Below are 137872 nucleotides of genomic sequence, written 5' to 3' on the forward strand. Positions count from 1 at the left end.
AGTCTAGACAAGTGGTGTCCAACCTTGGCAACTTTAAGACTTGTGGACTTCAACTCCCAGAATTCCTCAATCAGCCAAGGAAATGGAAGTTCACAGGTCTTAAAGGTGCTAAGGTTGGACACCCCTGGTATAGAAGGAGAATGACATGAAATGTGACATGATAGCTCAGTGTTAGACCCCTAGATATGCTTAAGCCTGTTAATTTCAAAAGGATTTATATACCTCAGTCTGCAGTGGCTATAATTGTAAATCAGTGTCAGAATGACTACTTAGCTGTACTTGTAAGATCTCATGGTTTGTTTTCCAAGGGAAAAAGTGACTCATGTTTCTTTTTAGAAAAACCCATGATTACAATGCCAGTGTGTAATCTGTTTTTCAAGATACGTTCAAATGAACTGTAAGTTGATAAACACCTAAGTCATCCTATCATTTCCTATTGTGTGTTTAAAATAGGAGAGGAAATACTCTCAAGAATGAAGACAGGGAAGAATCCAGACTTCAGGGTTTTTTTATTTGGACATACGTTTTAGTCATAACTGTGATTCCTACTGGTAGAATATTTGTGCATTGGACCTTCTCAATTTGGAAGAGATTTGTTTGAGAATGTTTTACCAAAAAGTGTCAGAAAGAATTAGCCTTACCCAAGCTGCACAATTTCAACAGGTGTGTTCTGATCTCCCATCTTAATTCTTGAGACTACTATAGTAATTCTAGAAATCTATTTTTTAAATAAATTCTGATAGTGAAAATGGGCACTGGCCACTGCCCATTGAAATGGGCCACACAAATATCATTGTTAGGCTTGATTTTCAATTCAAGATTACTTTAATTCAAGGCTGTCTGTGGAGCAGAACAAAAAGTTCCAAGTCAAGCTAAGCAGAACAACAAAATCAACCAGTTTTTATAATACTGTATGATCTTGAGTGTGCACCTATCATTTTCAAGAACATTAAAAATTGCTTTGAAGTCCTGAACTTGGTTGATAGGTAAAGAAAACAATGGAATAAAAGAAGCTGGTAAGGATGAATATGAAAAGCAACTGCCAAAAACCAAGAAGCAAAAAGAACAAGCTAGATGAAAGAACAATTGTGGAAATTGCCAAGATTAAGAGAGAAACCAAAGCCAAAGAAAATCAAAGAGCTTGGGAAAGAACTTAACAAAAAAAATTAGAAAGCTGTTAGAAGAAAAAAGGAAACAGCATTATAATGAAGTCTTTAAGAATCCTGAAGATGGAAACAGACACATAGAATAAGGGAAATCTAAAGGATTTCTGAATTCAGGAAGGTCCAACTTTATGGTAAAGGAAGCTTTGTTGTTTGCATGTAAACTGAGAGCTTATGCACCAGAAACAAATTCCTTGTGTGTCCAATCACACTTGGCCAGTAAAGAACTATTCTATTTTATTCTGTTCTATTCCGTTCTGTCCTGTCCCATCCCATCATAGGGTTGGAAGGGAATCCTCATATTTTTATGGACAAATGGCTGGTTTGTGTGTGTGTGTGTGTGTGTGTGTGTGTGTGTGTGTGTGTGTGTGAGAGAGAGAGAGAGAGAGAGAGAGAGAGAGAGAGACAGAGACAGAGACAGAGACAGAGACAGAGACAGAGACAGAGACAGAGACAGAGACAGAGAGACAGAGAAACCTCCAGTGGTGAAAACCTCAACTACAGTAAGTAAGAGGCCGTTCCATGGCTTAATAGCTCTCACACTTAGGAAATCCTGCCTTAGTTCAAATTTGGCTCTCTCACTGTAAAGCTTTCACTGCTCTTGTCTTAACCTCAGGTGCTGGAGAGAAAAAATCCACATTCTCCGCCCTACGACATCCCTTTGTGAAGGCTGCTATCATGTTTCCCTTTTCTCTTTTCTTCTTTAAGCTAAACATACCATGTTTCTTTAACCTTTCTTCGCAGACTTTAGCCCTGAAGCCTCACACCTTCTTTATTATTCTTTTCTGCAGTCTTTCTAATTTCCTCAGGATTCTTTTTTATTGCAGTGAGCAGATCTTAAGATATATAAAAGGTAAAGGTAAAGGTTCCCCCGCACATGCGTGCTAGTCATTTCCGACTCTAGGGGCCGGTGCTCATCTCCATTTCAAAGCTGAAGAGCCAGCGCTTGTCCGAGGACGTCTCCGTGGTCATGTGGCCGGCATGACTAGACGCCAAAGGCGTACGGAACGCTGTTACCTTCCCACCGTAGTGGTCCCTATTTTTCTACTTGCATTTTTACGTGCTTTCGAACTGCTAGGTTGGCAGAAGCTGGGACGAGTAACAGGCGCTCACTCTGTTACGCGGCACTCGGGATTCAACCCGCCAAACTGCCGACCTTCTGATCGACAAGCTCAGCGTCCTAACCCACTGAGCCACCGCATCCCTTTTTTAAGATATATACTCTCACCTTATTTATTCAAACTACACGCGAAACATATATAGAGGAAAGCAGGATTGGTTTCAAAATTGGAGGAAGAAACTCAATAACGTGATCAGACTATTCTAGAAAGCTGAAAATGCCAATGAGCTGGAAAAATAAAACAATGAAACTAATTCTAGGCCCTATTTTTTAAAAAATGATATTCGGTGATGGGAAAAGTAAGATTTTACACTTAGGCAAGAAAAATCACATGCACAGGTATAGAATAGGTGGTACCTGGCTCAACAGCAATAACTTTGAGAGGGATCTAGGAGTCCTAATGGAAAACCACAAGTATTAGCCAGCAATGTGCTGCAACCACCAAAAATCTCAATATATTTCTAGACCACATCTACAGAGGGATAATATCAAAATAATGTGAAGTATTAGTAATGCTTTAACTGCACTGGTAGGATCACACTTGGAATGCTGCGTCAGTTTGGATCACCATGATACAAAAAAAGATGTTGAGACTCTAGAAAGAGTGCAACAAAGATGATTAGAAGACTGGAGGCTAAAACATATGATGAACGGTTGCAAGAACTGAGTATGTGTAGTCTAATGAAGAGAAGGACTGGGGGTGACTTGATATCAGTCTTCCAATATTTGAGGGGCTATCACAGAGAAGAGGGGATACACCTATTTTCCAAAGCACCTAAAGGCATGAAATATCAGATAGAAAACATATCGAAGAGAAGTCCAATTTAGAACTAAGGAGAAATTTCCTGACAGTGAGAACAATTGCCTCCAGACGTTGTGGGTGCTCCATCACTGGAGGTTTTTAAGAAGAGATTAGACAGCCATTTGTCCAGAATGTAGGAAGGTGAACTAGAAGCCCTCCAAGATCCCTTCCAATTCCGTTATACTGTTATTTATAAGAGAGAAAAAATAGTTTAGCTGGCAGTTAGTCAAGATTAAATATAAAGACCAAACTAAACATAGCAAGTGCAGCAACCAACCTTAGAACTGACAGTGAAGATACTGTAGTGGTGAATAGTTTCTGCCTTTTACAATTGACTATCAGAAGTAAAGGAACCAGGAATCAAGAAATATACCACAGACTAGCACTTGGCAGAGTAGCAATTAGGATCTTGGGAAAAAACATTCAGATGCTATGAAGTTTCTCTCTAAATTTTAAAACTGTGTAGACCAGGGGTGTCAAACTTGCAACGTTGCATGACGTGTTGCAACTTATCATGATTTTTTCCCATTGCTGGCAATGGGGTGGGCGCTGTTTCGCCATGACGCATCTGGCCCATGGGCCAGCAGTTTGACAACCCTGGTGTAGACAATTATTTCCTTCTGACATTCTGTAGAGGTGAAAATTAGATTCTGAAGCAGGATAAAAAGCATATTAATTCTTTTGCTGTTTGAAGTTAGTGAAGGTTCTTGAGAATACCAGAAAGAGCCAAGGAAACAAATTGATCACCAAATAAACCCAGAACTCTCACTTAAGGCTCACATGACCTGGCTCAAATTATCCTACTTTGAATGCATTATATGAAGACTTAGCTCTCTGGTATGATGCTCTGATGCTGGGAAAGGTGGAAGGGAAGAGAAAAGGATGACCAGCACCAGGATGGATAGATTCAGTTATAGTAGTGATTGGCACACCATTAGAAAACCTGAAGTCCTGGGTTAGTGACAGATCATCTTGGAGAAAATTGATGTGATTATAAAGGATTGATACTGACTTAATCGCACTTTGTCAATCAACTCTATTCTTAAATGTGGAATGAATACTTGTAAATCTGAGATGAAGTCCAGTGAATGAAGTAAATGAGATCATTGTCTCTAAAAATATGAAGTGAAGAATAAAAATTATGGTTTCCATGTGTAAGGTGGAGTCCAATATATAGGTGTTCATGTCTTGTTGAACTTTCATATACACTCTTATTAGTGAAGTTGTAGGGTGAGCATATAGTAAAGGCCTTGACTTTTTATAGAGACAAGGTCTCCTCCAAGGATCTGGCAAAGCCAAAGGAAGCCTGGAGACATATGTCTAGTTGTGAACTTTCCAAAATTCATGTTGGTTTCTGCTGCACAGATTACTCTTACAAACTGAGGGGGGGGGGAACCCAGAGAGAGCCAGTTTGGTGTAATGGTGAAGGCAACAGGCTAGAAACTAGGAGTTCTAGTCCCACCTTAGCCAGTTGGGTGACTTTGGATCAGTCATTTGTTCTCAGCCCAACCACCACACAAGCTGTTGTGCGGAAATTAGGAGGCAAAAGTAATAGGTATGTTAGCTTCTTTGAATTATTTATGAAAAATAATAAAAGATGGGATGTAAATAAAACAAACAAACCCAAACATTGTAAATGCCTATACTATCCTAGTATTCCATCTTTAGTTAATAGTACATATGTCTACTAAGAATTAAAACCAGTTAAACTTTTTTCTTCTTTTTATGACCCTGTAATCCTTTAATTTGGGTAAGAGTAAGGGCAACTGAATCCAGCTGAGTGTTTACTGGCCGGATGCCCTTCCTGACACCTACATGGAGTTTGCAGCAAATTATTTTCTCTTTGGGCCCTGAGAAACAGAGAAACATTCACCACTGCCTAGGATTTGAACTCTCAACCTTCTCAGTTGGAGGCAAGCACCTTCATTACTAGACCATCATGCTGCTCTTCCAATTAAACTTAAGTTATTCTAAGTTATTTCCAAATTAAGTGTACATAACATGGTATCCAGAGAGAATAATACTAGAGATACTGGAGAATGTATGTAGAACAGACACCACCACTTTCAAAGCCAATATAGTTGTGTGATCACAGGGGGCTTTGGGGGCTTTTTTATACAACTGTCTTTTAACTGTGTGTTTATGTATTCGCATACATAAATAAATACACGGATATATGCATATATACCTTCACACATTTTTCTATCTGACTGGTTTCATTGGGAAGGATAACTATTATTCCAGTTCTGGGACTGATGTTAGTAGTGTGTTGAGTAGCAACAAAAGATCTTTGAATGTACTTAATTCAAGGCTTCCCCAATCATCTTCTACAGCAGGAACAGCAACTATGGAGTGACATTGGCAGCCTTTCCATCACTATAATGAATAGGCTTTCAGCAAAGGACATATCTCTGCTTTAAATATCTGAGCACTTCCAGCACCTTCTCCAAACATGTAGAATTAATATTCTAAATCTGAATATATCTGAGACGGACTCTTATTATGTACTAACTTCCTTAACTGACCTGACTAAAAATATACTGGTTATCAATCTGTCCTAAATTCGGTAAGGCGTTTAATTTTAAATCCACTAAGGACCATCTTAAGGTAGCAATACACAACCTTCCTGAAACAATGATTCAAACTGCATGTGCATCTGCATGATTATGCCTTCAACCTTAATAAGTCAATATATTTACACTCCTTTCAAAATGTATAAATCCTCAGTTTAATCAACGCAAGCGTACAGCAGTGACTTGTGTTCAAATCAGTGTTGACATAACTTCATGCTGAGAATGAACTTTCCATCATCTTCATTTTGCAGTGAAGACCTTGCCAGCAATAAATCTTCCAGGCTATATCATAAAACCATGGCACTCTTTCTGCAAAAGAGATACTTATTAGCCATTACTAGAGGAAGAAAAATAGAAAACCAGTATATGAAACACTCCACTTTGAACAAAAATTGATTTTATTTTCCAACAGACTGTAATAGCATTGCTGTGAATTATTCTTAATTTAAAGGCTGCAGGCTATGAATGATAGGATAAAAAAATGCTTAAGACAAAAAAAGATAAAGACATTTCACAAGTGGTTGCAATTTAGATCTTAGGGAATTTACTTACTTATCTTAGGATCACAGCATGCTAATCCAGACATCTATCCCTCAACCCTAGTGTTTTCCAGGAATGCATGACTCATCAGGACCCAGCAAAGCTAACACCATTAAACAACTTTAATTAAGCATCCAAGGTCAAGTTTGGTTGGCATTTGGACTTTAGCCGACTGATTTGCAATGCTAACCATTCAGTTGGCATCTGGACTTTAGACTGTCTTGAAGTGCTAAATAATAGCCTTGCTATGCTTTTGTGGAAAACAGCGATATTAAGAATCCTGCATGAAATGTCATTTTTCTCCATAGAAGTGATTCCTTATTTTCCAACTGTTCTGGAGGGTGGGTACATTAGAAATATGCCTGGCTATAATATTGCTGTAATGGCTTATCTGACAGCTTTCGTCCATGATTTTATAACCTTCTTGAGGTTTTTTTTTAAAATTACCCGAAATATGCTATTGCTGCCACCCCAAAGACAAGACTGCTTAAGAAACCTACCTTGCCAACCATAGCTACAAGCTGTATCTCTGTTCTGTTGAGTCACAGTGTGGGGAACTCCTCAGAGAGATGGACCTTCTCTCAAGGACATCATCAATCTCAAAATCAGTGGCTCCCTGCAAAATACTTGTCCCATTAACTTGGATCATTCATCATGACCAGCAATGCTAAATGTTCCCAACTAAAAACAAATATATCAGCTGTTACAGGAAGAATTAAAACAGCTTATGATTACATGTTCAGGAAGAAATGATGGAAGACACTGTTCTCTGTACATTGTTGGTCGGAGTAGCTTTCTATTAATGTTCATCACAAGTATGTATCATTTTAGAGAGACAACAGCAAGTAATGTCACTGTAGGTTAACTCACATGGATCTGTACCTCCAACATAGAGCACTGGATACGAGTGCAAACAGCTTCTCTGATTTAAACAGAGCATAACAAGAGGATTATGGAGGCGAGATCAAATATCTACATGATTTCTGAATAGAAAATAGCACCAGTACTAAGAACAATCTCTTTTATATTATGAGAACCAGAAGATTCACAAAGACAAATTCTGTGCATTAATCTACAGCTAGTGGCTCTACCGTTGTAACAATTAAGGTAGGCTTAGTTGACAAACAACTCATAAGCCTTTCTGCAACAATGGGTACTGGTGTCATGTGACTATGGGGTTTTGTCTTTAGCAACAATTTATAGCAAAATTTAAATGTGAGTTATCTAAATAACTCTGTTCCAAACCATCCATCTAGGAACCAGGGATCAGATTAGCTTGCTAAAAAATATAGAGCAAGAAGCATCTGCTGAGTTTGCTGCCTGTTACTCAAAGTCATCTGTCCCAAACGAGTTTTATTACATTCAAATGAGAAAAAGTTGGAATACAAAGTTAGAATGCCATCAATCCAAGAAAATTCTTTTCTAGGATACTTCATTCCCCTTTTCTTTTGATTTTCTAGTTTCTCTGCTGCAACAGGGAACTAGCATTTGATGTACAGACAGCAAAGGCTTTTTTCTAAGTGATGGAAGGAGTATTGGTAGGAAAAGATTCCTCTTGCTAGGACACTTTTTATCTTTGGTTTTTTTTAAAATTCCTATAATCCTTTTGTTTCTCCCCAAAATCTCTTTGATGTGACCCCCTGCATAGATGATACAATTTTAGCTACCAAAATCCATGTTCAACAAATTCAATTTTGCAATCCATGGAGGAAAGTTAGCATATAAATGTAACGAAGAAAAATAATTCATCAGTCAAAGGGTTGCAGAGAGAGCCTCAACAAACAGCTGCTTAATAAATGACACGTGTAGGAAATAAGGATCCACCTCTCTCCTTATTTGAGCTGAACTTCCAAATCTGACTCTTGAAAGCTACCATCATCTGCTTGATCTAAATATATCACACTTTCCATTGTTTTTGCTCATATAAAGAGATGAAGATGATGATAATAAAACCACGATTAAGTGGTTTTCCCTCCTTTTCGTTCTTCATCACTACCATAGCATTCAACTATTGGAAGGCCACCTCTATCTTGCAATACCACGTGATCCAGCCCAGAGACAGATTTATTGTCTCAGCAAAGGCCAGTCTTGCCAAGGAGTAAGTGCTTGACTTTTGAGAGGAAAACTGAAATATAATGCAGGAAATTGACATTACAATTAATCAAAGCAGAAGATGAGCTTTCTCTATGACTTTTTCACCTTCATTTGAACAGTCAAAACCGGCAACTTGGCTGCCATTTTGCTACTCTGCAATGCCTAAGAGTTTTGATTTAATTAATTAATGCGTATCCTGCCCATCTCACTAAGAGGCAACTGCAGGCAGCTTGCAATGAGATAAAAAAATAAAATATGAAAACAGTAAGTAAGTATCCCAGTTAAGCACATTGTACTCACAATGGAAAGCCTTTCCCTGGCTTCAGGAGAGGTAAGCAGATTCCTCACTCTCTCATTAATCTCCTCCCAGCTGGAATTGGGGCTGGAGTATAATCTGAAAAACATCCGACACTCAATACCCATGCTGTTGTCTAGGCCAAGGGTATCCAACCTTGGCAAGTTAAAGACTTGTGGACTTCAACTCCCAGAATTCCTCAGCCAGCATGGCTCACTGGGGAATTCTGAGAGTTGAACTCCACAGGTCTTAAACTTGCCAAGGTTGGACACACTCCTGGTCTAGGCAGATGATCCCATCAGATAGCACAACAACTTCCATCTGCTCGCATTTCCACAGGTTCCCCATTAGTAATGGATCTTCTTCACTCTTTACTACTCAATATGATTGCAATATATGTTCAATTTTTGTGTTCTGCAAAATGGGCTCACAAGTTACCAACACTTGAACAGTAAATGTCACTGCAGAGATCAACTTTTGCTAAAGTGCTGATTAAGAACTCGAAGTATCTCTTTTACCAAGCAATTCAAATGTGTGAAATTCTCCCAGATTTTTTTTCTATTTATACCACAAGGTCAGAATTGTTTATGGGACTTGCCTAGATCTTAGCTCATATTTTTCTTAATCTAAGCTGATCAGCATCACTGCATTGTATCCTTTAGTCAGCAGGAGTGAAGAAAATGCAGAAGACTTTCACTTTAAACTGTCAATAGCCAAGTACTCCAGACATTGTCATCTTTCATCGAAGTACATCTTATTTAGTCATTGCCACTTTTTCCCCCTACTTTCCCCCTAACAAAATTCTCTTGAGGCAGCTTGCAACAAAATTTTGATCTAAATTTTACAGAGAGTATATAAAAAAAAATAACTATTCCAATTTGTGACACTGATGCACTAAATAAAAATATTAAAAATCCATCAGATATCGCCAAGGATTTGATAAATAAAATCTATTAGCTGATCTCTAAATTTTAAGAATTGGGACATGCTCAAATGAAAGGTAGACATCTGCTTTCTGGTCCTGGAATCACTGTAGAAAAAGTGGCACTCTGCCAGGCTACACCACCTTCTCTCTGAGATTCACAAATGATTCACAGTGAAAAAGGGCTATAAAGTCAATACTGTTCCCTTTCCGAAAGTTTTAAAGGTCTTGGAACTGTGTCTAGAAAAAGATGGGAAGCAGGAGTTTTGCTAAGCATTGTCAACAGCGTGGACAAATCTATTCAAATATACATAAAAGGGCCAGGCTATCTGAAGGACTGTCTATCTCCTATAGTTTGATAAGATCAGGTAGAGCTGGTGTGCTTCGGATCCTGTTAATCAACCACACCATTTACTGGGATCCAGGAAGTTTGTTTTCTCTTTAGTCAAGTGGCACCTGCCCAATGGAATGATACCGTCAGAGGTCCAGAACATCAGGGTGGGAGCCAAATCTTAAGTGTTCTTCCAGACCTTGGAGTAGGATCCTGGTGGAATCCTGCTGGTTATATTTAGTTACTGGCAGTGTGCATGTCCAGACCATGGAATTTTTGGTAGGGTTTTTTTAGTGCCAATTATACAAGCCAGGCAGCTTCTAAATCTCATAAAATAAATTGAGTGGCTGAATTTCATGCTAGCTGGCCTTTCCAAGCAGACTTCAAAAATAGCCCTAATTATAGCATTCTGGAGGACTCTAACATGAATGTTACTTTTAATTTTAACCTTCACTTCCTGTACGTGTAATGTAATCAACCTTATTTCTTCTGTTGAAGCAATCATTTGTTTTAATTTCCTGCTTACGTCTTTATCTGTACTTTCTTAGCTGCTGTGTAGCTGCAACAGTGGGAGACTACAGTACAAGATGCTTAGAGAAATGGAATAATATTTTAAAAACCTTAGAGATATTTTACTAGCAAATCAACTGATTGCTGAAAGGTGTTTTCAGGACTAGAGGATAGTGAGCATCAACATAAAAAGCCAGATCTGAATGCAATCATAAGTTGTAAAACTGATCTTTCAAGAAGACATGAGCAAGCAAGATATAATGCATCCAAAAGAGGCTACAGTATATACAAACTTCCTGACAAAAAAATTGGCTGCCTTGGCTGAACTGAGCTTCTAATTGCTGACTCTATTTGCAACTACAATGGTTCTTAGACAGCTGTTCCCATATCCTATGCAGTGATAGGGAGGGAAAAATAAGCCTCTTTCCTGGTAATAGAGGTTATCACCAAGAAGTGGGTATTTGAGTCTTCCTTGACAAGAGAGATGGAGCTTAATTATTCTATGACAGTTACTGATATCGATGAAGGCAATAAGCAGCAGCAACTGCAGCTTCAACAATTTCTGGTGACAAGGATATGCTCTAGATCAGGGGTAGGCAACCTTGGCTCTTTTATGACTCGTGGACTTCAACTCCCAGAATTCCTGAGCCAGCCATGGGAGTTGAAGTCCACGAGTCATAAAAGAGCCAAGGTTGCCTACCCCTGCTCTAGATATATGGTCCACTGGTGCTACACTTAACCCCTAATTATCTAAGATTGGTAACCTGTGCTGGGGAGATGCCCATCTTCCACTAGGACTCGATGATTCATAATGGGTTGGGGAAGAACTTCTGTGGCAAAGACCAGGGGTCTTCCATGCATAAGTGGCAGCAGATGTCCTTGTTTCATGAAATGATGACTCATAATCCAAATTTTGGCCTTCCGCCGGTTCTCTGATAACCTATGAGGAAAGAAAGAATTTCCCAATAAGAGACGCAATTACAGACTCCAAACACATCTAGAGGAAAACGAGATGGAGGAGATGGAGTCAGAACAAGGAAAATTAATTGTCAAAAAGAAAGACACAGATGGCTGTCACCGAATGACTATCAATGGAATCAACAGACCTCCAGGGGAGGAAGCTGGCAAATGTAACTTCCGGATTTTCATATATGTACCATCACCTGTACGGAAGAAGCATTTATCTCACGCAGGCCAAGTTTACAATATCAGATCCATTGATAATTCGGCCCTTTCCCATTCTGAATTCTAGCTGACCATTGCAGTATTGGGGGGAGGGGGAGGGGTGGTGGTGATGGAGTTCACACATCAGAAGGCATGTAGCAACTATACAATGGAATAATTTGTTCAATGATCCAGAATTCTGAATTCGTCAACCAACTTATTAGCCATGTTTTTACAAACCTCACCCCAAATGTTTACCTTAGCAGCTGGAGATGTGGTTTTCCAGTTATCGAACGATATTGCTACAAGAAACAGAAAGAAGCATTCTGATTAATGCAAATAATTCTTATATTGCACATGTCTTGTGTGTTAAAGATAGCTTATGAAAGATCACAGGACAGTTTAATACGGCTAGTTAGATCTATTTTCTGCAATACTTGTCATCCAGCCCTCATCAATTTTCAGGTACAGTCTGGAATTTCAGCATGGATCTAGGCTATATTTATTAAAAGTATATAATACAGGGCATGGTTACAGCTTCCAGCTGAATTAAAACTTCTGATTAATGCTTAAGAATAGAACAATCTATAAATAACGGTCTGGAGTGTAGATAAAGATTGAAGTGCAACAATTTGGGGAAGGTCAAAGCACGGAGCTGGGTAATCTGGACTTAATTAGATATAGGTATATTTTGGATGTTTCTGAATTCTTTTTATGGTTTTAAAATGTTTTTAATATTTTGATTGCAATATATTCCTTGAATTGTATGCCATCCAGAGTCGTTGACTGAGATGGGCAACTATAGAAATTGAATAGATAGATAGCACAAAAGTTGTCTATTTATCGGTGATATGCATTGGTTTAGAACGACACAATGCCCAGATTCCCTGAAATTTAGACTGGGGTATTTTTCCCCCTGATCAATAGGAAAAAGAAACATGTTGAGCTCAACAAAGGAAATACTAAGGCAGGTAAGGTTTTGTTCCTTTGTTTGCCAGAATTTGGACAACGTACAACTGGGCTTTCAAGAAAAGAGACAACCTCACTTGTTTCTTTCTATTGGCAGTTGAGAAAATGGTTTGGCAAGGAAGAGCTAACTCCCATGTCACACGTCATTTTGAAAACCAGAGAAAGAACTGTATGCAATATAGATGCTTATGATTATTTATTAGCTGGCTAAACGCCACAGTTTATTCACAACTGACTAACTCATAAGTGTTTTCATCATTGAAAGCACCTTCTACAGTACCATGCTGATTAAATATTTACAATAATACTTATTTATCCTGGCATATAAACGTTTATAAATTTATCTAACAAAATTTAATTTTTTAAAACAGTTACAAAAATGGTATGAAGTTGGAAGAAGAATGCAAATCTATGGATTCCTAACGAGCATCTGGGACAGCAGCTTATCTCAGTTACCATTATTTTGTAAAGACAGATTTGGGTCAGGATCAGAGAAATAGATGGCAGTTTCCCAGGTACACAAATCTGTGATTTGAAAAAATAAATAAAATCCCTCTACTTGGAAGACTTCGAATGAAAGCTACTTGGCTCTCTTCCAGACCTATGTAACAACTGCACCTTTATTTCACGGACAATCTATTCCAGATTTCCTGCATAATATTACCTTGCAAGGGCATGCAGTGTTGACTGCAAGAAGAATCTACTGAAAGAGGACTCAGCAGATATAGGTACAAACTGTGATGCCTGAGGAGCATTTTTCCTGAGCATGAAAGGCAATACGTAGGGTATGTATCATGTGCCATGTTCTATCTTAATTGTATGCCATTAAGAAAGGTATCAACTTCTGATATAGAAAAGAAACAAGATTACTAATGGGAAACAAACTTTGCTTAAATCACAGATCTGGATGATCTTCTGGGCCATGGAGACTGTGAAGCACGTCATCATTCACTAGAATTACTCAACTACTCCAACCATGTGGTCTGTGGTCTCCCATAGCAACCTTTGTTGTAGTTTACAGAAACTTTCATTTACTAAATAAAACTAGAGATTCTGCCTTTGCTCTAAAATAACTGTCCTGATGTATTTAAGATCTAAGTAGTTAGCGCATGGGAAAATGGTCACAAGGAGCATCTAGAACAGATCCGGTATGTCCGGTATGTCCAATTCATGGCCTGTAGTCCACATGCAGCCCTAGACAGTTATATATGCAGTCCAAGACAATTCCTCTTCACTCAGTGCAGCCCAGGCAAGCCAAAAGATGGGACAACCATGATCAATGGAGATCTCCAGAATTCATCAGAAGGAATAAAGATGACAAAATTCAGCCCCCATAGCATCAAAATGTGACAACCCCCTGAGATGTAAGCAGACATAACGTTATAAATCAATGTGTAATAAATGAGTAAGTACCTCGTTTCAACTGGTATTTGTGAGGATTTCTTGAAGTGCTGGTACTCTGTCTTGCATTTCGATATGATAAGGGAGACCGAACTTCCTCAGAAAAACCTTTAGAAGCATCCACCTAAAAATAATGAGGAAATAGTCTCAAAATGGAATCCTAAACAATACTGAAATAATTGAAATAAAGTTTCAGGGGAGCGTGGTACACTTACTACTTATCTTCATTTACCCCTAACATCCTTTAATATAATTCTTAGCTTTAATATCATTGCAAAGTAAATATTAAACTAGCTGGCTGATTTAAAAACTCGAATTAAGTCAAAAGGTTTTGCAGATACTTCAAAAAATAATTACCTAACAAGTGGGCTGCTTTTAGACCCGGCATTAAGATGGGTATAAATCTAGTGTAGGGATATTTGAGGTCTTTATATGGTCCACATCTATGGTGTAGATAGGAAGGAATGCTTTTTATTTATGTATTTATTTATTTATTTTTCAGACTACAATTTTTAATGCATTTCTTGGCTTAAAATATACCATACATTATGAGATGAAAACACTGTGATCCACTTATCTCCACTCCCAAGAACCCAACTATGGCTGTTTTCTTATTACTTACTGTTCTAGCTGATTAATTTGGGTCAGTCTGCCCTATTGATTGTGATTACATTGTTTACTTATTCAGAATTAGTTCAATGAAGCAACTGGAAGTTCTAATGCCTTTGAATGAATCAGTGTCCTGGCCACGTCTCTTTCAAATTAAGGATAGGGGAATCAGAATGGTATAGGTAAATTTACTAATTGGCAGTTTACTCTAGTGGTTAAGACACCTGGCTAGAATGACAGAGATCATGACCTTAGCCATGAAAACTTTGGGCCATTCCCAGTCTCTTAACCTGTTTACCTTACCAGGTTGTTGTTGTGGGGAAAATAGGAGGAGGAAGGATGTATTCACTACCTTGAATAATAAAGATGGCACATCAATCAATCAATCAATCAATGCACATAAGCTTGCACGATGTTGACTTTATCCTACCTCCAAATAGTGGGTGATATAGACTTTTGCATTATCAAGTGTAGAGAAGGATCATTCTCTTATAAACATATACTGTTTAAATAGACCCAAGTGGATTAAGTCTATTATGTGGCTTGCTGTTAATTAAATCCTGTCATTTCTTGAGAATAGGAGAAATGGTTGTACTCGCTGGGATGGATGACTTCCCAAGAGTAGTATTGATTTGTTTATAACTTTTGCAGAGGAAAGGGGCGATATTGTGAGCACTGAAACACTGGATTTATGAAAACTTCTAAAGAAAGTTTTTTCGTTAGTTATATAGAAAGAAATCTATATAACTGTCTCTGTATGGGCAGGGAAGAGACAAGAAAGGGAACATTAATTTTGGGATGGGAAGAAAAGTGAAAATTGCACCATACAGTTTTCTTGGAAAACATTATAATCGCTTGAAGATGATAGTAGTAGGTTTACACCAGAATCCTACACATGCTTACCTGGATTAAGCTCAGTGGGAATCTCTTTGAAATCAACATACATCCTTCATCAGAAATCCAGACCAAAGACTCTTATTAAGCAAGAATCCCCTGCGATAGATGTGCATCTTACATCTGAGTAGAGGCATACTGGCAGCATTTGTAGATGTTTGCAAGCAACTTTAAACTAGTAAGTAACTCTACTTCCCCAATTTTTATTATACCACAGGAAAAAAATGACAGTCAGAACTTCTTCATTTTATGGTTATATGCTAGTAAAACAAACTGACTGAAAGTATGTATATGTATCTATATCCGTACACATACACACGTACTTTCTGCACAATGCAAAACACACATGGGAAGTTGAGGCAAATCAGGACTATTTTCATGACACTGGAGAGAGCCTAGCATCAGGCAGAAGAATTTTAAATTTTAAAGTATTTAATTAAATTATATGAAATTAATTTTAAAATTTTAATTTTTATTGTTATTAGGAATTGTGGGCTTTACTAATTTAATTCTATTTTATTCTTTTTTGTATTGTTTTAATTGCCCTGTGAACCGCCCTGAGTCCTTCGGGAATAGGGCGGTATATAAATTCAACAAATCAATAAATTAATAAATAAGAAAGGTCTGCCCTTACAACTCTCATCAGACCACGCCATCATGGTTAATGGTCAGGATGATGGGAAGCAATCCAGCAACAGAACCAAATATTGTCAACAAATTCTTGGATCTGGCAACAGCACATTCAAGTGTGTGTTGAATGTATGCAGATAAAAACAAGATGAAAAACAGAATTTCTTTAAATCAGCCCAATTTTGAATTCTTTAATCAGCCCAATTTGGTGTGTTCTTTTTTAAAAAAAAATGACTATAATTTAGCTTAATCATCCTTTTGCTTTATTTAAAGCAAAGATGCATTTTTTTAAAAAAGTTATTACCTACGGATAAACAAATGATTACTGAACATATGCAATTGCCAGTCAATATAACATTAATAAAAGATAATAAGCAGTATGTCTTTAGTTTTTAGGATATATAAAAAGTATAATTTAAGGTTAAAGCCAACATCTTCACTATATTGTTTATAAATGTTGCAAAACAAGAAAAGAGAAAAAGGAAAGGTGCCCCCCCTCCCAAGTAGTATAGGTAAATATTTAACTTCTAACCTTCCTCTTCTTTGTGTTCCAACCAGTTTGCAATATTTAATTGGCATAAGCTTTGAAAACATTACTCCTGATGAGCGTTCTTAATTGTCCCAGCTGAAATCTACCATTCAGCCAAAATTAATTGTTATGGAATGAAGCTGTAATAAGTTCTATCATTTGTCCTAGAGACCCTTAACATAGATTACTCCTCTTAACATGGATTACTCCAAAAGGAAGATGCACATTGTTTTTGTACAACATTATGTTCCTGAAGCTTTAATTTGAGAAAATCGCCCCAAGGTTGAAATGAACATTTTCATCATATTTTGGGGACTTACATGCCTAACTACGAAAGGTGGCCGGTGGTCTGCTTCTGTTTTGAACCGAACACTTCTCAGGTTCAGGGAAGATGGTGGCTGGTGCTTATCTCTGCAGACTTCCTGGAGATGCCGTCTCGGGCTTGGGGGTGAGGAGCGGGACTCAAATGACCTTGAAAGTCTCTTGCAGTTCCGACTTTTTGCTGCCTTGTGTTGCACTGGTGAGAGGCTCCTTTTTTCAGGTGATGTTGAAGGCACCCCTTGTAACTTGATTTTACTGCGCTCCTGCAAAAGATACCTGCTTTGTAATCTCAAGAATCAGCTGGGAAGGCAGTGCACGATGGTACGGGTAATATCCCAGAGGCAGCTGTTTGAACCCATGCTGGGCTGCACCCTCAACCCATGAAAAAAATCCTTCTGGGCAAGACGGGGAGCCTCAACGTATCCAATCCTCCCTACTAATGATGGAAACAGGCTGGCAGCTACAGCAACTTTCAGCTGCAGCAACAAATTGACAGCAGGGTTGAACTGAATCTCCGCTTTTAGATTTGGTTCAGGAGCTCCATTGAGCACCCCCTCCCCCCCTAACAATGGTCCATTAGAGCCACTGACTACAGGTAGTTCTCGATTTCCGACTACAATTGGAACCTGAATTTCCATTGCAAAGCAAGGCAGTTAAGTGAACTTGCATCCAAATTTATGACTTTTTTTGCCATGGCCGTTAAGGGAATCACTGCTGTTAAGTGAAACACATAGTTGTTAGGTGAATCCAGCTTCCCCCGTTAACTTTGCTTGCCAGAATCTGGCTAGGTAGGTCACAGATGGTGGTCACATTACCCGGGATGCTGCAGCTGTCTTGAATACACGTTAGTTGCCAAGCGCCCAAATTTTGATCAGATGACTGTGAGGAGGCTGTGATGATTGTAAGTCCAAGGATCAATCGTATGTCACTTTCTTCAGTGCAGCTGTAACTTGGACTTACAATCATCACAGCCTCCTCACAGTCATCTGATCAAAATTTGGGCACTTGGCAACCAGCATGTATTTATGACAGCTGTAACATCCAGCCACAGAATCCACATCCCCAAGAGAAATGTGGTTCTTGATCACATTCAGAGTCAGATTGCCCCAGATCCTCTCTGCTCAAGATAGGAGCTGGGAAAAACATAGGGCTAACATCTCCCCACAGACATGGATAAAATTGTGAAACTTCCAGGAAAAAGATTCTTATTATAGCTAAGTACTTCATTACTGTACTTTTTCCTATTTCTCTGTACCGTTAAATCTTTTTTAAAAAAATGTCTCTGCCCAATCTAGTTAATTCCTGCTAACTTCAAGTTCAAAGCAGGCAGATTTGAATTTACAATAGGGAAGCCCACTTGGAGTTCAAAACACTTCCAAAATGATCAGATGAAAACTTTTGATAAGGTCAGAAATACCTGCTTTGAACTTGGAACAGTGCATTTTGAACTTGAAATGGGACTATTTATAGAAGACAACCTTCTAATTTTTATTATTTTCAGATAATCTGAGTAAGCTTCCTTGTTTATTGTTGCTCTCTTTTTTAAGACTGCATTATGGATTTAAGTGTCTTAATAAAGCATTTAAAACATACAAAGCATTATATTAAGAGTAGAGATAAGGAAAAAATAAATTTGAGCAAATGCAATTGGGTCTAAAAATGACCATTTATTAAAATTACTTACATTATACCACTTGCTGGGAAGAAGTGGAAGCTCTGTAATAGTTGTTCTTGTTGAAAATTCTAATTTTGGTGCAATGCCCTTTAAACAATTTTAACACGAGGAATTAATATAAATAAATGCATGCAGAACAAGATAATATATAAATGCACTACAAGAGATTGCAACTGTGTATTTTTCATTAATTTGAAGAACATCAGGTAAAATAGATATAAATTTAAATTAACAGTTAATATGTTCATGTGCTTACAAGTTACTTTAAATAAGCATGTAAAGGTTGCATCATAAACTTACCAATTGCTTCCAATATTTTTATTTGCAGCTCAGATTCTAGCTAGTAGTTATGCCAACTATCATATCATTTCAATTATCTCAAGGAACAGCAACGTAAGGGTTGATAAGCAAATTGCTTAGTGTGATTTACATATGTGTTCTACTTTTAAATCATGCTGAATCAATTTCTAACTTTATATAGACTATATTTTCTTCCAGCAGAAGGAACCAATGAGTCTGCTAGACCTACTTATTACAGGTAATCCTTGACTTATGTCATAATTGAGCCTGGAATTATGGTAAGATATGCTGATTGTTAAGCAGGTCACTTACTTGATTTTACTTTTTTTTTGCAATAGTCATTAAGCAAAGCAATTGTCCAAAACTGGTATTTTTTTGTCATAAACCAGAAGTAAATGCCAATTTCTGAAAAAAAAACCATCATAAATTGTGGTCATGTGACTACAGAATAGTATAAATGGTTGCCAGTGTGGGCCAGTTGCCAAGTGCCTAAAATGTGATTACATGATTGTGCTGGAAAGCAGCCATCAGAACTTCAAATCCAGGTCTTAAGTACCTTTGGGGGATCTGTTGTAACTTTGACCAGTCATAAGTCAAGAACTACCTTTATATATGGCTACTTTAGATAAATCATGACACAATTTGGGAAGGGGAGCTCTCAAAATGTAGGTAGCCACAACTGCCATTTTAGCTTTTTTAACCGCCCCACCATGCCCCTAGCCTGGGACTAGGCTACAGGTTGTTGACATCACTAGCCTGAATCTGTGATATTGGTTATTTTGTCTCCCTTCTGGCTCTTAAGGTCACTGTTGCTATTTCCCAACATTATTTCAATTTGGAAACATAAAAGGCACTTTCAATATTGCACAAGCGTTAAATACATATTCAAAAAGGAATTAACAGATGGAAAGGAGTTCTCTGCAACAGCTTTATCAGATTATAATAAAAATGAATGACTAGAGAGAATGGTTATAACGTTTTAATATATTTTTTCATTAAACAGTCATGTGATCTGGCAAAATTTGAAGGGGCAAACCCAACAATTTGCATCTAGGAAATCTCTGTTATTACAAAGCAACAAAGATGATTAGAGGTCTGGAGGCTAAAACATGTAAGGAACGGCTGCTGGAATTGGGTATGGCTAGTTTAATGAAGAGAAGGACTAGGGGTGACATGATAGCAGTGTTCCAATATCTCAGGGGCTGCCACAAAGAAGAGGGAGTCGAGCTATTCTCCAAAGTGCCCGAAGGCAGGACAAGAAGCAACGGATGGAAACTAATCAAGGAGAGAAGCAACCTAGAACTAAGGAGAAACTTCCTGACAGTTAGAACAATTAATCAGTGGAACAACCTGCCTCAAGAAGCTGTGAATGCTCCAATACTGGAAGTTTTTAAGAAGAGACTGGACAGCCATTTGTCTGAAATGGTATAGGGTTTCCTGCCTGAGCAGGGGGTTAGACTAGATGACCTCCAAGGTCCCTTCCAACTTTACTATTATGATTATCTTTCACAGTTCTGGGGCTGTCCAGACAACTGCTGAGAATTATGGGATTTTAATTCTGGCCCATTTCAAGGACAGCATATTAAATTAAGGCTGGATTAGCACATAAGATAAAAAAAATTCACACCAAAATTTTGGCATATGCTTTGTCACTTAAAAAATAATCCAAATTCCAAGTAAAAAATTAAGCTCTTCCCATACAGTGCAATGGTTTATCACTAACTTACTAACTACTGTTTTTATTATGTCAACCGAGGCTATCACTATAGTATATTTTACTCTTTGATTTTACTATAAAGGGACTGTTCATGCTTTTAAGAGTTTTTAACTAATGTTCACAAATAGAAAGCAAGAAGTTGACAGATCAAGTAATTCATTTCAAGATCAGGTTACTGAGCAGACATTTCTGTCACTGCTAGATGCAATCTCATTTCAGACCAACATACCGGGAAAGAAGGGTAGATGTTCATTAACAGCTCTCGATCCACTCCAGGATATGAAGGAGTCAGTTTTCGCTCAGGAAATAGAAAATACCGAGTGTTTGTTTCATAAAACGCCAGCTCTTTTCCATCTGAATAGTAAATAGAGAATTGTGGCCAATAGAATAATTTTGACCAATGAAACGTACAATCTCATCACACTGTACCGTATTTCAGAAAACAAGTAATTATACTGTCCCCCATGACACCTTCTGTCCCACAGTGAACAACAAATAGGCTACAGTTCGTACATAATGGTAAGCACTGGATCCTGGGTTCTTCAGCCAAATGGAACAAGCAGCGTGTTCACATGTACGGCTGTTTCTTCTTTACACAAGCAGATAAACCAGCCCAACAGAGAAATCACTGCATGATGAATAAATCCTGTATTATTACCAGGTGGGCTATAACTATAAAACAGTTTCAAACAGGGTTTATTATTCACTTACCAATTGTGGCTTGTTTAGGTTTAATAACCCCTGTTCAAACACCATGGTAAAATTTGAAAAAGGGCTTGTACTCAAGAGACAACTAATAACCTCAATAGTTTCATTTCATTTTCATTTCATTTATATACTGCAGGCAAAAGCTTTGCATTAAATCCAGAGACCTTTTTAACTGCAGTCAGAGTATATATCATATTATTCATCCAATTCAATGATAATAGCCGAATGACTTCAATGATAATAGCTGAAATGTACTGCTGAAACATATTAGGAGCACTGCTGGGCTCTCTCTCTCTCTCTCTCTCTCTCTCTCTCTCTCTCTCTCTCTCTGTGTGTGTGTGTGTGTGTGTGTGAGAGAGAGAGAGAGAGAGAGAGACAGAGAGAGAGAGAGAGAGAGAGAGAGAGAGAGAGAGAGAGAGAGAGAGAGAGAGAGAGAGAGAGAGAGAGAGAGAGAGAGAGAGAGAATGAAGATGTCATTCAATAAAATCCTTCCATTGATGAACTTTTCCTTTTTTGCAAGAAATTACTTCATGTTCTCAGGTCGACATGAACAATAGTTTCCATATTTCTCTCCTGAGTTATAATACAGTTTAGGACTATAAAGCTGTCCAAAGCAGTTCCAGGATTTGCTCTATGCAGGTAATCCTCATTTAGCGACTGCAGTTGGGATTGGCAACCTGATTGTTAAGCAAAGCAATCGCTGTGAAAAATCACATGACTCTGATATTTGCTTACGATTTTGTACTAACTTGACTATAATGGAAAACACATGACTGAGAGAAAAATGCAAGGATTGGTTACCAAGTTACTTTTTCATCACTGTCATATCTGCAAACAGTTGCTACCTGAGGCAGTCGCTAAACGAGGATTATCTGTACTTCCTGTTAAGGGCAGAGGGATCATCATAGAATCATAGAGTTGGAAGGGACCTTGGAGGACCTGTGAGGTGGAAGGAAAAAAAATCTCAAGGTGGTGTCTACACCCACATGATCAGTAATGGAAAAAGGGGGCGGGACTTCAAACTGTATATCTGTATTTGCCCTTCTGACTTTTTTAACCCCGCCCCTCACAGAGGAACCTTTGCAAAGACCAAGCACCTTCCTCCTCCATTTTGCAATAATCTCTAAATAAGAAACTTAAGCTGAAAGGAAGCCCAGGACAACTGGTCAAAAAAGGACCTGGATTTTGATCTGCCATTTACACGAAGTGAAGCATTTAGGAGCAAGGCAAATTCAGTTAGCTATCAATGAAATAGCATTCTTCACTAGAGATTAAAGATTCTTTCCCTTCAGAAGCACAAGCACATGCTTCAGCAAGTTGCTAATTGCATTGATAGAATTTAAACCTAGCCATAGGAAAAATGGATAAATATAGCACATGCTACTGTTTCTTATTGTAAAATATGTCATTTTTCTCAGTGACATGGAATTTAATTTTCCATTCTCCCTGTCCTCTGGGATGCATCGTTATTATATATAATTGTATTTGACCCTTCATTATCTTGAAGCATGTGGTATCACCAGAAAGTATTGTCTGTTCGCTATCATGCATTTTGTCAGCAAGGGTTTATTTTTAGCTTTCAATAGCAAAGCAAAGACATTTCATTTGGGAATGGCAAGTTTCACCGCAATGTCCAGTTACTGGAGAGGGCGGCTTTGCAATGAAAACATATATAAGTCTCCTTCAAAATAGGTCCCAGTGAGTTTACCTAACGGTATACAAGATTCCATATCCAAATGGTTGAAATACACCAATGTAAAAGCATATTCAAACCCCAAACGTTTCAAGGATACACAGGGTTTATTGTGATTATTCCTACACATTATAATAACACAAAATTACACGTTCTCTTGAGAAATAGCCACATGTGATACAACCACGGCATGAGAGAAAGCAGGAAAGCAGTCATTTTACACTGGATACGTAGGTGCATCTGTTTGTGAACTCCAAACACTCATCATTTGTTTATCTTATCACAAGACTCTCTTTGTGGTTTGTGTTGTTGCAATTGGTCTAAATAAAAAGATGAAGAGGTCTTAAATGTGGGTCATTCAGCAGTCATTGCAATGGAAGTACCATCAGGATAGTGAGGATCCTTTTTTTAATGGGTTGGTTGTTCTAGAATTCGTGGAGATAAATAGCTGAAGACTCTCTCTCAAAATCCAAGAACATGCCTTGGAATTAATTGATTTGTTAAGCCACTGATTTGGCTACAATGGTATAATAATTAATGTTTATAACCTGGGGGAGGAAGAACCCTGAAGTTATGCTTCCTTCTGTAATGAAAACTTGGCGTAATGTTGCAAAACTGGAGTGTGATGCTATATTAAGCTCTTGGCTGATTAGCCCTTAGTACCACATTCTATTTATGGATGATGACTATAAAAATTCAATGTCAAACTGCCCTGTTAATTTGTAGACAACTTTCAAAATCACATCTCAGCAAAGAACATATAATATTAAGATCCTGTACACCATTGTTACACTTTTTAAATTCTCTATTTCTTGGTCACTAATTTTAGGAAGCTTGTGAGAGGCTAAAGTTATCAATATCATGAACGTTAAGATACAATTATTGCATTGTAGAATATTGGTTGTCTTCTAGTAAGTTATCAATATCAGATACATTTATAATAGATGTATGTTTCTACGATCTTTATGAAAACCACCATTGTAGTATATAGCAACTACATGTGCCTATTTTCAGTGCTAACTACAGAGCTTTCTGGATCAGAGCATTCATACATGGTGATTCATGCTGTAATTATCTTGCCTGTTGACCTCTGTAATATACTCTATAACAGGGGTAGGCAACCTTGGCTCTTTTATGACTCGTGGACTTCAACTCCCAGAATTCCTGAGTCAGCATAGCTGACTCAGGAATTCTAGGAGTTGAAGTCCACGAGTCATAAAAGAGCCGAGGTTGCCTACCCCTGCTCTATAAGAACTGCCTTTGTTAGATGATGGAGGGCAGAATGTTGCTGACTTATTACTCAGCAGTATGCATGAAAAATCTAGACCTGCTGAGGAAATCCTACAATCTGAAAGTAAAGATGGTACAAGCAGACCGTGAGGAATCTAAATGTTGTGATGATGTCCAAACCTTAAATAATGAAACAGAAACAATAGAAGACATATTTTTTTTTTAAAAAAATCTTGTCTTCTTAGAGTGGCCCAATAAATGGAATTCTAATAAAATCCAGCTAAGACTGAAACAAGTACACTTGCAGAAAATGGAGTCCAGAAGCTGGACTTGGGAAAGGTAAAGCAATGCAAGGGATTTTGAGACCAAATGCCATGAAAGGAATCCAGAAATTCTTCAGTATAATTCGTACCCTGGCAAAGTTTTGCACAGAGATCATTGTGGAACACTCTCATAATTGAAAATAAGAATGTTGAGTGAGAATGATATGAAAGTGATTTGAGGCATTAGTTTTAAAATTAAAGACTATCCCAAATCTCTGTTTTTCTGTACTAAAGTTCAGCAGAACAGTTTAGGCTGCAAAACAACACAACAGAGATATGGCTGGCTAGGACCTCTAATCAAGCATTCTTTTAACGTGATCAAAGTTACACATAGTTTGGGAAAGAAGCATTACCTGAACATGGAGAAGTTCCATTTGTTTTCATTTGGTCAAACAGTGCAGACCCAATAAGAACACAAACCTTGGAAATGTATTGCACAGATACTATTGCAAGGTGCCCTGAAGAGTTTCAAGAAGTCTTAATAAAATTTCAATGGTTTGATATATGAAAATTCCACAAAAACATCATCTTGCACTGGGACAAACTTTATACAGAACATTCCTCTATAAGCCACCAAAGAGGATTTTATACAGAAGGACACAGAACCCATAAATTGTTGTAATATTTAAGTTTTCTAACACTGTTGACAGGCAATGGGAATACAGAAAACCATAGAAGAAGATGAAGGTTTACAGATGGGCAGATACGGGAGAAGTGACCAGACTATATATGAGCTACCAGTAGAGGCTTAGTGCCCAAGATGGGATCTTATTCAGGGGCAATGAGGCTATTCTTTTTCAGGCCTTGCAGTTGGACATAATTAAAAATACTGATAGCAGACAAGAATATCAATCTTAGCCTAGCATAAATGCCCAGATGAAAATGTAGAAAACTGAGATAATCTATTACATTTTTATTCTAATTTTGTGGAGAAAGACTCAATGTCAAATACTAGGTGAAAGTTAAGAGTTGCTTCACTCACTGTGTAATAGCTGATGTAACAGTCTTGAATAATAAGTCACAATTTATATATGGGGAATTTAATGCTTTCCAGACATAGTGGGAATCATAGTTTCAAATTACTTTGCCTGATTGTTCCAATAACAGTGAAAAAGCACATCCAGCTGTCATGATAACAATAATCAAAGAAAACCAAGAAAGCTGGACCTAATTTATACCAAGTCTTCTTTGATCTCTTTACATGCCTTTGAGTCTGACTCAAAAACTGATGAGTTGGTGAACTAAGATCTTCTGAATATCAGAGGGCCATAATAAAGAACTTGAATTTTAGTTGAGCAGAAAGTAAGATGTAATGAATATTTTAAAATATTGATTAAGTGTCTTTCTGCCTTAAGAACAATGGGCCAGTATAGGGAGTGTGTGTGTGTGTGTGTGTATCTATCTATGTATCTATATATCCATATTATCTACACACACACATACACACAATTGACACCCCAAAAGGATATTTTCATTGCTTGACCCACAACATGTAGTGGGTCCAATTACCAAAACTGGAATTTCAGGACCACCCAAATACTTCTGGCTATCATCAATTTCAGCACTGCCAGGAAAGATCAAGCTTTGTTGTTGTACCATGCAGTAGAACTTTGGCTGGGTTACTTCTGCAGAGATTCGTTTCATGAGGGCATATAAACACATTTTAAAAATATATAATTATGTTCAAAAGTTACCGTTAGAAATAATATTTTTGTTAAAGTGATTGAAGGAAGGATGTATCAATACAGGCAGACCCAAACTGAAAAGAAGTAGAGAAGCAGAAAATAAGACAAAAGGGATTTAGTCCTTGCTCTGAAGACCTATTCTGCCACCCTGTGTTCGCTTCTAAGAAAGTTTTAACGCAGAGCAAGCATAGCTGCTTCCCCTGAACTTTAAATTATATCTGGACATTTATTTTGCCCAGAATGATTTCCAATTTTGAGGGCAAATGAAAATTTCAGAACATGTAAGGGCTGGTGGGTAATGCCTATTCCCTAAATGTTTTTTGTAGGAGAATAAACATGGCCAGTCACAAAACATAGTGTTTCAATATAAAACAAATGTGGACATCTAAGTTCTCAAACTCAGCGCTATTCTTAGTATCTTTATGAAAAGAAAGATCGCTCCTAAATCAATTTTCCAAACAGACCCTATGAAATAAAGACACGGCTATACATCCAACACACAGCAAATCCACAGAAGTGTATTCAAAATACTTATTCCCTCAGAGAAATAACTCATCATACTTCTGCCATGCTTTCTTCTCCAATTTTCTCAGGATTCTAATCCTCTCTTCAGAACCATGTCAATATTTCCTCTAAAACAGGTCTGTCCAATCTTGTCAAATTTAAGACCTGTGGACTTCAACTCCCAGGATTCCCCAATTGGCCATGCTAGCTGGAGAATTCTAAGAGTTGCCATCCACAAGTTAAAGTTGCCAAGGCTGGAACAACCCTTGTTTTAAAAGGTTTGCATCCCCCATAATTATATCGCTTGCTCTAAAAGTGTCACGATTGCTCCAGCAACCATCATTCATGCTGGCCTCAGGTTTCTAGGCAAATTGGCTGCTCCTTTTTTTCTGTCCTTTAGTTTTAACAGAGATCCAGAATGGATTTCAATGCCAAACACTGGTCTCCAAGCACTATCAATTTCCTACGATGCTAGGGGTGGCTTAAGGAAATAAGAACTGTGGCTGAAGAATTGGCATTTCTCTTGTTTATGCACCAACAATTACATAAAAAAGAAGAAAGAATGAACTTTATAGATTTCTGAGGAAATAATATTTTTCATATACAGGTAGTCCTCAACTTACCTTTACTTATGTTCATTTAGTGACTGTTCAAAGTTATAACAGCACTGAAAAAAAGTGACTTATGGCCATTTTTCACACTTTTGACCATGGCAGCATCCGCAGGGTCATGTGACAAAAATTCAGATGCTTGGTAACTGACTCATATTTATGATGGTTGCAGTGTTGTAGAGTCATGTGATCTCCTTTTGTGATTTTCTGACAAAGGCAATGGCAAAGCCAAATTCACTTAACAATCATGTTACTAACTTAACAAATGCAGTGATTCATTTAACAAATGTGGCTTGAAAGGTCATAAAATGGGTCAAAAGTCACTGAACTGTTTTGCTTAGCAACATAAATTTTGTACTTAATTGTGATCATAAATCAAGGACCACCTGTATAAGTTTCATAGAGGGGGGGACTTCAGCTATATAACTTCTGTTCAAGATCATCTCCTTTATAACTAATACTAGTGATAAATATGGCAACATCAGAGATCAAAAAGCGCTCTTCCTAAATAGTAATTCACTTCACTTCACTTACTTCACTTAATTAGTAATTTTTCCATTACAGATGAGGTTGAAAAAATATTTCTCAAATTTACCTGAAGGTATCAGTTCAGATAATCGAAACTTTGCCACGTTTTCTAAAAATGACAGATGAAACATGTTATTCATGAGAGCTGAGCAAATATCACATTTATGTGCAAAAGTGCTGAAGCCTCGAAACCCTATGAGGCACATCTTCTTAGATCTTCCAAATGGTATTACTCATCTTTTGGTCTTCAAGGGACTCCCTTTCATTTTACTTCACTTTAATGAATGATAGACATTGAAAAGACATTCAAGATTTATTTATTTATTTGTATCCTGCCTTTATTATTTTTACAAATGCCTCAAGGTGGCCAACATAACCAACGCACCTTCCTCCTCCTATTTTCCTCACAACAACCCTGTGTGGTGAGTTGGGCTAAAAGAAAATGACCAAGATCATCTGGCTGGTTTTCATGTCTAAGATATCCAAATGCTACATCTTTCATCTAGTAATATTCTACTCTATTGCAGGAGGGAAATAAAAGGCCTTTCTTGAAATATTCCCAAACCACACATGATCTTTAAACATATTCCTGAACATTACAAAGAAGGAAATGCTAAAAAAAACAGCATACCGCAATTCTTTTTTTCTTTACATTCTATTAAAAAAAACACTATACTTTTGATTCTGATTTCGCAATTCAAATGGGGTCCTGCAACCTTGGTTTGATCTTTGTTTGATCTCAGTATTAATACAGTAGTTTAATCAAATGCATCCCCCAAGCTGAAATAGCATCTGTTCACCGCCCTGAGTCCTTCGGGAGAAGGGCGGTATAAAAATTTAATTAAATAAATAAAATAAATAAATAAAAAGTGCTCAATTTAAAAGTAAAGAAAGTGTGCTTTTGATCCTCTGCACTGCCACACAAGAACAGAAAGAAGGAAAAGATTTTGTATGACCCAAGTTTTGCACCCAATAGGAAAATGATTGTTATATATGTCTAGTTTGGTGAAGTGGCTTATGTATTGTCCCAACCCATGAGCTGAGAGCAGAATTAGAACTGTCTCCCAAGGGGTCAGGGGAGGTGAAAAATGATGACACAATGCACCTTATGCCCTTTTTGTACATGTGTTGTGGCACTGCAATAGCTATCAGGCCAATTATGGCACAATTACTGAAAAACGTGACTGGCAGGCCCCTGTAGGATGGAATTTCAAAGCTATCATTTTATGTTTTTATAATGCTAAATAACAGTGACAGCAAATGTGATTTACTCATTTATTCAGGCTTGTATACTTACAGTAAGTGCCTAAGTACATTTAAGAACCAATGAATTAGAATGTTGGGATCTCAGTTCTTATTAAATGTTTAGTAATTAGTCTGATGGTTGTAATTCAATAATTACCTCCTCTTTTGATGTCTCATTATTTTATTTTTATTTAACTTCTTTAAAAGAAACTTACATAATACTGGTCACTGGCCATTCTGAAAGCAAATTTTACTTGTAAGAGCAAGTAATATATTTTGGGAGACTTACTTTCTAGCAGTTCCACAACAGTAATAGGATCTGTAGCATTTTCAAATATCTACAAGAATAAAAACAAAAAAAGGGATGATAATAAAACGGTTAGAAATAGCAATTTGTTCAAGGAAGTTCTTTTTTGATTAATATTCATCCTTTCAAATTTTTATTCAACTGAATGAAGTTAAATAAACATAAATATTATCAAAATGTCAATTCAGACATTTTTGGCATAGTGAAGGAAATTTAAAAGATCCTTCACTACTATTCATCAGATAAAATAACCCTTGCTAAATAAAATAGTCTGAATTACTAAGTTGGATTTTGGCATGCAGAATGTGGTAGACGTTTGCTGTCATTAACCATTAAAATAAACCAAGGTTAATTCACATTGATAAAACGTACCAGCAACCCTTAAAAGAAGCACCCCCATAATACCCATATTATATGACAACCTTTACATGGTGAGTGGAAAGATATTGGCCAAAGTTAAGCCATGTTAAAAAAGAGAGGGAGAGTGTTTACTCACCTTAAAAAAGGGCTGGGTTAGAGGGCACAGTTTTGCCTTCTCCTCCCATCCTGCCTCTCAAAAATTGATGGTGATGGAAGGGGTGCTGTGGGGAGCAGCTGTTGCATCACTGCAGGAACCACCGATGCGAAAAGCTGCATCAGAGAGACCCCAAAGCAGCCTCTGAGGCCTAGAAACACTATGGAAAATTAGGATGGCAGCTGCTATACGGTAAATGTCCTGCCTGATACTTATACTCATTGAGCAGAATCGTGAAGCTCACTTGAAAGATTGCAAAAAAAAAATTGAAACTCTGGATTCCAACAAAGGGCTCAAAAACATCTGCAGGCAGGGTAGGGGTCAAGAAATGCAAGATAGCAGCCACAACCCATGATCAAAGTCTCAGCTCTTCAGGGCATTGATCCTACCATGGCTATTCCCTTTCTCGGCAGCTAACTTTTACAAAGTGCGGAAAAAGAGTAAGATACAAAAGGTATCAAAGACAGAGGATAAAAGACAAGCCAACAAAATCCTATCTAGAATAGAATAGAATAGAATAGAATAGAATAGAATAGAATAGAATAGAATAGAATAGAATAGAATAGAATAGAATAGTTGAAAGGGACCTTGGAGGTCTTCTAGTCCAACCCCCTGCTCAAAAAGGAAACTCGTTTTTTTGTTTTTTTTTATTAAAAAGTTTTACAATACATTTTATCTTTAACAAACCAAAAAAAGAAAAAAAACCTCCCAACCCCCTCCCCCCCACCCTCTTCCCCCTCCCCAACCCTCCCCAACCCCTCCCTCCCTTTCCCCTCCCCCCCCGCTTCCCAGAGCAAAATACAGGGTATAAAAATACAAACAATCATAATCTAACTTACGCAAACAATCCTAAACTATTTAAACTACCGAACTTTAACTCATATAAGAAAACTCCAAACATATATATATATATATCATATCAATAATTATACAAATACAAAATAATACTTTCCAATCTAATACCAAAACACAGGGTATAAAAATACAAACAATCATGATCTAACTTACACAAACAATCCTAAGCTATTCAAACTATCAAACTTTAACTCATATAGGAAATTCCAAACATACATATATATATCATATCAATGATTATTCAAATACAAAATAATACCTTCCAATCTGATACCCAATAAAAACAATCTCAAATAAACCAATTTATATCAATTGTCTAAAACTATTCCTCATTCCAACTAAGCTTTAAATTCACATTATCCTAATGTGTTATACAACTTAAAATACCATAGATTACTTTCCAAACTTAAGAAATTTTTATATAATCACATCATTCTTATATTCTTATATTCTATTACCTATTCCAATATTACCCATAAAAATATTACAAATTAACTTCAATCACAAAGAAAACAATTTATATCAATTTTATAAAACTATTCTTCTATCCAACTAAAAGCTTAAATTTTTTCATCCAAATAACAAATCATAACCTACAGAATATCAATAAACACTACTACAAATCTTCCCAATTAACTTTTCATAATCATCTTAGAACTAAAGCAACACGAAATATTACATAATTATTTTATAAGGGTAGAAAATATATCCCCAAATATTTAGTCCTTCTAGCAATTCCAATTCCCATAATCCTTATAACATTATTGTCTCTTACAATTATGTGACTAAATCTTCAGGCTTGATTCATTCGTCCAGAAGTAGCACGCCTCTTCCAATTTCTGGCCTTCTCCAGTGATAATGAAATTTGACCCACTCCTGTATCTTTCACATCTGTCTGCGTTAACCCTTCAGCAACTTGCGGGTTCTCTCTGGAACATTGAGACTCTCTCTCACCTTCTTTGTAGATTCCAAAGATGGTATGGGGGCTGCTTTTAAAACATTACTGTAGAAATCACGTGCCTAAATCTCCATAGTAAAACAGTACCTCGTACCTTCATAGGTCACCACCATACCCACTGGTATTTGCCATCTAAACTTAATATCACGTTGTCTCAATTCTTGTGTCAAAAAAGCAAATTCCTTCCTTTTTCTTAAAATCTTTGCAGGGATCTCTTTTAAAATCAGAACTTTTTGCTCAGCAATTACAAAATCAATATTGTAGGAGGCCTGGATAACTTCATTTCTAATCATTCTCTTTGTAAAATAAACCACCACATCTCTGGGTAGTTTCCTTTGTCTTGCAATCCACGAATTAACACGGAAGATTTTATCTATATCTCGCATTATTTCATCTGCTGGTCGCTTCAACACCCCTTCCAAAGCCTCAGAAACCATTTTCTCCAAATTTTCCTTAGGATTTTCTATTAGGCCTCTGATTCTTAAAGCAAACTCCATCTGAGAATACTGTGTCGAAATCAAATCATATTCCATTTTCTCTATTACATTTTCAGTTTCTGTCATTTTGGCTTCCAATCTAATATCATTTTGAGCAAGATCTTCCACTCTTTCATCCAAAATCTCAATACTTTTAACCATGCTTTGTATTGCAGATGTGATGTCTGCTCTCATTTCTTTTAATTTCTCTGTAAACTTCTCCTCCAACTTTTTCTCCATTATCTCAACAAATTGCTGCATTTGCTTTTCCATAGTCTCTTGCAACAGATTCTGCAAATCTTTTGCTGTAAAAGCTGATACAGATTCAGATGCAGAGGACAATGAAGTTTTCACCGAAGACTGCTGCCTCAGGGCAGGAACTTTAGAAGATATAGCCGCCATTTTCACCCTCTATTGTTAACTACGCACTTTCACATGCAGATTCAGCAAAGTCCATTGAGTTAAAGATCAAAACATCCTCTTCACCAAAATCTCCTGCATCGCTCTGCCTGCGTCCTCGTTCTCAAAAGCTCTTCCTTGCTAGCAGGGATGGTTGCGAACGCCCTGTTCTGCTCCAAAAAACCCGGAGCAGAGGCGCCTCGCAGTCCGGAGCATGCCCAGGCTTCGGGGGGGCTCAATCCTTCCGCCGCCAAAACTCAAAGTTCTGGCGGCCCCGGAGAGCTCTACCCCTACCTGGACGCTCACCCCCTCCTCTTCTCCTGAGGTGGGGGTTTCCGAGCCGCCGAACAGCTGATCGACGCTGTTTTCGGCAGCTCTACGGAGCCACGAGACTGACAGCCAAGAACTGGCTGTCTCCGGCGTCGCCTTGCCATCCGGAAGCCAGGAAACTCGTTTTTAAGCCTATACTTTTCACTGTGTCTTTCTGTTCTTTTTAATCTTTGCAAATCAACCTTGTATCGTGAGAAGAAGAAAAAAAAACTACCTACGTAGTAGATGTGTGCAAAATGACTTTCAAAATATTTACACCTCCCACATGATTATAACAGGTGAATGTAATTTTTTTTTTTTTTTTGCCGGCTCCAAAGATGGCGGACGTGCTGGGGAGAGCTCCGTAACCCCCGGTGGTAAGGCGTCCCCCCAGGAGCCCTCCAGGGATGTCAACAGACCCCTGGGGTGGGGTCAGAAGTTGGGCAGCTGAGATGGGCAATGTGCTGTCCGCTGCCGCCCCGAATCAGCTGTAGGGGTGCCGGGACATCCCCACCCCACCACCTGGGCCGTTGGCGGCCGTTTTAAATGGGGCCAGCATCCTCGCTCTGCCTCAGCCGCCTAATCTACTCTGGGCGGCGGCGGCGGCGGCGTCTCCGAAGGATCAAAGGAGATGCCGCAGATCAGCTGTGAGGCGGAGGCGGCGTAGCGAAAGCGAAAGCGGTGAGAGCGCCCAAGCCCAAAGCCGGCCATCTTCCCAGGGGGCTGGAAACAGCGGAGGCGGTTGGCGGTGACATCTTCGGCACACCCCCTGAGCCGCTGCGGCTGCACAGCCAGCTGACTTGCGGCCGACGCCTCCGCTCTACCTCGGCTCCCCTGGCCCGCTCCCGGGCAACGGCGGCGTCTCCGAGGATCAGAGGAGGCGCCGCGGATCAGCTGGGCGGTGGAAGAGGCGGCAGTGGAGACGACGGTGACCGGGACTGCTTCTCCAGGCCCAGTCATTCGCCACCCAGGGGCCTTGCCAGCGGCGGTAGCGCTGACGGCGTGGCATCTCCGCCCCACCCCCTGTACCGCTGCTGCCGCTACAACCATCCTGAGCGGGGCCGGAGTTGCTGTTCTACCTCGGCTGCCTAATCTACTCCCGGATAGCGGCGGCGTCTCCGAGTGATCAAGGAGACGCCGCAGGCCAGCTTTACGACGGTAGCGGCAGCGAATGGGTGCCAACGACTCCTCTATGCCCTATACGGCGGAAGCGGCGGCAACGGAGGCGAGGACGGCGGTGACATCCTCTCCGGGCCCCGGTCGACCGTTTTTGCCCAGGGCCCTCTGACAGCGGCGGTAGCGGCGGAGGCGAGGCATCTACGGCTCACACCCTGAGCCACCTCTTCGAGGCACCTTGATCGGAGACGGCAACAGCAGCGGCATGACACCAGGGACTCCCATACCTCTGGGAGGCCACGCTCTGGACGGTCCCCAACCAATAGGGGCCTATGGAGCTGCGGCCAGGAACAACGCCCAGAGGATCAGGGAGAGAACTGTTTGGGCGGCTGAACCACCAGAGCTGACGCCAATTAATGAATCCCTCCATCTTGCCTTCTACCCACTCTCAACCACCCTTGCCCACTCTCTCCCCACAGGACATAACGGGCCTGGGTGCAAGCCACGGTGGCAGAGTGGCTTGGCCTTACACCTGCAACCCCATAGAGGTGAGAGCTCTATGGGGTATGCTTCACCCAGAGTACGTTCTGGACCACCCCCGGAAGCAGAGACACAACCCATTGTGAGAGGATGAGGAATGGCCTGCTTCTGGGGGTTCGCCCGGCCAAATGGCAGTGGCAGGGCGACGATCCAGAAACGCACCTACCCGACTCGACCCTCCTACAAATTCACCATCCAGGGGACTGCCTTCCCGGAACCCCTTGTGACTATGCTCGTTCAATACTCCAGCACAGTACTACACGCCCTCAGGGGTTCCCCACTCTCCTGGGTGCGACCCGCCTGCATCACATCCAATCTCGATGACGGGCCCAACCACTGGGCCTCTGAGAGATGGCCGGGCAGGGTCAGGGGCCTCCAGCATAAGCCCAACAAGAGGCCCCTGATTAAGTTCTTAGTTAAGTTTTTTGTGGGGTTAGGGAGGGGGGAGGGAGAAGACTATGGTTGCGCGGGAAAGGCACGCCTTCCAGCCACCATAACGCATGCCAGGCCCACGACCATTCACGACGGCGTACAACGAGGACCAGTCGCCGATAACACCCAGTGGCGTACTGACAAACATCCCATCCCTAGGATGGTGGGGAATGGCAGAAGGTGCACAGAGGGCCATATCGTCACCGGGAGTGTCATCTCCGCTCTGTACAAGCGGTGAGACGCTCCGACCCTCTGTTCTCCCCCGGAGGACCCGGGAGCAAAGGTGCGCACCCTCCCATGCTAAGGCTGGTCTACCTGAATGCAAGGTCCGTAGCTAACAAAGCTCACCTCATTCGTGACCTAGTGGAGAGCGAGCATGCGGACCTGGCTTGCATCACGGAAACCTGGCTGGGCCCAGAGGGTGGTGTTCCTCTGGTTGACCTCTGCCCGCCAGGTTTCCAGGTGCTGCACCAGCCTCGGGCTCATGGGAGGGGTGGGGGAGTGGCAGTTATCATCAGGGAATCCCTTAGCCCGCGAGAGACCACCGTCCCTCAGATGGTCGGGTGTGAGTCTCTCCTACTGAGATACGGCCCAGGGGCGCAGTTGGGCCTGCTGCTGGCGTACCTACCACCTAATCGTGCAGCGGCGGCCCTGCCCGAGCTACTCGATGCCCTCTCAGGGTTGGTGGTTGAATTCCCAAGACTCATGGTCTTGGGCGACTTTAATCTACCGTCCCTGGGAGGATCGTCCGAACTGGCTCGGGAGTTCATGGCTTCCATGGCAGCCATGGACCTGTCGCAAATAATTTCTGGACCGACTCATGAGAGAGGCCACACCCCAGACTTGGTGTTCTTGTCTGGACGGTGGCGTGATGATATCGGTGGGGGTACCACAACTGTTACGCCCCTGTCATGGACCGATCACCACCTCCTGCGGCTAGACTTCCCCCTTGCCACCCCCCACCGTGGGTGCACGGTGCCAGTCAGATGGTACCGCCCTAGGCGCCTAATGGACCCTGATAAGTTCCAGGCAGCGCTTAGGGACACGCATGCACTCCCTGCTCACAGCTCGGCGGATGCCTTAGTGGAAGCCTGGGAAAAGGCAGCCACGGAGGCTCTGGACCGAGTTGTACCCTTGCGGCCTCTGACCCGGCGCAGATCCCAGCGAGCCCCATGGTTCACCGAGGAGCTCCGGGAGATGAAGCGTCGGAGACGGGGCCTAGAGAGCCGTTGGAGATCCAGTCGATCCGAATCCGACCGATTGCGACTAAGAATCCTCACCAGGTCTTATCTCGCTGCGATAAGGGTGGCAAAATCCAACTATTTTTCCACCCTCATCGCGTCCGCAGATAATCGCCCGGCTGCCTTGTTCAGGGTGACTCGCTCCCTATTAAACCAAGAGGTGAGGGAGGAACCCTTGCAGGGTCGAGCCGAGGAATTCGGTCAATATCTGCTGGATAAAATTGCTCGGATTCGAACTGGCCTGGACTCCAACTGGGCTGAGATGGAAGAACAAGACATGGACAGTCTTGTCGACGTCATCTGGGAAGAATTTGATCCTGTAACTCCTAAGGAAGTGGACAGGATTATGAGAAGGTTGAGCTCCTCCACATGCTTACTGGACCCGTGCCCTTCCTGGCTGGCCTATGCAGCTCGAGAGGGGACACGAGGCTGGTTCCTAGCGGTCATCTCTGCTTCTCTGAGTGAGGGTCACTTCCCCACCGCCTTGAAGGAGGCGGTGGTGAGACCTCTCCTCAAGAAGCCCACCTTGGACCCATCCTCTTTGAATAACTTTCGTCCAGTCTCCAATCTTCGCTTCCTTGTGAAGGTTGTTGAGAGCGTGGTGGCGCACCAACTTCCTCAGATCCTGGATGAAGCGGTTTATCTAGACCCGTACCAATCGGGTTTCAGGCCGGGCTACAGCACGGAGACGGCATTGGTCGCTCTGATGAATGATCTCTGGAGAGCCCGGGACAGGGGCCATTCCTCTGTCCTAGTCTTATTAGACCTCTCGGCGGCTTTCGATACCATCGACCATGGTATCTTGCTGCGACGCCTCAGGGGACTGGGAGTGGGAGGCACGGTTCTGCGTTGGTTCTCCTCCTTTCTCCAGGGTCGCTCGCAGTCGGTGCTGACAGGGGGACAGAGGTCGACCCCGAGGCCTCTCGCTTGCGGAGTCCCTCAGGGGTCGGTCCTCTCGCCTCTCCTGTTCAACATCTACATGAAACCGCTGGGTGAGATCATTCGCAGTTTTGGAGTAGGGTACCATCAGTATGCTGATGACACCCAGCTTTTTATCTCAACTCCAAACAATATCAGTGATGCCCTAGACGTGATGTCCCGCTGCCTGAAAGCGGTCCGGGAATGGATGGGGAGGAACAGGCTTCAACTGAACCCGGACAAGACTGAATGGCTGTACGTTCCGGCAAGCCAGGATATTCAGAACGTCCCATTGCTTAACATCGGGGACAAGTTACTACCCCCTGTTGATAGGGCCCGCAACCTGGGTGTCCTCCTAGATTCGCAGCTCTCCCTAGAAGACCACATAGGAGCTGTGACCAAGGGGGCCTTCTCCCGGGTTCGACTAGTTCGCCAACTACGGCCTTATCTGGACCTGGATTCCTTACGTACAGTCACCCATGCCCTTGTGACCTCTCGCCTAGACTATTGTAACGCTCTCTACATGGGGCTGCCCTTGAGATCCACTCGGAAGCTTCAACTGGTGCAAAGTGCAGCGGCACGGACACTCTTGGGAGCCTCCCGATACTCCCATATCACACCTCTCCTCCGTGCGCTGCACTGGCTTCCGGTTGCCTTCCGTGTGAAGTTCAAGGTGCTAACAATGACATACAAAGCCCTACATGGCATGGGTCCGGACTACCTACGGGAGCACCTTCTGCCAATGTCAGCACCCCACCGTCCTGTGCGCTCCCACAGAGAGGGCCTCCTCAGGGTGCCACCGCTCAAGGAATGTCGGCTGGTGGCCCCCAGGGGGAGGGCATTCTCAGTGGGTGCGCCAGCCCTCTGGAACAGCTTACCAACCGAAATCCGGATGGCCCCCGACCTCCGTACCTTCCGACGCGACTTAAAAACTTTCCTGTTCCAGCAGTCCGGCCTGGCATGATAGCGTTAATTGGGGTCCCAGTTTGTTTTCACTATTGTTTTTATTATTTTTATTGTTCATCTGTATACCTTCCTTCCTCTGTACACCGCCCCGAGTCCCTCGGGAGAAGGGCGGTTTATAAAAACTAATAAATAAATAAATAAATAAATAAATAAATAAATAAATTGCAGGCAGTTTTCCATCAAGCACTAATAGAAACTGCCTAATGCTAGGGTTATTTAATATTTCATCATTCTGCCTTAGAATGAAGTAGATACTCTTTAAAACATAGCTGGACATCTGCCAGGAGTATTGTCATTATCCTTCCCATTACAGATGTTGTCTTGACAAGAGATTGGGTGGGACAGATGATCTGCTAGGGCAGAGGTCCCCAATCCCCGGTCCATGGACCGGTACGGGCCACAGCATGACAGCAACCGGTCCACACAAACAAGCGAAGTCCCATCCGCGAGATGTAGGCAGCACACAAAACCATGCACTCTCAGGTCTGTGGAAAAACCTTTCTCCACGGAACTAGTCCCTGGTGCCCAAAAGGTTGGAGACCCCTGTCCTAGGGCTTTTCAATGAGGCTATCTTGCTTGTGACCTTCCATACCTTTGGGTCCAATCAATGCTTACACTTAAATAAGAAACAAGGCCATGACACTGGGCATTTCTGCTTGTTTTTAACATACCTTCTCAAACCACATTTTCTCATTAAACAAGAGAGGGAACACCGGAGGAAGGCAATCGGTCTCCTTGCACTGACCGAGAATACAAACAGTGAGATAAACATCGTTCTTCTCTGTCAAATACACACCAGGGCAAGATACCTTGGATGAAAAAGAGAAGAGATTACAATCACCATGAGGTGGTCAGAGTACTCAGTGTAAAATATCAGGTAGTCCTTGACTTACAACCGTTCATTTAGTGACCGTTCAAAGTTACAACAGCACTGAAAAAAGAGACTTATGACCGTTTTTCACACTTACGATTGCAGCGTTCCCATGATCAAGTGATCAAAATTCAGATGCTTGGCAACCGGCTCTTATTTACAATGGTTGTTGTGTCCCAGGGTCCATGTGATCCCCTTTTATGACTTTCTGACCAGCAAAGTCAATGGGGAAGCCAGATTCACTTAACAACTGGATTACTAACTTATCAACTGCAGTGATTCACTTAACAACTGAGGCATGAAAGGTCATAAAATGGGGCAAAATTCACTTAACAAATGCTCACTTAACAACTGAAATTTGGGGCTCAGTTGTGGTTGTAAGTTGAGGACTACCTGTGAATGGGATACATTACCTATTTACTACATATAGCAGGGGTCTTCAAACTCGGCCCTTTTATGACTCATGGACTTCAACTCCCAGAATTCCTCTGGGAGTTGAAGTTCATGAGTCATAAAAGGGCCGAGTTTGAAGACCCCTGACATATAGCATTATCTAATTGCTACACATTCTACCATTTGCAAAATTATGAATAATTGCAAAGTAACGCAGACATGGGATTGATTCGATGTTTTCTTGGAAGTATTTGCCATGGTAGAGAAAGAAGATCTGTCAGATAAAATAGGTGGGAAACCATCCCATACTTTGCATGACTTGCTGTGACCTGGCATAGGAAGTGTTACACATGGCTGCAGAATACTGCATGGATGTAATGTTAGACTGGCTGAGGATGACAGATGTTCTACCTTCCTGAGTCATAGTATTCCATTTGCAAGTGATTGTTGTGCTTCTCTTTAGAGTGCTTTTAACAGTTAGACATAAGGGGGGAGGGGAGTAAACATAGAGTTAGGGTTTTAAATGTTTAATCCTAAAAATAAATCTGAGGATTAGCATTGGACACAGTGGTGCTTTAAAATGGATGTTAAAGTTAGGGCAGAGTTCTGGGGCAATGCTTCGGGGAAAAACTAAAGCTGAGGTTAAGGTTAGGGCTAGGTTTCCTTAAAATCTGTGATAAAAATGAGTGTGAGAATAGAACATGAATATTTATGCAAAGTGCTATCCTTTGGTTGATATTAGGAGGAAAATAAGAGTTATGAAGCAATACTTTAAGTACATATTATTTATATACCTAAGGATAAGGATATGGCTAGGTTTAGGGTTCCTTGAACTAAGAGAAGGTAGTGATGGTTAGGTTAGAGTTGAGCTTCTATTCACCCAAATGTGAACCACAGTAATCATTTATAGCTGCAAATTATACAGGAGATTCCCTTTAAGAATAAAAAATACTCCCCAGTTGTATTTATTTATTTATTAAACAAACTTATATGGCTGTGTGACTCTGGGCAGCTTTAAAAAAAAGAGTTAAAATATTTTTAAAAGCCTATTATAGTTTAATGGATTTTAAGTTTAAGAAAATTGAATACATACAAAGGTTTTGCCTATGCATTGACCTATTATTCACCTTAACAAAAATCTAAGACACAATCCATAAAATTGCAGTGCATCCTAGTTTGGGTTAAGATTCCTTAAAACTGAATTAAACTTTAGTATGAGAGCTGTGATTAGAATGCATCCTTATGGGAAGTGGCGATTATTGATATTGATTATTGATTAACATTAGTATTAACATTAACAGTAATAAAATATTACCAATATTTATTAATAGTAGTAAATTAAATTCAATGTAGATAAAAGTAAGGTCCTACCCTTAGGCAAGAAAAACTAACTGTACGTACAGACCAGGTCAAACCTGGCTCAATGCCAGTAACTGTAAGAGGGATCTTGGAGTCCAATCACTCAAATATGATTGAGCGGCGGCAGCCAAAAAAGCAAATGCAATCATAGGCTGCATTAATAGAGGGATAGAATCAAGATCACATGAGGTATTAATACTGTTTTACAAAGCCTTAGTATGGCCACGCTTGGAATACTGCATCCAGTTTTGATTACCATAATATAAAAAAGATGTTGAGACTCTAGAAAGAATGCAGAGAAAAGCAACAAAGATGATTAAGGGGCTGGAAACTAAAACATTTGAAGAATGATTACAGGAATTGGGTATGTCTAGTCTAGTGAAAAGAAGGACTAGAGGAGATATGATAGCAGTGATCCAGTATTTCAGTGGTTGCCACAAAGATGAGGGGGGCAAACTATTTACCAAAGCACCTGAAGGCAAGATAAGAAATAATGGATGGAAACTAATCAAGGAGAGAAGCAACCTAGAACTAAGGAGAAATTTCCTAACGGTGAGAACAATCAACCAGTGGAAGGGCTTGCCTTCAGAAGTTGTAGGTGCCCCATCACCAGAGGCTTTCAAGAAAAGACTGGACAGCCATTTGTCTAAAATGGTATAGACTCTGCTGCTCGAACAGGGGGTTGGACTAGATGGCCTCTGGGGTCCCTTCCAACTCTCTTATTCTACGTTTTATTACATTGGGAATTGCCTGCTGGAATAAGGGTTAATATGAATATTTGAATTGGCTTTAAGATGAAATTACAGTAGAGGTTAGGACTGGTTGAGACCTAGCTCAAATTTTGCATTAAGCTTTAGAATGCCGTCTTACGCTTCATGCTAAGTTTATGTATATCCAGGGCATTTTTTTGTCATAGAACACACTGGAACGGAGTTCCAGCACCTTTTTTCAACAGATTTGTGCCTGGTAACATTAATAGTATTAATGTACCTTGAACAAAATCCTAGTCTTTTAGATACACTAAAAACTGAAGGTTTTTTTTTTCCAACTACAAAGGTAAACCTTGTAGGGTAGGCAAGGTGGGTTGTACGACCTGTGTGAGTTCCAGCACTTTTATTTTTTACAAAAAAAGCACTGTGTATATCTTCCCCCTAAGAATGATCCTTTCCCTTCACTTTGGAGTGAATATGTTTTTATGTATGGGTTAAGGTTAGAGTTGAGATGAATTTAGGGTCAAGGATTGCAGACAGTATATGCTAATAATAAGTATCAGGGTTAGTGTTGTAGAGAGTTTTAATGCATAGAGTTCATTTAAACTGATATAGTTGAGTGCTGCAACAATCCTTTGGGAAAATAATCTGATGGCCAAAAGTTGAAGTTAAGTTTCCTTGCAAGACGGTTAGCATCAGGATGCAATTTTAGAAATACCGATGGTTTTTGGTTAATTTATCAAGTAAGATTTATAAGTGGGGCAATGTTTGACAGAATATTTTTCTTTCAGAGACTGAGGTTAGGGTTAAAATTTCAACACTATCAACCTAGGTCAGGAGCAGCTCATTTTAGCACTGCATATTCGAATGAAATAATAGTGTTGCAAAAATGCATTGGGGTGGGCGTAAAGTGACAGCAGAAGCTGGATTACAGAGATCAGCACTTGCCAAATTTCTCCCATTATTCCCTTCAGGATTGAGCCGTGATTTTTCACCGTTGCAACTTCACTCCCGTTTTGCAGAACAGCGTGGCAACTAACAACATGGACTTTTCTTGTATCAACTGTGCCCCCCCCCCAGCCGTCCTCCACCCGCCGCCAACCTCCCGCGAACCACCGAAAGTAGAAAAAAAGGCACATTTTCCCAGTCCATCATGGGGCTGCAAACATTTCCCGCTCCAGCTACCTTTGCAAGCTTCCCCCTTGCTGGCTTCGAGCCCCTCTCACCGCATGGATCTGCAGCTCCACCACTACTTTCAGCGGCATCCCCACCAGCTGTCTCTCCGCCCGAGGGCTCGGCGCGGAAAACGGGGGCTCGGCCACGACGCCTGTCCCGCGGAGGGGTGGATGGGAAAGCGTCCCGTCACCTTGGAGACGCCAACGTTCCAACAGTCCCGGCGAGGCGGAGGGGAGGGGCGGGGCCTCGGGGAGGCTTCAAGGCGGAGCGGCCGGGTCGCCTTCGCAACTTTTCAGACGTGCGGAGGATGCCCGGTCGCGTTAGGGCAGGGGTCTTCAAACTTGGCCCTTTTATGACTTGTGGACTTCAACTCCCAGAATTCCTCAGCCAGCGTACGCTGGCTGAGGAATTCTGGGAGTTGAAGTCCACAAGTCATAAAAGGGCCAAGTTTGAAGACCCCTGCGTTAGGGGATGCAACTTCTGTTGGGCAAAGACTCGCGTTTCGCGGCTGATCTCTCTTGCGCGCCGAGCTTCTCCTCGCCCAGCCTTGGGGAAAAGGGGGTCGGTCAGCCCCGATCGAGCCCTTTGTAGCTGTGGAGCAGGCTTCCAATATTGGCAGTTCAGGGAATTTCAAGGCAGCTCTTAACGTGCAGGGTCCAAGCTGTGAAAGTTACTGGAGTTAAATGGCCTGTCTGTCGCTTCACAATTTGGTCCGATCCAGACTCCAGATGTTTGAAAAACGAACCGAGAGCTTTCCTTGTCTCTTGTTTTTTTCTTGCTTGCTTTCCCCTCCCACCCTCTCTCTCTCGCTCTCTCCTCTCCCTCTCTCTGGGGAGTGGATGTATTTCTTCCAAAAAGAAAAGAAAAAATGGAGCATCATCCAGGCTCCCCAACCGGGGGGAGGCCTTTAAACTTGTCGGCTCAACTGCTGGTTGGGGTTGGTGGGGAGCTCAGCCCATCTGGAAAACAGCAACGCAAATACCTGAAAGACCGATAGATGATGCGCCGTACATGTTTGCGTATTTTTTGCAGCAAAAAAAAATAGCAATCCCGTGCAGTGACTTTAAAAAAAAACCCAAAAAAACCAAACTCCGTGGATCTTATGTGCGAACGAAGGGATCGCCTGTATAAGTTGTTATATTTTTAAGTGAGATAAATCTTATTATTTTACGCCAAGAAATGACTGCCAGCGGGTCCGCTGGAGCCGCGCACGGAGTAGCCAGGGCCCCATTCACAAATTACTGAAGCGCGCGCCTTTGTGGCGCGCTCTCACGGTCTCCTAGCAACGAACTCCCCGCCCGTCAATGCCGAGATCGTCACGCGATAGAATCAGACGGGGGAGGCAGCGCGGTGAAATCATAAATAGGGGACGCTTTGTTGTTGCCGGAAATGACTTGCACTCTCGCTTCCGGTGGGGTCCGCAACGGTTTCGGGTAGCGGCGCAAGCCAAGAGGCGGAGGAGGTCCTCGCCTTTGGGTGGGATTCGGCGAGAGAATGGAGCTTTGGCCTCCGCGTTCTCGTGAGGTACCTTCGGGTCGGGTTGAAGACCTTTCTCAGCCAAATGCCCAGGTACGGCCAGTTTCTGCGTAGCGCCCGCCGGTGGAACATTATATCTCTCTCAGCCTGGGCATTCTGCTCTGGCGACTGCCCTAACCTTTTTTCCTTTAACCCTCCTTTCCTCCCTCATCCCTCCCCTCGTCCCTCCCTCCTTTCCTTTCTTTTCTCCTTTCCTCCCTCCCTCCTTCCTTTCTCCCTTCCTCCCCTCCCTCCCTCCTTTCCTTTCTCCCTCCCTCTGTCCCTCCCCCTCATCCCTTCCTCCCTCCTTCCTTTCCTTTCTCCCTCCCCTCCCTCCTTCCTTTCCTTTCTCCCTTCCTCCCCTCCCTCCCTCCTTTCCTTTCTCCCTCCCTCTGTCCCTCCCCCTCATCCCTTCCTCCTTCCTTTCCTTTCTCCCTCCCCTCCCTCCTTCCTTTCCTTTCTCCCTTCCTCCCCTCCCTCCTTTCCTTTCTCCCTCCCTCTGTCCCTCCCCCTCATCCCTTCCTCCCTCCTTCCTTTCCTTTCTCCCTCCCCTCCCTCCTTCCTTTCCTTTCTCCCTCCCTCCCCTCCCTCCCTCCTTTCCTTTCTCCCTCTGTCCCTCCCCCTCATCCCTTCCTCCCTCCTTTCCTTTCTCCCTCCCCTCCCTCCTTCCTTTCTTTTCTCCCTCCCTCCCCTCCCTCCCTCCTTTCCTTTCTCCCTCCCTCTGTCCCTCCCCCTCATCCCTTCCTCCCTCCTTCCTTTCTTTTCTCCCTTCCCCTCTCCTTCGTTTCTCTCTCCCTTCTTTCCTCCCTTCCTCCTAATCTCAGGCATTTTATTGACCTATTATCATTAATGGACTTGGCAATTTAAAAAAACACCTTTTTAAGGGATTGAAATTATTAGCTCAATCTCCGTCGCTCAAAGAAAACTCATATGTTTTGCATGGCTATTATATAAATACCTGTATTAATTTTACTATAATCTGTTGAAATAAATGCCCCTGAAAAGAATCGTGTCACCCAGTTCTGTTCCTGTTTGGCTACCCCACTCATGTAGGCAGCAATGGCTACATTTAGTAAGTATCATGCAAACTGTCCTTATGCAGGTAGTCCTCAACGTATGACCACAATTGAACCCCAAATTTATTTTGCTAAGTGAGACATTTGTTGAGTGAATTTTGCCCCATTTTATGACCATTTTTGCCACAGTTGTTAAGTGTAGTTGTTAAGTTAGTAACATGGTTGTTAAGTGAATCTGGCTTCCCCATTGGCTTTGCTTGTGAGAAGGTCGTGAAAGCTGACCCCAGGACACTGCAACCATCATAAGTATGAACTAGTTGCTGAGCATTTGTATTTTGATCATGTGATCATGGGGATGCTGCAACGGTTGTAAGTATGGAAAATGGTCATAAGTCACTTTTTTCAGTGCCATTGTAACTTTGAATAGTTAATAAATCAACTGTTGTAAGTTGAGGACTACCTGTATGTATTTGTGCTGGATCTGTGCTCAGATAAGTGAAAATTTGCTTCTAGAGCAGGGGTGTCAAACTGCCGCCCCACAGGCCAGACGCGACATCTGGAAGCTGCGTCCACCCCATTGCCGGCAATGGCAAAACTCCCAATATGTTGCGCGATGTCACGTGACGTTGCAAGTTTGACATATCTGTTCTAGAGGCTATAATCTAATTTTCACAGATAGAAGGTAGTCCTGCTGAACTTAGTTGTACGTAGAGAAGTCCATAATTGTGATTCAAGGGTTTTTCCTACTACTGCATTTAAGTGTTAGCCGTCTCTCTTGAATTGGCAATTTAAGCTTATCTCACTCATGGGCTAGGAACTAATTTTTATGTCTTTATCTATCTTGTACTTAGAAACAGTGCAAGTATATGTATTAAAACGAGATAAAATATGAAGTCCTTGATTTTATATATATATTTTTAAGAACATTGCTGTAATTCCATTCTGTGAACAAAGATAACCCTGTGTTGAATGAGTTCAATTTGTCAGAATGATTTAAAGAGACCAAGTAAATTTCGTTGACTATCATTCTACAAGTTCAAGAATATTTATTATATTGACTAGTACAAGGCTCTTGGGTGATTTTTAATTGTGTGATAAAATAATGAAAATGTAACATGATATTATTAGTATATGTGTGTAGCAATTAAGTACATATAGTGAGACATTCAGATTCACTACTGAAGTTATAATAATAATCTGATCATTGTGAGTGTGTGTATATTCTCTTTCTTACACATACATAAACACACGCATACAGAATGGCCAGAGATAGGATTGATTGAAGTATGTCTGTATATTTTACTGAATCTCACCCATTCATACCGCGTAACTGTTTCACATGCAATTTCTTAAGAAATCTTAAGAATTAGTTCATTTAACCCCAAGTTTCATGTAATTCTGCCTGTCTAATTTCCAAATAATAATGGAGACATTAATTTGCAGACATATAATGATGGAATCGAACTGGCTTGCCAACAGCAAAAAGAATTTGTAAAGAGTTCTGTGGAATGCAAATGGAATTTAGCAGAAGCCCAGCAAAAACTTGGAAGTTTAGCATTACACAATTCAGAATCCCTGGACCAAGAACATGCCAAAGCACAAACAGAAATTGATGAATTGAGATGGAGAGAAGAAGAATGGCGGCGGAAGGAGGAAGTATTAAGACAGAAAGAGAGACAGAATTTATGGAATATGGATTTTGTTAGCAAAGAGGTATTTAACAAGGTATAGAATAATCCAGATTGTATAAAAATTTCTGCATTCAGGTTTTCTTTGTGTCTTGAGTTTCTGAAGTAACAACTTCGTGTATACCTAAACTTCATAGAATTGGGCCATTAAAGTTTATTTCTTCTGAATCCTATAAGTAATTTTGTAGAGCACTACTATTCTAATTGAGGTCTGAAGCAAAAAAAAATCAAGCAAGATACATAAGAGGAATGTATAAATTACAGTGGATAATATGTTTTATTTCTGTTGGCATTAGCAAGCGAAGGTATTTAAAATTAGGCTTGCTTCCACAGTAGGATTCTTTAATATTGCTTTATTGCAATCAACCAGAATGCCTTCCTAGTAGCCACAAGTTATACTGGATCTTCTCTCCAACTCTGCAGAAAAAAAAGAGTGAGAAGAATACATTCTATTGAGGCATTATGGAAAAAGCTTGATTCCAAATCAGCAAGCTATATGAGTTCTTGGAAACCAAAATTTTACTTTTCTTCACTTCCTGCTTTGAGACTATTGTCAGCAGTATTGCACAGTTGGTCTAGCTGGAATGAGAAAATGGGGTATTAAGAACAATTAAAAAATGGCACAGTCTAAGAGACTAAGAAGTTTATTTAAAGGGCCATGAAGAAATTATTAGTTTTCAGTACACACTAAATAAGCTAGTATTGCATTTACATTAAACATTTAAATACGCTCTATAGTTTAGGACACTGGAAATTATGATGTGGAATCAGAGATTAGTAGAAAAAAATATAAAACCCAAGTGAATGAAAGATTCATTTCAGATTCAGACTGCTGCATAATCATAATTAGAGTAGCTTCACTAATCTAAAATAACTCCTGACTTTAGGGAGCCCAAGTATATTTTAATTAATATAAATCAAATGGATGTACCTAATACAAAATAATCTTGAGGACTATTTGAGATAATTAAGCAATGATTAATTAATGTCATGTAACATTTTAGTACATCATATATTTTGCTTGCCAGAGTTTCATTAATCAAAAGAAACGAAAAGAAACTGAGGATGATGCATCTAAATCGTTTATGCAGAAACATGAGGAGAAAATTAGACATTTTGGTAAGTTTTTTCCTTATGAATCATTTCGTGACCTACATGTACTATAATAATGTATTTCTGTTTTAACAAGCAAAATATTTTGCCTAAAATCCATAGTAGGGTCCTTGAGATGCATTGTTTCTGAAATAACTGAACTAAACAAAGCAATAATCTCTTATTAATATGGGATGGGTAGCAGTAACAAAATGCCTAATTTGTTCCTGTCCAGCAGAAATGGGACTCAGTTATAACCAAGTATTTTTTCAGTTTTAGGACAACTATTGCATCTCTTTTTTTTTCAGGAATGTTGAGCAGATGGTTTGATAGTCAGAGATTTCTCTCTGATCATCCATACCTTGTCTGTGAAGAAACAGCAAAATATCTTCTTTTATGGTGTTTTCATCTAGAAGCAGAACAGGTATAATTTCAGTGTTTCTATGTTGTAATTGGAACAAAGCTTTTTTTTCCCCCTATTTACCCTAAATTGCATTGAGGTTGTCCATATTGGGAAATTTACTAATTTCAGTGTCATATTTTCTTCTGGACTTAAATATTTTAACTTCCTAATATAGTGCAAAGTTGTATTGTTTCATTTTAGCAATGGGATTTAGATATTTTGCAGAGACTTATCACATGTTTAAGATGATTTCTTATTTGCTGCCTGAATCCTCATAAAATCCGTAGTTATACGAAGGTCAAATTCTGAAATCATTTATTTAATAGTAGGTATAATGCATCATTACATAATGTCTACATAAATAATTAATTTGTGGATGGATAATGCAATTAGTTTTTAAACCTAAATCTCAAAATCATTTATTCTATGTAACATTGCTATATTGATATTTAACCACAGATTTGTACATTTTGAAAGGTAGTGTTTGGTTTACATTAATAATTGGCCATTATTACAACAATCATCCAAAAGCTTTGAATGGCCCTTTTTATTAAGCATCAGCCTTGAACCATTTTTTATTCTGAACTACAAACTAATGACTGCAGTCATAATACTGTAACTATTATCTAATGTGTTTTCAGAATCAGACTGATTGAGCTATTTTTGTACAGCAACTCATTTGGAAATACTGACTTACCTATACTATTACATTTACATATGGGTCTTGTGGTTATAGCAGGTCTTTCGGTAAACATACTGTTAGCTATTACTGTATTGACATTTTCAAGTAGGAATCCTGTATTTCACATCACATCAACTTGGCAGTTAACTAATATGTTTTGACTATCAAAGGAAGTTTTCTAGTGCATAACTTAGTTTTGCTTCAATTAATATGGGCTTCATTGCATTTTGAATTGTGGTACAGGTAGTCCTCAAACTTACACCTTTTCTTAGTGATTAAAGTTATAAAGCTGCTGAAAATAATTACAGTTGGTCCTTACACAAGCATTTCAGCATCCCAATGGTCACATGATCAGAATTTAGGTGCTTGATGACCAGTATGTGTTTACAATGGTTGCTTTGTCCCAGATTCACAAAATCACCATTTGTGATCTTCTGACAAGCAAAGTTAATAGGTGAAGCTCAAAGGCTTCACCTAATGACCACATTGATTTGTTTTAACAACCGTGGTAAAAAAAAAGGTCATAAAATCAGGCATGCCCTACTGAGTGACCATTCACTGAATCGCAAATGTTCGTCTCCCAGTGTAGACCTGTGTTTGAGGACTACTTGTACGCTGATTGTTTCTTACAGATAATTTGGATTATCTTTTTATAGAAAGGAGCTCTAATGGAACAAGTAGCTCATCAAGCGGTAGTGATGCAGTTCATCATAGAAATGGCCAAGAGCTGTAATGTGGATCCCCGAGGATGTTTTCGCCTATTTTTCCAAAGAGCTAAGGTGAGGAGGGGGGTTTTCTGTTCAACATAGAGGAGGTGAGGGGGAGCTATTCTATAAAGTGTTTAGGGACCCACTTCGAAGCCTAGCCAGACTTTCTCCTTGGTTGTTAGATGCTAAAATGCCTTCTCAAAAGAATAGTTTGGTGATTATTGCTATTACTGTTTTTGTTGTCATTATTTCAGTCAGTGGCCACTTATCTTAAAAACAGTAACTCTGGGTGGCTAATAAGATAAAATAAAAACCAATTAAAAACACAATTATACAAAATAAGCATAGTGGCAACCAAGCACAGCACTTCCTAGGTTCTATCAGATATCATTTCTTTATAGATGAAATCCAAATCATGCCTCTTCTGTTGGACATTATATTTTTGTCCATCTTCTTCGTTCCATTAAAAACTGTTCTCACCAAATCATGGATGTTGTTAACTCATAGGGTTTTGTTGTATTGCTTTTGTTTCTCTTAGTGTGGTAACAATCTTCAACAAATACCTGTTTGAGAGTAAGCTGTTTTAAAGGGCATTATAATGCAGAGTCATTAATAAGAATGATGGATTCTACATAATGACACACAAGTAAATTTATATATGTAAATGGACTTTAAATTCTCCATGTCTGTTTTCACTTCCTCAAGCACAATCCAAATCTATTCTAAAGATTCTTCATCTTCTGATATAGGGGCCCATTTTTATACTGTTTTGTGTTTAACAGATTAAGTATATATAGGATTATTTCCTAAATAATATACAAAAATATGAATGCTATTTTCATATAATATGAATCACACAGTGACAAAAACATGAGTGTCCATCCATCCTGTTAAAAAGGTTATAAGGAGTGGGGGGAATTGCTTTGTGTGCAGCCCTTTTACTCTTTATGGATGGTCAGATTGGATGTATTCCCCACTAAGAATATTCCTTGGAAACATAACTTTAAAATGGCTGTATAAACCTCTGTAACAGGTCTTCTGACACTTCAGGAAGTTTACAATTCAATTACTAGCGCTTACTCAAATTAGCAGTAATTTTATAATTGTAGATTAGCTCATTTTTATTTCAGTGCATGTGAGTAAAATGCCAGAAGACTTTTGATAGCTCTAGGGCAGGGGTCAGCAACCTGAAACAGTGAAAGAGCCACTCGGAACCGGTTCCCTCACAAAAGGAAAAACTGGGAGCCGCAAAAAAATGTGTGTACATGCGTGCATGCACAGAGCAGGGTTTGACTGAAGAGTGGAGCCAAGGCGAGATATGCCCCTACCCTGCATATTTGAATTGATTGGTTGAACCTTTTTAGTCCCACTTTTTTTTTTAACTGCACATGGCAGAGGACTGGGAGCCAGAGGAGACGGCTGAAAGAGCCGCATGTGGCTCCGGAGCCGCGGGTTGCAGACCTGTGCTCTAGGGTATATTCTGCCATTTTGAGTATACGCTTTTAGTTTAGTCTATTTTTGGGCTGAGCATAACATAGGAAACTGATATCTGAAAATAGTTATCTGCTGATGGCCTTGCACATGGAGGATTATGAAAAGAAATTTATTTTATCATATTTACATAGCTGCCCATCTCACAGAAAAGTGACTCTAAAAGGTGCTGCCTAATAAAAATCAGTTGTAAAATCAAAATATTAAATATATTTAAAAAGCCATAAAGCAACATTATTAATAAGATATTAAAAGTTGATGTTAAAAACAATGCACCCATTTCAATAACTGGCCATTTCTCTGAGATTCTCAAGCTTGCTGACACAGTCATTTTTTGTGGGACTTCCGGTAAGATATCAAGGATGGGGCCAATATCACGTGCGGGGAGGAGGATAATGCTCCACAGGGAAGGTGCTGTGGCAGAAAAGTCCTGGCTCCTGGGTCCCACTAGATCAGGGGTGTCAAGAAGTCTTCATGGGGGCTGGTTGCATCATACGGAGGCCTTGCTCACCCCAGCTCCAACAATGCAAAAAAAGTCAAGATACATCGCGACACGTCAATGTGACATGGCGAGTTTGACACCCGTGCACTAGATGAAACTGTTTTGCAAGGCAGGACTCACAGTATACCTTTTCTGCCAGACCTGATGGGACAGACAAATGTGATGAGGTGGAGGTGATCCCTCAGCCCTGCCCCAGGCCATGAAGGGCTTAACAAGTCAAAACCAGCACCTTGAACTGGATCCATGTGGCAGCATATGCAGCTTGTGGAGCTCAGGTGTAATGTGTGTCATGCCAATGCATTTTGCAGGTACCTCCTTAAGGGGCAGAGGAATAACACAATAACGAGTTGGAAGGAACCTTGGAGGTCTTCTAGTGCAACCCCCTGCTGAAGCAGGAAACCCCTATATCATTTCAGACAAGTGGTTGTATTTCAGACAAATGGTTGTGTACAAGGAAGAACCCCCTTGAAAAATTCTCCCCGCTAGAACCCATCCACACCACAACTTCCTGGTAGCTTTAGTTAGCCAAGAGGACATGGCTCTAAAGAGCAGTTGGGCAAGCTCACTGTCATAAGGACTGTATCTACTTCCTTGGGTCCAACATTTCAAACTCTTCCCAGATAATACAGCATTCTAATTCCAAGCTGGGTCTTGCTATAACTAGCAAGTAAAACACAGAAATCCATATAATAAACCCATACAGTTTTTTTGCAATATACAATGGAGACATTAAAGAGAAAAGTTAAAAGAAAAATATTGAGAGAGGTTAATTCTATCTATTATAGCTAAGCACAGTTCAGTATTTTAAGATATTTATGACAAAGATTCTACATAGTTTGCAAGTCTAATGTATATCCTAAGATTGAGAAAGAAAGGAGTCATTGTATATATGTTGGGTTTTTTCGTGTGGCAATTTATTCCATGACATCCTCCAGAATTGCTGTGTTGATGAGAATTATGAGCACTGTAATATAATTGATATGGAGGGGAAGAAGAATGCTCATGTTATAAACTACATTGTCTGAATAACTTTCATGAGGATTTGAACATCTGTCACTGTGATTATCCTCCATTATGATTAAGCCAAAGTAAAAAAAAAACTACACAGAACAAAAAGTACAGAAATGTGAAAATCTACACTTATCTGAATGATATAGATTCCATGGTTAGACTCCAGTCTGCTTGGCTGCAATGTCTTATTTTGTAGCACAAAATATTGAAAGTTAAATTGTAGGGTGATTGAATTGCTTTTGTGTTTGTTTGTTTGTTTGACAGACAGGGGATGAAGGCTATTTGGAAGCTTTTAAAAATGAACTGGAAGCATTCAAATCAAGAGTGAGGATTTGTTCACAATCTCAGAATTGTCAAGCTATGCCTGTTCAGAATCCTTTATTTCACAATGATCTGAATTGTATAGGTGGACTTGCACCTCAGGTAGCTTTTGTTTAATTGTGTTTATTATTGGTGTGTCAAGAAAAAAAAACCTTTACTTCCCATCTTCTTCGTATTACTTCCCTATATTCCTTCTCATAGACCATGGTAGAAAGCTAAGACTTGTTTGAATGTTAAGTAATTAATATATATCATTTCACCAAGTAGTTTGAATGAAAATAAACAAAAGCTAATGTTTACACTTATTTATTTATTTATTACAAAACCATCCTGCCTTGGCGTCCAGGATCTTTCTATCTCTGGTCTCCCTGTTGAAGTATTTTCCACTATTTTTTTAAGTGTGGCTTCTGGCTACTACAAAGTTGCTTATTATAGTAAGAAGCCAACCATTCTAACTGTTACAGCGAACTGGGCATTTTTTTCCAGTTAGTTCCATTCATTGGATGGTTCATTTAAGCCAGGCGTGTCAAACTGCCGGCCCACAGGCCGAACGCATCACAACAAAACCGCACCCACCCCATTGCCGGCAATGGGGAAAAAGTTCCGATACGTCGCGCAACGTCACATGACGTCACCAGTTTGACACCCCTGATTTAAGCTACAGCTCTTCAACTGCCTTCTTCACTTGTGTGTGTGCTTCATCAGCTAACGTGCCTGATTATTGAACATGACTATTTCCAGAACAGGTTGTGGCGGAATTCCTCACATAATGTATGTCTAGTGCGTGCCATTGTAATCTCTGCTCTGACTCTCTGCATTCCCAGACAGTTTCTTGGGGTGTCATATCAGTTCCTGTTACATAATCAGTTCCGGTCCTAAAATAATTGTTTTATTTTTTTAAAAGAGCAGTTACCTCCTTAGCAGTAATACATGAAGGAAATTCACACTTGATTCACAAAGTCAAGGAAGCACTTTGTGGGACGTAGCCCAACCTTTGGATATATTTTCCCTTAAGAACAACTAAAGGGAGCAGGAGAATGATGCTGTGATTGCCCTCTCTTTCTGAGATTTTTATTTATTCCTCCTTTTCCAGTTTGTTTTTGCAAAAGGCTGTAATACTGAACACACGGGTAGAACCCTTCAGAAGCTTAAAGTGTTATTTTCATTCATTGCCTGCTGGCTTTGGGTGGGAAATCGCAGGAAGGAATTTGGGTAGCATAATCTCGGTCTGTGTGTGTGTTCCATTGCATGTGGAAATTAGCTTATCTACCTTTAGTCCAGTTGAGTTTGAGATGTGATGACAATGAATCTTGAGTGAAGTGTTCACGTGTTCCACCCTTGGTGTACAAAATACAAAGCTGCAGCAACATAAAGCAAAGATTCAAATTAAATGTTTTTCAGAAATTGATTTCTGACATGTCTATGCTCTTTGTTGCAGAATGCAGAATCGCTTCAAGGCTGCAGTTTGCAGGGTTTAGTGGTACACAGAGAGGAAGAAGAACCTAAAATGATGGATACAGTATAGTACTCTTAAGACTGAAGCCAAGTATACTTCTTTCCAAGAGAAGAAGACGGCAATTTTCTTAAGACTTCTTTTTATGGGTACTGCACTTTATTTTGATGGAGGGGTGGGTGGGATTGTTTTGTTTTGAGCTTTTGGAGAGAGAGTAAGGCAGAAACATGCATCATTTTCTTTGGGGGGGAAAATGTGCTGCTATCTTTCTTCCTATGTTTCTTACTTTTAAGAAAGGGATGTTCTTGTAATTTGCCGAATGTGAAATTACATTTTCTGCTACTGCTAAAAATCTTGCCTTTGAATTTTAGAAATCAAAGTATGAGAAATCTGCACAGTTGCAATGTTTACAATTGATTCCTTCAGGAATCTGCTTTAATCTTATTAGACACTACCCAAGAGTTGCTGTGGATACTAAAGATCATTGTAATGTGTTCTGTTGCTTGCATACTAGGCATTCAAATCTGATTTTATCACAGATAGCAATAAATCTATGATTGCTCTCAGTGTTGCGCCTCTGGATGGCTCTCACAAAAGCACAAGCCATCTATACTCCTGGCTTTTACTGTTTCTGTATTTTATTTTGATTCATACATATCTTGATATGTAAGCAACCGTAATGGAGTTATAACCAGTATTTCTGCAGATAGATCCACATATGTCACAGAAAGTTTAACTTTTCTTAAATGAGAACAATATGATAAATATCAGCCACTGCTGAGTGTTTCATCAGGTGCCAAATTCTGAGTAATTTTTTTTTCTCAGACCTTACAAACATGAGCTTACAATCTTTTATTTGGTAAATGCCTCGAAATAAACAAGCACTATTTTAAAACCAAAACAACCCAAATAGCCCTGAAATTACTTCGGTGCAGACTTGGTTCTGAAATGTTATCATTGTCGATCAGATTCAGTAAACTTTTTCTTATAGTTTACAAACTCCAAAATACTGAAAAACATTTTTCTACTATCCTGTCCCATCTGATTCTGCATTCATCACCCTTGATGTATGTTAAAATACAACTGTTGTAAATGCTGTCAGTACATAATTGCATTCAATGAGTCTTGAAGCACCACAGTTCTGGAGTAAGGAAGGTTTGTAGATTCTATCCAAAACGCCTATGATAAAAAGTCCCTAAGAAGCAATATTGACAGGCAAGATAAGATTGACAAGCTTTGCTGCCTTCTTTACCCTCCTAAAATCCCCTCCTTTAAACAGAGCTACTGAGGTAAAAATAACTTGAGTTTCAATTCATTCACACAATCTTCCCAGAATTGACAAAGTTCCTTTTGGGTTGATTTTTTTGTATCAAATGGAATTTCATGTTTTCTGACTAAAGCAAGCCATAATCTCTCTAGGTCTCACTTAGTACTGTGACCTGGGGTTTGCTTCCTCCTTTAAATGCCATAAGTGTAGAGGCTGATCTATCATTCTGGATGTTCCCCAGAATAGCTTCAAATAGTGAGGTGTTCCTAAGAGTAAATCATGATTAGTTATTTCACATTTCTGAAAATTAATCCAGGAAGGGAGGTCAAAATGAGAGACTGTTTTTAAACCTAATATTCAGTGGTTGATTGAGAAGATATTTTTATGCGTTAGCAATTCCCTGGAACCATGGATATATATTTTTTAAGTGTAACAAGGGAATAGCCATGCTAGAATTAGCTAACTAGCAACCAGTAATGTGTTACTTGGGTCTTGGTTATTATTTTAATTATGATGAAGTCTGAATTTAACAAATTGGTTCAGATGACAAGATCAGATAGGCCTTGATGATACTAATTGTATAACAGAGAGAATCTTATTTGCAAGAAACTAATTCTGAAAATCCCATTTAAGACCTTAATTTATGCAGAAAATATATATTGCAATTTAATCAGATCTTTTTGGGTTGAGACAATAATGTGTGATTCTGATTTGTAACTGAGTGAGAGATGGTGGTTAATTATACTCACAAAATAATAGAATGGAGGAAATAAGTCTCAGAAGTGGAGAATTGTACTGAAGCATCATTTCTTTTGAGTTCAGCCAGTAGTGTTTTTAAATGCTTGCTTACATTGTAACATTGTAATATACCTTCTTAGAGATCACCTTTTACACTTCACATTTGTGGCCTCTCTGTATTTCTAGGTACTTTTGCATGGTCATGTCTTCAGCTCTGTGAGAATAGAAAAATATGACTGAGAGTAAAAACTGGATTTCTTTTCAGTTAGGTCTGCTCTTGGGAATATTAATCTGTAGGCAAAGTGATTTGGAGCAAGCAGGAAAAAAGCCCCTAGTGCAGAGGTCTTCAAACTTGGCTTTTTTATGACTTGTGGACTTCAACTCCCAGAATTCCTCAGCCAGGCACACTGGCTGAGGAATTCTGGGAGTTGAAGTCCACAAGTCATAAAAGGGCCAAGTTTGAAGACCCCAGCCCTAGTGATTTAAACAGAAAAACGACAGAACTATCACTCTTTAAACTCAAAACAAAACTAATCAGTATCTCTTTCCAAAAATAAACCACACTTCAGTGGAGCATGGAAGTGGTGGGGCTCTGTGTGAACTCCCCAATAAATAATCTTAACGCAAATATAGAGTGTTTCAAGATTTGCAAAAGCAACCTCCTGAAATTTCCAATGGAATTATAATTTAGATGCAAGTGGGCTGATATAGTTACAATTTTTTTTTAAAAAAATAGAGTTTAATAAAAGCAATAGAAAAGACTTCTCCATCTGGTTCCTTCTGGATAGGTTGAGTTGCGTTTTTTTTTAGAATTTCAGATCAGCAGTTTCCAGACCAATCCATACACAGTAAATCAGCAACAAGTTTGTGAAATGGCTTTAGCTACCTGTATTGCTATTGCAGCTTTAACCTAACGCTGCAGAATCAGTGGCAAATATGAGACCAAATTTGATAAGAACAAGGTAGCAACAAGAATAATAAAGTCAGTAGAACTCTTTTTGCATGAAATGTTGAGTGTACGTGGGAAAGCACTATCCGACTTCATCTAGCTAATACTCTGTTATTGGAAAGAATTTTTCTGAACTCAGCTTATTTCTAAGATGGTAATTGAGCTGGAAATAAATTCTTAAAGCAAGAGAGTAATCTGGCAAAAGTTGGCTTCGTTTCATGCAAACATTCAGACCAGCCATCCACTGAGTATAGACAAATAGCTGTGCTGTCTAGTCTGCCCTTGTACCTATTTTTGTAGCAATCTGATTAAGACAAGGAGTGTAGACATTTCAGTTTTTCAAGACAAAAAATAAGTACAAAAACTGGACACTAAAAAGTGTTAGCTGGCTTGCAAAATGGGTTGAGAAATAATCATCTCTGGATTGTTCTGGGCATAACTAAAGGAAGAATTAAACGGATATAAGTTAAGAATTGTGTTTTATCTGACAACTTCGTTTTGCCTGTGGCTTTTTTCCATGCATTTTTTTTTCTGTGTCTATCCACCTTCTTCTCCTAACACCTTTTTTTCACGGTCATGTTTGTTTTGTTGTTGATCATTTCATTAGTATGTTTTTAACAGCTGTTGTATAATCCAAAGATTCTGAAACTAAAGCCTATGGGCAATTTTGTTCTGTTTTGAGACAGATGAAGTCAGGCCTGTATTCTGAACTGAGCCCTCCGACTGGCATTTTAGAGTAACAGAGGCTGTTTTAAGCAAGGCTTAAAACATGTGAAATGGGATTTTGACTTTTTGTTGTTTTCAAAGTCAAACACAGAAGGAGGATGAGCAGTGACACTGATCAAAGCAAAAACTAACAAATGTTATACTGGCATCATAGTCCTTTGCTTATTAAAAAGGTGTATTCATTAAAGGCAAGATTATATTTGTTAAAATACGAGTTATGTTTGTGCTTTTGATTTGTAGAATAAACCATTTTCAGTGATCCATAGCCACCCCGTATATTTCAAGCACTTGGTTGAGGGGAAAAGTGAGAACTGCTGGTTTACCTGAGTTGTAGCCAATTTGCCTTGTAACTTCACTAGATTGTTCTAAAGCAGTGACTCCAAATCTTGGAAACTACCAAGTGTGCAGACCAACTTGTGTTGATTACCCAGCCAGCCTGGCCCTTGCTGAGAATTCTGGGAGATGAAGTCCATACATCTGGCCCTCCCCACTGCTGCAGAGCACTTTTCTAAAGCCTTAAGAAGAGGGCAACGTGGCAAATTTTGCTTCATGGTCTGAAATATATTGTAAACGAAGATTGCCCCATATGAAGTTTGGAATGAAAATGTAAGTTGCTATTAATAAAATAACTGTACTTTTGCTATAGTGTGTTTGATTTAATCATGACTTGAGATTTTATCCAGAATCATGATTCTAATAAAGCAGGGGTGTCAAACTGCCGGCCCACAGGCCGGATGCGTCATGCCAAAACCACACCCACCCCAGCTCTGGCAATGGGGGAAAAGTTGCAATACGACGCAACACGTCACATGACGTTGCAAGTTTGACACCCCTGTAATGAAGCACATTTCTGTTCAGGAATATGTGGTGTAGACCATTTCATGAAAGGATGGTTGGCATGGGAACGCATTGCTTCCTCTTTCACCTTAATTGCTATAAGGCAGTTGGGGCTGGCCCATGTTGTTTCGATCTTGTAACTTACCTTAAACCTTTGTGACCTTTCCCAACTGCTAAAGACTTCTACTTTTGATCTTACTATTTGTAGTTAAATGAAAACCAGATGATCTACAGACTTGTCTGTTACACTGGTAGGCAATGTACCTAACACTTTCTGGGTAATTGAGGGCCAAAGGGATGGCTGATTGTTGGAGGGAAGGAGAATCTAGTAAATCCCAAAATCATTGGAATTTTCTGGATATGTTTTTCCTTTGAGTTTCTAAAAGTTGGATGATTTTCTTTAAATCAGGTCAAACATATTCTACATTAATGCTCCATGTTGTATGTTAATTCATGTTTCCTATCTGCAATTTTCATAAAACTGCAACCAGTTTTCAGAAAGAGTGGCAAGAGATGGCTTGAAGGACTACACCTGGCTCTTCAGTTGTCCAGTCCTGGCCTGGTGGCTGCCTTCCAATGCAGGAAAATATTGCCATGACCTTGTCCTTTCAAAAATATGGGACAAGCAACTTAGAAATGGTGAAGAAAAATGGTGGAGGAAGGAAAGAAATTAGTATTCTGACTATCTTCTCTGTTGTCCCCACTTCCATCTAACTCCCTTACCAGGCTCTGTAGTTTTCCATATGCCCTGACCTCTCTTCTCACCCCATCCCCAAACCCCAAAACAGAAAACCCCATTTCTTCCTAGTTTTTCAATACTGTCCTCTTCTTGCATTCATATCTTTGTTAGATCAGTGAAGAAATGGATTTAAGGCACCCTTTGCAAAAGACAGAGACATAACTGATAATGGCTTAGAAATTCTTTTTCCATGTGGTAATTCTAACATAGCTAAGGCTCTGTGTATCACGTCAGCCAGCTCAACTTTTTCAAGCCCGATGTGTTTGCTAAAACAAAGTCCTTTGTTGTCCAAGTTCAGCTTTTGTCTTGTATCCCAAAGCACAATGGAAAGGCAAGTTGCAAATATTTAGAAATATTTCCTCTAGTATGAGGAAAGTAGGACTACTAGAGACTAGCTTTGGATCATTTTGAAGAATATCAAATTTGAGGGGGGAGGGGGACTTTCCTGTAGATTCTTTTGAAATTACCCATTGGTTACAATTCTGGGTTCAGTTGCAGCTTCAAGTATAAGAGTGCTGATTCTCTTCCGTACACTGGAACCAGTTCTAAGTGAGGAGTCCCTAGTCCCATGCTGTGCATTGTTCCAGGTTTATATTTCTCTACTCCCGTTTAGCATTTGCATGGATCCATTGGTGAGGTCATCCCAGAGCATGGATGAGATATCAGTATAATATGCTGATGATAGACAGTTTAACCATCCCTGCCTGCCCAAATGATGATGTGGGAGTTCAATGTTTGTCTCAAAATTGTGAGGTTTGAATGGGAAACAACAGCTTTACTTCAACCATAGCAAGACTGAATTGTTATGAGTATTAGGGCTTTCTAGTTCTAGGGATTTGCTCTGGGTGGGGTTGTGCTACCCCAAACAAAATCTCATGGTTTCTCTTTGAGGAACTGGTAGTAGCTATGGCTAAGAACTCCTTCGTACAACTTTTTCTTTGTGCCAGTTTTACCCGTTCCTGGATTTGGAGGCTCTGCTCATGATCACTCCTGCCTTGGTCATCTTTTGAACACATAATGTACTTTATGCCTTGATCCAAAATCTATAGGGGATACGGAATACAGTTATGTGTTGTCAGTCCTTCAAGGTAGAGCAGGCTAGGAAACCAGTTAGGAACGCTAATACTATTTGTCTTGTAAGGTTAAGGTAAAAGGTAAAGGTTCCCCCGCACATGCGTGCTAGTCGTTTCCGACTCTAGGGGCCGCTGCTCATCTCCGTTTCAAAGCCGAAGAGCCAGCACTTGTCCGAGGACGTCTCCGTGGTCATGTGGCCGGCATGACTAGACGCCAAAGGCGCACGGAACGCTGTTACCTTACCACCATAGTGGTCCCTATTTTTCTACTTGCATTTTTACGTGCTTTTGAACTGCTAGGTTGGCAGAAGCTGGGACGAATAACAGGCACTCACTCTGTTACGCGGCACTCGGGATTCGACCCGCCAAACTGCCGACCTTCTGATCGACAAGCTCAGCGTCCTAACCCACTGAGCCACCACGTCCCTCTTGTAAGGTTATAGTAACAGAATTTTGCAAGCTTGAATATACCTCCTTTCCTTTAACTTCGTGAGAACTAGGGAGGGTCATGTCTAAGACACTTTCATAAATTACATTTCTGCTAAGGATTCAAGGTTTCTTTCATCTGACCAATATTAGTTGCAGCGCTTTCTCCTGTTCCTCAAAGGTTATTCCTTCTGCCCGTTAGAAGCAGGCAATTATATACTCTCCTCTATCAGCCCATTATACCTCTGCTCCACAAGCTAGTATGTTTCTGGATTCAATTCATTATGTCCAGCAAAAGAGATAAGCTCCAGGGCCTATTTCAAAGTGCCATTTGGCAGGACCAAGAAGGCAACCTTTGCTGCCATGGTACCCCCTTTTAGATATCATCCCCCTGACTCTTTATAAGGCCTTAAAGTCAATGAGTTTTTCATTGAGGATCTGGAGGTATAGCAGAGCCCATGCAATGGTCGCCTTCATTTGTTGCTGCTAATTATTTTTGTGTTTTTATAGTTGTGCATTATGATGTTTTAACTGTTATTGGCTGAAGAGAATTCTTTGCCTTCCTTTTTTTTACAAGCTAATGGGATCCTATCCTATAAGATTAGGAAGCTAAGGGTTTGTGATACAGCAAATATTATAGTACATTTGAAGAAACAAAATGGATGCCGTAATCTTAAATTACTAATGCCGTCCTGAAACTCTAGAAAAAGAGGCACCTTCCTACACTACTGCTTTCAACATAAAAAACCCCTCACTGATTTAATGTTAAATTCTAAATGCCTAGGCAGGAAAAAACATGTCCACCCTTAATATAAACACCAAGATGGTACGAAGTTCACTTTCAGGACTGTTAGCCACAAGATCCGTCAGCTGTAATAACTCAAAGCATTGGAACATTGTGGTAAATATCAACAAATGTAGTCTAGAAGCTTGAAACAAAATGTTCTACACAGATTTTTCAGTCTGAATTCTTAATACAGATATTCTAGGGGAGTGTCCAAAATAGTAAACTGATATATTCAAGATTGCTGTTCTTCTATGAAAGCCTCATGCCCCATGGAGAACAAAACAGACTACCTCATTCTTTTTATTATGATCTTACCTACATCCTGTTTAAGGGGTCTTGTGTAAATTCTCAAAATGGGACTGATACTTCAAATTACTATCCTTTTCTTATCAAACTCCATGGATGCTTTAACTAAATGTTGCTAAAAATCAGTTTATTATTAAGTACATTTTACAAAATCCAGATATACCCAGTACAAAAAATTAGCAATCGATCATCCTACTATATTTTGGCACAGAATTAAAACATGGTCATTTTAGAGATTTCAGACAGCTATATATCAGGGTGGCTCATAATTCCATCAATAAAATCCCAGTCCGTTCCTAAATTTTTATGATTCCAAAGATTGCTAGAAACTGGATATTTAGCCATATATTAGTAGTTTCCGTATATTAGTAAAACGAATCATGTTCAGCTTTGTTTGGCTGTCCCCGTCTGGTTCACTTCAGGCAGCTTCGTTTGGAGGAAATGGTAAACATGAGGCCAGATTTTGTTGGTCTCTGTTCCAGAAAAAGATTCCAGCACTCCTTTTTGGCTAGAGAGAAGACAAGAATACATTAGTTATTTTTGCACATTAACAGTTTTCTCTCAATTCTTAGATTCTGAGAGTCTAGTATAGATCAATTGGACAGAGGTTTGAAGATGGCCTTGCAGTCAGAAACTCGACTATCTGGCATGTGGGAAAGGCCCTTCTCTTGCACAGCTTCCAGAACACGGAGTGCATTTCCTCCCTAAGAGCCATGTTTAGTCTTCTCTTCCAAGGTTTAGGAAAACGGCCAAAATGCATCTCTTTTGCAAACTTTAATTATACCATTTTAGCACTTAAGTCTTATTTCACTTCCAGCAATTTTATGACTGTGTTTTCTAAGATATATTTTAATGGCTGCAAACCATTTTGACTGTATATCCAAACAGAAAGACAAAGTATAACTTTAATCATCAGTAAAATAATAACCCACAATTGAAAACAGCCCTGCTGATGGAGTAACCAGCAACTTCTGGGAAGATAAAGATACAGGATACAGTCATAACTGTAGATATCATCCCAGCGAGCAGTAGATAAACCAATAAACAATTTCTCAGTAGCAATTGTCTTGCAGGGGCTGGTTAGGAATGAATGAATGAATGCCGGTTCATACATGCGGCGCTTCCGGATGTGCAGGAACAGTCTGCTTCCTGCCGTCCATTTCTTTCTTTTTTGGAGGACCCTGAAAAGGGTCAACAATCACCCTGGAGGGGCGATTACTGAGAGGAGGATTTCCCTGCGATCGCGGAAGGGCGGCAGCCCTCCGCTGGAATCCAGGATCATCTCCTTTGGCCTGAAGAAGAAGAGACCGGCCATAAAGATGGCTGATCACTAAGCCGCTCCCTGCTGAAAGCCAAAAGCACTACCTAGCACTAAGAAGCAATCTGGAGGACCTGAGTGAGCTTTTACCTTTCCTATTCCCTTAACCATTTTCCTGTGGGACTTCCCTGAAAATCATCTTTCCCATTTTTTGAGAAAACGGCGAATATCTACTTTGGGAACAAATCTTAAAGCCTCAAAGCTACAAAAGAAAATTAATTCAGCAAAGAAATTAAACAATTTCATCTGTATTTACTAAAAAGCTTCTATTTGTTGCTGGGGATCCACTATCCTAAATTCTTTCTAAGCTGTGAATTAAGGAAAAAATTTGGACTACTACAAAAGTTCTATATTAATTTGGAAAAAAAAGAAAAGAAAATTCTTACATTGCACATTATATGTTATTGATGACATCTTGTGGCAAAACTTGGTACAGCAAGTAAATTTCCTTTTTCTGTTGTGAGAGCTGACTGAATAACAGAGCTGTCCTTGGCACTATGCTTAAAGATAAGTGTTAGGCATATGATTAAGCCTACCTGGTTGGGTTGGGAATATATAAGCCATGATGTATGATATCACTTTAAATGTGATGATTGGCCAAGGGTGTGTTTGCCTCCCAACGGCCATAAGAGGGAGCTAGGGACGTAGTTTCTCTCTGCTCTCGCTTTTTTTTCACTGTTAGTTACTCTGTTACTGCTATTGTTGGTTTGCTACTGTGTTAAACCTGAACAACTGTATTTTTTACCTTTGGACTGGTAAGAAGACTTTGTATTTGGAATACTCCTTCGACTGTTACTATTGTTTATCTGTTCTTTACACGTGTATGACCTGGACTGTTTATTTTTGACTGTGCTTTGTATTACACCACAAAGTAAAGTATTTTGTTTTTCACACCTCAGTGTATCTGTGTGGTTACTGTGTGAACTTTGCTGCTCTCAGTACCTTTTTTGTCTGTGCAACTTCTTGTTAGCTCAAGGAGATCTCTGCGCAATTCCTGACAATAAGCGTGGGAACACTTGGCACTGAATACAACTCTTCAGGAGGTAGAAAATCTTTGACTATTATTAAAACAGCCTCCATGTAAGATTTAACTGCAAACAACAACAAAATGGATGAATACATCCCACCACTTGATTATAAACTGATACTGGACACGATTTTGGCAATGACAGAGCAAATTAAAGCCAAACTGCAAGAAAAATCTGACAACGTAAAGCCACCAAATCAAATTTTGACTTTAAATGAGGAAAAGATAATTCAAAACCAAATAGAAGTGGAAACTAACACTAAAATAGGAGATTTCAAAGAACAACAAAAGCAACCTACAGAAAACCTTAAAGTCCAAACTTTAATGGCAACTACAAAACTTACAAGCCAAAAAGCAACAGCACCTGAAGAAAGCAACACCAAGAGTGAAGACACTAAAGGCCTTCAAATACACTATATTGAGAATTCAATTAATCAAATGACAACCATAATACCAGCTACTACTTTCTACCTAACCCAGATAGAATTGGAAAAACAAAAAGATTTGACTGATTTAATGACAACTATATCAACCATCAAAAACTGAATTATCAAAGCAAAAATTCAATGGTTACAAAGGGGACATCCTCCTTGCAAAACTGACATTTGGATACGCTCCCTGGATTCAAATAAGCGGTATAGAAAGAAAGGAAGATACATTTGAGAACTTAAAGATGCCAAGAGGGAAGCATGATTGGCACAAAAGGAAGGCAAGAGTTAGATTTAAAAAAACTGAACTTGTTTCTCTTTTGGGATTCCTAAAGAAAGACTATAAAAATATCTTTCTATGGATTAAGGGGAATCTCTAAAAAATATAACTGATTTTACATTTAGCTTTTAGATCTGTAAAGAAAAACAAAAGTAAGCTTTTAGAATATAACTCCAAACTATATTATAGAACTTGGAATGACATATCAAAAGATAGCGTTTTAATAATTGATGTACGGTCAAGATGACTTATAGAATATTCAGTGGTTACTATTGAACTATAGTATAGAACCTAGAATTTTATATATAAAAGATAGTATTTTAATAATTGTTGAACGGTTAAGACAGAAAATATATTTCTAATTGGTGATTTGTTAAGAGGAAAACTAGACTTTAATGGTAAAACATAAGAATGTTTTGTAATGAATAATGTAAGTTTTATAGACAAAAGAATTATTCTTTATTGAAATAGGGAATTGTGGGTTACCCCAAAATTAAGATTTTTCTCATATACTATAGGCTATTCTAGAATATCCTATTGCAATTAGATAAAATTTAAAAACAGGATATTGTTATGTATTAGTGAAAATATATTTTGAATTTTATTAATTGACTAGGTTATGACTAGAAGTGTACTATAACTAAGGGAATTAGAGAGGGCATCTCTGTTGATGTAACCTGAACTATTTACAACTGGTCATTTCTTTTAACTACCCAACCACCATATTGTTTCACAAATACATGTATATGTAAATATTAAAAAATCAATAAAACTTGTATAAAAATGAATTAATGAACCTTTATTGTCAAAGTACAACCATGTATACATTGAGATTGGCTGAGCCTCCCTTCGTCCCCCCCAAATCACAGTGACAACAAACCCTCCAGCTTATTACACCATATGAGTTAATTGCACAACACACACAAGTCAATCATACATAAAGTTTATAAATTATTTCCCATTCAAGAGCCTAACAGCCCATGGATAAAAGCTGTTCTTCAGCCTGTTGGTACGGCTGGCTATACTCCTATATCTCCTACCCGATGGTAGGAGAGTAAAGAGATACCGTCCAGGGTGTGAGTCATCCCTGAGAATTTTCCTCACTCTTCCAAGGCAGTGAGCCCTGGCGGTGTCATCCAGTGGTGTCAGGGGCAGCCCACAATGTCTTGTGCTGTGCTCACCACCCTCTGTAATACTTTCCTATCTGCGGCTGTCAGACCAGCATACCAAACCACAATACAGTACGAGAGGACGGTCTCTATAGCAGATTGGTAAAAGAGGGTCATTAGCCGTTGTTCTACCCTGTTCTTCCGCAAGACCCTGAGGAAGTGGAGTCTCTGTTGGGCCTTTCTGGCCACCTGGGTAGTATTACCTTTCCAGGTACGATCTTCACAGAGTGTTGTGATTCAGGGTCAGCCTGTGGGTTCGGCATTTGGGTTGGACGACTCAGAGGAGGAGGAGGGGATGTTGGAGAGGTTGCTGAGGGGGTTGGAGAGCTTGCTGATGAGAGCCCTCAGCCAGGCCCCTCCCACCTGGTCACGACGCAGACCCAGCTGTGTGAGCCTGACAGCGTGGATGAAGATGACCCACAGCTGGCCCTGTTCAAGGACGCCCGACGCAGGAGGCAGTCAATCAGGAGTAAACAGAGGAAGGCAATGGGGCACCTCGGAAGGAGGCAGAGAGAAGCCACGCCCTGAACTGTATAAAAGGGGAATGCGTGGGAGGGCTGGTTTGCTGAAGGCAACCGTTTGAATAGTTCCTGTTTCATGGTTCGTGTTTGCTCTCTTTGCTCTGTTTATGTTTTTATGTTAATAAATTTGGCAGGCTTAGTTCCAGCCTCTTGCCTTCTTGTAAAAGGGGTTGTCCCTGCCTTATCTGCAGGGCCGGTAGCAGGCTGGTACAGAACACAGAGGTAGACTCCCAGAAATTTAAAGGAGGAAACTCTCCACACAGCCCTGCCCCCGATGTAAAGTGGGGCAGGTTCCTCTTTTTTCTAGCACCATCTCTTTCATCTTGCCAATGTTCAGGTGCAAGTTGTTGTTGAAACACCATATGGATAGTTTTTGTACCTCCCCCCTGTATGCTGTCTCATCCCCACCTGTAATAAGACCCACTACAGTGGTATCATCTGCAAACTTAATTATCGCAGTAGATGGGTCGGATGATACACAATCATATGTGTACAATGAGTACAGGTAGGGGCTAAGCACGCAGCCCTGTGGTGAGCCAGTGCAAAGCTTCAGGGGGGTGGATAAAAGAGACCCGACCTTCACTGTTTGTAACCAGTCCCTGAGAAATTCTTGAATCCAATCGCAGATAGAGGGGGAAAATTTCAAGTCAGTCAGCTTTTCAATGAGAGTGCTTGGCAAAATGGTGTTGAAAGCCGAGTTGTAATCAACAAAAAGCATCCTAACATAGCTTCCAGGTTTCTCAAGATGGCTTGCTACAGAATGTAGAGCAGTAGCTATGGCATTGTCTGTCAGCCTGTTCCCCCTGTAGGCAAATTGATGTTTGTTGAAATCCAGTGGGAGGCATGTCCTAAGATGTTGGAGAACCAGTCTTTTGAAGCATTCCATGACTACAGACGTTGCAACAGGTCTGTAGTCATTCAGGGACTCAACTGCAGTTTTCTTTGGGACTGGGACAATAGTAGCTGCTTTCAAGCATGATGGTACACAGGCCGTTTGCAAGGAGATGTTAAAGATCATTGTCAGGACCCCTGCTAATTGGTCGGCACAGTTCTTAACCACTATCCCCAGCACCCCATCTGGGCCTGTGGCTTTGCTGGGATTCACAGCCTTCAATACAGTTCTCACTTGGTCTTCGAACAGGGTGAGTTGCTGAGAATCAGAAGGCCGACCAGCAGAGGCTACAGGGTCTGGTCTTTTCACCTCGTAGCGAGTGAAGAAGATATTCAGCTCCTCTGCCAACGAGGCATCGGTATTAACCGTGTTCCTCGTACTGCACTTGTGGTTGGTCCTTGCCACACTTGCTTTAGATTGTTGTCTGCTAGGTGGTTCACCTTGTGTTTATATTGTTGTTTAGCCATCCTAATGCCTCTTCTGAGATTTGCCCTGGCCTCTCTGTATGTGTCCCTGTCCCCTGCCTTAAAAGCAGAATCCCGGTCTCTCAGGAGTGTTCGTACCTCTGCAGTCATCCAGGGTTTGCAATTCCCGTAAACTCTAATGCACTTTTCTGTTGTCACACTATCAGTGCATGTTTTAATATAAGAGAGTACGGCATCCATGTATACATTCAAGTCTTGATCTTCGAATATACTCCTGTCAGTGGTTTCAAAGCAGTCCTGCAACTGAGTGAAAGCACCCACTGGCCAGGTTTTGACCCTTTTCGTGACTGCCTGAGTTCTTTTCCTGAGAGGGACATACTTTGAGCACAACAGGAGTGAAAGATGGTCAGATGTACCCAGGTGGGGGAGAGGGAATGCTCTGTATGCCTGTTTCAGATTAGAGTACACGCAGTCTAAAGTGTTCTTCCCTCTGGTGGAAAATTGCACATACTGTACAAACTTGGGGAGAACAGAAGTTACTGTAACCACTGGCCAAGTCCTGTTTGTTGGTTGCCAGAGGACAGTGTTCATGCAATATGGTTTGGCTGGTGCACAAATCCAAGTGATTCCATGACAGGGTTGAGTTGACTCTAACGAGGACACTCAAGCAGTGAGTGAGCACGCACAGTTCCATTTGCGCAAGCGGAAGGCGTTCACTTGGGAACTCCATTTGAGCAAGCAGGTGCACGCCCCCACCGCTCGCGTAGATGGAGCTGTGTGCGCGCACACCCGCTGCTTGCATGGGACCATACCCTCTCCCACTCCCTGCTGGTCTGCAAAGCTGGAAAGATTAGAGACCCCTGCTCTAAAGTACCTTTCCTACAGCCTACCTCTATGACACCGAAGAACTCAGCAAGGATAATAATAATAATAACAACTTTATTGTCACTTTGTACACCAATCAGCATACATCAAAATGAAATTTCATTGCATACAGCTCTCAAAGGGCCACCATCTCCAATCTACACTCCTTGTTCATGGCCAGCTCAAGTTTCAGATCGTCCAGTTTAGTCTCTAGGGAGCAAACGATGGCAAACAGGACAGACGAAAACGGAGCTCCATGTGGTTTAGCTCTCAAATTAGCTTGTATTCCTGCAGGACAACCTTGCCTCCTTTCCTTTTTCTGATCCTGTCTCTTCCACCTTTTCCTTAAAGGGGCCTCGCTCCTTTTTGCTCCTGGAGCACGCTGCTTCTGCCACCGCCTCCAACTCCTCCAAAAGCCTCTCTCCCTTCCTCTGGGCCTACCGACAGCCTCATCCAGTTCCTTTGTCCATAAGCCCCGGGACCTCTCCTCCTCTGCCTCCTTCGGAAACAGCCCTGATTTGCAACAGAATCCATTGCTGTGCCAGCAATCAGATCTTGCTGCCGGCAGAACAATTTCAAGAAGCGCAAATTTTAACGGTCTCACCAGTTCTGAAACAGCTTACATTCCTTAAATGTATCTTCTCTTATCCCAGTTATGATACAACAGGAATAACTGTACTGTCTTGTCATGTTTGTTCTGTTTTCAATATCCTTCCTCCTCTAGGCCACTGGGCATTTTTCCTCTTGTCAACTCTTTTATTTCTAACTCATTCAGATTGATACACAGCAACAGAAAAAGAACAGATATTTAAATTCAGATATCCTTGACTTACGAATGGTCACTTAGTGACCTTAGAAAGATGCAATGGACTCCCCCAAAGGTACCCATTCCCAAGCTCTGATAGCCATCCCTCCCCACGGTCATGTGACTGCATGGTGGGCATTCAGCAACTGGCTCACAGTCATCTGACTACATTTTATGACATTTTTGCTGAAAACCCGCATTTACTTCTATTTTTTTTTTGGCAAAAACAGTGCCTACTGAACAATGGGTATGCCACAAAAAGAGGTTGGGTCACATGGTAATCTGCTTTGCGACAATCATGACTTACGACTGTAATGGACAGGCTTCATTAGGGTTATAAATTGAGGACCACCTGTACAGACAGCAATGAGAGAAAGCAAGATGTTTCTTATTCCTCTTTTGCTCCTTTGGGGTCTTCAAGTCAGTTTTGATTCTGGATGTCTTATATGGAAAAGACATCTCGTGTTTTTTTTCAGAATTAGTTTGCAACTGTCTTCTTCCTAGGGCTCAGAGAGAGTGATTGGCCCCAAGCCACTCATCTGGCTTCATGCCTAAGGCAGAACTAGAACTCGAAGAGTCTCCTGGTTTCCAGTGCAGTGCCCTTAATCACTATATCAAAAAGCTTATCTTTCTACTGATGCAAAATTTAAAGACTCCATCTGAAAATATGAGAGCATGGATATAATCAAACATGAGCATGGAGGAGGAGCATGGAAAAGAGTGCAAAGGCAGGAGATAATAGTATTATTCTTCATAATAGAACATCGGCAGGAGTTAGAAAGGGATTAAGAGGGATTACAGGGGTGCAAAATCAATACACAGTCACGAGACACCCCATTCTTAGTTATACAGATTCAGATGTAAACACAGACTCCATAACAGCTTCTCTGTTTTTTCCTAAACCAGTGGTTCCCCAACATTTGTGGCTTGGCAGCCTGGCGGGGGGAGGGAGGGGAACTGGGCCATGTGAGCGATGGGCTGGTGCACATACGCACATGCAGCTCTACTTGCACAAGCAGCGGGCTGACACACGCATGTGCATGCAGCTCAACTTGTGCAAGTTGACCTGTACACATGTGCATGCATGCCAGCCCACTGCTCATGCAAGTCAAGCGTGTGTGTGTGTGTGTGTGTGTGTGTGTGCATGCCAGCCTGCCAATCGCATGGCCTGGTTGCAAATAGGCCTAGTAGTGGGCCACGGCCTGGAGGTTGGGGACCCCTGTCCTAGACCACCCCATGAATTGGAAGACAAAAATCCATGTGTAGGCTTCTTTTCTCACTGTTTGCATAGCACATCTGAAACATCCCTAAGTTGTGGCCAAGGTGTTAAAGAGAAAGTGTTAGACTAAATATTGCACACTGAAATGTGCTTACCGGTAATACTCCAGGACAGGTTTGGTTTCTGCTTCATAAGATTTCAATCTCTTCATAATCGTTTCCGGTTTATCATCATCACGCTGAACAAGAGGCTCTCCTGTGTGATCATCACAGCCCTGTTTATGGTAAAAGGAAAATTCCCTACTATGAACAATAGCAGTTTATATCAATCCCGCCAAGACTGAGTGGCTGTGCGTATCGGCATCTTGGGCTAACCAGATTATTCCACCTTTAACGATGGGGGGTGAGGTGTTACCCCCCGTTGATAGGGCTCGCAACTTGGGCGTCCTCCTGGATTCACGGCTCAATTTTGAAGATCATATAGTAGCCGTGGCCAGGGGGGCTTTTGCCCAGGTTCGCCTGGTGCGCCAGTTGCGACCCTATCTGGACCGAGATGCCCTACGCACAGTCACTCATGCGCTCGTGACCTCCCGTCTAGACTACTGCAACGCTCTCTACATGGGGCTGCCCTTGAGGACCACTCGGAGGCTTCAGCTGGCGCAGAATGCGGCCGCACGAGTTGTGATGGGGGTTTCCCGATATTCCCATGTAACACCTCTACTCCGCGAGCTGCATTGGCTTCAGGTTGCCCTCCGGGTGAGATTCAAGGTGCTGGTGATGACCTATAAAGCTCTGAATGGCTTGGGTCCGGGATATCTGAGGGAACACCTGCTGCCGGCATCAAGTTCCCTTCGTCCAGTGCGCTCACACAGGGAGGGTCTTCTCAGGGTGCTGCCGGTAAAAGATTGCCGGCGGATAACACCCAGGGGGAGGGCCTTCTCTGTGGGTGCGCCTGCCCTCTGGAACCAGCTGCCCGTGGAGCTTAGGACCGCCCCTGACCTTCGTTCATTCCGCTGGGACCTGAAGACCTGGCTCTTTGAGCTCTCCGGCCCAGGCTGAGAATTTTTAACTGGGGTTTTATTTAAGGGATAATTTAATCTTTTTAAATTGTTTTTTAACTTTTGTATTTTGTACTGTTTGATTTTAAATACCCTGTAAACCGCCCTGAGTCCTTCGGGAAAGGGCGGTATATAAATTTAATAAAATTAAAAAATTAAATTAAATTAAATTAATCATGACCTTCGTTCATTCCGCTGGGACCTGAAAACCTGGCTCTTTGAGCTCTCCGGCCCAGGCTGAGAATTTTTAACTGGGGTTTTTAATTCTAGGGATAATTTAATCTTTTTAAATTTGTTTTTAACTTTTGTATTGGTTGTTTTAATGCCCTGTAAACCGCCCTGAGTCCTTCGGGAAAGGGCGGTATATAAATTTAATAAAATAAAATAAATAAAATAAATATACCTATGAGTTTTCTTCTATGGAATCTGCGCGCTATCTGGTTTTTGAATTATGCCATAAGCTGCTACTCCTGCCTACATTTTTACAGGCCATATTCTTTATTTTTGATAAATATTCAGCTTCCGTGCAATATTCCAAGAAATCTTTTGAGCAATTAAGAGACAGTTTTAAAATATTGGGCAGGAGAGAATGATGGTTTCTATGGCAATGAAAAGGCTGTATTGTATGACATGATCTTTCAAAAAGATATGTCCAATCTTTCTTAATGCTAACGTTGTTACTATTATTACAAAGTTTGATCACTGCTGATTTCTACAAAACACTATTATTGTATGTATAAGAGTATAGAAACAAAACTGTTAAGTTGGTAAAAAAAATCAAGTTATGAACTGAACAAGATTGGCTTTATGGAAGTATTACTGACATACCATAAGGTAAATTGTCTTGTAACATCTGCAACATTTTCCGTTGTTCTCCATAAAATCCCTAAATGAATATTTTAAAGAATAATAGCTGAAATCTCATGTTAGTTCATTTCAGCCATTTTAAAATGATTTTTATTTTTAAGTCTGAGGCCTAAGGTTCTCAACCCAGCAGGCTGATACTTCTATTTCCTTTTTAATTACCAATAGTACACAGTTTCTGGAAGTGAAAAGTGCCAATTTATGTCCCTACATTGTGATGATTGCAAAAGATGAGCAATTTTCAAACTAAACATGAAGAAGCAACACATATTGTCCAAATATTGTTAAATCATGCCAGCTATGATTAATAGTTTACCCATCACAACAGAAGAGAAGCAACTCTTAACTCTAATCCCAGCCTAGCTCACAGAATTATTTAAAGACAACACAACTCTATTTTGATTACAATCATAATGGACTTTTTTCAGGGATTAGCAACAGATAGAAGCAGCCAACATTTAGCACACATTTGCCCAGTTCAGCAGCTGGCTGGAAACTATGGGATACGATGTGCCAGTTGGTGAACACTGTTGGTTTGAGCAGCAGATAGCTTTCAATATTTGTTTTTGCATGGCTGCACTAGATATAGACAAAACTTACAGAGACTTTGGGAGGGTTGAATTCAAGATTGTACACCCTGCCACTAGCAGGATGAATCCAGCGTGCAGTCAAACGTTGCTTGATGGTCTCAAAAGGAACATCTAAAACGATCACGGTGTCAATTGGGCACACCTTATCCAGCGATTCAGCCTGTGGGACAGTCCTGGGGAAGCCTATGAAAGAAACAAAATGCCACTGTAGATAGCTAAAGGTACAGAAATAAGCTGTCACTAAGATGGGGCCCAGAGGAACTAAAGAGCCTCTTGTTGCAGGTGAAGAAGGAGAGTGCAAAAGTTGGCTTAAAACTTAACATTAAGAAAACCAAGATGCTTCTGGGGAGGAAAGCCATGGCAAATCTAAACAGCACACTAAAAAGCAGAGACATCACCCTGCCAACAAAAGTGCATATAGTCAAGGCTATGGTCTTCCCAGTTGCAATGTATGGCAGTGAAAGTTGGACCATAAGAAAGGCTGAGCGCCAAAGAATTGAGGCCTTTGAACTATGGTGCTGGAGAAGACTCCTGCGAGTCCCTTGGACTGCAAGGCGATCAAACCGGTCAGTCCTAGAGAAGATCAACCCTGACTGCTCCTTAGAAGGCCAGATCCTGAAGTTGAAACTCAAATACTTTGGCCACCTAATGAGAAGGAAGGACTCACTGGAGAACAGCCTAATGCTGAGAAAGATTGAGGGCAAGAGAAGAAGGGGACGACAGAGAATGAGGTGGCTGGATGGAGTCGCTGAAGCAATAGGTGTGAGCTTAAATGGACTCCAGAAGATGGTAGAGGACAGGAAGGCCTGGAGGAACACTGTCCATAGGGTCGCGATGGGTCGGACACGACTTCGCAATTAACAACAACAAGATGGGGCCCAGTCAGGCTGATAGCAGCAGCTGAGGGGTTTTTTCTTTGATTAATGTTTTCAGTAACTAGATTTTGTTTGTGTTTTTTTGTATCCCATCTTTACTATTTTTATAAACAACTCAAGGCAGTGAAGATATTCAATACACCTGCCTTCTCTTATTTACCTCACAACAACAATAACCCTGTGAGAGAGAGTGACTGGCCCAAAGTCACCCAGCTGGCTTTAATGGCTAAGGTGGCACTTGAATTCAGTCTCCTGCCTTCAAACCTTGTGCCTTAACCACTGGACTAAACTGGCTGTCTTTGATTAATGTTTCTAGTTCTTCGTTTTTAGCTCTTTAATGTTTAGTCTTTAATAGAATGTTTTTAGTTCTTTAATGTTTCTTTGATTAATGTTGCTAGTTCTTGAAGGAATAAAGAAACCTATGCAAGTACAGCCTGATAAGAGAACTGGTTCAAACATGCCAAGGACAAGGATTCTCATTTCTTGTACACAGACTTGAACTTTAGTAACTTGCAAACTCATTATAATGTTAGGCCTCCTGAATATGTAGATAAGCATTAACAAGATCATATTAAGAAATTATGGGATGTTTCATGCTACATGCTAGAACCTCTGAGATATGTCAAATGATATTAACCAAAGAACTCACTCCAAACCCTATATGACTGAAGTGAAGTGCTTCTCTACATGAGTTGTTCTTGGTGCTCTCTGAGCCAGGATGTTTTCTTGCTGACTTTTCATTACCCAAATTAGGTAATATCATCTGATGATGTTACCTAGTTTAGGTAATGAAACACCTGCAAGAAAACAACCAAACTCAGAGAGCACCAAGGACCCCTCATTTCAACCCTGAGTGACAAATACTCTCCTTTATTGATTCTCCATCTTTCTAAGGGGCTCTTCAAATGAGTGGCGTGTCCTCTTCGTTTGTGTAGATAAATATTAAGAGTACCGTATTTTCCGGCGTATAAGACGACCCCCGACTTTTGAGAAGATTTTCAAGATTTTTCGTCTTATACGCCGGAAAATACTTACATGCCAGTTGCCAAGTGTCCGACACAAGCCCGATTCAGACCCGTCTGATGCAGATGATGCAAAGCCCTACCGGTTTCCACCTGACGCCGGACGGCTCCGCTGATGCTGCCTCAAGAGGGAAGAGCGTGAGGTGCCTGCCACGGCTCCCCAAGGGCTCCTTAGGAGCCGGGGAGCGCGCGCGTGCGCAGGACTGCCCTGCCAGCTCCCGCCAGACGCCAGCCTGCCCTGCTTCCTCCACAGTGAGAGGGGAGGGCGTGCCTTCCCGGGCTCACTGACTTGCAGCCAAGCCGGAGCCGAAAGGGGCTTTTCCTTCCACCCACCCTTTGGAATAGACGCAAGAGCTCCCGGGGTCTGGCGTTTGCAAGGGGGAGGGGAAGGGGCTGAGAGGCTCTTGGGGGTGGGAAGGGAGAGTCACGTTGGAGGGGGGACTGGACTAAGGAAGCTTGAAGTTGCTTTGCAAGAATGGGGGCGCTCGATTGATTTATGTACTATTTTCCGGCGCATAAGACGACTGGGCGTATAAGATGACCCCCCAACTTTTGAGATGATTTTCATGGGTTAAAAAGTCGTCTTATATGCCGGCAAATGCGGTAAATTTTTAGTCTACATTTCTGGCTCAGGTTGTATTTGGGCAAAGCACACCAGACTAATATCTGCCAATGTTTCTGGCAGGGGTCCCCAACCCCGGGTCGTGCAAACAAGCAAAGCCCAATCCGTGGGATGTAGGCAGCGTGCGAAACCATGCCTCTCCAGTCCATGGAAAAACCTCTTTCTTCAGAATTGGTCCCTGGTGCCCAGAAGGTTGGGGGCCGCTGCTTTATGGCTAACATACCTTTGCTTTTCTCTTGCCTGAATATGGCTTGGCCTGTTTATTAATTGGAAACATTTGTACCCAAGTTCCAAAATAGGTATATTTTGGAATATTCCCATGTAGCACTGCAGCATTTCATTAAAAATGCAGTATCCTGATAGTTTCTATTTCTATGTAACACTACAATTGAGAAATATTCAATGACATTTCAACTGAAATGCAATCAGACCATCGCCACATCTAACCAGATCTGAAAATCCACCTTGTCCTTGGTGTGTGGGACAGCATGTGCATATTTACCCAGTATCCCTTATGCTGGCTAAGCATATGGTTCAGATTGCAACTGAAAGTGCTTTTTTCATCTTTTAAAACTATCATAATCTGAGCCACCTTATCTTACACAGACTGTTTTGCCAAGCATTGCAGCATTCTCAGTAATAACCATAACTCTCTAAGAAATTGTGACAGTTAAAGGCCATGTAACCAGGAGTCTTCTTAGTTAGGGAAAGGCAACTTTAACTAACCCGGTGACAGTTGGTGGTATTATATACTATAAGTGCTTTTGCCTACTAGTTTCTCACAGAATGCCACACTAAGGAACACATGGATGGTTTCAGTACGTCTTTTCCTATATCCTTAATCTTCATTATTTTCATATCCATAGTTTACTGAAAGTTTAGGTCATTTAGAAAGCTTCTGGACCTTCCTGTCTGCCCTTTGCCCTTTGTTCATGTCCGCTTCATGCTCCTAAACCCAGGAACATCAGAAAAGACTCAGGATCAAAGGCCTGTAGGTCTATTCCATGTAATGCAAGGTTTGGTTTAAAATACTTATATGGCTGCCCACCTTACTCTGAGCGGCTCACCACCCAAAAATAAAAATGAACAATGAAAGAAAATATTGCCACCAAAAAGACCTGGTACCAAAATTAAACTTCCCCATGCAGCTAAGGGAGGCCTAGAACTCAGTCTTTTCATTAAACTAGACATACCCAATTCCTGTAACCGTTCTTCATATGTTTTAGCCTCCAGTCCCCGAATCATATTTGTTGCTCTTCTTAGTCCTCCTGTAAGCTGCCTTGAGGTCCTCGTGAGCGAGTAGGCAGCAACATAAATTTTCCAAATAAATACTGCAAGGAGGAAGGTAAGCCAGCAGCTCCTGTCTCGCCTGATCTCTACAGCCCAACTTCACAAAGAGAAGCTCACTTCCGGTTATGTCAGGGTCCCTAAAAGCTATCAGAAACTCCTTGATAACAAACAGTCTAACTGTTCAATACCTTATCATTAACTAACCTTCTATGCTTAACATATTGGATTCACTAGCTGGAAACTACCCTTCATTGACAGAAGGTACAATGCAGGTTCTCACCATCCAGCAGCACATGCTTTTGATCTAGCGTTTTCAGCTCACTCAGCATCAGCTGGGTCATGATGTCATCGGGAATCAGTTGCCCTTTTTCAATATATGACTTAGCCAGTATGCCAATTTCTGTGGAAGCAAGAACAAACAGAAAAATCTTAAGGAAGTGGGGGTTTGCATGTAATTGTGTTATAGTTTTATTTTGTTTTGCTCTCACTCAACATTCATCTTTTATTGGTGAGAAAATGAGCAAAAAAAACCAACACATTTTTCCCAGAGAATCAAGTCTTATTATAGGACTACACCTGAAGGCTGCTATCGCACTATGGATGAGCACATTCAGTAAAAGTTAAAGAAATATAGGCCAAAAAATATCCTCTCGCAAAACAAAAATCAAACTGTATCCTTGCTCAAAATAAGCATTCCTCAAATTAACGCTTTTTCTAATTCAGTATTTATGGATGGCAGATATCTTGTTCCTCTTTCCTTTCACAGGTGAAATCTTTGCTTTTTGGCTCCTATAGCTAATTCATTTCCTTCCTCTCCTTTTACATTTACAGACTGTTCAATTCCATCTACTGCCCCGTTCAGGTCACTGCATTAAATTTTCATTTTGTTTCATTGGACATTTTCCAGATCAACTACTTAATAGGCTCTTAAAGTTGTTTATGGCCATGCAGCTTGGTTTGGAAGTATTCCACAACTCAGGATGATTTTGACTTCTAAATAAACATTGGTAGATCAAATAGGGCGCTAATGAATTATTGTGATTTACTTTGGAACTTAAGTGATTATAAAGAAAGCCTACTTACACAATCATACTTGCAAAGTGGCTGTCATAATAATATCCATTACATGTTTACATTACATGTTTCCTTTTGAATAACATGCCTTCCCACTCTATCGCTGTTTAGTTTTAACTGCATCATTTCAGTTATAACTTTTATCACTTGCTTCTGATTCTGGCTTATTGGGAAATCAAGAAGCCAAGGATTCCAATTTGAAAGAAAAGTTAAACAAATGATAACTATAAACCTGGAGAGCTGCATGGGCATTTAGTTGCTTCCACTGACAGAAGGAGTCAGGCAATTTAGTGTGATGCTTCAGCAAAGAGCAGGAAATGCACATAATAATCTCACATAAATTCTTGAAAGCGCATTTCCCTGAACTTAGTGGCATTTCCTCCAACCTTTTGAACACCAGGGACCGATTCTGAGGAGAGAGGTTTTTCTGCGGACCGGAGGGGGCGTGGATTCACATGCTACCTCCATCCCGTGGATTGGGCTTAGCTTGTTTGCACGGCCCAGTTTCTGGTATGCCACGGCCCCGGTTCAGAGACCGGGGGTTGGGAACCCCGGTCTAGGCCATCTAACCATTGAAGTGCAGCACAATTTACATGAAATGATGAACAGTAATAATTTTCCTCATTTTCCATTTCCTATATGCTAATCTTTCACAAAACGCAATGCAAAAACCTCATTATCACCTCATTGTCTTATAGAGAAAGGAGAGCTCATGAATTGCTCAAATAACATCTTCTTTCCTGCCCTAAGAACATTCTAAATCTTTGCTCCCTTGTCTTCCTTCTCTGTTACTAAACATACTTTCTGCAACCGCTAACATACTCCAGAAACAGCAAGACTTTAAACTTAGCAAAGTCACAGATGTTAACCTTTAAGTGTCAGTACAAGTAAATGTTTAACTTATATGAACTTGGAACTATTTAAACTGGCTTCAGGGCGTGCAGAGGAAATTCTGCAGTCAAAACATGGAATATGACTTTATGCTAGTCTTTAGAAATCTATAAAGTCCAGTACATACCTATTACTTTGGATTTGTTCACATATTCATTCATATTTAAAGCTTTTTTCTACCTATTTATAATACTGTTATAGATTCACTGTGGAAAAATGAGGTTATACTGCAATTTAAAAATAATCTCAAGTCTGTTTCACCATGCTATAATACAGGTGAAACTCGAAAAATTAGAATATCGTGCAAAAGTTCATTTATTTCAGTAATGCAACTTAAAAGGGGAAACTAATATATGAGATAGACTCATTACATGCAAAGCAAGATAGTTCAAGCCGTGATTTGTCATAATTGTGATAATTATGGCTTACAGCTCATGAAAACCCCAAATCCACAATCTCAGAAAATTAGAATATTGTGAAAAGGTGCAATATTCTAGGCTCAAAGTGTCCCACTCTAATCAGCTAATTAAGCCATAACACCTGCAAAGGGTTCCTGAGCCTTTAAATGGTCTCTCAGTCTGGTTCAGTAGGAATCACAATCATGGGGAAGACTGCTGACCTGACAGTTGTGCAGAAAACCATCATTGACACCGTCCATAAGGAGGGAAAGCCTCAAAAGGTAATTGCAAAAGAAGTTGGATGTTCCCAAAGTGCTGTATCAAAGCACATTAATAGAAAGTTAGGTGGAAGGGAAAAGTGTGGAAGAAAAAGGTGCACAAGCAGCAGGGATGACCGCAGCCTGGAGAGGATTGTCAGGAAAAGGTCATTCAAAAGTGTTGGGGACTTTCACAAGGAGTGGACTGAGGCTGGAGTCAGTGCATCAAGAGCCACCACACACAGACGGATCCTGAACATGGGCTTCAAATGTTGTATTCCTCTTGTCAAGCCGCTCCTGAACAACCAACGTCAGAAGTGTCTTACCTGGGCTAAAGAAAAACAGACCTGGTCTGTTGCTCAGTGGTCCAAAGTCCTCTTTTCTGATGAGAGCAACTTTTGCATCTCATTTGGAAACCAAGGACCCAGAGTCTGGAGGAAGAATGGAGAAGCACACACTGCAAGATGCTTGAAGTCCAGTGTGAAGTTTCCACAGTCTGTGTTGATTTGGGGAGCCATGTCATCTGCTGGTGTTGGTCCACTGTGCTTCATTAAGTCCAGGGTCAACGCAGCCGTCTACCAGGAGATTTTGGAGCACTTCATGCTTCCTTCCGCAGACAAGCTTTATGGGGATGCTGACTTCATTTTCCAGCAGGACTTGGCACCTGCCCACACTGCCAAAAGCACCAAAACCTGGTTCAATGACCATGGGATTACTGTGCTTGATTGGCCAGCAAACTCGCCTGACCTGAACCCCATAGAGAATCTATGGGGCATTGCCAAGGCTTAAGGAGTGTATTTAAGCAGGCTTAAGGTGAGTGTCCTCCAGAGTTTTGCAACAGTTGGGTAGCTTTCTTGCTAAGGTTAGTGTCCTCCAGAATTTAAGGATAGATGTGTAGCTATGTAGCTAAGGTTAATGTCCTCCAAAGTTTGGGGAGAGTTGTGTAGCTTTCTGCTAAGTTAGTGTTCTCCAGAGTTTAGGGACAGTTGTATAGCTATCTTGCTGACCCTGAGCAAAAGGATCCAGTTAGGTTTCCATATCTTGCGCACATTGCTTGAATACAATGAGTGTTTATCAATTAGAAAATTATCAATTAGAGATTTTCAATTTTCTCTGGGAGAAAAACCACAGTGCTACATTTTTGTTGCTACATTGTTCTATTCTTTGTTGAATCAAAATTGTCAAATTTGCACAACTTTGCAAAAAGAAAAGAACCTGAGGCCTTCTGAAAAGCACAGCTTCCACCAGAATGCAACAAAGCAGATCCACGTGCCAATTTCAAAGTCAGTCAGTCCTGCCTCCCTCCTTAATGCTATATTAGGAGCACGTGGGGCCACTTGGAACAATTTGGAGCAGACCCTTTGCAATGGGACAAAAGAACAACAGTAAAGTCCCAGCCAAGCACCAAACAGTAATTGCATATGCACTTTTGCCAAATAAAGCTTTCATACTGTTCTGTTAAAAGTGAAGGGCTGTTTTTTGGGTTGGGATCTCTTTAGCATTAATGGCCTTGTGTACTACAACGAACCTTTGTAATGGCATTCTCACAAGGGTTATGGATTAACAGCAGCAGGCATCTAGCAATCATAAAAGAATTTATGACTTTATTCCACAACTTTGTTTTGGAAATGAAATCAAATGCAGACCTTAATACAAGGGATGCAGAGTCTGTCTTAGATGAATATTTTTCAGCCAAATGTTGCTATACTTGAATATAGTCAAGGGAGGATAGCATCCATCTCTAAAGCCAGCTTGCACATCCGCCTCTATTTGTTGTGTTGATTTTAACACAGAGCTTTCTTATGCTTAGAGGCTGATGAGTCTATAGCAGGCAGTTCACAAGTGCCCTCTTTATAAACAAGCACTCTAATTAATGGTTAGGCCCCTGTTGTTGGGCATTTGTGTGGTACAATCCAGGTAGATGAACAGAGGAGAAAATACCAAGGCCCATTATTCCAAATTATGGCATAAGACTTTGGCAGCAGTAAAATCATTATCTGGGGTTTATTAGGCTTGAACAATTTTATGAGGCCTGTTGTTTCAGAGCTTGTATAAAAAAAACCCTGCGAGGACTTGTCTAGGAAGTCTCTGAGAATCTCAGACACAATGTCATGTAGAAAAGGCTTAACTAGGGAGCTGGTTAATATTAGGTTCTACTTTAGATTCAGGTAAATTTTCTTCCCCATATAAAACCCTAAAACAGAGATCCCCAACCTTTTGGGCACCAGGCACCGGTTCCATGGAGAGAGGTTTTTCCACGGACCAGAGGGGACATGGTTTTGTGTGCTGCCTGCATCCCACAGATGGGGCTTTGCTTGTTTGTGCGGACCGGTTGCTGGCATGCCGCGGCCTGGTACCGGTCCACGGACCGAGGTTTGGGGATCCCTGTCCTAAAAGCATTTCCCCATTCTGTATCTGGTATAAGGTAAGGAATTTATTAATTGAATGGAAAGCAATCAGGTGCTAACATTAGGCTTAAGATGCTGCTATTAAATGTAGTTGGGAAGCCTCAGGTTATTTATTCTAGTTTTTTTTCTCTCTGATCTTGCATATAAAGCTAAATCATCCATAGCGATTTTAAAATACATAATCAGTTCATTCTTAGCCCTAGGTACTCCTTGCTAAATCAGGACTAAGGGGCAAGCTTTTCTTTTAGAGTTTTTCTATTCCTTGATATTTGAGCAGACAGTACTGGATAGAGTGACAATATTTGATAATGTACAGTTTCCAGGACAACCTTTAATTACTGTAAAGTCTATCTGCAATGCTACTTCAGAACAGTGTGACTCAGACATCGCCACTTTGTAAGTCCATCTAGCACCAACTAGCCCCAGCTCCAGATCAAATCCCATGTTAGCCAGTGGATCCATTTCCAGAAATAGGTTATCCAAAGCTGTTATCCCTGGGATACTAGGAAGGTGATCAAATTCAGATCGACTATTTAGGTAAAATTTTTGTATAAACGTTGGCAACATTAAGACTTGTGGATTTCAACTCCCATGCTGGCTGGAGAATTCTGGGAGATGAAGTCCACCAGTCTTAAAAGTTGCCAAGGTTGGACACCCCTGATTTAGATTATAGTGTAATCAATTAAGAGAAGCCTTTTCCCCACGCAGTGATGGAATCTGTCAGTGTTCCATGCCATGTTGAAATATTAAGATAGTGCATGCTAGAAAACATGCTAAATATATCTCCACAGTATACACACATATGTTGCCTCTTCAGGAAGCTTGATGGCTTGCACTACAAGCACTGGGAAAATATGAGAAAGCTTATGGTTAATATAACAAAATAGACCTCTGAGGACCACAATGAATTTCCACTTGCTGTGCCAGAGACTTGGTCCTTCATCTATTAAACATGTATGTGGGCTTGGTTCAAGTTCTTCAATGAGGTGAAACAGTGAAAGTGAAACACACACAAAGAAGAGCTGGTAAATTAAAGCACTTGTAATTACATTCATTAAATACATTTAATTACAATACTGGTGTTTTAATGATAGTTGGGAAAGGATTATTGATGGGAGTTACATACATTGCCGAATGTAGAGGGATGGAATAAATAAATGTTGGAGAAATTAAAAACCCAAAATCCACATGAAGAGAATACTGTTACAAGGCCTGCCAACCAAAGCTTCATGTAATTACTTGCAAACTTAATTCTAGGAAGCCTTGCAATTACTTTCAACTATTTTGTAACCCTTCCCTTTCAGAATCTCAAATCTAGATCAACCAGGGCTTGGTTCACATTTAACACTAGGCTAGGGAGCTGAGCGTCTGGCTTCGCATAGTCTGCAAATGTCGAGTGTTCAATAAACCATGGCTTAGCCCAGGGGTAGGCAACCTCGGCTCTTTTATGACTCATGGACTTCAACTCCCAGAATTCCTGAGTCAGCAAATGTATTGGCATAGCTGACTCAGGAATTCTGGGAGTTGAAGTCCAAGCAGTGGCGTAGCGTGGGGGGTGCAGGGGGGGCCGGCCGCACCGGGCGCAACATCTGGGGGGGCGCCCATTAAGCTCGCCGGAGGGGGACGATTCCGCTTCGCCGAGGGTCGGTGGTAGTGGGGGGACGGCAGCCGGTCAAGCCCGGCCACGCGTCCGATCCCGCCGCCGGCACCGGCACCTCTCCGTCCGCCGACGCCCCGTTGGGATCAGGCCAAGGCGCGTTGGGACGGGGCAAAGAGAAGAGCAGCGCCGCTGCCGCCCTTTCCGTGCCGGATTCGCACCCGGGGCCAAAAAAAAACCAAACAAAGGCGCCAAGGAGGGCCTGCTCAGCGGCGCTTCGGAAGGCCCGAGTGGGCTCTGCCGCTTCGTCTCCGCGATCGCGCGCGAAGCCAAGCTGGGGATGGAGGCAGCCGGCAAAGGCTCGGCTTACGAGCCTCGCGGAAGATCAGCCACTCACTTGCGGGAGGGGCGGAGCGGGACGCCGCAGTGTCCACGTGGCTCCCCGCCGTGGTTAATCCCCGCTGCACCTGCGGCTGCCATGGCGGGGGAAAAGGAACGGCGGGTTAAGTTTTCGAGGGACGAGTTACTCGCCTTTTTTTTATTTCCCTCCACCCCACCCCACCCCACCCCGCTCGCTTCTTTTTCCCCAGGGAATCTGAAGCTACTTTGCGCACATCAAAAGCCTTGAGTATTTGCGGCTGAACTCTGAAAATCGCTGACCCGAAGGCAGCCCTCTCAAAGCACCAATCCAAACGGAAGCGGGGGGGGGGGCAGAGATTCATTCGCCCCGGCCCACCTTTATTCAGGGAGGCGTGCATCACACACCAATTGTTTTTTATTTAGGGTTTTGATGAACACACAAGGGGAGCAATAGTCGTCCCTGGCATTCCTTTAAGCCAGTGGTGTAGCGTGGGGGGGTGCAGGGGGGCCGGGCGCAACATCTGGAGGGGCGCATTAGATGCATTTTACTTTAATTACATCAGTATTTTCATAACAAACAATACATGTGCTTAGGGGGTAAGGGTTTCTTTAACTAATCTAGTGGAAGAGACTCGAGTGTTAAAATCCACGGGTTGGGGGCGCAAATTACTTGCCTTGCCCCGGGTGCTGACAACCCACGCTACGCCACTGAGTCCAAGAGTCATAAAAGAGCTGAGGTTGCCTACCCCTGACTTAGCCCAATAGAGCTTAGCCCAATAGGTGAACCGAGCCACCTGAATACCAGGCTTGCCCAAAACATGTTTTCCTTTCCCACTCTTTGCCAGAAGAGCAGATATTATCGTTGAATTTTTGTGGTTTTTTTTTTTAGATAAGAGCGACGACAAGCAAACCAGGTCTGCCGTCTCTGAAACTGATCCGTTTTATATACTGGCGTCCTCGCTCGCTTTCCTTACCGGTCTTCCTGTTCATGTTGTCCCTCAGGATGTCTCCGCTGGAGAGATGCTTCAGGGCGAAGTGCTGGACGATGCGGGAAGACACGGTGCCTTTCCCAGAGCCGGGGGCCCCCATGATCAGCGCCCGCATCAGCGCCGCCCGCACCACCATGGCGGGATGGGAGGAAAGCCAAATCCCAGCGTTCCCCTCCCTCCCTCGGCTTGCAGCGGCGCTCGCTACGCCCCCAGCATCTCCACCGAAGGGCCCGGGCGGTCACGGCCTCGTCCCGACAGGTACCCCAGCTCAACAACTCAGGAAAATGGGCGTCTCCGCAGCCTGGTCGACGAGGCAGCCAGGAATGACTCCTCCCCCAGCGGCAAGGCCGCTCCTCCGAGCTGCAAACAGGCCTCGCTGCAAAGGAGGGGTCAGCGGGGCTCCGGTCCCTCGTTTGACCGCTCCGGTCTACAAGTCTTTCTCTCTTTCTTTCTTTCTTTTTCTTCCTTCCTTCCTACTAATGCCACGGATATCACACACTTATACAGTAATTCACCGTCAGTCAGTTATCAGATCTGACCTGCAAAAACTCAGGACAACCAACATGGTAGCAAGAAGTTTGTTTTTTATTTCATTGTATTGGGTCCGTTCTGGCCAACCCAAAATGAACGGCAATGGAGGAGGATAGTTGCTTTCTTAAATATAAAGTAAAGAGATGAATATGGGACTAAAAGGTTTCACTTAGCATTTGAATAAGTATTGATGTGATATTTATATTGCTTGTAGTTATTTTATAAGAGTTAAAGTGCGATAGATTTAATAGTTATTGTTTGCATATGGTAGATTATGATTGTTTTTACTGTTATACCTTGTATTTAGCTCTGGGAAGTCGGGGAGGGAGGGAGTTGGGAGGGGTGTTGTTTTGTTTTGTTAAAAATAAAATGTACTGTAAAACTTTTCAATAAAAAAAAGAGATGATGTTTGCAACGTTTCTGTCTGGCTGCGCATTATTAGAGCCTGAGATTTACTGTGTTCAGTTATCTCTCAGGCCTAATGTATTAACTCTCCAGGAATTTGACTGAACGTTGAAGTCAGTTGGTTGCTTTGAGAATATCTGCCTCCAGTTCACTCCTTTCACAACATATAAATCAGCTTGTTATGGAAATAAGGTAATTGAAATATAAGCCATAATCATAAACTTTATGTGAGCAATTTGAGTATCTCACCTGTAAAGTTTGTCTGCAAAATAATGTATTTCTGTATATAAATATATTTGAATGCAACACAACATCTATAATTGCCTGTCTCTATCTCTGATTGTTACTGGTAAAACTAGATTAATTCTAAGAGATAATGTTTTTCAATCTGAGCAACTTTTAAGATGTGGGCTAGGGAATTCTGGGAATTGAAGTGCTTGCCTCTTAAAGTTTCCCACTTCAAAACCACTGCTCTAGAATTATCTAGAGAGAGACAACTTCTATCAAAGTTGTTTCCCATGTTACTTAAGAAGCCATTTTACATATATTTGGAGCAACTGTCATCAGTCTGCAGATAATAATAATAATAAATAATAAATAAATTAATAATAATAATAATAATAATAATAATAATAATAATAATAAAGTTGGAAGGGACCTTGGAGGTCATCTAGTCCAACCCCCTGCTCAGGCAGGAAACCTTATACCATTTCAGGCAAATGGCTGTCCAGTCTCCTCTTAAAAACTTCCAGTGTTGGAGCATTCACCACCTCTGGAGGCAGGTTGTTCCACTGGTTAATTGTTCTAACTGTCAGGAAGTTTCTCCTTAGTTCTAGGTTGCTTCTCTCCTTGACTAGTTTCCATCCGTTGCTTCTTGTCCTGCTTTCAGGTGCTTTGGAGAATAGCTTGACTCCCTCTTCATTGTGGTAGCCCCTGAGATATTGGAACACTGCTATCATGTCACCCCTCACCCTTCTCTTCGTTAAACTACACATACCCAATTCCAGCAACCGTTCCCTATATGTTTTAGCCTCCAGTCCCCCAATCATCTTTGTTGCCCTTCTCTGTACCCTTTCTAGAGTCTCGACATCTTTTTTACATCATGGTGACCAAAACTGGATGCAGTATTCCAGGTGTGGCCTTACCAAAGCATTGTAAAGTGGTATTAGTACTTCACTTGATCTTGATTCTATCCCTCTGTTAATGCAGCCTAGCACTGTGTTGGCTTTTTTGGCAGCTGCAGCACACTGCTGGCTCATATTGAAGTGATTGTCTACTAAGACTCCGAGAACCCTCTCACAGTTACTACTATTGAGCAAGGTACCACCTATACTATACCTATGCATTTGATTTTTCCGGCCTAAATGTAAGATAACGGTTGCACTCCTGTGGATATTCTGGGTTGGAAGTTTCTAGGCTATAAGGGATCAGATGTGGAAGAACAAATTGAAAAAGATAACACAGACAAGTCTGGTTGCTCTTAACTCCCTGGGCTTGCATGCTTTAAATTCCTTACAGTATTTTCATACAGTCCATCTGAGACATCATTTGGGCAACTTTCAGAAGTCGCACCATTGATATATTCTAAAACCATATTGTGCCTTAGTATGAAGCTAGCCACATCAGCAGCACTGAGCCAGAATGTATAGTCTAATACAGAGGCCCTCAACCTTTTGGGCACCAGGGACCGGTTCCGTGGAGAGAGGTTTTTCCGCGGACTGAAGGGTGGGTGATTTTGTGTGCTGCCTGCATCCCGTGGATGGGACTTTGCTTGTTTGTGCAGACCGGTTGCTGGCATGCCACGGACCGGTACTGGTCCACAGACTGGGGGTTGGGGACCCTTGGTCTAATAGTCTGATTCAGAAGTCAGGAACAGACAATGTGTTTGACTTGGCTAATGAATCTATCATTTTTCCTAGTTTGCACAATATATTGATTCAAACTAAACAAAAATACCATATAGAAAGTCCTCGACTTACAACCACAATTGGGACCAGAATTTCCATTGCTCAGCAGGGAGATTGTTAAAGTGTGTTGTGCCCAACTTTATGAAGTGAATCACTGCAGTTAAATGAACCACAGAGTCATTAAGCAAATCCAGCTTCTCCCATTAACTTTGCTTGTCAGAAACCAGCTGGGAAGGTTGCAAAAGATGATCACATGGCCTGAAACCGTCGTAAATATACAGTATGCTGGTTACCAACAGCCCAAATTTTGATCATGTGACTCTGGGGATGAGGCAATGGTTATTAAGTGCAAGAACTGGTTGAAGTCACTTTTTTCAGTGCCCTTGTAACTTCAAACAGTTGCTAAACAAATGGTTATAAATTGAGGACTACTTATATACAAAACCTCTTGTATTCCCCAAGCTAAGAGAATCAGAGAAATACTAAATCCCAAAAGGCTCTTTAAAACGTAGACCACATGGTCACCCACAATTCCATAAAGAGGACCGAAGGACCACAACAATTTTCAGTGCTCCCAGGAACATCGAAAGAGAAGTGTTCGTGCATTTTTCTAGACACAGCATATTTCATAACAGCCCCTAATGTCTTCTGGCCCTTAGCTCTCTTAAGGTCCTTGAGCACGCTCTCTAAATGTCTGTGTAGGACAGGCAATATAATCTTATTTGGTAAGATGGCCTTTGGTAGATGGTTTTGGCTTTGTGCTGTGCATCTCTGTGCAAGTTAACTCCTTGAGCTAACAGATCTAAGTCAATTTTTATTCTTTCCACTGTAAAATATATAAGGCAACTGGCCTTATGGAATTAAATACTCAGACTGCTTCCAAAAGAGCTCGTTATCTGTATCCTCCCAGCCTTGTCTGTAGAATTTTTCAGGAGAGGTACCCATGATAAACAGTGTTTGACTTGTAGACCTTCAGTACTTTTCCCCTAATTCTTTTCATTTTGTAAAAAAGAAAACTTAAGTGAAAAAAGTGCAATTCCCAGGGATGAGCCCTAAGACATTCTTTACAGTGGAAAACAACTTGTGGCATGTATATTTTGTTGTCTTACTTTACAATTATTTGAAGCCAAGCAAACTTGTAGCGAAACTCCAGATCGGACTGGGAAATTGGCCTCTTTATGTGTATCTATTTTTGACAATGCTTCTAATCAGGATTCTAATGCACATAGCATGTTATGCAAACTCTTAGTGTCACTGTAATCCAACACAACCACTGTGTCATCCATTTCTTCTTTTGATCAAATAAGTTATTTTAAACCTCCTATACTGTATGTTCCCACTGTCTCTCACAGTATACCGAGGTCATGTGATCCACTTTTGCGACCTTCTGGCAAGCAAACTCAGTGGGGAAGCCAGATTCACTTAACCGTGTTTGTAACTAAAAAACTGCAGTGATTCACCTAACAACTGTGGTCAGAATGGTCGTAAAATGGGGCAAAACTCACTTAATATCTGTCTTGATTAGAAACAGAAATGTTGGGCTCAACAGTAGTCATAAGTTGAGGACTACGGCACAGCTGAGTCTATAAAGCTGAAAATTCCTCATGAAAAATTAAAGGATGAAAGAAAAATGACATCGAACTATTCCCCAAAAGTATTACAATAACTGATTTCAAGAATTACGGTACTTAAGGGCTTTTGGGGGTTTGGGCTCCTTTTTGGCTTTGGAAAAATTAAAACCAATGACACTAATCTTTTAAATATTTATATGAACTATAGGAAGATTTCAACTAGAGTTCATAAACATTTTGGTCTTGCTCTGTTATTAAATTTGGAATATTTATTATACATTGCTGTCATTGCGATCAGTTGTATAATTAGACTTAGCCTGTTTTTAAATCTTAGAAAGTCTTGCAAATATACACAGATGTATGCAGTATTTGGGGATACAGTATCTTAAATTTTACGTAAATTATGTATCTGCTTTATAAATTAATAAATTAAGACTTAATTAAGTCCCATCCCAATTAGGCTTGTTAAACTCTGTAATAAGACTGGACTGCTAGCTAATTATTTGAACATGTTGAACATGCAGTCTGCTTATTCATTACATTGATAAATGTGGTTGGCTGAAGTGATTGGGCACTCAGGTTGGTGAATGTAGGAAGGGGTACCATGGAACATCCCTTGGACTTCTACATTCCTCCATTAAGTCATAGAATACAGTTTGAAAATGACTGACATATATAAAAACTTTTTAATCCTGAGCTTGAAAATCAGCAAGAGCCTTCTTAACTGTCAGGTCCCAAGAACCAGGAAAGACACACACTGTTACTTCTGAGCAGTTTCCTTTATCGTTCTTCATCTATAGACAGAAATCTTGCCAAAATAAAGAAACTGCTTGCATCACTATGGATATACTCTGAAAATTGCTAGGAAGGAGACTTAACTCTCATTCTCTCTCTTTCTCTGGACTAAACTATCTAAACATCACTGTCTCTTTGCCTTCTGGAATGCCGTCCCTCCCTCCTGGGAATCCAGACTACATTCTATCACATTCACAGAGCTGACAAAGTGAACATCACTAAATTTTAAAAATATAATTGTTAATACCATCAATGACCAATAGGTGTCACTAATTTTTGGAATGGACAACATGACCCATGCAATTTTTCTATTGTATCCTATTAAAATTATATGGAAAAATTGTATATTCTGATGTTAGTTAGAATGGAGTGGCATGCAAGTTTAATAAATATGATTATTAATCAAGAAATGAAAGTTTTAAGATTATATTTAAACAAAGTGAAAAACCAAGACAGTAAAATCAGTAATCTATAAATCGAAGCATCCAACAAAGACATGAAAATAAAACAACTGAATATTAAAATATTCTAGAATATTCCATTTAGCAACGGGAATAACAAGCACTGAGAGAATAAAAAGGTATTTGCAAAGCAATAAATGATAATAAAGTAGACAGCAGGTGAACCAATCTGGAAAAGTAGTACAGGTAGTCCTCAACTTACAATTTATGTAGTGACCATTTGAAAGCTGGCCTGGAAGGTTACAAAGGGTGATCATATGATCCAGGGAAACTGCAACTGTCATAAATACATGCCAGTTGCCAACTGCCCGAATTCTGATCATGTGACCATGAGGATGCTGCAACTGTCATTAGTGTGGAAAGCAGTCATAAATCATTTTTTTCCATTTTTTCTGTTGTAACTTCAAACGGTCACTAAATGAATGGCTGTAAGTTGAGGACTACTTGTACACAGGAATAAGCAAACCATGCCTTAGTATTATGTGGAAAAAGTCAGTCTTTTCCTGTTCACTAGATTTTTAATCAAAAGAAAGCAGAAGAGGCTAAGACAAAAGGCTGGATTATAAGTGGAAGATTATGATGATTTAATAATAATATAATTAATTCTATTTTTATAATGGTGTCTGGAAAGATCAGAGAGAAAATCTGGCCTCTGGATGGCAATGAGTCTGCTCCAACAATTATCTGAAATTTCTTTCAAAATAGATCATTGCGCTTAGCCAAAATGATTGGTTTATTTGGAGTGTTGCATACACTTACCTGCTGTGATTCTTCCAATAGTGAAGGAACAATGTTGTTTTTTTAAGAAAAAAAAGCAGAAAGGATTCAAAATTTGGTTTGAAATATACTGCCAGTTTCTGCAGGACACACTAACATCCAGCTTATCCAGATTTAGTCAATTGCATTTTTTGAGATAAACCAAATGCCCTAAGTTAATACATGGCTGGCTTACTGTATTTGCCTTAAGATTTCCCCATTAATAGTTCACATTCTTTAAAAAAACATTAAATCCAAAGTTTACCCAACAAAAATGGATCTTCCTGATCAACATCCAGTCTCTTAACAGCATCAATTTCTTCCATGTATACATAAAGTGCAGAAATCAATTCAATTCTGTAAGAACTATAAGAATAAAACTTTTTAAGGCCTGCAATGTTCAGACTATAATTCTAACCATATTTACTAATCCAGTAGTAAGCTCACATAGACATAAACTGCAAATCTGCTATGTTAAAAGTTATGTAATTACTTATTTTGAGCAAATTTAAGTATTTACTACTGAAGGAATCTTTTCTTCCCCGTTTATCATGAACTCCCTTGATTCACCTTTCTTCTATTATATTTTCTCCATTTCTAGATTGCAAACTCTTGTTCTAAAGACCTCTACAGTGTATATAAATATTAATTCATTTCTTTATTTAATAGACAAACCCTCCACAATCAAAATGAGCTTGGCGGATTACCTGCATCCACAAAAATACATTAAAATGTCCATGATTGTCAGCCTTATAAGGTAGACCAGAATAAGATATCAGTGCCATACATGTCAAGACAATTTTAATGTAATAGCTTTAGGATCTTGCAAGGCCGAGTGTGTGCTTCCCTCCCCATTTTATTTTCATGTGAACTAGGGAGGGGCCTAGATTAGCTTCTTGGAGTGAACTCAAGCCATGCTTGTCTGATCGTTGCCTTGGTAGTTGCTCTTCTTTCTATTCTTCAAGGCCATTTCCTATGCTCTCTCCAATAATTATAAAACTATCAATCCCCAATTACACATAGACCAATCAATAACCAGTACCATCAAATCAGGCATTAAAGGCTTTCCCCAGAAAGCCAACAGGGTGAGGATCAAATATCACATGCACCAACAGAAAAACAGTATTTGTGGGTCTGTTCTTCTCACCTAATGGAAGTGTGAAGTCACAGATAACCCCCGTGACATACGATTTGTGTGAGTTGAAACTAGACAGAGAAGGCAGTCCTACAAGTACCCTGATGCCAAGTCATGGAGGGCTTTAAAAGCTATAACAGTTCTTTGTTTTGCACTTGGAAGCTGGTTTGAAGCCAATGCAATGCTCAATTTGGTAAGTATGGATCAACAGCCAGGCCACTGCTGTCTAAGTCAATTGAAGCTTCTGGGCAATCTTCAAATACAATTACTATTGAAAAAAAAGAAAAATATTTGATGGCACATAATCAATCAAATGGAACTGTGGAATAAAATCTAATAACTTATTAAGGAGGAATTTGAAAAGAGGCTGCCAAAGACCAAGAAAGACAACACAGTGGAAGTTGCCAAGAAGAACCTAGAGAAATGGTAAAATGAAATCAAAGACCTTAAGGATAAATGTGAAAAGTGACCCCATCCCTGAGCGGCCATACTGGGGACAGAACAACCCTGAGGTCTGGCTACGTGGTTGCTGGGTTAACACCAGCTAGATGGCACGTAATCTAAAACGGAACAGTGAGAATATGGGTAGTCCTCAGCTCACAGCCATTCACTTAGTGACTGTTCAAAGTTACAGGAGCATTGAAAAAGGTGAGTTATGACCAGTTTTAACACTTAATAACTGTTGCAGCATCCCCATGGTCACATGACCAAAAACCCAACACTTGCAACTGACATGTTATTATTTATGGCAGTTGCATTGTCCTGCGGGTCATATGATCACCATTTATAACATTCCTAGCTAGTTTCCAACAAGCAGTCAATGGGGGAAGCCAGACGCACTTAACAACAGCATGATTCACTTAATAACTACGGTGGTTTGCTTAACAACTGTGACAAAAGGTCATAAAATGGGCCACCAACTCAGTTAATCTGTCTTGCTTAGCTACGGAAATTTTGGGCTCCATTGTGTTCGTAAACCTATATATATATATATATATATATATATATATATATATATATATATATATATATGTTTTCGGATGGGATTTCGTCGAAACGTCGCCACAACTTTCTGAAGATGAAAGGAACGCGGGAAGAAACCCGAGACTCTAGACCTACATATATATATATATATATATATATATATATATATATATATATATATATATATATATATATAATCACAGCACTTAAAAAAGGATGTGATGGGGAAAGAGGAGAGCTATGCAATACAGAGAAGCTCTTGATAGGATATAATAAAAATAAGAGTGAGAAGGGACCTTGGAGGTCTTCTAGTCCAGCCCCCTGCTCAAGCAGGAGACCTGCCTAAACCATTTCAGACAAGTGACTGTTCAGTCTCTTCTTAAAAACTTCCAGTGATGAAGCACCTACAACTTCTGAAGGCAAGGTCTTCACTGTCAGGAATTTCCTCCTTAGTTCCAGGTTGCTTCTCTCCTTGATTCGTTTCCATCCATTGTTTCTTGCCCTGCCTTCTGGTGCCTTGGAAAATAAACTGACTCCCCCTCCTCTTTGTGGCAGCACCTTAAATCAGGGGTCTTCAAACTTGTCCCTTTTATGATTTGTGGACTTCAACTCCCAGAATTCCTCAGCCAGGCAGTGCCTCACTGAGGAATTCTGGGAGTTGAAGTCTACAAGTCGGAAAAGGGCCAAGTTTGAAGACCCCTGCCTTAAATACTGGGACACTGCTATCAGGTTCCCCCCCACACACACACACAGACTTTTTTTTCCTCTAGACTGCCCATATCAACTGGCTGGTTCGTGCTTGGCCGTCTCCTGTGTACACAGCTTACTCCCCCTCGACCAGGAAAAGATGCTGCTTAGCTGCCATGCCATCCTCCGCCCTTTCGACGGCACTTCGCCGGGTAGAAAGCACAGGCAGCCTGCCCGCCGACCGTTCCCCTCCGGCTTGTCTTCTCATTCTCCCGTAGCTCCTCCTCCTCCTCCTTCGGCCAAGCCAATCGCCTGCGCTCCCGAGCGGCGCTCCCCTAGGCCCCGCCCCTTCTCCTTTGACCCCCGCCGATGTCTTCGCGTTTCCATCCTTCCTGTTCCAAACCACGTGGACGCGCGCTTTGGCACTGCGGGGGCAACCGCGGCGGCGCTGGGATCGTAACAACGGGCGAGCTCGGGGCTGTCCCGCCCGGTTTGGCCGGCTCCAAAACTGGCCGGCTGGGCTCGGCCGGTGGGAGCGGCGCCCGGGCAGTGAACATGGCGAGCCAGGCTCCTTCCCTCAGCTATGTCGGCAGCAACTTTTTGCGGCAGAGGCTGGTGCTCTCCACGCTGAGCGGCCGGCCGGTGAAAATCCGCAAGATCAGGGCCAAGGATGACAACCCCGGCCTCAGAGGTTGGTTAGTCCGGGACTGCCAGGCGAATGACCTGGGGACGGTTTTGGGGGTAGGGGTGTGTGTGTGAGCCGGGTGGGAAAGAGGCAGGCGGGCGGGCGAGCAGGCGGTGCTGCGAGCAGGCTCGCCTGCTGAAGGGAGACTGGCGGGTGGATTGAATTCCCGTGGAGGCAACGGCGGCTAGCTGCGCACCTGAGTGGGTGCGCAAAAGACGGAGCCAGCCCCTTTGATTTTGCCCGCGGGTAGCCTGGGACAGGGGTAGGCAACCTCGGCTCTTTTATGACTCATGGACTTCAACTCCCAGAATTCCTGAGTCAGCATAGCTGACTCAGGAATTCTGGGAGTTGAAGTCCATGAGTCATAAAAGAGCCGAGGTTGCCTACCCCTGGCCTGGGAGAAGAGAGCCCGAGTTATCAGGCTGTTGCCACTGCCTGATTTGCCTAAAACGCGAACGTCTGTGGAATCCGCAAGATTCTGTGCTGGTGTGAAAAAGAGCTCGGTTTCGATCCCCCGGGTTAGCTATCTGCTTAAAGGACCATCGGGCGATGTGCCAGTCCCACCCTACCAATGCTTAGGCACCGTGATCCTGTTCATACCACAGGCTTTAGAGAATGTCAAATGATTTTGCCCCCCTTCAAATTACAGGTAGCCCTCGACGTACAACAGTTCATTTAGTGACCGTTCAGAGTTACAACACACTGGAAAAAGTGACTTATGACCATTTTTCACACTTAATGCCTGTTGCAGCATCCATGCTCACGTGATCAACGTTCGGCCGCTTGGCAACTGACTCATTTGTGACAGTTGCAGTATCCTGGGGTCAGGTGATCACCTTTTGCAACCTTCTGACAAGCAAAAATCAATGGGGAAACCAGATTCACTTAACCACCATGTTACTAACTTAACAACAGTAGCAATTCACTTAACAACCAGGACGAGAAAGGTCATAAAATGGGGCAAATGTCTTAACAAATGTCTCACTTAGCAACAGAAATTTTGGGCTCAATTATGATCATAAGTTGAGGGCTACCTGTAGAATATGGCAATGGCTTTTTCAACCCTTCCCTGAACCATCTGTGCAGCAGCACCAGCAGGCCCTATCTGGATGAGGTGTTCCTAAGACAGTGATGGCAAACCTATGGCACGCGTGCCAGAGACGGCACTCACGAGCCCTCTCTGTTGGCATGCGCACCACTACTGGTGTATTTTAATGCCAGATCCGTTGTTAATAAGGCTCCCCTCGTTTGTGATTTGATCGAGGAGGAATGAGCGGATCTGGCATGCATTACGGAAACCTGGTTGGGCTCAGAGGGAGGGGTCCCTCTGACTGAATTATGCCCCCCAGGTTTCCGTGTGCTACACTGGCCACGGGCTCAGGGTAGGGGTGGTGGGGTGGCTGTGGTTATTCGGGAGACTTTATGTCCGCGGGAGACCACCATTGTCCAGATAGGCGGGAGTGAGTCCCTCCTCCTGAGATGCGGCTCTCGGGTTCAGATGGGCTTGTTGCTCACATACCTGTCGCCCAGCTGTGTGGCAACAGCCCTGCCCGGGCTGCTCGATGCCCTCTCAGGTTTGGCGGTGGAATTCCCCAGGCTTATAGTTCTGGGTGACTTCAACCTGCCTGCCCTGGGAGGGTCGTCGGAGTTAGCTCGGGAGTTCATGGCTTCCATGATGGCCATGGACCTGACCCAAGTAATTCATGGCCTGACTCATGTGGGGGGTCACACTCTCGACCTGGTGTTTTTATCTGGACAGTGGTTGGATGATCTGGGAGGGGGTTCGCCAGCTATTGTCCCCCTATCATGGTCCGATCATCATCTCCTGTGACTGGTCTTCCGTTATACTACCCCCCCCCGCTGCTGGGCTGCGGAACCGACCAGATGGTTCCGCCCCAGGCGCCTAATGGATCCAGAACGGTTCCAGATGGCGCTTGGGTCTATACCCATCGCCCTCACTCACAACCTGGCCAGTGCCTTGGTGGATGCCTGGGAAAGGGCAGCCACCGAAGCACTCGACCGTGTTGTACCCTTGCGACCCCTGACTCGGCGCAGATCCCGCTGGGCTCCACGGTTTTCTGTGGAGCTCCGGGTGATGAAGCGTCGGAGACAGGGTCTAGAGAGCGGTTGGAGGTCCAGCCGATCCGAATCTGACCGATTGCAGCTAAGAACCTTTATAAGGTCTTATCTTGCGGCGATGAGGACGGCGAAGGCTAACTACTTTGCTGCCCTTATCGCATCCGCAGATAATCGCCCGGCTGCCCTGTTTAGGGTAACTCGCTCCCTTCTTAACCAGGAGGTGAGGGAGGACCCCTTACAGGGACAGGCCAAGGAGTTTAGTCATCATCTGACGGACAAAATTGCTCAGATCCAGGCTGGCTTAAGACTCTGGCTGGGCGGAATCTAATGTGGAGGAATCGGACGATCTTGAGCATGTTATCTGGACTGAGTTTGATCCTGTTTCCCCTGATGATGTGGACAGGATTATGGGGAGGCTGAGCTCCACCACCTGTTTGTTGGACCCGTCCCCCTCCTGGCTGGTTTATGTGGCTCGAGAGGAGACACGAGGCTGGTTCCAGGCAGTAATAACTGCTTCCTTGAAGGAGGGTATCTTCCCCTCCGCCTTGAAGGAGGCGGTGGTGAGACCCCTCCTCAAGAAGCCTGCCTTGGACCCGGTTGTTTTAAATAACTGTCATCCGGTCTCCAACCTTCGCTTTCTGGCGAAGGTTGTTGAGAGTGTGGTGGCGCATCAGCTTCCTCTGTTCCTGGAGGAAACTGATTATCTGGACCCGTACCAATCGGGTTTCAGGCCCGGACACAGCACGGAGACTGCATTGGTCACGCTGGTGAATGATCTCTGGCGGGCTCGGGACAGGGGTTGTTTCTCTGTCCTAGTCCTATTAGACCTCTCAGCGGCTTTTGATACCATCGACCATGGTATCCTACTGCGGCGTCTCAGGGGGTTGGGAGTGGGAGGCACCGTTTTACGGTGGTTCTCCTACCTCCTGGGCCGCTCACAGTCGGTGTTGACGGGAAGGCAGAGATCCGCTCCGAGGCCTCTCGTTTATGGAGTTCCTCAGGGGTCGGTTCTTTCTCCCCTCCTGTTCAACATCTATATGAAGCCGCTGGGCGAGATCATTCGTGGTTTCGGGGTGGGGTATCATCAGTATGCTGATGATACCCAACTTTTTTTCTCCACCCCGAACCAACCTAGTGATGCACTCGCTATGATGTCCCGTTGCCTGGAGGCGGTCCAGGTCTCAATGGGGAGAAACAGGCTTCGTCTGAATCCTGCCAAGACTGAGTGGCTATGCATACCGGCATCTCGGGTTAACCAGACTATTCCATCTTTAACGATGGGGGGTGAGGTTTTACCCCCCGTTGATAGGGCTCGCAACTTGGGCGTCCTCCTGGATTCACAGCTCAATTTTGAAGATCACATAGGATCCGTGACCAGAGGGGCTTTTGCCCAGGTTCGCCTGGTGCGCCAGTTGCAACCCTATCTGGACCGAGATGCCCTACGCACAGTCACCCATGCGCTCGTGACCTCCCGGTTAGACTACTGCAACGCACTCTATATGGGGCTGCCCTTGAGGACCACTCGGAGGCTTCAGCTGGTGCAGAATGCTGCTGCGCGAGTTGTGATGGGGGTTTCCCGATACTCCCATGTAACACCTCTACTCCGCGAGCTGCATTGGCTTCCGGTTGCCCTCCGGGTGAGATTCAAGGTGCTGGTGATGACCTATAAAGCCCTAAATGGCTTGGGTCCGGGATATTTGAGGGAACACCTGCTGCCAGCATCAAGTTCCCTTCGTCCTGTGCGCTCCCACATGGAGGGCCTTCTCAGGGTGCCGGCGGTAAAAGACTGCCGGCGGATAACACCCAGGGGGAGGGCCTTCTCAGTGGGTGCGCCTGCCCTTTGGAACCAGCTGCCCATGGAGCTTAGGACTGCCCCCGACCTTCAGTCATTCCGCCGGGACCTGAAGACCTGGCTCTTTGAGCTTTCCGGCCCAGGCTGAGAGTTTTTAATTGGGGTTTTATATTTTTCAGGGATCAAATTTAATTATTTTTAACTGTTTTTAACTTTTGTATTGTATTGACGTTTTTAAATACTTTGTAAACCGCCCTGAGTCCTACGGGAAAAGGGCGGTATATAAATCCAATAAACTTAAACTTAACTTACTGGCAGCAGCAGGTCCATCTGGCCGCCACCGCCGCCCAGAGCAGGAGCCCCGCCCAGCACAAAGGAGGCGAAGCGGCCGACTAGCAAGCTCAAGTAGAGGTGGTAAAGCAGAGGTCACCAACTATTGTTGATTGGTGGACTGGAAGAAAAGGGAGGGGGAGCACTTTGCATGCCTGCATGCACGGGGCCGCAAGCATGTGTGCGCTGCAAATGGGGTGGGGCTAATGCCTGCATGATACTAGCCCTGGCCCGTTCTTGCATGGTGCAGCGCCTTGTATCAGCACCTTGCAGCACGATGGCCCATTTTTGCACCCCTGGTTTTTGCATGCCAAAGGCAACACTCAGAAGCGCCTCCCTGCCCTCCCTCCCCCGAGGGCGCCATAATGCTGATGCGCCCCTGGCACTTTGCAATAAATAAGTGGGTTTTGGGTTGTGGTTTGGGCACTCGGTCTCTAAAAGGTTTGCCATCACTGTCCTAAGACAACAACCTGCCTAAAATTAATGCACTGAATCAAACAAGTTAATTAAGGAAATCCTTTGATGGTAGATTCAAATTACAGTCACTTAAAAAGAGCTGTAACTCTCTCCTGCCCCCATTCCTCCCTAAGAATTAAAGTTAGTACTACTTGGATTCAGAATGCTGCTTTTTACTGTCCATATACGCTATCATTCTAAACCAATATTTCTCAAACCATGGTTTGTTAACTAAGTTACTAGTGTGTTAAATTCACACATTAACAAAGCATACATAAACCATAACTTAGCGTGATAGTGTGACTGAATCTGTTGGACACAGTGTGGTGCTTGGGTTTAAGAACACAGCTTTGCTTCATAAAAGAGTTTTCCCTGGTTAGAACATGTGGCTGAGATATTTAAAATTCAAATTATTCCACAAATGACCTAGAACTCTTCCATCAATTATGCATTCTTTACATTTTCTCATGCAATGAAAAAAATTGGCATATAGATTTTTTACATAACATATTCAGTGCAGTTATACTTGTTTTCTTGGAAATTAGCTCCACTCTATTGGGAATTACCCCTTGGTTATTGTGTGTGGTATTGCAGCTAAAATTTGTTCCACTTACAGGTGAAACTCGAAAAATTAGAATATCGTGCAAAAGTTCATTTATTTCAGTAATGCAACTTAAAAGGGGAAACTAATATATGAGATAGACTCATTACATGCAAAGCAAGATAGTTCAAGCTGTGATTTGTCATAATTGTGATGATTATGGCGTACAGCTCATGAAAACCCCAAATCCACAATCTCAGAAAATTAGAATATTACATGCAATCAATAAAACAAGTAGTGTACATAGAACAATATTGGACCTCTGAAAAGTATAAGCGTGCATATGTACTCAGTACTTGGTTTGGGCCCCTTTTGCAGCAATTACTGCATCAATGTGGCGTGGCATGGAAGCTATCAGCCTGTAGCACGGCTGAGGTGTTATGGAAGACCAGGATGCTTCAATAGCGGCCTTCAGCTTTTCTGCATTGTTCAGTCTCATGTCTCTCATCTTTCTCTTGGCAATGCCCCATAGATTCTCTATGGGGTTCAGGTCAGGCGAGTTTGCTAGCCAATCAAGCACAGTAATCCCACGGTCATTGAACCAGGTTTTGGTGCTTTTGGCAGTGTGGGCAGGTGCCAAGTCCTGCTGGAAAATGAAGTCAGCATCCCCATAAAGCTCATCTGTGGAAGGAAGCTGAAGTGCTCCAAAATCTCCTGGTAGATGGCTGCATTGACCCTGGACTTAATGAAGCACAGTGGACCAACACCAGCAGATGACATGGCTCCCCAAATCAACACAGACTGTGGAAACTTCACACTGGACTTCAAGCATCTTGCAGTGTGTGCCTCTCCATTCTTCCTCCAGACTCTGGGTCCTTGGTTTCCAAATGAGATGCAAAAGTTGCTCTCATCAGAAAAGAGGACTTTGGACCACTGAGCAACAGACCAGGTCTGTTTTTCTTTAGCCCAGGTAAGACGCTTCTGATGTTGTTTGTTGTTCAGGAGCGGCTTGACAAGAGGAATACGACATTTGAAGCCCATGTCCAGGATCCGTCTGTGTGTGGTGGCTCTTGATGCACTGACTCCAGCCTCAGTCCACTCCTTGTGAAAGTCCCCAACACTTTTGAATGACCTTTTCCTGACAATCCTCTCCAGGCTGCGGTCATCCCTGCTGCTTGTGCACCTTTTTCTTCCACACTTTTCCCTTCCACCTAACTTTCTATTAATGTGCTTTGATACAGCACTTTGGGAACATCCAACTTCTTTTGCAATTACCTTTTGAGGCTTTCCCTCCTTATGGAGGGTGTCGATGATGGTTTTCTGCACAACTGTCAGGTCAGCAGTCTTCCCCATGATTGTGATTCCTACTGAACCAGACTGAGAGACCATTTAAAGGCTCAGGAACCCTTTGCAGGTTTTATGGCTTAATTAGCTGATTAGAGTGGGACACTTTCAGCCTAGAATATTGCACCTTTTCACAATATTCTAATTTTCTGAGATTGTGGATTTGGGGTTTTCATGAGCTGTACGCCATAATCATCACAATTATGACAAATCACGGCTTGAACTATCTTGCTTTGCATATAATGAGTCTATCTCATATATTAGTTTCCCCTTTTAAGTTGCATTACTGAAATAAATGAACTTTTGCACGATATTCTAATTTTTTGAGTTTCACCTGTACTTACAAATGTTTCTTCCTAAATTGTAAAGCAGTTAACTCATAAGGTTAGAAGTAGATCAACTTTTAAATGTTTTGATAGGAATCAATTCCTGATTTTATATTTTTAAAAGCTTTTTTGTTGCATATTTTTCTAGAGTGTCTTTCTAAACTTTGCATCCATTGGATCCGAAAGGCTGATGTTTTACTTCATCAGTTGCTTCTACAATCACTTTGTTGGTTGATTGCTTTGTCATGATCTGAAGAATATACGTAGTTCTCAGTAACTCGGTTAACAGATGAAGGTCCAGACACTTCAGTACCATGAGTTTTGAGTTTTTGCTATGTATTTCCTTGCTGTTTGGACAGAACTGTCTTACCTCCCTTTTTACATCACTACTCTGTCGTACTGGTAGGCAACGTTATCAGCTTAGAAGGCCAACTCTGCTGCTGGATCCGGAGTGTTTGTGCGCATGTAAACATAACTGCCTTAACTACTGGGAAAAAGAGCATGATTCATCTTTTCTTCTGCTGATTTTGTTCTAGATTGCATTCTTCCTGTTATCTTCCTGTTTATCAAGAAAGTAAGAGCTTTTGAAAGATCCAATGTGGATCAGTCATCGGGACCAGAGGTTTACTCTTCTGAGCTTTCGGACTCTGCTAGAGCCCATCCTCAGGGAACTTCTCTGTTGCCTTCGTTTGTAAGAATTTTTAGTGGGCTGGAGAATCTCCAACACTGGCAGTGGGAGCTTTCCTAACCCCACTGAGGTTTACAACTAGACCAGGGGTAGGCAACCTTGGCTCTTTTATGACCCGTGGACTTCAACTCCCAGAATTCCTGAGCCAACATGGCTGGCTCAGGAATTCTGGGAGTTGAAGTCCACGAGTCATAACAGAGCCAAGGTTGCCTACCCCTGAACTAGACTAATGATTGATTGTCAGGCTGTCAGGAGGAGCTATCAAGTGATGGGAGACCACCTGGCGCTTCCCAGTGCTTAGAATGATGGATGGGGGAAGTCCTGAGTTCAAATTCAACTTTATAAGAAGTGACACTTCAGCAAATTGATATATCTTAAAATCTAACCTACAGACTGGACTTGGGAATGAAATGGGTCGGCTCAGGCAGAACTTCCTAGTGGAAAGTAAGAACATGAATATAAACACATTTGAACAGAAAATTACACAAGCCTTTTCTGTCTAAGGGTTGCATTTCATCTTTGTTGTGCCAGGGTCACAGTCTTGGAATTAAATGGGTTCAAGAGAAAAGATGGGTGAGACCAGGGAAGAGGATTTGGATCTGGTTTATATTCAATGCAAGTATGTAAGCAATAAGATTTGAAGAGAAACCAAGGTGTTAACTACAACGAATATTATACCCAATTATTTAACAATTGTGCCCCTTCTGTCACATTTCCAATGCAATTTGGCAGCAATTGAGAGAGACTGTAATGTTGCACCAAAAGCTGCATAATGAGCCTTGTTGGCCTGGGGGTCCCAAGTTCCACACCCTTTTCCCCCTACCCTTTCTCAATTAGCATCCTATTTTGCTTTCTTTATTGGCTTTATGTTAGTAGTTGCCATTCACCATTTTCGTAAAACATTTTCTACTTGCACGCCTGTGGAATAAACTGCCAAGAACCCCAAAAGCAACTAGGGCAAAGTGTGAGCCGAGATGTTGGCACTCAAAATCCACTCACAAGCTGCGTGAAGTGTTTATGGGAGCCAATTTAGTTAACACTGAGGGTTAGAAAATATATAGCTTCCTGTAGTCTGGGATGTTTGGAAGAAAAAAGATAGAAGCAAATACAAAAATTCCTACTGTGCCTGACTTTTGTTTGCTGTGTGATACCTCTCCTCCGTGTCTTGCTTAATTTTTCCATCCCAAATCAAACCCGGCAAACATTTTAACTGCCCTTTCTTATTAACCCTTTATTGACAGTTCCCTGCTGCTTTCTTTTCCCATACAGCATGCTTTCTCTCTTCTGTCTCTGTTCTCGTGGACATTCCTCTGAATATTGCTTTCGGTTAATTCACTCTTCTTTCTTTCCCAAATGTCTTTCTTTTGCATCTACAGTTTTTGCAACCGTAGCTCCCCTTATTCCCACGGGTTTCAAACTCGATCGCGTCACGTGATATATCGCAACTTTTTTGCCTTTGCGGAGCGGGGATGGGCGTGGCCTGTGCATGACGCATCCGGCCCACGGGCCGCCAGTTTGACAACCTTGCCTTATTCTATTATCCTGCCCCCCCTCCCACACCGCTACAGAGCCACCATTTTCTATATATTGTAGAGGAGCTATACAGATAGTCCTCGACTTATGACAAAAATTGAGCCCAAAATTTCAGTTGCTAAGTAAGATAGATAGTCGTGAGGTGAATTTTGCCCCATTTTACGATCTTTCTTGCCACAATTGTTAAGTGAATCACTGCGGTTGTTAAGTTAATAATACGGTTGTAATGTGAATCTGGCTTCCCCCTTTGACTTTTTTGTCAGAAGGTCGCAAAAGATGATTGCATGAGCCCAGAACACTGCAACCATCATAAATATGAGCCAGTTGCCAGGCGTCCAAATTTTGATCACATGGCCGTGGGGATACTGCAGCGATTGTAAGTGTGAAAAACAGTCATAAGTCATTTTTTTCAGTGCTGTTGTCACTAAAGAAATGGTTGTAAGTCAAGGACTGCCTGTATTCTTTTCTGTACCATAATGCCTTTATTGACATTTCCTTCATTCCTCCCTTTTTTCCTCTAGTCCTCTCTGATCGTCTCAATGCACCTTGTTTCTCTTATATTTTCCCCTATTTGTTTTTCTTCCTTCAATTCACGATTCTCTCAATACACTAAGAAATCCTCTTGCTGTCTTTTTTTCTGCTTGCCTTCCCCATTTTTTTTTTGGCTGTACTCAATCACGGTACTTTCATTTTCCCAGCACTTCCTATCCTGGGAGCACCTGGAATGGCACAGAAGCTGACAGCAGTGTCTGAAAACTGCCACCGGTGCCTTCAAGTCAGTGGAAGAGCAGTGGGGATATTTCGGATGGGCTTTTCTAATGCCAGAGGGGTGAACAAGCTGTAAGTTAAGAGATATTTGGACATCCAGACATCCCTCTTACAACTGGGGAAACTTATTGCCCTTAAGCTGCGGAAAGAAAATCACTTAACACTTAACAAGTCCTCCTTAGGCTGGATGGAAGATGACTCAGAGTTGCTCCTTTGCCAGCTGAGGAAAAAAAACTGAAATTCACGATCCCCCCTCCCCCCAATTTTTCCTAATTGTGGAATAAGAGAGAACATTTTCTCTCCCACTCCAGGTAACAAAACAGGGCATAACTGCAGCAATATAAACTACAGATTGTAATTTCTCTAGAGTCTGATGCAAATTAATCATCAGCGATTCCAGAGCAGACCAACTAATTACGGAAATCAATTGTGAAGCAACTTGTACCATCAAACAATTATATGATAACACTACTTTTTAAATGTATTATTATTATTTAAATAAGCTTTTTCCTCCAGATGTCACCCTTATTAACAGACATTTTAATTTCTATTAAGCCAACTTACTAAAAAGAAAGAAAATTTATATATATATATATATATATATATATATATATATATATATATATATATATATATATGTATATGTATATGTATATGTATATGTATATGTATATGTATATACATACACACACACACACAGACCAAATGTATGAATAGCCTTCAAAATAAGACTCTCAGCAGGAAAAAGCCCATTTAAGTGTAGAAAGAGATGAGATTTTCAGAATCTTTGTAACTGATGGAGAATTAATGTGATTCCAGCCTTGCACTGATTATTTGCAATAATAAAAGCCTGCCATATCTCTCCTGTTATCCACTGGTCAATTTCTAAACCCTCAGAAAATAAGTCAAAGGAACATAAGCATTTATAAGAGCAATGAGCCTTCCAAAGTAATAATATATAATATTATAATATTATAATATATAATAACCTTTATCCTCCCCCGCCCACCCTTCATCAAAGCTTCTACAGTGCATGATCCACATCATAGGAAGTGATGTTCCATTTTGAGCATTATAATACCAATAACTAACTAAACCCGCTGTTTTATTCTCTAAAGAAACAGGTAAAAGTGTCCAAAACCTGCAGAACAATACTTTTTATTGGCTTATGTGCAGATACAGTATATAGTAGTTAAAGGGTGTTTAAATAAACTATTGCCACTCTACAATTTTATGATTGCAAACAATTAAATATAAGATGAGACTGCATTCTGGATCTTTGTTCTCCAGTGTTTCTTCTTATTGTAAAAACAAGATTGCAGAAAGTGAGGCACGGGGTACATATGTTTGGCAGTACCCTTTCTAGGACCCCAGGGGCTTTCCTGGAATGGGTGGGCTCCAAAGTGTGAGTTTAAATTTTATAAGGGGATTTTTAATGAGCAACATATGTACCTAAAGCGTTCTTAGATTTAGATTTTATTAGATTTATATACCGCCCTTTTCCCGTAGGACTCAGGGCGGTTTACAAGGTGTTTAAAACATCAATACAAAAATTAAAAAACAATTAAAAATGATTAAAGTTATAGTTCTTGAAACCCTGTCCTTAAAAGGACCTTGATTTGACATGCCCTGGGACGGCTGTAGCCCTTCAATCAGAAGAGTTTCACTCCTCTGCCTTAAGAGGTCAACACTAAAGTCCTGGGTCAATTTGAAAGTTAATATGATTGACCACCTTGGAGTTCAATTAATTTATGATTGAATATGTGTGAACTACATAATGCAGGGGTTCCCAGCCGGGGGTGTTCGCATCTCCTGGGGGTGCAAGATGATATTCCAGGGGGTGTGAAAACATGGGTTTGAAGTTTCAAAATTATAGTGTGTATGCATAATTAGTTGCTGTTATTTTGAACTTTTGTAGCAGGTGCGAGAATATATCAGAAGTGTTCTAGGGGTGCGGGGTATAGAAAAGTTTGGGAACTGCTAACATAATGGAATGATAAGAGTATCAAATTGTATTGAATATTGTACAAGTAGTCCTTGATTTACATCAGTTCATTTAGTGACTGTTCAAAGTTACAACAGCACTCCCGATCAAAATTCAGTTGCTTTGCAGCTGGTTCATATTTATGACCGTTGCTGTATCTCAAAGTCATGTGAACATCTTTTGTGACCTTTGGGCAAGCAAAGTTAATGGGGAAACCAGATTCACTTAACAACCTGGTTACTAACTTACCGACCACAGTGATTCATTTAACAATGGGCAAGAAAGATCGTAAAATGGGGCAAAACTCACTTAACAAATGTTTCACTTAACAACAGACATTTTGGGCTCAGTTGTGGTTGCAAGTCGAGGACTACCTGTATATCTAATTTAGGGCTATTAGAACTGGCACTGAACTTCTCAAATTTATTTCTTAAAGAAGGATAGTGAGTTTGCTTTTTCACTACAGTAAGATATTAATCCAAATTTAACAGGTGAGAAAACATGATAAGGGCAGCAGGAATGAAAGAGAAAAGATTCAGAGGTAAAATATAAGTAATTAGCAACTTCTGCTAAGTTCGTGCTCTTGTGGTGTTGCAATATTTTTGGTTATAGTAGCTATGTGGGTCTCTCTACATTAACTCTAAACAAACCCAAATACAAAAGCATGATGATTACCCATCACTGTACTGACACTGTACTGATAATTAATGATGATAACTTTATTGTCACTTTGAATGTACACCAATCGGCATACATCAAAATGAAATTTCGTTGCATACAGCTCTCAAAGGGTCACCACCTCCAATATATACTCCTTGTAGAATCGTGGCCCGCTCAAATTTCACATTGTCCATTTTAGTCTCTAGGGAGTGAACGATGGCAAACAGGACAGATGGAAATGGGGCTTCATGTGGATTAGCCCTCAAGTTAGCTTGTATTCTGACAGCCTCGCCTTCTTTCCTTTTTCTGATCCTGACTCTTCCACCTTTTCCTTTAAGAGGCCTTGCTTCTTTTCACCCCTGGAGCATGCTGCTGCCGCCGCCACCAACTCCTCCAAAAGCCTCTCTCTCTTCCTCTGGGCCTGCCGACAGCCTCATCCAGTTCCTTCGCTCCATAAGCTCCAGGTCCTCTCCTCCTCTGCCTCCTCTGGAAACAGCCCTGATTTGCAATACAATCCATCACTAGGCCAGCAGTCAGATCTTGCTGGTGGTAGAACAAATTCAAACAGTGCCAATGACTTTTAACGGTCTCACCAACAGTTCCAAAACAACTAGAAACACGCCATGCCAGCAAAGATTGTTGGTCGTATGTCGTATGTTACCTTAGTTCCACCATGTTGCTCAAACACATTAAAATCTTCCTGATCATGTGGCCTATACTAGCCCTTAATATTCCTCCCAAAACTATTCGCCTTCAAGAGCCAATGCAGCCGCAGCCATTCTAGGTGCCGCCATCTTAGCGCCCCACTTCTATCCAGAAGCTGATGATGTTTCATTACAAAAGTGATAGATTTCCCTGGCATTATTTTTCCCCCTTTTTCCAAAATAAGGAACAAGAGTTAGAGGTGTCTGGTAGATAAATTCCTCTATTTCATTATTTAACTCCATCGTCTTTAAAAAAAGAAAAAAAAGAAGCCTGAATTGGCCAAATAGAAAAATAGAAGTGGGTTAGAACAATAGTATATATTTTGTTTTGTAACATTGGGAAGTGAACAACTGAAACTTTTGAATACTTGCTTGGAGGAGAGATTTATTGCATGACCATATGCATAGGATGGCAAATAGGAGATGTTCGGAGGAAAAAAAAATCTTACTGTACTGATTCTTTCTATCGTAAAATTGGAGTAGATTTTACTCACTTGTCTATTTTAACCACATGATCAACCAAGTAGTTTAACTGTAATATAACCACAATTACATACTGTTTGATTTGTGAAGATTGCCATAAAGATTCTTGGAATAGCAGCTGAATACCAGCAATCTAATCTGATGTATGCTTCTCTGACAGATTTTGAAGCAAACTTTCTCAGGCTGATTGACAAGATAACCAATGGCTCTAGGATTGAAATAAACCAAACAGGTAAGAATTATATTTTTAGTGCTATTGGCATAAATGGAGCTCCAGTCTTTTGGAGCTGATGGCATATTTGGAATTTTAGAGAACATAATCGTTTAAAACCACTATTTTACTAACATGTTATCTGTCCTTCCTTTTATCCTACCCCTGTTTTGATGGACATTTTCCTTCCTTCTACTTCTTCTCATCTATGTCCTTTTTTTAGGCAATTGGATCTGTGGCCAAGCTAAGAATTATGTTGCAACTGCCCGTCACTTTTTTCTTTTTTTAAAAAAGTTAAAGGGGTCCACTTTTGTTAGCTTCCATTTTTTTAAAATTAAAAGCAACATAAAGAGAGGTGGCTCATGGAGCTTGATGGCTGCTCAGGAAGGTGCCCATAGTCATAGTGGGAATCCAACTTTGGATTGTAAAAACAATACAAAATTAAAGAAAAGCCAAAGTAAAGTTAAAAAATGAAAAGTAAATAGAAAAGAAATAAAAGAGAAAAAAACAAAGAAAAATGTAAGGAAGTGGACTTCCGGTTTGCCGAGGCAGCCTATATGGACGTCTGGAAGGCAAGCTCCGTCTTCCGCGTTCAGTTTCGCTTCGCTGGGGGACCCTGGAAAGGGTCGAAAGTCGCCCTGTAGGGGGGACCAACAAGGAGGGTATCCCCGTTGGATCATGGGAGGGTGGTAGCTCTTCCACTTGATCCAGGGCACCCCTCCAAACCGGCAGACGAAAGACTGGCCATAGCAATATGGCTCGTCACTAGGCTGCAGAAAGCCAAAGTCATACTTGCCATCAGGCAGTTTTAAGGCAGCGTGGATGAGACTGGGTGAGATCTACCTCTCTTAAATCCTAACTATTTTCTTTACCTGATAAACTGCCTTAAGTACTTTTCCCCCAGTGGAGAGGGAAGGAAGATTTTACCCCTCCCTCTAGAAACAGCGGCGACTGACTATCCAGGGGAGTTTAAAACGTTGAAAGAATAACTTGATACTAATTGGAATTCTATTTTTTAAAGTTTGTGGACAAACATCTTCTATGCTTATTGAAGATTGGGGGTTTTACTTATAAGAAAGAAGCAAAACTGAAAAGATTATAAAAACTTCGGATTCAAAAGAAAACTTTTAAGGGTAGGGGCAACATCTTGTGGCTAAACCTGATACTACAATTTGTTATTGTTTAAAAGACACTTGGCCAGCAGCCCAGACAAATAGATAAGATTTGTGCAATCTTGAGAGAAGCCCAGCTGTGTTCCTTATTCAGTGACAATATTTTTTTTTGCATTCTCTGATTGTAAAGCTTTTAACCTAATACATTACTAAGAAAATATGGATGAAGATCAAGAACAGATTCTCTCTATGTTGAAAGCAATTCATCAAACTATTCTTACAGCTACTAATGAAATAAGAGGTTACAAAAAGGAACAAGATGTCTGCCCAGATATACAAACTCAAACTTTGATTACATCTGAAAAATCAACTACACAGAATATAACAGAAAAGGTGGAACAATTAAAGATTATGACAGAAGATTCAACTGATCAACAAATACAGTTAATGGAAAACCCCGAAAAGATACTGACAACATGGAAAAAGAAAAAAACTTTCTACATGAATCAGAAAGAACCTGACGATCAAGAAAAAGAACAGATTGAAGAGATGATAAGCAGTTCAGGACAACTACATTGAGATTGAAAAATAAAGAGACGATTTGTTAGTCTTCTCAAAAAAATGGTGACCAGATGGTTTTTTCTAAGTCAAACAATCTATATAACAATAAAAGATTTGTTTGATGACACTAAAAAACAGACATGGAAGGCAATTTGGCAAAGAAAGAAAGCTAGAATAAGACTAAAGAAAATTGGGGGTTTGACTTACTTGTGCGAATTAGAATATACTCAAATAGATAAGATGTGTACTTTCAAATATTAGATATTGTTATGAGATGAGATAAAGAAAACTTTGGTTATTTATAATTTAGAAGTATAAATATTGTTAAATCTGAACATTGATTTGCTTATAAAGGTTAAATGTAAAGATAAGATATATATAAGCTAAAAATCATTTGATGAATGTAATAAATATTTTTTTTTACCTAGCGGTAATAATGAATTATTAGCTTAAATATGAGATAGTAGATATTAAGAGAAAAAGACAGGAAGTATTAAATTTTGAAATAGGAGAAATTTTGGTTACTAAATTTAAGATATCTGGAAATTGCCAGAAAATGAGAATATTATATTGTATTATTAATTAGTTGATGTAAGATGGTGGGAACTCATATAGATAAGACGTGTATTCTGAACATTAGATTTTGTGATGAATTGTGATAAAGGGAATTGGGGTTGTTTAAAACTTGGAAATTATAAATATCAAATGTGAAATATAAATACTAATGGGAAACCAAAAATTGGGAAAAATTAACCAGGACATTGATAGTCTAAAAAGATTGAATATTAAAAAAACTAGGATATGTATAAACTAAAAATTATTGATAAATGCAAGAAAGTTATTTTGTATTTAATTGATATAATAAGAATTGTACTAATGTAAAGATGAGACAGTAAATACTAAGGGGAAAAGAGGGGAAACATTTAATGTAATAGTTTGAGATCTGTACTAAAGATATTTGTATGTTATTGAATTATTGACCAACTCAGCCGCCACGGTGCTTTTCCAATATTTAAATGTAAAACTAGAAAACCAATAAAATTTTAAGAAAAAGAAAAATGTAAGGAAGTGACTTCCAATCTTCTTTGCAGCAGTTAAAAATGCATTTATCTTTATCTTCTCTCTCTCTCTCTCTCTCTCTCTCTCTCTTTCTCTCTAAGGTTACATTGTGACTTCCTTCTTTCCATGTTCTACTCTTTCCAATAATCAAACCCATAAATCACAAGCTTATTATTTTGTATTTTCATCAAAAAGTCCATAAAGGATTTTCAGTCAGTAACAAATACAATTATATTTTTCTTAATCAAACAAATTGATTTTGCCATTTCTGCAAATTATATCTAATAAGGGAATGTGTATTTTCTTGTTTTGTACATTGTAAGGCTTGGTTTATTTGTAATTATTGGCAGGTTCCCTTACAGGACACCTGATAGTGCAAGTCGGGGTGGGTGGGGGGTGGAATGACCTGACTTTTCCTTTCTATGCATTTTCCTATACCTGACCTTTATTTTCTCTCCCACCCATTGCTGTAACATCCTGGTTGCACAATGAGAATTAATTACCACAAAGCCCTTCTGTCGGTTTGTAGAGTCATTCGCACATATGATAGAGACTGATTGACAGGCAAGGCATATGTGTTGTTTTTTCTCATATAGCTTTTGCAATAACATTTCCGTTGCTTTATTTTTTACAGGTACAACTTTGTACTACCAGCCTGGTCTGCTCCACGGAGGGCCACTGGAACATGATTGCAGCCCAAATCGTAGCATTGGATATTATCTAGAGAGTCTTCTCTGCTTAGCCCCATTCATGAAACATGCACTAAGAATTGTCCTCAGAGGTATAACCAATGATCAGATAGATCCATCAGTAAGTTGAATATCTACCAATTTATCTTTTCCTTTTCCTAGCATATTGTGCATACAATGCTTTCACAGAATTGTAAAAGGGGATGGGTTAGAGTCAGGGGCATCCTTTGGGAGTGTGGTGTGTGTCAAAATAGCATGCATCTCCACCACAGGTGGTCCTCAACTTACAACCATTTGTTTAGCAACCATTCAGAGTCATACTGGCCCTGAAAAAAGTGAGTTATAATTGGTCCTCACATTTACGGCTGGCATTCCCACTCTTAAGTGATCAAAATTAAGGTGCTTGGCAACCAGCTTGTATTAAAATGGTTACCGCATCCTGAGGTCATGTGATCACAATTTGCAATCTTCCCAGCCAGCTTCTGACAAAACCAAGTCAATGGGGGAGCTGGATTTGCTTAACGAATGCATGATTCACTTAACAACTGCAGTGATTCGCTTAACAATCATGGCAAAAAAGTCGTAAATCAGACATGAATCATTAAACAACTACCTTGCTTTGCCGTGGAAATGGTGGTCCAAATTGTAGTCATAAGTCAAGGGCTACCTGCAAATTAGGATTTGGGCATTAAAGAGAGAGAGGTAGCATATTGTCCAATGTTACAGTGCTCCATCCAATGCATAGAAAGCCTACAGAAGAAACATACCGTGTTTCCCCGAAAATAAGACCTGTTGTTGTTGTTGTTGTTGTTGTTGTTGTTATTATTATTATTATTATTATTCCTCCAAAGGAGGCACCAGGTCTTATTTTTGGGAGGGTGTCTTTTCCACAGTCTCACCTCACAGTGGTGGCACCGACAGCCCCGCCCATCCAAAGGAAATGCCTCTGAAGCTGGGAATGGAGCTCCGGATTGACGCACGCACAGCACCCGCCGGCCTACATTTTGCCATCAGAGGCCTTCTGGAAAGGCCTCTATCCATAGCTTGTTTCTTGGCTGCAGAGGCCTTTCCGGAAGGCCTCTGATGGTGAAACGCAGGCCAAGGGGCACTGCAGAAGAAGTGGGTTGGTGAGGCAAGGCAGGTGTTGATTCATGGGAGGCCTGGCTGCAATGATAAGCAAGTGTAGGTCATGTGGGGCAGCTCCACCCCACACCCCGCCCTCGCTTGATTTTTAGGCGTGCACCTCACCCCAAATTAGGGCTTATTTTTGGGGTAGGGCTTATATTAGGCCCACTCCCAACAATCAAGCTAGGGCTTATTTTCGGGGTTGGTCTTACTTTTGGGGAAAGGAGCCATGCATAGTCTTTTATGTGGTGGCTCCCAAGAACAATGTGCGATTTCCTCAGCCCTATGTAAATTTTTCTGCCTTCCCATATAATGTAATCTATGTAGAAAAGTCTGTAAAGGGGAGTGCCTTGGGAACACGATGCAATATTATGTGGCTATCCTTTTAAAGGTCAGTGTCAGTCTTGAGGAAAAACAAAGGGAGAACCCCTGAGTACTTCGCTTGACTTCAGTCAGCTCATATGTACTCTGCATTGGTTCTGATAAGTTGATCTTGACCAATATAAACATAACTGAAAATGCAATCCATTTTCAAGATTCCATGTATGTATGTTGCGATGAGCGACCGGTCAGGGTTCTGGCTTCAACTCTTAGAGCCCCTTAACAGGGGTGGGAATTTAGAGAGACCCTCGCGAGGGTGGACACCTTGAGTAAGGAAGGATCTTGCCCTTTACCCCCGACCCAGTATGCCGGAAGTTCCAACGGTCATACTTGGGAACTGCGGGTAGTTTCAGAAGCAAAGTCCTAGGACAGACTGAGACACCAACACAAGTTTGCTCAAGGTGAGAGCACAGAAGTGCCCGGGGTGGATGTTATACCCCAGAATACCTCTGGACACTCTCTATTTATTAGGCTGTTTCATTTGGGAGGGGGGAAAAACACTCATGGAAGGTCAAAGGGGAACATAGCTCATGGTATACAATTGCTAATGAAGAAAGCAAAGGTCATTACAGAAAATAATAAAACATAGTTTATGCTAACAGAGAACTGCTAATGAAGAGGGCAAAGGTCATTACAGAAAACAATAATGCATAGCTATCTATACAAATGTTAACAAAGTTGACAGGGATTATTGCAGGAAGACATAACTTGAGGCAGAAATAATTGCAGGAGACAGGGCTAAATACAAATGCTAACAGGGAAGACAAAAGGTTATCACAGGAAGACATAATTTTTGAAGCAGAGACAGTTTCTTGAAGCATGGGCAATTTACACATGTGAATCAGAGACAGGAATGTGGTTGTAAATAAGAAAAGAGTTTTATCACCAGAGGCAGAGATGGAATGTAGGAATGTGGCCTTACAATTGCAGATTAGGTAGAACTGAATGCAGGAATGTGACTTAACGATTGCTAATTGGGGAAAAGGCAGAAGTGTTAAACTTTTTCAAAGAAGGTCTTTCGCAGGCAGAGAAAAGCAGATTTTACACTGGCAGAAATATAATCACTAGAGACAGGAAGGGAGAATTCTGTGATTTTTAATATAGGAATAAAAAAGGTCTTTTGTAGGTCTGGGTTCTCTACATATGTATTTGGAAAACTATTCACCAATAGCTTAATAAATCTATAAGTCTACAATTGCAAGCTAGAGAAAGACATTTACAGGTTCTGAGACTCTCCACCAGTTGGACCATCTGAATATATCTGCACTTTTACCTCATTCTTACATTTTGGATAAAATAGATGAGAAGGAGAAAAGTGGTGCGAACTATATCCTTCTCCTTTTAAACTGTTTATAAAAATGGATGGGGACCAATTACATTTTCCTCTTTGGCCAATTGACTCCTCTTTCCAAAATCTTCTTGGTTAAGCTGATTGCCTTTGTAGACTGGAGGGTTCAGTGTTGTTGGATAAAATGACTGTAACTGAATGCCAAAATATTGTCCCCACTGATTTGCCCTGTCAGTGTTGGTGAGAGGAATTGCCCAAGGAGCTAGCCAGAACAAAACAAAATACCCACAACAACATGACAGGGTAAGCCACTAGTATATAAACAGACAGCAAACCCCATCCCTTCTAGCACTGATGTTGTTAGCTAGTTGGGTAATGAAATGTCTGCAAGAAAACAACAAAGCTCAGAGAGCAGCAAGGATTCCACATTATATGGATGTGCTGCAAGAATAACTTCATTTTTTATATAAAAATGTTTTCCTAGGAACAGCAGATTGTTGGTGGCATTCATTGTCTGTGAAACAAGAATGGATTAATAGCTAATTTATGCATCAGGATTGAGGGATGTTCTTTATATAATTTATTGGTTGCTAATATATGATTTTACATTTTTTTAACTTGTCACTTAATATACAAACTTAATTTTTATTCTCATAATGGACTTTTAATTTCTTGTTGCTTCCTCTGTTGAAAGCGTCCTCATTTAATAAAAAAAGGTTTTGTAATGAATCTTTCAGGTGGATGTTCTGAAGGCAACTGCTTTACCCTTGTTGAAAAGATTTGGAATTGATGGTGAAGAATTAGAATTGAAGGTAAGAAGTTGCTATTGATTGGAACTTCACTTGAAATTAAGAGATGTCTTTAAAAAATAACTTTCTGTGAGTTCATATTTGACCATAGTATTGGTGGCCCAATCTTCTTCCTCTTCATTTTGACAGCTGCTTTAATTTACTAGAATCTTATCAATCTCTTTTGTTTTCAGATAGTAAGGCGGGGTATGCCCCCCAAAGGAGGAGGGGAAGTGATCTTCGCTTGTCCTGTGAAGAAAGTATTAAAACCTATTCAATACATTGACCCTGGTAAAATTAAGCGTATCAGAGGTATGGCGTATCCTTCTTTGACTGTGTCTGAAGAGAATTCTAGACTGCTCTTTTCATTCAAAGATTTAGTTTTTAGTTCAATATCCGCTTAAGGCAGGCATGTCCAATCTGCGGCCTTTGGGTTGCACATGGTCCTGGATAGCTAGTAATGCAGTCCCACAAGATTGCAATAAAAATACAAAAAAATAAATAAATAAAAAGTTTGCTATTTATATAAATTAGCTGTATTATATACTTTATCTGTGACCCAAGACAAGAACATTGATAACTGAGCTGTGGATAAGTAGCCTGGACTTTCTAGCAATATATAGAGATTCACTTTCACAGCATACAGTGAGTAGGTGGAATTCAGATGGGTCCATTATAGCATTTTTCCTCAGCTGTGGAACAAAGTCCAAAAACAGTGCTAGACCATACAAGTATTTAATTCCTCATGAGTCCATTCATATCTAAATTCATTGTTTAATTGGATTAATATCAGTGAATCAATTATGGCTAAGATTTTTTACTGGTATCTGTTACTAATAAAACAGAATCAGATAGCATGACAAAATGATAGAGATAATCCAGATTTGACGCTCACCAGAAAAGAGTACATGAAGATAGAGTACGGTACTTTATGTGATCTTCATTCTTCCAGCTTTATCACTCACAAATAATGACAATACTGGAGCTAAGTTCAGGTACTATTTGCAGGGAATGGGGGGAACTACCATCTGACTTCTGGTGGCTGTTAACATTAAACTACACAAGCCATCTCCTCAACATCAAATCCAGGTGAGGTGTTGCCATCACTTTTTCCATTTTGAGGTGGCTGTTTTGAAATTCAATAGGTTGGTAAATTGTCTGGAGTTCAGTATAACATCACTCTAGCTTTCTATAGGGTCTAAAGTCAATGGATTTGGTATGAACTTTTGAACCAGAAGAACATTGGTATAAGTCGTACATGCGTAGTGTGGTTTAAATTTACATTCTCAGTTTTGATTTTCCTGGTTGCAAAATATTCAGATGTGTATTGTGCATAGATGTGCATGCATTCACGAAGGAAAGGCACCAGAAGTCCTCTTCTGATACTGACCCTCTTTTTGTTTTCAAGTGTATTCAGAAATATTTCCTTAGCTTCCTAAACCAGCTATTCGGTCAGGGTGTCCCCCCAGATAGCAAACCGAATGGTGGATTCTGCAAGGAGCATCTTGAATAAATTCCTACCAGATATTTACATTCATACCGATCATATGAAAGGGACCAGCTCTGGGAAGTAAGTTTTCAGACAATTCTGTCGAAGGTATATGTTATATGACTTCAGAGATTTTCATGAGATCACAGTACTATCTAATAATATGTATTGCTATCAAGGATTATCAGCAGTACAATCTAGGAATTCTTTGTGGATGCCAAAGGGGAACTTCATGTAGGCCACAGATGACTTAGGCCCATTTTAGTCCATTCGACTTTTCATTACTTACCCACTAGGTCAGAGGTCTCCAGCCTTTTTGGCACCAGGGACCGGTTTCATGAAAGACATTTTTTTCATGGACCGGGGTGGGGTGGGGAGGGGGAGGTTTCAGGATGATTCATTATATTTATTCTAAATTTTCTAAATTATTATAAAATGTTCCTTATTATTATATTTTATTAGGTTAGACCAGTGACTTTCTGCTTCTAAGAAAATGAGAAGGAAAAGAGACAATCCTAAACTCAGCCTTCCAGCAAAACAAACCAAAGACCCAGCATGTTGCTGAGAAAACCATTCCAAAAAAAAAGGGGGTGGGGGGAGGGCACTGCGCAAGCCCAGCAGCTTTGGAAAAGGTGCAGATGAGAGAGGGATTCCCTTGGAGACACAGTGCTTGAGGGGAAACGTAGCTTCTCCTCTTCCCCCCTCCCCCATTGCAAGCCGGGTAGGGGCGCGCTTGGCTTGCAAACTTGGGAGACTTGCGCAAAGGGAGCACGAGCCCAGCTGGGCTGCCGGGAAGGGGGACAGGAGGGAAGTGTGGAAGAAGAGGAGAAGGAAGAAAAAGTAGGAGGGAGAGAAAGCAGGAAGTGGAGGAGGAGGAGGCAGAAGAAGAAGAGAGAGCACAAGAAGCAGGAGGAGGAAGGATGTGAGCTGAGATGTTGCAAGCCAGTTGCAAGCGCAGCCGCTGGAGAACCTTTGCACTGAGCAAGCCCGCTTCTGCCCTGCCACTCTCCCGCCCCTGCCCAGACCCCTGCAGGCTCACCGCATGTCTCCAGCTATGTGGACCGGTTGCTAACTGGTCACGGACCGGCCCTGGTCCACGGATCGGTGCCCTAGGTCGTATAACCTCATTTTGGAAAAACTAAGATTACCTCGTTGGAGAAAGAGAGCTTACCCTCTCATTCTTGAACCCGTTAGCAAGCTGACTCCTATCTTTTCTGACATCCTGGAGACTTTCTCATTAGAGCTTCTGGCTTTTACCTGTTTTCAAACTCCTAGGAAAGGATTCCCTTTGACTCTCCCTCATCATTTGTCAACCGTTGGGTGGTTGAGCAAGTACATTGCCTACAGAAGTCTTTGATTTGATCCTGACTTAAAAGGGCCTGGTGGCAGGGACTGAAAGATACCCTTGTTAGACCTCTTGGAAAGCTGTTGCTGGTCAGAGTATAAATCACTGGCTTAGTGCCTGACCCAGTGATGATGATGATGATGATGATGATAACTTTATTGTCACTTTGAATGTACACTGTAGGCTGCTTGTTACGTTCCTAGATAATAAGAAAAATGAATTACCTCAAATTTATGGTCGGTGTTTGGGTTGGCTGTCGTGTGTTTTTAAATACTTGACGCGGTGGCTCAGTGGGTTAGGACGCTGAGCTTGTCGATCAGAAGGTCAGCAGTTTGGCGGGTCGAATCCCGAGTGCCGCGTAACAGAGTGAGCGCCTGTTACTCGTCCCAGCTTCTGCCAACCTAGCAGTTCAAACACACGTAAAAATGCAAGTAGAAAAATAGGGACCACTACGGTGGGAAGGTAACAGCGTTCCGTGCGCCTTTGGCGTCTAGTCATGCCGGCCACATGACCACGGAGACGTCCTCGGACAAGCGCTGGCTCTTCGGCTTTGAAACAGAGATGAGCACCGGCCCCTAGAGTCGGAAACGACTAGCACGCATGTGCAGGGGAACGTTTACCTTTACCTTTACCTTTATAGTTGTTAAGGAACCACCATAGCAGTCAAAGTTTGGACACTTTTGCTAAAGACTCCCCCCCCCCAAAAAAAATACCTCTTTCCCTTCAATTTCTCCTCTGCACCCATCTTTCTTTCAGGTCTCCTGGCTTTGGTCTGTTTCTCGTGGCTGAGACTACAAATGGGACTCTCCTTAGTGCTGAACTGGCCTCTAATCCCCAGGGCAAGGGTGCCGCTGTACTTCCAGAAGACCTTGGTGTGAACTGTGCAAAGTTACTCCTTGAAGAGATCCACCGAGTAAGTGGCTGATTCTAAGTCTCTTCTGAAGAAAAATTACTAGTCCATCTCCACACCTGATGCCCTCCATAGATGTTGGAATCTCAGCTTCTAGCATTCCTGGCGATCTGGATCTGGTGATCCCAAAATATCTGGAAGGTACAAGACGTGGGAAGACTCTTTTAGAAGACTCACATTTGCTCATGAGTTCTTCCATGCTGGTTGGAGAGTCTGGTAGCTGTAGCTCCAGCAGGTACCAAGCTGAGGAAGCCTGTGTTAATGCCTCTCTTGAATGTCATCCTAGGCATTTTAGTTCTGTCCATATTTATGTTTATGTAATTTTCATTCTATCATTTTAATTCTGCCTATATTGCATTGCAACATAAGCTTTTTATTCTCTAGGCAACAGCAGCAGCAGAGTTGTGTTGTATATAAAGGCTTTCCCCCCCCCCAAATGCAACCAATAAAATGCACCTTTCTTTTGGTTAGCAATGGGAAGAAGTCTATAAAGGTGGTCCTCGGGTTACAACGGTACAGGAATTGGGACAGGAATTTCCATTGCTAAGCGAGGCAGTTGTAAAGAGTGCTGTCACTCGAATTCATCCCTTAGTGAAGGAAATCCCTTGAATCCCCATTAACCAAGTTCCACCAGTCTTTAGGCAAGGATCCACTCCATCAAAGTCATTCCCAGCTTGGTCCCTCCAGACTCTGAGCCCTGGTAAGGTAAGGAACTGCCTCCTCTTGAACTTGCCGATTCTACCCACCCCTCCAAAAATCTGCCCTTTGGACTACCCAGCACAGTGGCACTCCGCGGCAGCAGCGGCACCAGCGGCACCAGCGGCACTGGGACTGAAATAGAGACCCAGGCCTTTAGCTTTCCCAGCCAGCTACTCCCAACTCCAAGGCCTCTTATTTCAGCCCAAGGAGTCAGCTACCACAGTGCAAGCCTCCATCTGCCACTGCCCTGTGTGCGGTGGGCCCTGCTATGCCCAGCTGACTTTCCCTGTCTTCCATTGCTGACAAGGTGTGCCCAGCCTGACCCTATTTAAAAGGCAGCAGCTGGCCATGCCCATCACTCTCCAAATCGTGTGTGTCCTTCTCAGGATGTCTTGGCAGGCCCCAGAAGCATTGCAAGAAGGCCATGCATGATTTGGAGAAAGTTCACGCAGTCTTGGGAAGAAGGCCTAGTATGGCCAGCACCTGCCTTGCATAGGGCCAGGTCAGGTATGCCTTGCCAGCAGCAGAAGCTGGTGAAGGCCAGGTGGAGGTGACAGAGCCTGTGGAGCACAGGTGGTGGGGACAGTTGAGGCTTTGCACTGGGGAGTCTGGCCACAGTGTGGGGCTTGAGGTGGCGGCACTGGGGCTGGAGTAGGGGACCCGGTAGGTGGGGCGGCAGCTGAACGAGACTGCTGAGGACCCTAGTCCTTTACTTCAGCCCTAATGCTTCTGATGCTGCCGCTGCCACTGAGAGAGTGCATGATCCAAGATGGCCAAATGGGCAGAGATTGGGGTGGGTGGGGAGAGAAAGTCGAAGTGCTCCTGCCGTTGTAAGCGTGGACCTGCTGCCAAGCATCAGAGTTTTGATCATGTGACTGAGAGGGCTCTTCAGTTTCTGATTTTTTGTTTGCCCTGTTACTTCACCTGCACCCATGCTGAGATGGGCTCCCTGGAACAAACTGTACTTATGAAACACGATTGCCATGTGCCTGTTGCACCATTGTGCAGCACTGCGAGATAACAGTGCGTCACAATTTCAATTTCAGGAAGCAGTTGTAGGGTTATTTAAAGATATACAAATATCTCATATATAATTTTGAATATGTTGCTTTGCAACTGGCCTTGTGAAAATAATTTATCTTTTGACGTTTGAAATGTCAGAGCAGAGTTCCCCTCTGCTTTCTCCCAGTTTCCTTTCCCCCTTTTATCTAGTTTGTGTCTACCACAAAGCTTAATGATTAAAGCATTTCCTTTGCAGGGAGGCTGCGTGGACTCAATAAACCAAAGCCTCATTCTACTTCTTATGACCCTTGGGCAGCAAGATGTCTCCAAAGTCCTTCTAGGACCATTATCACCTTACACGTAAGTTTTCTTACCCAGGATTAATTATTCTTGCTCAATTTGTCAGCTGTAGTGACAGGAAGCCATTACCTGGAACAGTTAATTGCTGCCAACAGAACTATTATGCTGATGTTTAGAACACTCCAGGCAATATGTTATTACTGCTTATATAATGCCATCAAATAAGTTTCTTATCAGTTCACTGTGAAACAAGCTAACGAAGCTTGCAGTGACGGGATTGCTTTTATAGACAGATGCCAACATGCATTATATAAGTATGGTAACAAGTTCCTTTCTAAAGTGTCTGTTATAAAGAGTAACTCCCCGGCTTGCAGTTTCGATAGCAATGACATTGAGTAGAAAGTATTTTGAAATAGCAGATGTTCATGTCACAATTTTCAGCATATTATAGTCAATATTGTATTCAGGAGAAACTAAGATCCATTCTGTTGAATCTGAGAGCCAGTTTAGTGTAGTGGTAAGTACACTGGACTAGAAACAGGGAGCCTGTGAGTTCTAGTTTTTCCTTTGGTATGGAAACCAGCTGGGTGATTTTGAGCCAGTCATTCCCTCACAGCCCAACTCGCCTTACAGGAATTTAGTTGAAGGGGAAATAAGCAGGTAGGAGTAGTACGTACAGCATATGTGTAAGCCGACTTTTATTTGTAAAATAAATAACAAGGGTAGGATACAAATGAAATATGTTGCTTTGAATTGTGTAAAATAAAGGCAGGATAGTTATAAGTACAGCAATGTGAAATTAGAGCTGCCGGTTCTTTAGCTGGTGTTGGCCTTCATATGGATCCAGTTTTTCTTCTTACTGCAGTATGACTACTATCGTGTTTCTGTGTATGCATTCTTTTTTTTAACTCTCTGATGCAAGGCCATTTGTAGAAAGAGAATTAGAAGAAAGTGATGGAAGTTTGAGGATTTGCACATGCTTTGTCAGCTGGGGACTTTGGAAGGAAAATGAGGTTCTTTTCAGAACTTGACTGTGAACTGTCCTTTTTCGGTTATCATGGTACCGGTGCTGTATATATGAAAGGTACAGTACTGTGATAACTGAAGAATGATAGTGCCATCACAATGAGATGGGTAATGCTATGAAATTACTGCTGGGCGTTATATGCTTTTGAGAGTTAATTAGGAGATTTTGAGATAGACTAAGGAGAGGAAGAACTTGTATGCCTTGCTGATGGATAGTAGTCCCATTAGTAATATAGGAATGTGCAAACATCCATCATGGCTTGGTCATAAAAAAAATCTTTTTTTAATTGGTAATAAACTTATGAAGCCAACTTCCCCAAGTAGTATTTTGGAAAAGTTAATTAAAAGCCTGCGCAGATTTTTAAAAAAGTTCTCCAAATATTATTCATAAATGTTTTTTAGCTTCACCTGTCTTTTGTTTTAATTAATTGAAAACTTTACTTTGGAGATATGCAATTTTGCTCACCTATTTCCCCCCCCCCCACTTTTTATAACGTTTGACCATAGAAAAGTAATGTATTTTATAAATAATCAGGTAGACATTTTTCATGAATAGGGTACTTGCTTTTGAAATGCAGATGTTGAGTACAGTTTAGAAAAAGAGAGGTATACTTATAGTTGTTATTTTCCTTTCCTTTTAGAATTGAATTCCTCCGACATTTGAGGAGTTATTTCCAGGTTATGTTTAAAATTGAGACCAAATCGTTTGAAGATGAACGAAAGGGAGGTGAAAAAGCCGTAATGACCTGTGTTGGCATTGGGTTTTCTAATCTTAGCAAAACAGTAAGATGATACTTTGCTCATGGATTTCAATTAAAAAGGACAAAAATTAATGTTTCTACTGATATATTTTCATGAGTACATTTTCCTCAAGAGTATGTGGATTTTGTGTGACTGACTTTCACTTATTAAAGCAGTAGCCATTGAATTTTAATCCCTTTGAAGGACAATTTTGAGATGCCATTATGGACTTGAAGCACACGTTGAAGGTTACATTTATGGAAGATACTTCTAGCCATTTACAGTTGGTTTTGGAGTTGGAAATACAATCTACATTTCTTATTTTTTTCCTTTTATTGTAGAAAGAGCATGTTCTAAAATCTTGTTCAAAATCAGATGCAGGGATAAATTTGTGCCATATACACTGTTAAAAATACAGTTGAACTTTTCCAAGGAAGCTCTTAAGTATGCATTAAATTAAGCTGGAAGTTTTGTTACCAGGCTTTTTTTCCCCAAAAAGATGATAGGCAGCAAAGCAGCTCTCCGTGGAGAAGGCCGAGCTCTTTTCTGTAGCTCTTCTTTCTTGACCTTTTCTTGACAAAAGTTTAGCCTTTTATTCTGAGTAAATGGATGTTAAAACCGCCTGTCCCATTTCTTTTCTTAGTCAGATATAGCGACAGTTCATTCAGAAGCTTATTGATTCCATTGTATAGCAACTTGGTTTTTCTGTATCTGGAAGTAATTCTGAGTCAGCAGTTGGTTCATGGAAATCATTATAGAAAGGATGGCTGTTCTTTTGCTGAATATCATGCAAGCAAAATTCTTGTGTATCTGAATTATTTGCAACCTGTTTTCTACCTGGAAGGTAACCTATCAAATGATTCATACGCTGTTTTTAATTGTTTATGTCTGCTCTCTTTCATTCCTTTCCATCCTCCCTACAGTCTCTCATACTGGAGATTATCATTACAAACCATGAGCATTTTCAAAAGAAAAGCCGTTTCCTTATACTCTACACGACCCTAAGTATGAATAAAAGCTGAAATCACATCCAGTTCCCTCACTTGTGCAGAAAAAAAAAGAACTTGAGACTAGCGCAAATCAACTATAAAAATAAAAGATGGGAATTAAAAAAGGCAACGCACGTTCCTCGCTACGTTTTTTACCGTTTCTGCAGGAATAAAAGTTTCCTAAATTAAATGCTTTTCTCTTAATGACTTGGACTTTTTCAGCTTCTGAAAAATTAAGAGGCTGTTGGGGGGAGCTTCACAACAAACCTCATTGCCCAAACTTCTAATTCTAACCCCCTTTTTAAAAAAAATGATGGAAACTTTTCAGTCAGCAGAGGGAGGGATTGGTTATGTGTATAGGTAGTCCTCGACTTATGTCCACAATTATGCCAAACATTTCCATAAACAAGACTGTCGTAAAGTGAGTTTTGCTCCCTTTCACAGCCTTTCTTGTCACAATTGTTAAGTAAATCACTGCAGTTGTTAAGTTGTTAAGTGAATCCGGCTTCTTCATTTTCTTTGTCAGAAGGGGATCACATAACCCCGGGATACTGCAACCATCAGTTTCCAAGGGTCTGAACCCAGGGGGATGCTTCAGAAGTCAAAAGCATGGGAAAAACAATCATAAGTCACTTTTTTTCAGTGCTATGGTAACTTCAGACAGTCCCTAAACAAATGGTAGAATTTAGAGCCATGGTGGCGCAGTGGTTAGAACGCAGTACTGCAGGCTAACTCACTGTTCGCTCCAGGAGTTTGATCCTTATCAAGGTTGACTCAGCCTTCCATCCTTCTGAGGTCAGTAAAATGAGGACCCAGCTATTTTAAATAACTTCCATCCCGTATCCAACCTTCGCTTTCTTGCGAAGGTCGTTGAGAGCGTGGTGGCACGGCAGCTCCCTTTGGTTCTGGAGGAAACTGAGTATCTGGATGCGTACCAATTGGGTTTCAGGCCCGGGTATAGCACGGAGACGGCATTGGTCGCGCTGGTGAATGATCTCTGGCGGGCCCGAGATAGGGGTTATTCCTCTGTCCTGGTCCTATTAGATCTCTCAGCGGCTTTTGATACCATCGACCATGGTATCTTGCTGCATCGTCTTGAGGGGTTGGGAGTGGGAGGCACCGTTCTGTGGTGGTTCTCCTACCTCTCAGGCCGTTTGCAGATGGTGTTGGCAGGGGGGGCAGAGGTCGACCCCTAGGCCCCTTAGTTGTGGGGTGCCTCAGGGGTCGGTACTCTCGCCTCTCCTGTTCAACATCTATATGAAACCGCTGGGAGAGATCATCCGTGGCTTCGGGGTGAGGTATCATCAATATGCTGATGATACCCAGCTTTTCATCTCCACCCCGAACCAACCCAGTGATGCCCTCGATGTGATATCCCGTTGCCTGGAAGCGGTACAGATTTGGATGGGAAAGAACAGGCTCCGGCTCAACCCGGCCAAGACTGAGTGGCTTTACGTACCGGCATCTCGTTTAGTCCAAGAGGTTCCATCCTTGGTTATAGGAGGAGAGATGTTACCTCCCGTTGATAGAGCGCGCAATCTGGGCATCCTCCTGGATTCACGACTCAGTTTTGAAGATCATATTGGAGTCGTGGCTAGGAGGGCACTTGCCCAGATTCGCCTGGTACGCCAGTTACGCCCTTTTCTGGACCGAGATGCCCTACGCACAGTCACCCACACACTCGTTACCTCCCGTATAGATTACTGCAATGCTCTCTACATGGGGCTGCCCTTAAAGACCACCCGAAGGCTTCAGCTGGTGCAGAATGCGGCTGCACGGGTAGTGATGGGAGCACCCCGATACTCCCATATTACACCCCTCCTGCGTGAGCTGCATTGGTTACCGGTTGCCCTCCGGGTGAGATTTAAGATGCTGGTACTTACCTTTAAAGCCCTACATGGCTTAGGACCGGGATACTTGCAGGACCATCTGCTGCCAGGAACGAATTCCCATCGCCCAGTACGCTCACACAGAGAAGGCCTCCTCAGGGTACCGTCGGCTAGACAATGTCGGCTGGCGACCCCCAGGGGGAGAGCCTTCTCTGTGGGAGCGCCAGCCCTGTGGAACCAGATCCCCCATGAGCTTCGGATGGCCCAAGATGTCCAGTCCTTTCGCCGTGGCCTCAAAACACTCCTTTTCCACCTGGCTGACCTGGACTGATAGGGATTTTAATTATGTTTTTAATTTTTAACTCTAATTTTTAATTTATTTTAATTTTAATTTTAATTTATTGTACAGAGGCCTTTAATTTTAATTTTATCTTAACTTCCATATTTATTATACGTTATTGTTGTTAGCCGCCCTGAGTCCTTCAGGAGATAGGGCGGCATATACCGGTAAGTCCCAATAATAAATAAATAAATAAATAAATATGCTGACTCTGTAAACCAGGGCTTTTCAACCGGTGGTACGTGTACCACCTATGGTACTTTGCCACGTGGCAGGTGGTATGCGACTGCTACCCAAGTGTAGCGGGGGAGGGGAATGAGCCGAAGCGACCCAAGCCTGAGGGAGAGACAGTTGTAGGACTGTCGGCTCAGCAGAAGCTCCAGGAGCCGACAGGGCTCCAGATAATTGACTCCAGCTGAATGGCGGTCCAGAAGCAGCGTGGAACTGGAGGTGAACTGAAGAAAAAGGGGGGAGGAGGAGAGGAGAGGCTATAAGAGGAGGTGGTTTGGGCGGGAAAGGGAAAAAAAAGACAACAACAAAAGAGGTCAGCCGGCAGGGAGGAAACAGGGACAGAGAAGAAGCAGCAGCTGTTGCTGGAAGAAAAGGTCCCCTGATTGGTTTTCTCTAACCAGGAGAATGCAATCAGTGCTGATGAAATGAAAAGCCAGCATGTCGGAAAGGAGGTGGGTTTATTTAGTTCTGGATCAGCTACCATAATGATTTTTGTATAGTTTTTACTGTTTTGTAATTCAGAGGCTCTTTGGTATGCTTTGGTTATTGGAATATTTTAGTCTGAATTGTAGGCTAGCAATGAGTCCAAAGTGTTGACTTCTGTAGGTTTAATCCCTTTAAACAAATGTAATTAGTTTTACCCCCTTATCTTGAGTCTGTATATGGCTTTTAGAAAATTTTCTTTGAAGGTAAACAGGCTTAATTTAAGGCTAAAGCTTTTCGCAATTGCTGGAGCCTTTCAGTTTCAAATTGCAACATTGTGACAGACCTAAGGCAGCTTAAAGAAAAAAACAGCAACCAGAATTTATGTGTTTCTTTATTTTGTGAACCTCTCCTGGCTTGCACTCGATTCCTGTATCTTTAAGGGTACAGGGAAGGGATTGGGGGGTGCATTCTTACTACACTGTGGAAGGAGAGCTAAGAAGGGCCAACCAGCTAGCTCAGGGGTCTACAAACTTAGCAACTTTAAGACCTGTGGACTTCAACTCCCAGAATTCCTCATCCAGCCATGATGGCTGAGGAATTCTGGGAGTTGAAGTCCACAAGTCTTAAAAGTGCCAAGTTTGAAGACTCCTGAGTTAGCTGGTAGTGGTGCATATTAATAAACATGGATAAATTCATCATATATTTGTCAGTGCAAAGGGAAAGTGATTCAGCAAAGGAACAGCCACCAAAGAAATTAAAACTGGTACTTTTTTCCTTTTTCTCTACAGTTTATAATATTTTATTAGATTATAGAATAAAATACAAAAGTAGAAAAGCAAATAGTAGGACACAATGGGGAGGAAAAAGAGGGGAAAAGTGAGGGGGAGAAGGGAAAAAGAAGACTTTCTCTGTTGCAGTAGAAGGATACATTAACATTGACCCTCAACTTTTTACTTTTCCATAATATTATAAACTAGCCATTTCTATAACAACAAATGAATCTAATCAGTAAAACCCAAAATTCCCCCCCCCTTTTTTTTTTAGTCATCAAATTTTTGACACCTTGCTAAGCACTGGTGATACTCGGATATTGTCATGTCCTAAAAGTGGTACAATCTGAAAAGGTTGAAAAACTCTGCTGTAAACCACTTAGAGAAGGCTGTAAAGCACTGTGAAGTGGTATATAAGTCTAAGTGCTATTGCGATTGCTAATCTGAAGACTCCCTGTACATGAGGGGCTTTCAAATGCACCCATTAGAAACTAGAGAAACGGAACAAATCTTTCTTTCTGTCTTCTCAGTAGTCTTGGAACAATTCCCGAGTCTGTTTTAATCCACTTTCTGGTGTCTGCTGGTGACACAAGGTAGTTTATTTTAGCAAGACAATTCGAGGTGATACAAAATTGACGTATTGTATGTGCTGATTCTGCAGAAATGTACAGGTTCACTCATTTATAATCCAGTTTAACCAGAAATGATTGAGACAAGATAAATTAGCATATATATGGTGAAGAAGAATACTTTCATCAGGCTAATTTTACCTTGCTTAAACCACCCTCACGCTAAACATCACAATAGCTCTAAGTATAATACCTAGATTGATTTGAAATGAAGAGGGAAATGCTTTTTAATATTCATTTAAATATATACAATAAACTAAGTGCAAGTAGAGCATACACTATTAATACCATGAACTTGTTTCTTTTTTCAATTAAAAAAATAATTTCACAAGTGAAATTAAGAAAAAAAGCAATATAAAATGTTGACACAGTACAACCCAAAGCAATAATGAGAGCCACTTAGAATAGCCACTGAGTGGGAAGAGTTCCTGCAGCCCTCTAAATCAGGGGTCTTCAAACTTGGCCCTTTTATGACTTGTGGACGTCAACTCCCAGAATTCCTCAGCCAAGCACGCTGGCTGAGGAATTCTGGGAGTTGAAGTCCACAAGTCATAAAAGGGCCAAGTTTGAAGACCCCTGCTCTAAATGAAAGAGAATAACAGGAGAATTAATCCAGAAGGACAGTGGTGCCATTAAGAATGTAGTAAAGCGCTGAACTATCTTATCATTTAAGCCAAAGGAGATAGATCTTGAGCTTAAAGATTAATGATCAGAGTGGCCACTGGTGACATAGATCTGAAAAGGTTTGTCTTCCTTGGATTAAGTTTGATTTCCAGGACTACATGGAATTGTAGTGATTTTTTTCCCTGCCAATAATACAGAAATGGTTCACTACTGCCATCTTCTTTGGTGTTTTTTTAAACTTTTGCGAGTCTAATCACAATCATAATAGTAAAGTTAGAAGGTACCTTGGAGGTCATCCAGTCCAACCCCCTGCTCTGGCAGGAAACCCTATACCATTTCAGGCAAATGGCTGTCCAGTCTCTTCTTAAAAACTTCCAGTGTTGGAGCATTCACAGCTTCTTGAGGCAGGTTGTTCCACTGGTTAATTGTTCTAACTGTCAGGAAGTTTCTCCTTAGTCCTAGGTTGCTTCTCTCCTTGATTAGTTTCCATCCGTTGCTTCTTGTCCTGCCTTTGGGCGCTTTGGAGAATAGCTTGACTCCCTCTTCTTTGTGGCAGCCCCTGAGATATTGGAACACTGCTATCATATCACCCCTAGTCCTTCTCTTCATTAAACTAGACATACCCAATTCCAGCAGCCGTTCCTTACATGTTTTAGCCTCCAGTCCCCTAATCATCTTTGTTGCTCTTCTCTGTACTCTTTCCAGAGTCTCAACATCTTTTTTACATCGTGGTGACCAAAACTGGATGCAGTATTCCAAGTGTGGCCTTACCAAGGCATTGTAAAGTGGTATTAATACTTCACGAGATCTTGATTCTATCCCTCTGTTAATGCAGCCTAGCACTGTGTTGGCTTTTTTGGCAGCTGCAGCACACTGCTGGCTCATATTTAAGTGATTGTTCACTAGGACTCCGAGATCCCTCTCACAGTTACTACTATTGAGCAAGGTACCCCCTATACTATACCTGTATATTTGGTTTTTCTTGCCTAAATGTAGAAACTTACTTTTTCACCATTGAATTTCATTGGTCTAGCCAGCAGCCTTCAGATCTTCCAGATCTCTTACCCAAGTATTCATCAAGTGTGATCTTTTTTTCCCCTTCAGATTTACTCAAGTTTGGCTAGGTGTTACTAGTGCTTGTGAGGTTAGGATAAACCCTGAATGGCACATGTATACACACCCTAGTATGATACCTAATGCAATGGTTAAGGTTTTGGCCTAGAAACCAATGAGTTATGAGTTCTAGTCCCATCTTAGGGATGAAAGCCAGCTGAGCAACATTGGGCCAGTCATTCTCAGCCCAACTCGCAGGGTTGTTGCTGTGAAGAAAATAGAAGGAGGAAGGAGTAGGTATGCTTGCTGCCTTGAGTTACTTATAAAATAATAAAGGCAGACTAAAAATCTAATAAATTGCTTCATGGTCAAGCTATATCCTAATTCTATTTGTTCCTCCTAATTTATCAGTTTGTTCTTCCCAATTTATTTATTTATTAGACAATGGAATTATGTGCATACAAAGAGGCACTATCTGGCTGCATTATCATGTCTACCTTCTTGTCTTTTTTTACTTTCCCTGTGGATGCTGATATTGTTAGATTTATGTCCCATCTTTTCTGCAAAAGCTCAAGTGCCTCTCATGAAGATCTCTCCTAACTTTATTCTGTGAGTAAACCTGGCTGAGAGGGCTCGTTTGGGCCAAAGGTTTTTGGTGTATTTTTACAACTGAAAGAAGACCTGAACCCGGCTCTCCACAGAACTAATCTAACACTTCAGCTGCTATATCACAAAAGTTATTTTGCATAACTATTTAGAACGAAGCTGTTGGTTGGCTGAGATTCAAACAAAGAATGAGGCACTTTTAAATATTTGGCTGGATTCACATGATGTCCTCACTTATGGTTAACTTAATTTTATTTACTCAACCCAGTTTTCTTGCCTTGCATGACATAAAGGTAAAGGTTCCCCCGCACATGCGTGCTAGTCATTTCCAACTCTAGGGGCCGGTGCTCATCCCCGTTTCAAAAGCCGAAGAGCCAGCGCTTGTCCGAGGACGTCTCCGTGGTCATGTGGCCGGCATGACTAGATGCCAAAGGCACACGGAACGCTGTTACCTTCCCACCGTAGTGGTCCCTATTTTTCTACTTGCATTTTTATGTGCTTTCGAACTGCTAGGTTGGCAGAAGCTGGGACGAGTAACAGGCGCTCACTCTGCTACGCGGCACTCGGGATTCGACCCGCCAAACTGCCGACCTTCTGATCGACAAGCTCAGCATCCTAACCCACTGAGCCACCGCGTCTCCTTGCATGACATACCGAACCCTAAAACTGCCACCGAGGGCTGGGTTTCTACAATAAGCTAGGCTAAAAAGTGGTGGTTGGCTGGCTTCAGTATGGTAGATAGCCACAACTTTTCTGTTTCAGTTGAGGCAAAACCAACAGGGATCTAATCTTACATGTCTCAAGCTCCGATCCTTGACTTTTTTTTCCTGGTCACTGTTCCCTTTGCTGAATATGGAGCAACTGCTTTAATAGCCAGAGGAATAAACAATGCACCATCTCTCGCTGTGCTTAGCCCTAAAGTGAGTTGTTTAATTTTAGATTTTTGTATTGCGTGAATCCAACCTTAGACAAAGGTTAACTTTTCAGACTGTTGGCAATGGGCCTGGGCCCTTATGCCCATCAAAAAAGTAGAAGCTTTTTGCATTTAAGTGTTAAGTGCATTATGCAGTCGATAGGTAAATACAGCTTCCCCCATTAACTTTGCTTGTGAAATACGGGCTGGGAAGGTTGCAAATGGCGATTATGTGAGGCTGGGATGCTGCAACCACCATAAATGCATGCCATGTGTCAAGTGTGTGAATTTTTATCCTATGACTGTCGGGATGCGGCAACAGTTGTAAGTGTGAGGACTTGCTGTAAGTCAGTTTTTTCCGTATCATTGTATCTTTGAATGACCTGCAGCATGACTGGCTCAGAAATTCTGGGAGTTGAGGTCGACAGGTGGTAAAGTTGCTATAAGTCCTTGACTTACAACTATTTATTTAGTGACCATTCAAAGCCACAATGGCACTGAAAAAAGTGACTAATGACCATTTTTCACATGTTCCTTGTAGCATCCCCATGTTCACATGATCAGAATGTGGATGCTTGGCAGCTGGCATGTATTTATGATGGCTGCAGTGCTGAGGGCTCATGTGATCACCTTTTGAGACCTTCTGAGTCATAACATGGGGCACAACTGACTTAATTGTCTTGCTTACCAATGGAAACATTGTGCTCAATTGTGGTCATAAGTCAAGGACTATCTGTAGTTGCCTACCCCTGTAATGTGCTAAGGGATGGGCCAATCCAAGGAGTATCTTAGATGATAAAACTGCCCAGAGTTGCTTTGGTTAGTGAAGTGGGCAATATATAAATTTAATAAGTAAATAAAATTATGTTGCAATGTAAGCAGTTCCTTCCATTCCAATGCTGAGCTGACTCAGATGATAAATTCTTCAGGAAGGGTGAGAAAACTTCAAACCTTGTAATTCCTGGATTTGTTGGTTTTTGTTTACTTACTTAAGTCCACATTTTGGACAGAGAGGACTGCTGGTTTGAAAGAGGGGTCAAAGAGGCCATCTATGTCAAAACTGAACAGCCCACTCTCAACAGAGAGGGGAAGATACGACATCATCTATCTCCAGTCTATGCCTCAGTCCTTTCAGCAGTTCCAAGAAGGCTCCACACCCATTAGCACTACTCAAGTGACCCTGATGACACAGAAAACTCCAGTTGGCCTCAACCTCTAAAAGAATGCATTTTTAAAAAAAATTCCATTTATATCCCGCCCTTCTCCGAAGACTCAGGGCGGCTTACAAGCTTAGCAGTAGCCTTCATTCTATGTATATGCCTGCTTATTAGGGCTTTCACACACACCCCAGCGGCATTATTACAAAGTCAGCTTAATTGCCCCCAACAATCTGGGTCCTCATTTTACCTACCTCGGAAGGATGGAAGGCTGAGTCAACCTTGAGCCTGGTGGGATGCGAACCTGCACTAATTGCAGGCAACTGGTGTTACTTAAGGAGGCATTAGCCCACTGCTCCACCAAATGGCCAGCTGTCTGCAAGGAGTATAAATCCTTCCATTGCCCACCATCCAGTCAGAGCTGAAGAAGCTTCTTGGATGAGAAGCGAAAGGTCTTCAAAGAAAAACAAAGTCCAGTTATCTTGTGAAAAAGCATCTTTGGGACAACTGTGACCTGGAGAATCTGAGAATCTCCATAGACATTTTTACTTCTTCCCATATATCCTGGAGCCTCTTCTGTACCTGTGCAAGACCCATATATTTTAGGCTACAGCATACTATTTCATTTCTATTTAGCTCTCAATATTGTATTGTACTTAACATTTTCTTTTAGAAATGCCACATTGCAACATATTGCAGAAATTTATAGTAAAACAAAGAATGGGAGGGCACAAAAAGTCCATGTCTTTATAATAAGGAAAACAGGAAAAATTCTTTCCTTGATAAATGGCTTGTGCTATGTTGTAGTTAACCCCTCCCCAATGTTCATTTCTGTCCTATCTCAGCACATTTAATATGTATATTGTGCTGATATTTAACCCAGTTTTTTAAGTGTACAAAGAAAATGTATTTTAACTGTACCTCAATAGAGTTGGTACAATTTCCCTGGCACTAATGGTACACATAGTGATTTCCTTCTGAATGCATCTGATTTAACCTGCAAGGGAAACACAACTTAATTCCCTTGCCAACAACATCCATCTGCTCAGAACATCTTATTTTCCTTCTATTGAAGCTTACCTTGAATTTTATACTACACTGAATGCAAACAGAAGACATCCGAGTACTGTACCTTTCCATTATGTTCCAAGTAAAAGAAAACATCTGTTAATAAACAAGGGCTAGAAAAGGTACAGCTTTGAGAGACACGATGCATGAAATCTCAGGCTGATACAGATGTTTCAAAGATGTTGAAGCAACATGGTTTTCAAAACTTGTGACAAAGTAAGATATGTGCTGGAACATTTTGTACATTACACTTGGGGGAATGTTGTGTAAACTTTTCTCATTTCAGGCCAGGAAAGAATTGGTTTCTCCTCCACGCTTCACAATAAATTTAAGAATGATTAGTCATTATTTTTTATTAGAAAAACTCAATTTCAAAGAAATTGTGGATTTGTTCCTGTAAAAAAAAAATTAGTCAAGATTATTTTTGTTGTTGCATGTAATCATAGAAGTCTATTTAAGCCATCAAGCCATATCCAGTATTCAGTGCAAAAATCCAAATTAAAGCATCTCAGCGGATGATTGTCTATTTCTCACTTTAACTCATCGGCTGAAGCAAGTTCTCTTGGCAACTGGTTCCACTGACAAACTGCTCATGTAACAGGGACATTTTTTATAAAGTTTAATTAGAATGTGCCTTTCTGTAACTTAAATCCATTATTTCACGTCCTGCTGTTTCAATAATAGGAAGTTCTATGTGACATCTTTTCTGGTTCTTGAACAGTGTCATTCAAACCTCTCTTTGAAGGCTAAACACGACCAGCTCCTATCTGTTCATGGGATTCAGTTTCTAGCCCACTGATCATCCTTACTGCCTTTTCTGTTCCACTTTCTCTAAGTACTAAAATTTGGTGCCCACGACTGCATGCCATACTTCAAGTGGGACACTAATCATCACAAAATAAAGTGGGGTGGTTTTTTTCCTGTGATGTGGTCAAAATATTTCTGTTAATTTACTTGTTTTTCTAACTAATGAATGTTATGTCTTTCAATAAAATTTTTCTACAAAAGTTGCCACCAGACTTCTTCGGTACCTCTTTACTCTCCTACCATCGGGTGGGAGATACAGGAGTATAGCCAGCCATACCAACAGGCTGAAGAACAGCTTCTATCCGCGGGATGTCAGGCTCTTGAACAGGAAATAACTTTATGTATGATTGACTTGCGAGGCCGGTGTGTTGTGCAATTAGCTCACATGATGTAACAAGATGGTGGGTTTGTTGTCACTATGAGTTGTGGGGGGGGCACGGAGGGAGGCTCATCCAATCTCAATGTATACATGGTTGTACTTTGACAGTAAAGTTTCATTCATTCATTCATTCATTCATTCATTCATCCATTGACTAACACAGCTCTCTGTCTCCAGTGTCATAGAAAACATTATAAAGGATTGGATGCAGTTTTTGTATCTGTGATAAGAATGAGTGGATGACCTTGGGCAAAGAAAGGAAGAGATGCTGTCAAGGTTATCTCTTTTGGGGAGAACGCTAAGAATTAAGTAACTGTCTTTTTTTCATCAAGCATGAGGAATATTGGTAATTTTTCATTAACACTGAACATATGTAAAGAAATCCTCTTTATTGTTCTTAGTATCCTGGCAAGCAGGGCTGAGCTCATACCCTGATGGTCTCAATCACTGAACTTACATGAAGATATAAAAGATTGGATTTAAGCACCTCCAGACTAAAAATAAAATTAATACAGCTTCTGTCTAAAACATTTACTTTTTCTTAAAGTTAATCAGAATCCTAAAGTGAAGTCCTTAAGCTTCTTTTTCCTGGACCTACTTGAACTTTGGAGATAATTCCAGAGTTGTTCTTTTCTATTGGGGAAATAGTACTTTCTACTTCTTCCCAGCTTAGGATAGCAAGTTGTTTCTCTGTTTCTTCAGCGGTCTGCTGTTTTTAGAAGAACAAGATTATTTTTTTTACTGTAGTTAAATAGAGGCCTGGAGAATCTTCCTTGGCTTTGTAGCAGAAGTCAGAGAACATAGAATCAGGATTGGAATGGACCTTGGAGATATTTTAGTCTATGCTCGAAGCAAGAGACCTTATACCAGGGGTGTCAAACTGCCGGCCCGCGGGCCGGAGTGTCACGGAGAAACTGCGCCCATCCCATTTTCGGCAATGGGAAAAAGTTCCGAAACGTCGCATGACGTCATGTGACGTCGCGAGTTTGACATGCCTGCCTTATACCATCCTGGTTAAATGTTTGTCCATTCTTTATTTGTTTTAATTTTCAGTGATGGAACACCCACAACTCTGGCAGGCAAGCTGCTCCATTGATCAATTATACTCTTTATTTGTTATTAGTCATATCCTCCCTATCCAGTATTCCTGGTCTGGGAAGTATCCTAAATACTTTTCACCAACATGAGCTGATTCTGAGTTTCAACTTTCCGTCTGTATTTCCAGCATACATCATGGAGACTTGGCCCATTTTTTACTCCAGTATAAGGCCTTTTTGTCTAGACTAGACTAGACTAGAAAAAGCAAATGGCTTTTAAAAAATTTAGTTTGATTCCAAAATGCCTGTTTTCCCATGTTGTTCATTGACCATTAGTTTGACTAGGTCTAGGACAGGCATGTCAAACTCGCGACATCACATGACATCACGCGACGTATCAGAACTTTTTCCCATTGCCGAAAATGGGATGGGCACGGTTTCTCTGTGACGCTCCGGCCCGTGGGCTGGCAGTTTGACACCCCTGGTCTAGGACAACCAATAAATCATGTATTTATCACTGTCATGCTCGGAATCTGACAGGATATAAATTATCAATTTACACATTTAGTTGCATATCCGATTCTTTTAGTACAGCAATTCCTCTGTGCTAGCCTCAAATTACCAAATCCAATTCTCTTTAGGGAAGTTATCTACGGCCATACTACCCTGAACACGCCTGATCTCGGAAGCTAAGCAGGGTCAGGCCTGGTTAGTACTTGGATGGGAGACCGCCTGGGAATACCGGGTGCTGTAGGCCACATCACTAAGTCAGAATATCAGCAAATAGCCCGTGCCTTCAAAGATGAAGTGAGGAAAGCTAAGGCTCAAAATGAACTAAGGCTTGCGACCAAAGTCAAAAATAACAAAAAAAGCTTCTTTCAACATATAAAAAACAAAAAAAGTTAAGGAAATGATTGGTCCATTAGTGGGGGAAAGTGGCAAGAAGGTGACAAGCAACAGGGAGAAAGCAGAACTATTTAACTCGTTTTTTGCATCTGTCTTTACACAAAGGGAAAAAACAGTCCAACCTACCAAAACCAGTGCCATAAAAAAACAGAATAGAAACGCAAGTTAAGATAGGCAAGA

The 137872-nt window shown here is 41.3% G+C and overlaps 4 protein-coding genes across 8 annotated transcripts; 2 read left to right on the forward strand and 2 right to left on the reverse strand.

Annotated features, from left to right (window-relative positions):
• Window positions 1-5811: 5811 nt before the first annotated feature.
• Window positions 5812-42846, reverse strand: SPATA6L (spermatogenesis associated 6 like). Of its 2 annotated transcripts, none has more exons than XM_081315587.1 (13): window positions 42636-42846; window positions 38789-38926; window positions 29376-29424; window positions 27909-27950; window positions 20789-20913; window positions 18552-18629; window positions 16867-17130; window positions 13897-14008; window positions 11773-11816; window positions 11115-11290; window positions 8593-8686; window positions 6699-6814; window positions 5812-5967 (listed from the first exon to the last, which is right to left on the reverse strand). In XM_081315587.1, exons 2-12 carry the CDS (start codon window positions 38801-38803, stop codon window positions 6713-6715), a joined length of 1101 nt encoding a protein of 366 aa, XP_081171713.1. In that variant the 5' UTR covers window positions 38804-38926; window positions 42636-42846; the 3' UTR covers window positions 5812-5967; window positions 6699-6712. The 2 variants fall into 2 exon arrangements, with proteins under 2 accessions (XP_081171713.1, XP_081171712.1); XM_081315586.1 differs by having other exon boundaries at window positions 42677-42825.
• A 1129-nt stretch (window positions 42847-43975) lies between these two features.
• On the forward strand, window positions 43976-54695 carry CDC37L1 (cell division cycle 37 like 1, HSP90 cochaperone). Of its 3 annotated transcripts, none has more exons than XM_081317279.1 (7): window positions 43976-44195; window positions 46601-46882; window positions 47874-47964; window positions 48246-48361; window positions 49679-49801; window positions 52998-53156; window positions 54493-54695. In XM_081317279.1, the coding sequence occupies exons 1-7, from the start codon at window positions 44121-44123 to the stop codon at window positions 54577-54579; spliced, it is 933 nt and encodes a 310-aa protein (XP_081173405.1). In that variant the 5' UTR covers window positions 43976-44120; the 3' UTR covers window positions 54580-54695. The 3 variants fall into 3 exon arrangements, with proteins under 3 accessions (XP_081173405.1, XP_081173406.1, XP_081173407.1); XM_081317280.1 differs by having other exon boundaries at window positions 46601-46870; XM_081317281.1 differs by lacking the exon at window positions 52998-53156 and having other exon boundaries at window positions 54493-54670.
• A 7770-nt stretch (window positions 54696-62465) lies between these two features.
• AK3 (adenylate kinase 3) lies at window positions 62466-86766 on the reverse strand. Its single transcript, XM_081317134.1, has 5 exons — window positions 85583-86766; window positions 77904-78023; window positions 73825-73997; window positions 71459-71577; window positions 62466-62863 (listed from the first exon to the last, which is right to left on the reverse strand). Exons 1-5 carry the CDS (start codon window positions 85731-85733, stop codon window positions 62740-62742), a joined length of 687 nt encoding a protein of 228 aa, XP_081173260.1. The 5' UTR covers window positions 85734-86766; the 3' UTR covers window positions 62466-62739.
• Window positions 86767-95242: 8476 nt separating this feature from the next.
• On the forward strand, window positions 95243-125107 carry RCL1 (RNA terminal phosphate cyclase like 1). 2 transcript variants are annotated; one of them, XM_081320847.1, is made up of 10 exons: window positions 95243-95520; window positions 109363-109434; window positions 112780-112955; window positions 116366-116440; window positions 116611-116735; window positions 117861-117986; window positions 120007-120163; window positions 122118-122221; window positions 123829-123970; window positions 124852-125107. In XM_081320847.1, the coding sequence occupies exons 1-10, from the start codon at window positions 95385-95387 to the stop codon at window positions 124948-124950; spliced, it is 1212 nt and encodes a 403-aa protein (XP_081176973.1). In that variant the 5' UTR covers window positions 95243-95384; the 3' UTR covers window positions 124951-125107. The 2 variants fall into 2 exon arrangements, with proteins under 2 accessions (XP_081176973.1, XP_081176974.1); XM_081320848.1 differs by lacking the exon at window positions 95243-95520 and adding an exon at window positions 105302-105443.
• The last annotated feature ends 12765 nt before the right edge of the window (window positions 125108-137872 follow it).

Source organism: Vipera berus (assembly GCF_964194415.1).
Source record: "Vipera berus genome assembly, chromosome: 2".
Taxonomy (NCBI): domain Eukaryota; kingdom Metazoa; phylum Chordata; class Lepidosauria; order Squamata; family Viperidae; genus Vipera; species Vipera berus.

Excerpts from the sequence above, each read along its gene's own strand:
- CDC37L1 (XM_081317279.1), top strand. The coding sequence starts at position 44,121 with ATGGAGCTTTGGCCTCCGCGTTCTCGTGAGGTACCTTCGGGTCGGGTT. Across the intron at positions 46,883-47,873 it reads GCAAAGAGGTATTTAACAAG|AGTTTCATTAATCAAAAGAA; the intron begins GTATAGAATAAT and ends TTTGCTTGCCAG. Across the intron at positions 48,362-49,678 it reads TTCATCTAGAAGCAGAACAG|AAAGGAGCTCTAATGGAACA; the intron begins GTATAATTTCAG and ends ATCTTTTTATAG.
- SPATA6L (XM_081315586.1), bottom strand. The coding sequence starts at position 42,715 with ATGCCGCTGAAAGTAGTGGTGGAGCTGCAGATCCATGCG. Across the intron at positions 18,630-20,788 it reads ACATCTACCCTTCTTTCCCG|GGCATTGCACCAAAATTAGA; the intron begins GTATGTTGGTCT and ends AATTGTTTAAAG. Across the intron at positions 11,291-11,772 it reads CCACATCTCCAGCTGCTAAG|GTTATCAGAGAACCGGCGGA; the intron begins GTAAACATTTGG and ends CTTTCCTCATAG.
- RCL1 (XM_081320847.1), top strand. The coding sequence starts at position 95,385 with ATGGCGAGCCAGGCTCCTTCCCTCAGCTATGTCGGCAGCAACTTTTTG. Across the intron at positions 109,435-112,779 it reads GATTGAAATAAACCAAACAG|GTACAACTTTGTACTACCAG; the intron begins GTAAGAATTATA and ends TATTTTTTACAG. Across the intron at positions 117,987-120,006 it reads AAAGGGACCAGCTCTGGGAA|GTCTCCTGGCTTTGGTCTGT; the intron begins GTAAGTTTTCAG and ends TCTTTCTTTCAG.
- AK3 (XM_081317134.1), bottom strand. The coding sequence starts at position 85,733 with ATGGTGGTGCGGGCGGCGCTGATGCGGGCGCTGATCATGGGGGCCCCC. Across the intron at positions 78,024-85,582 it reads CAACATGAACAGGAAGACCG|AAATTGGCATACTGGCTAAG; the intron begins GTAAGGAAAGCG and ends TTGCTTCCACAG. Across the intron at positions 62,864-71,458 it reads CCTGTCCTGGAGTATTACCG|CCAAAAAGGAGTGCTGGAAT; the intron begins GTAAGCACATTT and ends TCTTCTCTCTAG.